The 144,179-nt window shown below is 41.0% G+C and overlaps 1 protein-coding gene across 1 annotated transcript; it reads right to left on the reverse strand.

The window, feature by feature from the left end:
* Window positions 1-31,955: 31,955 nt before the first annotated feature.
* On the reverse strand, window positions 31,956-113,028 carry LOC125452167 (adhesion G protein-coupled receptor F5-like). Its single transcript, XM_048530237.1, has 15 exons — window positions 112,908-113,028; window positions 92,649-92,765; window positions 89,069-89,135; window positions 79,976-80,131; window positions 70,427-70,777; window positions 67,865-67,971; window positions 65,913-65,971; window positions 61,525-61,652; window positions 53,459-53,631; window positions 51,256-51,423; window positions 45,772-47,151; window positions 43,960-44,001; window positions 43,815-43,871; window positions 37,927-37,993; window positions 31,956-33,009 (listed from the first exon to the last, which is right to left on the reverse strand). The coding sequence occupies exons 2-15, from the start codon at window positions 92,751-92,753 to the stop codon at window positions 32,936-32,938; spliced, it is 2,934 nt and encodes a 977-aa protein (XP_048386194.1). The 5' UTR covers window positions 92,754-92,765; window positions 112,908-113,028; the 3' UTR covers window positions 31,956-32,935.
* Window positions 113,029-144,179: the final 31,151 nt, after the last annotated feature.

A 144,179-nucleotide genomic window follows, 5' to 3' on the forward strand; every position in this document is an offset into this window, starting at 1 on the left:
GACCAATGGATGTCACACTTGCACAGTCAGAGAAACTTCAAACAGAAACTTAAAAGGAAGAGATGGCGAGGAGCTGATTTCAGTCTCCTCCTGCAGACTTGTTTGTTTTACTCTTGTGCTTTACATCGGGATGAACTGTGTGTTTAGTTGCCTGGCAAACTAGTGTGCGGTGAAGTGTGTCCTGCGATGACAGGATTGACATATGATAACTGACTGGATCACTTGGGACGACTTTCATTGGAGTTTAGAAGAATGGGGAAGGGTGGGGGGACGCTCCTCAAAATTCTCACTGGATTGGACAGGTTAAACACAGGATGTACCGAATGACTAGGGAGTCCAGAGCCAGGGTCACAGTGTAAATTAGTCATTTAGGACTGAGATGAGCAGAAATTTCTTCATTTGGAGAATTATGATTCTATGGAATTCACTGCCACTAAAGTCAGTAGAGGCCAAAATATTCAATGCTTCCAAGACTGATGTAGTTTTTAAGAGCTAAAGGGATCAATTGGTTTGCAGGGAAAGTGGGAATAGGATACAGAGTAAGATGACTGGCCATGATTGTATTGAATGGCAGAGCAGGATTAAAGTGCTGAATGGCCAGTTCCTACTCCTATTTTTATACTTTTTTAATTTACTTATCCATATTCACCATGAATTTTAATGAATTCTAGTCACTTTCAACAAAATCCTCCTCGTTTCCTAAAGTTAGGTTCAGCATTGCTTTCTACACTGCCAACTCTACAAAGGTCTCCTGGTTATATTTTAAGAAGTCTGCTCACACTATTTATCCCAGTTAACATTGGGATTTTGAAATCCCCAATTATAACACTATTATTTTTACACTGAGATTTGCCAACATATCTGTCTTTCCAACTCTCTATAGAACAGCCCAGTAAAATGATTGACTGTTTTTGTTTTATTAAGTTCACCCATTAGGGCCTCATTTGAGGAAGCTCTCAAGATACTAGTTCTCTTTAGTGCTATAACTGACTTCTTGATCAACATTGCATAACCCCTCCTTCTTTCATACCCCTCTAGCTTGCTTTACTTCAGTATATTGAGCTGCCAGCCCTGCCCTTCCCTCTATCATGAAGACATGATAGCAATATCATATCCTCATGTGTAAATCAAAACTCTCAACCCATCTGCCTTACTTACAAGACTCTTCGCATTAAAAGAAATGCCATCCAGCCTTGCCATGATGACTATGCTTTCACTCCATCTAGTCTGACCTGATTTTCTTCTTTACTTATCTATGCATCACTTCCAAATACACTGACAACCCCTTCCCCAACAATAATATTGGTCCCATCATGGTCACGTGCAATCCTTCAGACTTGTCCAAGTCCCACCTTCCCAAGAAGCAAACCAGATAGATACAGGAATCTAAAGCCTTCCCGCATGCTCCAACTCTTCAGCTGTGCATTTATCTGTTCTATCCACCTAGTCCTGTAATCATTAGCACATGGCACCAGGAGTAATTCAGAAATTACAACCTTTGAGGCCTGCTGCTTAACCAGCTTACGTAGCTCTGTAAATTTTTGTCAGATTTCAGCTCTCGTTGTATCTCTGTCATGGATAGGCAGGATCTCTGGCTGTTAATCCCTTCCCTTCACTGTCATGCAGTAACATCCTTCACCTTGGCCCTAATGCAGTGGGTCCCAAACCGTTCAGCAAGATGGCCCACTTCAATGAGATAAACAATTCTATGGTACACTAAATAAAAACTGGCAAAAAAAAACTGGGAAGGGTCACCAGACCTGAAGCATTAACTCTGATTTCTCTTCACAGATGCTGCCAGGCCTGCTGAATTTTTCCAGCAATCTGTAATTTTGTTCCATGGCACACTAACTTTTCTCAGCTGAATTGATGCAAGTCTCCGTGCATGCATGATGCCAAATCTCCCTAGTTGTATGATATCAGAATTTTTCGCAAGTGTGACTCTGGAAACTTATGCACGTGCAGTCAGAATTCCAGGTATCCACAGGTACTGTGTCCTCTAAGTACAGATACAGCCTCAATGCTCTGATAGAGCAGTATTACTTTCCACTGATTGAAAAGCCACTACCTTAGAGAGGCCACTCACCATTCTGGTGTCATGTCTGCAGCCAGAGGAATGTCTGCCTACACTCCTCACTACTGAATCTCCAACCACTATTGTTGTATCTCTCTTTCTGTTTCCTCTCATAAAACCAGGCTTTGGCAGCACTCCCCAGAAGAACCATAACATTCTTACCATGTTCCAACACAGAATATCTGCTCAAGTGAGATGCCCTCTGGGGGCTTCCTGACACGCCATTTTCCACCCTTCTTCTAACTGATGGTCACTCATTCCCTCTTTGGCTTTCTGTTAAATTGACTATTTCTAAAGCACAAACTCATTTGTTCTGAGAGTATGTTTTCCACAGGAAAGGGATCCTCTTTAAATTAACTTTTTTTTGCCCAATTGAGGCTGCAAGTGAACGAATATAGGGATCCAGTTCATCCTTCCTCACCTGGAGCTTAATGATTTAAGGTATCAGGTCTGAAACCATAAACTGGGGAATCACAACTACTAACAATTGTGCCCTGTGGAATTTATATTCAGCCTTATTACACAAGTCACAACTTACTACATGATAATATGGACTTTTATTTGATCAACTGTCACATATCCACCTGGTTAGAGTCATTATAGAGTCATAAAGCTGTACAGCACGGAAACGGACTCTTTGGTCCAACTCATCCATACTGACTAAATACCCAAAATAAATCTAGTCCCATTTGCCTGCATTTGGACCATATCCTCTAAAGCCTTCTTGTTCGTATACCCATCCAGACAGCTTTTAAATGTTGTAATTGTACCAGCCTCCACACTCCCCCGGCACCTCAATCCATACATGCACCACCCTCCGCATGCAAAAGTTCTCCTTACAGCCCCTTTTAAATCTTTCTCCATTGGTATCACCTCCTGCGTTGTCTCTTCTTTGTCTCTCTTCCTCCTTTTATAAAGTGCTTTTGTTTTGATCACATTTTTTCCCGAAGTTCCAAAACAATGATTTTTGACAAGGAATTGATACTAGATTGCAATCCAGAACTTAATGGTTTCATCCACATTATCCTGTTGTCTGGGTATGACCAACATTCTGCAAACATGTCACTTTGACTGGATGTGGAAACATATAGATAGCTGGTGGCACTATGCAATGGTAACTTCTACACCTCTATCCCTGATACAGCGAATTTGGCTGCTGGGATCTGAACCTTGCTGAAACTGTAGATTAATGAAAAGAAGTCACTAGCAATTTGTAGCAACTATTTATTATTTTCAACAGCCTCATCGCAGGCCTGATTCTGAAACAACTTACTGCTTTATTCAAAAGTTTGGGTCTGTTTTCCTTGGTCTTTAGTGCTCCTACAAAAATGCAATTAGGGTTGATTTTGAAGGTGAAGATTTGTTCATAATTCCCAGAACTAAATTCCTCAATTTTCCCCAAACTTATTTTTTGTGCTAATGTTCTTTATTCAAACAGTGACAACTCAGTAAGCTATTCATATACATGACTTGCAAACAAAAAACATCTTTGAAAGTGTTTCACAATGTTCCCTGATCCTCAATTAATCATTAAAATGCAAAGAGAAAGATCTGCCTGGCCTCAATGTCTGTATGATATATTCCATTGGAAAATGCTGACTTGGGTTATACCGATAACTGCCCTGTTGAAGTAAACCTGATTGACGTTCCAATGGAGGAACAACATCACAGTATCATCAATTCTTACAACATATCATTCAGTCAGCTCTAGGAATTTCTTCTCAAAAAGACCTTACCCTCATCACCTCTTTGCTAAGACATTTATAAAACCCAACAACTCTGGTTAACATTCTGATTTTTGTTTACTCTCTGTCATGCCTTTTAACATCTTTGGATCTTATTTTCTACATTAAAGATGCTGAATAAGAGGTTGTTGCAAAGAGTTTAGCTGAAATATGCTGAATAGTTATTGAATGTAAAGTTATATAATCAATTGTACCATTTTTAAAAAAAATCATAGAATGACTACAATGCAGAAAGAGCCATGCAAGCCCTTCGAATCTCTGCTGATCTTCCAAGGACCATCCACTCCACCCCAAACCCAGCCCTCCACCTGCTCCCTATGACCTCCCTGATGTAGCGTGGTCAATGCACCTAACCTGCACATGTTTGGACTGAGAAAGGAAATGGGAGTGCATGCAGAAAATCCACACAGACACAAGGAGAATGTTCAATCTCCATATATGGAGATGCCCGAGGGTGGAATTGAACCAGCATTCTTGATGCTATGAGACAGCAGTGCTTACCACTGAGCCACTGTGTTGCCCTATTCATCAATTAAAGTTAGCATTATTGATGATATTACTATTCCATCACTATTTTTGTTAGCATCTTCCATTTTAAGTGGGGTCACCACAACGCAGTATGATCTACTCCCTCCATCTCCTTCTGTTTATCACCTATTCTTCTTCCACTCCCACTCCCACTGTGTTTCTCATTTCTCACCAGGTCATTTCAATTCCTTCTTGAGCACTTTCCTTGAAGTTCCCACAAACTTCACAGACTCCATGGCATGCTAGTTCTTGATTTTAACTTTTCACATCCTTGTACACATCCATCTCACTATTTGCATATCATTAGTATTCAGACACTGGTCCTTTCTCATGACATTGCTCAGGTTTCTGCCTTAAACAGTAAGACTAATTCTTGTTTTCTAGATTCTCTCTTTTGGTTTCAGTAATATCACTTTCAGGTATTCTAACTGTAGCTTATCCATTACTGATCTTCCATATCCAAACTTCTACCTTTTGCCACCACTGACTCCAAAAACTCAAAACTAATCACTTTCTCAAACTCTTCACATATAATCCAAACGTCATCTTTGTGATCCTCCTCACAGGCTCAAACTGACTGGATTTGTATTCTACTGAACTTCATATCCATGCAACTTTTCTCCAGATACTTGTTCTTGTCCTTCATATTCTAATCATCCCCACTATATAGCTCAATGTCAATTATAAACATCATTGCCCAGGACAATTCTATTTCCCTTGTCCTTGATAACATGCATGACAATTGAGATGCAGCTCAAGCACTGATCCTTGGAGTTATCCAGTTGTTTTACTTTGATTACTAAACAAATCAAGAGGTGCAGTTGAACAGGACTTCCACCTTGCCTAGTCACTGACCTTATCCCAAATTATTGGCTGGATCTCGAGCAACTGTGAAAATAGAACATAGGCACCTGCCCTGGTGAGATGAAAAGAATAACCTTCGTACAGCATTTTAACTTGACGCCCAACAAAATTGATTTTTATTTTGCATATATCTTATTTCCAGCAATACTGGGATCATCTGAAGTTTAATGAGCTGTAAAAGACTAATGCTGACCTTATTATTCATTCTGTTGGTTCTCTGAGTGAATGTAATGTGCTGTATTGTAGAATAACCCAATTGTCAACATTTTTGTCCAGACTCTGAAGTGATTGCATGATCTGCTTCTGGGTGAGACTGCAATCTGACTGAGTGCATACCATTCTTTAGAAATGAAGGCATTTTAACAATAATTTCTCCAAAGTAAAATATTCAGAGCAAGATTGACAAAAGTGTGTCAGTCTTTGAAATCCAGTATTTAGAATCATAGAATCCCTACAGTGTGGAAGCAGGCCAGTCAGCCTATTGGGTCCACAATGACCCTCCAAACAGCATCTCATCCAGACCCAAACCTCCACACCCTATTCCTGCAATCCTGCTTTTGCCATGGCTAACCCACCTAGCCTGTACACCCCTGGACGCTTTGGCAATTTAGCATAGCCAATCCATCTAAACTGTACATCTTTAGACTGTGGGAGGAAACCCGAACTCAGGAAACACATGCATATAGAGAGAACAGGCAAACTCCACACAGAATCATCGGCAAGTGGAATTGCACCCTGGTGCTGTAAGGCAGCACTGCTAACCACTGAGCCACCGTGCCATTATGCCCAACCATGCCAAGTTTTCCTTCTGACTAGTAAAACTGAAATAGCGTTGCTATTTAAAGAAAGTGTGACAATTTTTAAAAAAACCTTGCATCAATAAAGAGAAAGTTTCGGAAATAATTTCTGAAAGTCAACATTGTCTTTAGGAACACTATACAGCAAATTGTAAAATAGTAACAAGTACCAATCTCAATCAATTCAAATCACTCTGAGATATTAAGAAAAGGCTGAAGATACTGGACACTTCAAAAGCTACGAGTCCTGATAACATTATAGAAATAGTGCTTAGGGCCTGAGCTCTAGAACTAGCCATGCCCCTAGCTGAGTTGTTCTGGTACAGCTAAGGCAGTGGCATCCACCTGGCAATGAACGCTAAAAGCAGGAAAAATCCAACCCAGTCAACTGCAACCTCATCAGCAACTCGTAATCATAATCAAAATGAAGGAAAGGGTTGCCAACATTGCTTTAATATGGCATTTACTCTGCTCAGTTTTGGGTTCTGCAAGGGCTTCTCAGTTCCTGACCTCATTGCAGCTTCGGTCTGTAGAGAGTTGACGGTGACTACTCTTGACATCAAGCAGCACTTGACTGAAAAGGTGCTCTAGCTAAACCAAAGTCAACAAGAATCAGGAGGTCAATCATCTCAGTCCCTGGACACCACTGCAGGAAATTCTCAGGAAAATGTCCTAGGCCCACCCATCTTCAGCTTCTTCATCAATGAACTTCCCTCCATCATAAAGGCAGAAATGGAAATGTTTAATTATAGTTGTACACTGTCCAGCACCAATCACAACTTCATAGATACTAAGTATAGATGCATAGTTCATGTCCATTTGCAGCAAGACCTGGATAACAGTCAGGCTTGAGTTCATAAACGGCAACTAACCATTGTGTCACAAAAATTCCTGGCAATGACCAGGTCTAAGACAGGTGCCCTCAACACTCTGCTATTACCATTACTGAACCCCCCCTCCATTAACATCCTGTAAGTTAAAATTGATCAGAATGAACTAGATTAGCCACATAAATAGCTACAAGAGCAAGTCAAAGGCTGGGAAAATTGGACATGAATAATTCACAATAGTTTGCTGTGTTGGTTGGATGGTTGTTTTCCGACAGTGTTACACTACCAGTGAGGCTTTAACACCTGTACCAGCTTAGGTCACGGTGAAGATCCCACTTTCTCCACCTGCCCTCTTGCCTGCTGTGTATCGATCATTGGATTAAACTCACCATCAGTCATTTCTCGCTAATGAGAGAACTGCCCTAGGGTCTTCCAGGACCATGGCAACATTACCTTGACCACAATCTTCAACTGTTCCAAAGTCTGTGTCGAGTAATTGTGAAGGAAGCTAGGCTTTGCTTGCAATTTTTAAAAAAAGACTGAAGAGTGTGTGGCTCCTTTGAGAGGTAAAGTGCTTTCCTGAGCTTAGAGATGTACACAGAAAAAAAATGTCTGTATGTATCTGTGTACAGCCAGTTGAGATGAAAACATGTATCAGTTGGCTATGTGATTGGAGACCTTAGGCTTGTTTTGAGGTTTTGGCAATGAGCTGGAATCAACCAATTAAGTTAAACCAAGCACTTAGTGACTGAAAGCCAAATGAATTTAAATCTGATGGTTTTGACAACTTCGGTCCAATACTATTGTAAGAAAATTGGTATGTCATCCAAGGTTCAAAAAAAAAGGAGAGGTTTTTAAAAGTCAGGGTGATAACAGACTGCTATCTGAGAAATAAACAGATAGCTCTCAGAAATATCTAAGCTAAGAAAGCGCCATCTATCCATAAAAGGTACCATGGCACTTTTAGGTAAGAGTCCTCACAGAAGACTTCACACAGAAAATATCCCTGACATCCAGATCAGCAGGAAAAATGGTGTTTATGACTTGAGAACAGCAGAAGAAAGGTATGCAGACATTGAGAGACTAAGTTTTAATTTGTGTTTATGTAAGTGGGACTTGCGTTTATTGGAATAACATAATAGTAGAATTTAGTTCAGTTAGGGAATAGTTAGTAGTTAAGGGGGAATGTTTCGATTTGTTAGTAATACTGCTAATTTGTTCACCATTAGGGCTACTTAAATAAATTGTTACTTGTTACCTATTAAAGTGAGCAGTGATTTTCTTTCATTTAACTTTCCCTTCATCGTAACAGTGTGGGGGCTCAAGTCCGGGATCTGGCCATTTTGTGTATGGGGTCTGAAAGGATTTGGACAGATTTAAACAGACTTGGGGATCACTGTCCTAGATAGAACAGGGAACATAAAACATTACAGCACAGTACAGGCCCTTCGGCCCTCAATGTTGTGCCGACCTGTCATACCGATCTCAAGCCCATCTAACCTACACTATTCCATGTACGTCCATATGCTTGTCCAATGACGACTCAAATGTACCTAAAGTTGGCGAATCTACTACCTTTGCAGGCAAAGTGTTCCATTCCCTTACTACTCTGAGTAAAGAAACTACCTCTGACATCTGTCCTATATCTTTCACCCTTCAATTTAAAGCTATAGATATTTAAATACAACTTAAATGAGAAAAATCTGTTTAATTTCAGTTAATTGTGGTTGGTTAAATCAAATGTGAAGGAAATGGCTCTTAACATTGTGAAAGCGGTTCTGGGATTTGAAGATGCTTCCCAAATTTGCCAAGAACATTTAGAAAAACAGAGGAAGGATGTACTTTCAGAATTAGCAAACAGCCTAGAATTGGGTTTAACTAGGAAAACAGGAAAGTGAAATTTTAAAGGAGGTAGTCAAGCATTTAGGTGTACCAGAGAAACAGGCAAGTGCAGGGGAGCCAGAAAAATTAAATTGCAAATAAGACAACTGGAGTTAGACAATGAAAGGGAATTGAAACAGTTTGACTTACGATTACAAGCAGACAAAGAATAAAAAAGAAACAGAGATAGAAAAGAAGGAAAATGAAAGACAGAGGGAAAGGGGAAAAAGAGAGAGAAGAAAGGGAAAGAATGTTTGAGTTGGAAAAAATGAAGTTAGAACTAGAAGCAAAAAGACTTCAAATGGCAGAAGGAAAAGTACAAGATAGAAGTGAGGATGAGCAAACCCGTCATAGCCAACAGCCTAGAAGGGATATATACAAACATTACCAAAATCCGATGAAAAACATACAGAAGCTCTTTTTGTTTCCTTTAAGAAATTGGATAGGCAGATGAATTGGCCAGAGTATGGGTAATGTTAATTCAGATCAAATTGGTAAGCAGGGCTATTGAGGGGTTTGCAGCGCTGTCAAAGGAAGTGTCAACAGACTATGAAGGACTGAAACAGGCTATATTGAGCGCCTGCAAATTCGTACCAGAAGCATATAGTCAATGGTTCAGAAATATAAGGAAGGAACCAGCTCAGACTCACTAAGTTTTAAAGAATTAAACATTGCAATTTCGATAGATGGGTGAGAGCATTAAAGACAGAAAAGAAATATGAGGATCTTAGAGAGATTTTTCTGCTGGAGGAGTTCAAAAACTCACTTCCAGAAATGAGAAGAACTCATGGTGAGGAGCAGGAAGTTCAGCAGCAAGAAGAGCTGCTGAGATAGCAGATGAGTGGTGCATAAATTGAAATTTAGTTTCCAACAGCAATTTCATTCCATGAAGGATAGAAATTGGGTAAAAGGGAGATCCTTCAATGAAGGATTATAAGTGGGTCACGATGGAAACAGTTTACCACAGGTGAAAAAAGAAGTCCAAGAGGGTGTTTTCACTGTAAAGAAATGGAACACATGAAGTCACAGTGCCGGTGATTCAAGAAAGTCACTGGGTAAAAGGATGTAGTAAGAGAGGCTAAACCAAAGGGATTAGTTGAGGTAGTGATGGAAATCCCAAAAGAAGTCAAGGAGCCACAGGAGAGTGCACAGCCTAGTTATGGGCTGGATAGTGAGATGGTGCCAAATCTCGACAAAGACTTTCACCTCTGTGGGTAAGGTTTACTCAGGAAGAATGGGAGTGCAGGTAAAGAAGTTAAAATATTGAGAGATACTGTAGTAACCAGTCTCTAATAGTGAGAGATGGAAGTATTTATACTCCTTCTGAAATATTACCCAAGACTGTGGTAATCTGTAGAATAAATGGAGAGAGATTGAGCAATCGCCTGTGTAAGATCAGGTTGGAAAGTTCAATCAAGACTGGGGCAGTGACAGTGACAGTCAGGGTGATTGAAAGAGTGTCTATTCCAGGAATACTGTTTATTCTTGAAAAGACCTAGCAGGATCAAAAGTTGGGAGTGCCACCCTAATAGTAGAGAAGCCAAAGGAAATCCATGGAACTGAGAAGTTAGGAAAAATTTTTCTGGACTATGTGGTAACAAGATCCCACAGTGGTAAGTTACGGCAAGAAAGAAAAACCAGAGAGATGAAAGAGTTGAGGTCCAGTGAGCTGACGTCCTGTTTAATGAAATGGCAAAGGAAGGATGTCAGCAGGATGAGGATCAGGCAGAGGTGTTTAGTTCTGAAAAAATTAAATGGAGTTACAACAAAAAGGTAAGACAGTAAAAGGTTTGTATCATAAGACCTACTTGAAAAATGAATCAGAATGTATTCACAGATGTTATTATCTTACGGACAGAATCCTAAGCTGAAAACGGAGACCACAGCAGGTTTGTGCAGAGGAGAAACGGGCGAAAGTTCACCAGATTGTGTTGCCTGTAGTGTAGAGACAGGAAGTATTGCAGGTAGTATATGTTTTACCTGTAGGTGGTCATCTTGGAGTGAGGATGCCTTAGGCTGAGATACAAAAGCATTTCTATTGACCTGGATTACAAAAGCATGTGGTTGAATTTTGCCGTTACTGTCATTTGTGTCAAATGGCAGGAAAGCTACAGGCAGTAATAAAACCAGTGGCTTTGATGCCAATTCCCACATTTGAAGAACAAAAACAAAGTTGCTGGAAACGTTCAGCAGGTCTGGCAGCATCTGTGGAGGAGAAAACAGAGTTAAAGTTCTGGGTCCGGTGACTCTTCCTCAGAACTGTCGGTGGCTGGGAAATCATCAGTTTATATGTAGGTGGAAGGGGTAGGGAGTAAATGATAGGATGGAGCCCAAAGAGAGAGAAAGACAGTTGGACAGACAAAGGAGTTGCTAACGATCAGGCTGGGAGGGTGAATAGCTGTTAATGGAGGCTGTTAGTGACTAACACCTGGGGGGGGTGGGGGTCTAGTGGCAGGTTTGTGGTAACAAGGCCTGGTATGTGGGGTGGGGCGCTGGGACATGGGGGAGTTTAGGCCCTAAAATTATTGAACTCAATATTGAGTCCAGAGGGCTGTAGAGTCCCCAAGCGGAAAATGGGGTGTTGTTCGTCCAGCTTGTACTGGGCTTCACTGGAACACAGTAGCAAGCTGGAGACGGAGATATTGGCTAGGGAGCAAGGTGGTGCATTGAAGCGGCAGGCAATAGGTAGTTCAGGGTCTTTTCTGCGAGCAAAACATAGATGCTCTGTAAAGCGGTTGGCAAGTCTATGCTTTGTTTCCCCAATGTAGAGGAGACCACATTGTGAGCAGCGAATGCAGTAGACTAGATTCTTGAAAGTGCAGGTGAAGTGCTACTTCACCTGGAAGGTAAGTTTGGGCCCTTGGATACTGGGGAGGGAGGAGGTAAATGGGCAAGTGTTGCATCTTCGCCGGTTACAGGTGAAGGTGCTGTAGGGCTGTGGGAAGGTGTTGGGGGTGAAGGAGATATGGACCAGGGGGTCGCAGAGGGAACGGTCCCTGAAGAAGGTGGACAAGGGAGGGGAGGGGAATGTGTGTCTGGTGGTGGCATCTTGCTGGAGGATGAGAATGGGATGGAGTCTTTACAGGAAGTGGGGTGTGAGAATGTATAGTCCAGGTAGCTATGGGAGTCGGTGGGTTTGTAATGGATATTAGTGGCCAGTCTATCCCTGGAAATGGAACAGGAAGGGAAGGGAGGAGCCAGAGATAGACCAGGTGAAAATGAGGGCAGGGTGGAAATTGGAGGCAAAATTGATGAAGTTTCCCAATTCTTGATGAGAGGGGGAAGCAGCACAGATGATATCATTGATGTATCGGAGAAAGAGTTGTGGGTGGGAGCCGGAATAGGACTGGATCAAGGAATATTCCACGTACCCCACAAAGAGACAGGCATAACTAGGGCCCATGTGGGTACCCATGGCAGCCCCTCTTACCTGAAGAAAATGAGAGGAGTTGAAAGAGAAGTTGTTGAGAGTGAGGACAAGCTCAGCCAAGCGGAGGGAGGCTGGTGGTGGGTGGGGATGGTTCAGATCTTTGCTCCAGGAAAAAGCAGAGAGCCCTAAGACCCTCCTGGTGGGGAATAGATGTGTAAAGGGACAGCACATCCATGGTAAAGAGGAGGTGGCTGGAGCCGGTAAACTGGAAGCTTTGAAACCGGCATAAGGCATCAGATGAATCATGGATGTATGTGGGTAGGGATTGAACCAGAGGGGAGAAGACTGAGTCAAGATAGGAACAGATGAGTTCTGTCAGGCACGAGCAGGCTGAAACAATTGGTCTGCCCGGACAGTCCTGTTTGTGGGTTTTTGGCAGGAGGTAGAAATGAGCTGCGCAGGGTTGGGGGACTATTAGCTTGGAAACAGAGGTGGGAGAGATCACCGGATGAAATGAGATCCATAACTGTAGTGGATACAATGGCCTGATGTGCCATGGTGGGGTCATGGTCCAGGGGAAGGTAGGAGGAGGGATCCGAGAGCTGGCGCTCAGCCTCTGCAAAGTAGAGGTCAGTATGCCAGACAACAACAGCACCACCTTTAATCGGCAGGCTTGATAACAAAGTCACAATTAGATCTGAGTGCATGGAGTGCAGTCAGTTCAGAGGGAGATAGGTTGAGTTTGTTGAGAGGGGCAGAGAGATTGAGGTGACTGATATCACGTCGACAGTTCTCAATGAAAAAATTAAGTGCAGGTAAAAGGCCGGAGGGAGGGGTCCAGGTGGGGGGACATTTGAAGAACGTTGAAGAACCCTCCCGAAAACCAAAAGTGGAAACCTGTATTTGCTAACCATAACGGATGTGCCTATGAGATTTCTGGAGCCAATTTCATTATAAAATGTCAAGGCAAAAATGGTTGTGGAAGAGTTGCTTGTTTTCTTTACCGATTGTAGACCATCCAGGGAGATTCAATTAGACCAAGGGTCCGATTTTACTGCCAAACTGTTTAAGGAGGTTATGGATAGTTTAGGCATCAAACACTTTAAATAAAGTGTGTCCAATCCTGAATCCCAGGGAGCTTTGGAAATGTGGCATCAGATCCTAAAGATCATGCGGAGGTCTTATTGCCAGGATGCTTGGGATAAAAGGTATCCCATTTGTATTGTCTGTCATTAGAGATGCTCCAAATGAACCGACTCAGTTTACTCCATTTGAGTTGATATTTGGACACAAAGTATGAGGGCCTTTAAGATGAATGAAGGAAAAATTGATAGGTCTGAAGTCAGAGATCTCACAGTTGGATTAGGAATCTGAGGTTGAGAGAAAGATTAAACGGACTAGGTGAATTAGCTGACAATCATCTGAATGTGGCACAGCATCTAATGAAGGAAGAAGCAGACAAGAAAACTAAAATTCATTAAGTTTGCCCAAGGGGCTCAAGTATTAGTGCTATTACCAGTGGTAGGAGATCCGTTCAAAGCAAGATTTAGTGGTTCTTTTCAGATTGAGAAGAAGTTGAGTCAGGTGAATTATCTAAAGATGCCAGATAGGAAAATACTTTATTGGGTATGTCACATGAATATGCTGAAACCTTACTATGACAGGAAACAGGAGAAGACGGTATTAGTTACTGCCTTTCGGAGTCAGGAATTAAATTCAGATGATTTGGATTTTGATGTGCCCCAAAATAAGTTAAATAATGAGGAATTCCTTGGAGAATAGGATAGGATAGTGAGCTGTCTGTCTCTGGAACAGAGAACTGAATTGAAAGGCTTGTTGCAGTAACCGGAGGACATTTGTAGGAATAGAATGGGGAGGATTAATATAGGAGATTGAGGTAGGGAATAAACAACACCCCTAGAGGCTTAGTCCTCTCAAAGCCACACAGGGACAGAAGGAAGTGAAAGCTAAAATTATTCACAGAATTTCAGGTTTGGTCTGTACGGTTTAGCAAAACCTCCCTATTTTTAAAAACTAGTTCCTTTGAAATAAAAGCAACAGTTCATTTGCTTTTCCCTTTATCTGCTGAATTTGAATATATATGATTTATGCATAACAGTACTCAAATCCAACTGTGCTGAAGCTTTCTTCAGTCTTTCGCCATTTTTGTGATATTCAGTTCTATTCGTCCTGCCAAAGTACATAAGCTCTCATTTTTCCACATCACATTCCATTTTCCAAAGTGAACATAAGCCCTTTACAGAATGTGGCTATGTAATTAAAATGAGAAACCAGGAAATAGAGAAGTTGAATGAATACTTTACAAAAATCTTCAGATTAGAAGACACTAATAGCAGTCCAAAATTAATAGGTAATCGGGCAAAAGGAGAGGAAATAAATACAATAACTATCACAAGAAAAAAAATTGCTAGAGAAACTATTGGGGCTAATGATCAATAGGTCCCATGGACCTAAGGGGAGGCATTCTATGATTTTAAAAGGTAGTCACGACAGAGATAGTGCATGCATTAGTATTAATCTTCCAGGAATCCTTAGATTCTGAATAAGTTTCACTGTTTTCTAATTCTGTGAAAAGTTAACACCACTATTTAAAAAGGGAAAGAGGCATAAAAATCATTAACTATAGGCCAGTTAGCTTAGTGTCTGTTTTTTTTTCAAAAATTTTTATTCATTCATGGGATGTGGGCATCACTGGCCGGGCAGCACTTATTGCCCATCCCTAATTGCTTAAAGGGCAGCTAGGAGTCAAGCACATTGCTGAGGGTCGGGGATCACATGTAGGCCAGACCGGGTAAGGATGGCAGCTTCCTTCCCTAAAGAAGCTAGTGAACCAGATGGGTTTTTCCTCAATAATTGACAATGGATTCATGGTCATCATTAGATTGTTAATTCCTGATATTTATTGAATTGAAATTCCACCATCTGCCGTGGCAGGATTCAGACCCGGGTCTCCAGAACATTACCTGGGTCTCTGGATTAATAGTCCAGTGATAATGCCACTAGGCAATTACCTCCCAAAATTTACTTGGGAAAATGTCACAATCCTTTATAAAGTATGCATTTGCAGAGAACCTAGAAATACATACTATGATCAAAAAGCATCATATGGCTTCACGAAGGAGAAACCATGCCTAATGAATTTAATAGAATTCTTTGAGAAAGTAACAAGCAGGATAGATAAAAGGGAAGCAGAGGATGTAATATATTTAGTTTTTCAGCAGGCATTTGAGAAGGTACTACACATTTGGTTATCAATAAGAGCACAAGTTGGAGGTAGTAACCTAGCGTGGAAAGAGGATTGGCTAGCTAATGGAAAAGACAGAGTTGGGCTTAGGGGGCATTTCTCAGGATGGTAACCAATAATTAGTGATGTGCCAAAGGGATCAATGCTGGGGCTATAATTATTTACAATATATATTAATTACTTAGATGAGGAAAAGGCATGTACTATAGCTAAGATAACAAAGTGTGGAGCTAGATGAACACAGCAGGCCAAGCAACATTTCAGGAGCACAAAAGCTGACGTTTCGGGCCTAGACCCTTCATCAGAGGGGCTCTGATGAAGGGTCTGGGCCCGAAACGTCAGCTTTTGTGCTCCTGAGATGCTGCTTGGCCTGCTGTGTTCATCTAGCTCCACACTTTGTTATCTTGGATTCGCCAGCGTCTGCAGTTCCCATCATCACTGTATGATAACTAAGTTTGTTGACAACACTAAAATAGGTGGGAAGATAATATGTGAGGATGACACAGAGTCGAAAGAGACTTCTTTTGTGGGAGCAATATATCAAAACGTCTAGGAGAATGTTTAATGGACAGAATGCAAAAAAAAGTAAACATAAATGGAGCATTTTCAAGTTAGCAGGCTGTGAAATGTGGAGTATCAAAAGGATCGGTGCTGGGGCGTCCGCCATTTACAATCTAAATTAGATAAATGGACAGGGAGCAATATATCTAAAATTTGCTGATGATACAAAGTTAAGTTGTGGGAAGGATTAGAAAGACTGCAAAGAGACATGAATGGATAAAATGAGTGGGCAAAAGGGTGGTGGATAGGTGTACAATATGGGAATACGTGAAGTTTATTCATTTTCACCATAATAAAGGAAAAGCCTATTCTGCTTTTCTAGGTGTGAATCTTGTAATTATTGATGTCTAGAGAGAGTTGACCATTCTAATACAAGGAAATTAAAGTTACCGTGCAGGTACAGCAATCAATTAGGAAGGCAAATGGTTTTTATTTCAAGGGCTTTGGAATATAAAAGTAAAGTCATCCTATTACATTGCACAAGATATTAGTGAGAAGACTGTATGTGAATTTGGTCTTCAAATTTGAAGAAAGATATAATTACACTAGATCTAGTACAATGAAGGTTCACTAGACTAGTCTCTGGGATAAGAGGGTGGTCCCATGATCAGGGATTGCATAAACTAAGTTGATGTTCTCTGGAGTCAAAACAATGGGGTTGGTCTAATTGAAAAGTATAATGTTCTGAAGGAGTTGATTAGGTAAATGATGAAATCTTTTTGATTAGTCCAGGAATCTAGGGCATAGGAGCACAATGAAGCAAGTAAGTAAAAGTTTCTTCATGCAAAAGATTGTGAATCTTTAACATTCTCTACCCCAGAAGGTTGTATTTGTCCCAACATTGAATACATTCAGGATGGAGATGGACAGATGCTTGGTCTCTCGGGAGATCAAAGTGGGTAGGGAATGCATGGGAAATACAAATTGAAGCCCAAGATTAGACACGATCATGCTGAATAACAGAACTGACTTGATGGGCAATATTGTCTACCTCTGCTCTTGTGCCTCATACTGTATTCTCAAAGAAGCCTGTTGAAAATGTCAAATTAAGGACCCCAGAGTAACTAGGTCTAGAAGAGTGATATCAAATCCTCTTGACAAGAATGGTTTTAGCTGCAGCTATAGTGTGCTTTATCATTCTTGCCACTCGTTCATTGTGCCAATGAGAGAAGATTACATCAAAGGGGCCCTATGTTGTCATTGAAAGGCCCCTTTTATGTTGCTACCAAGATTGCTTACTAGCTGGAGCAAGCTGCGAAGAAAATAATCCTGGGCTGGGAAATACTCGCAGGTTCTGTAAAATGTGCCTGGAGCAGCTGCCCTTCCTCATGCCATGGGTTATTAACTACCACGGCAACCTATCCTGGTGAGCTTGCCTGAAGTCAGGGCAGAGCCAGGAAGGCTTCCCAATGTGCACATATCTGACTAGCCTCTATACCACCCCACCCTGTTGCCTCTATGCCAAAATTAATCCAAAAATTCTGATCTTATTTTCAAAGAATAATCAATGGTATAGGTTTTAAAAGCTGTGTGGTAGGTGCACCCATCAGGACTCCAGCAGTATAGCAACAACTTCATACAAATTGATAGAAAACCATGGGGAACAAGCAGAGATCTGGGGTCACCAATTTCCCACACATCTTCCCATCTTGTAAAGTTCTGCCCTGGGAGGACTAACTTAATTCTTAATTGATAAATCTGAAATATTTTTATATTCTCTCTCACGTGGGCTCAGAAATCTGAGGTTTGGTTGAATGATGGCAAATTAGTGGGGGCAAGTCCAGAACCAAGTCAACAGAGTTTTGTACGCAGTGTGAAGTCCAGCCTTTCTAAATGGAATGTCACAACCAACCCCAACACCAGCAAGTCTGAGGAAAGCAATGGATGTGCTCAAGTGGCCAAAAATGAGCAACAAAATGTCAGCCATTGCAGTCTAACACCTAAAGAGACTTTAGAGAAAAAGGATTGTAAACATCTGGCATAACATTGCACATGTTTACTTTCATTTATGCATGGAATGTGGGTGTTGCTGGCTGTACCAGCATTTAATGTCCATCCTTAGCTTTGTGAAGGTGGTGGTGAGATATCGTGTTGAACTGCTACAGTCCATTTGATGTCATTAGGGAGGGAATTCCAGAATTTTGATCAGTGACAGTAAAGGAATGGTAATATATTTCCAAGGTAGGATGGTGAGTGACTTGGAGGGGAATTTCGAGGTGGTGGTGTTCCCATGTATCTGCTGCCCTTGTCCTTCTACATAGCAGTGGTCATGGATTTCTGGAGGATACTATCTGAGGAATCTAATTAAGGAATGTTAAAGGAATTGCTGTTGTTACAGCAGCTTCCCTAACCATAAGATATGGGAGTAGAATTAGGCCATTTGGCCCATCAAGTCTGCTCTGCCATTTGATTATGGTAGAAATGAGTCTCAACCCCATTCTCCTGCCTTCTCCCTGTACCTTTTGATTGCCTTACCAATGAAGAACCATCCTTGATATTTTGTCAATGCACAAGACAAATTTCACCAAATAAGGAACATTCCCTTTAAGAAAAAACATATCACTTAGCACTAATTGGTTTTGGTTGGAAGAAGTTCAGTCATGTTTGTATAAAAGCAGAGTTTAAAACTATGCCACAAAGCTAGGATTTTATTAGTTTTTCTCTCTGTTATAATAAGTTTGTTGAAGCTAGCTACTCACCAGGAAAGAAGAATTTGAACTATGTGGCCTATAATCACATTCCGCCCGTTGACCGACGAACAACAGCAGCAGGCAGGGTAATATAATCTTATGTTGAGGCATCACTGCAAACGTCGATAAAAATATTGCTCAAACTGGAAAAAATAAACATGATTAAAAAACAGCACTATAGTCACCAAAGCAGAAGATGGCAGGTGCAGGAAATATTCAAAAAAATGAAAGCGGTGGTAGCAAAAATGTGGAGATGCTGGTGTTCAACTCGGGCGCACAAAGTCAGAAGTCACACAACACCAGACTATAGTCCAACAGGTTTATTTCAAATCACAAGCTTTCTAAGCGGAGCTCCTTAATTGGGTGTTGTTGTGTGACTTCTGACAATGAAAGAAAGGTTGCCAATTACCTCAACAAGCCAATTAACAGCTATGAGTGATCACTTGCGCATCATTGGCCCAAACCTTCCAATGCGAAGGTAGACACTGCTGAACTATAACCATCAAGCCATCATGGAGAAGTTTCAATCTAGCTAACTCTGCAGGAATTGCTCCTGACATTGAAACTTTAGAGAGTTCTGACTACTATAGCTGAATTGTTTTCCAGGAAAAAAAAGAGAGAGAAAATAAAGCATTCTCTAACTGATTGGTCCTATTAAACTGATCCCCTGGCCCACCAATGACCTCCCCTTCAATTGGACCCACGGACAGCCAACTCTACTCTTTCTTCCTCTGAACCTGACTCTCATACCCCAATCATCCATCAACCAGCCACACTGTAGGCCCAGCATACCCTGCTGGAATTGGCCTGAACCCCGACTTCCTCCAATCCCGATCTGGACCAGGCATGCTACTCTCACATGGCTCGATCTGTGTGTCCTGAATCGCCCCCAGTGAACACTCAGCAACAGCCATGCAATGGTTAATTGTGATTTTTTTAATGCTTTTTCGACCAAAATGAACCAAACAGAACTAGAAGAGAGTCAAAAACAGTGGACATTCATGACAAGATAGCCTGTAGTTTTGTAGACAGAGGCAGAAAAAGATTTTTGGCTGGACAGAAAACAGTTACTCTGACCTGTGAGCAGGTAAGCATCCTGGATCAGCAGCAATGCAAAGCAGTAGAGCTGCAAGCAGGCATCAATCGAGAGAATGGAATCAGCTCAGCCGTGTCCAAAACTATTCCTGCAGCAGGCACAGATGCAAGTTGACTGCAGAAGACATTTTTTCCAGGTAACATGATTGGGTTATAACTTTGCTTTGTGCAATTAATACCATCACGGATGACATGTTGACCAGAAAAGATGGAGGAAATTTCATCTTCCTTTGACAAAACTCTATTCATTAACCACACTATATGAAATAACTCTACAGCGGCCGGTATCCTGTCACCAAGTTATACTTTATTTACACATGGAGAGTCCTAGAGACTGATCCAGCTCTCCAAGTGAACAGAACCTCTGACACTCCTGTTTATATCTATCAGGCAGGGCTCCCTGATTAGACCACATTAACAGCCCCAACTAAGGAACTCACATTCTATGAAGTTCACCTGGATCACCTCATTACAAGCACTACATTGTATTTTTCGAATGGAACCACGGACCTGGGAACTCCCTTGATTCATTTTTCAATTATTTCTATGGATTAGGAGGTTTCTCAATTGACCCACCATAAAGTTTTTGCTCCCATTCTACCTTAGCTAACTCCTCCCATAGTCCTTCATCATCTCCTTTGTTTAAGCACAGGACATAGGTACTGGATTTAACCTTCTCACACTCCATCTGTATTTTAAATTCGACCATACTGTGATCATTCCTTTCGTGAGGATCCCTAACTGTGAGATTATTAATTATTCCTGTCTCATTACACAGGGCAGATCTGGGATAGCTTGCTCCCTCATAGGTTCCATTACATATTGTTCAAGGAAATTATTGCAGATGCATTCTATGAACCCCTCTTCAAGGCTGCCATGACTGACTTGGTTTGACCAATTGATATGTAGATTAAAATCCCCCAAGATAATTGCTGTACCATTTTTACATGCATTAGCTATTTCTACGTATATTGCCCGCCCCACCACAAAGTCATTATTTGGTGGCCTGCAGACCACACCTATCAGTGACTTCTTCTCCCAAATTTATTGGATGGAAGCTTACATTCCCAGGCTGCCCTTGCACTTTCTCCTGGACTTCCACCACTGAAACAACTGAAAACATTGTCAGATATTTTATGTTGAAAAGATTTAATGCTCATGAAGACAATACAGTACATGAGGCTGTCAATTTGGGTAAAACTCCTGCAAAATCAGTTATGATGGATTGAATACAGTACACAGGATTGACTTGTGTCTCCTCCACCAGTTCCTGCTTTCTCAAATTTACAATGGAAAATATTCCAGAAGAGGATATTTAAAATGCTACCAAACCACACAAAGTTTTTCTTGGAGTATTGAAACATTGTCATTCTTCCCTGGGAAGAGTTTGTTATCAGTCATTCAAAATGTTAATCATTGCTTTAAATTTTAAGTCCAGATGGCTTAATAATGAAACAGGGCAGTGGCAGAGAAGCAAAGAAGAGGAAATAAATCTTGGTCACTGGATCCTGCTGCTTGAAGCAACATATTTCCCCACGTGCTCCAAGATCCAAGGAGCAAGAATTGGTTTTCAGTCACACGTGGCTCCAAGGCAGAAACTCACAACCCTGAGTGGATATCATCTGCATTTCAAGGCATGGTTGACAACAATGGTGATTTGTTGTATTTGTGATTATTTTTCAAATGGCAGGCAGCAACTAGCTGGGCACCACAGGAATCATTGCTAAGACCATAAGACATAGGAGTGGAAGTAAGGCCATTCAGCCCATCAAGTCCACTCCGCCATTTAAATCATGGCTAATGGGCATATCAACACCACTTCCCTACACTCTCCCCGTAGCCCTTGATTCCTTTTGAGATCAAGAATTTGTCGATCTCTGCCCTGAAGGTATCCAACATCCCGGCCTCCACTGCACTCTGCGGCAACGAATTCCACAAGCCCACCACTCTCTGGCTGAAGAAATGTCGTCTTATTTCAGTTTTAAATTTACCCCCTCTAATTCTAAGGCTGTGCCCACGGGTCCTAGTCTCCCCGCCTAACGGAAACAACTTCCTAGCGTCCACCCCTTCTAAACCATACATTATCTTGTAAGTTTCTATTAGATCTCCCCCAACCTTCTAAACTCTAATGAATACAATCTCAGGATTCTTAGCTGTTCATCATACGTTAAACCCACCATTCCAGGGATCATCCGTGTGAATCTCCGCTGGACACGCTCCAGGGCTAGTATGTCCTTCCTGAGGTATGGGGCCCAAAATTGGACACAGTCTTCTAAATGGGGCCTAACTAGAGCCTTATAAAGCCTCAGAAGCACATCACTGCTAAGACCCCAGCTATTCACAATATAAATTCATGATTTACATCAGGGAATTAATACAGTATTTAATACTAATACAATTAGTTTAATATTTCAAAAAGTTTGCAGACAACACAAAACCACATGGGAAGGTGAGCTGGGAGGATGCAGAGATGTTTCACTATGATTTTGACAAGATGAGTGAGTGGGCAATGCTTGGCAGATGCAGTTTTAACGGGGATTAATGTGAGGTTATTCACATTGGGAGCAAAAACAGAAGGCCAGATTATTATCTAAGTAACTGTAAATTGAGAGAGGAAAATGGGAAATGAGACCTGACTGTCCTTGTGGACCAGCCACTGAGGGTCAGCATGCAGCTGCAGCAGTTAAGAAGGCAATTTAGGTAAATTAATGGTTTAGAGGTGACTGGGGGAGTGGTGATTGGGATTGGGAAGCTTGCTGGTTTATGTATCACTTTGAAATATCTTGGGAAAATAGAAGAAGACAAAACTTTAATACAGCACAAAATATGAGAGCACATTTTGTCATCTGTATCACGCAGAAAATCTCGCTTTTTTTCTGGAATTTGGATTTGTGAATACCAGTGTGAAGCTCAGACCCAGCATCGTATATGGAAACTAAAACTGTGGGATAATCATGACAACCTGGGGCAATGGACAAATAATTTAAACATAATAAAATGTTTTGCTAACCTTATTAACCTGAACTGGCCCAAAATTCTTTTCTGGGCAGGCTACTATGAAGGTCTCTCTTTCTCAAACCCTCCCTTTACCCGAGGTGTGGTTAAACCATTAATGATAGAGCAGCCCTATGGTCTGGTAGGATTACCGCGACTTTATGATTATTGCCCGAACTTGTAATATTCCCATCCCAGCCAATTATTTAAATCATGCAAATATTGCTATTGATAATAATAGCCATACAACAAACCAAAAAAAAACCATTGAGACCAGAAAAGTTTTGCAAGGAAATTTTTATTCAGTAACAGACTGTGGGTGTCACTGGCTAGGCCAGCATTTACTGCCCAGCCCTAAATCCCTAGAAGGCAGTTAAGTGCCAATCACATTGCTGCGGATCTGGAGTCATTGGTTTCTTTTCATTTGAAAGAGCCTAACGACTGTTTAATGTTTTAGGTCAGCATATTTCACAACTTTAATGGTGGGCTGCAGCTAAATGATTCAGCTATCCATCCCCTTTAAATGCCGGCTGACCTGCTGGACGTTTCAGCATTTACAAGAACTAATGTAAGAATTCTACCTTTTGATTTATCCTCTTAACACTTCAACCATTTCTATCAGTGCTGTGCATTTATATAGCTTTTTATTACTAGAAAATATAATTCTAAGCCTAAGATAATTCACAGAATGTCACCAGGCAAACACATTTGGTCTGACATGCTATGGTAGGTTAAGGAGAACCTTTGATCCTGACTCAAATGAGGCACTCTTATAGAACAATCCAAAGAATGCAAAGGGAAACTACCAAGACTTGGGTCACACTGCCAATTTTTTTTCTGGCTATGACTCCAACTATTCGCTAATGTCCTTTAGGGAAGGAAACTGCATCCTTACCTAGTCTGGCCTACATGAGATTCCAGACCCACAGCAAAGTACTTACTCTGAACTGCTCTCTGAAATGACCCAACAAGCCAATCAGTTCAAGGGTGAACAGGCATGGGCAACAAATGGAGGCCTTGCCGAAAATGTCCACATTCAATGAACGAATATTTAAAAATCCAACATAGACTGCAGCTCAACATCCATTCATGTTCCTTCAGATGCAAAGCTCAAATTTTCCAAAGTTTTGGCAACATCCATTTCGTTGTAACATTAAAAAGCTTAACCTAAAATACTCAACAAATTTACGTCTATTCAGCCACTTTAAATCTAAAAATGGGAGAAAAGAGTTGCGCTACAAATTCTGTGCAACTCCAGAACGTTTGTCGCAGAGCATCAGTACCAATGTAAACTTTAGATTCATACACACCTGAACTCGCTTTACAGCAACATAAAAGTCAGAATAGAACTGCAATAATAGTTAAACGACTTTAAAGTTGATATAATTCTCTAACGTTTCGTGATAGAAAGAGCTTGAATATCTCGAAGAGGGAGAATTACCGCTTGTTAAACGAATGTTAATGTTGTTTACAAACATGCAGGCAACACATTGAATATCACACAAATAGGAAATCTTCCACCTATCACAATGTCAATCTGGAAATATATTTCAGCACTAATACATGTTCTTTTTTAAGTCTTTTGTTTAACAGCACTTCTCATTTTGAAGCGGGAAGTCTTTCTTACCTTTTATTTTCCTCCGGTTTAAGTCAAAGCTGTTCTTGCCTCGTGTGAGAATCGCTGGCAAGTTTCTAGTCCAGCCCAGTCGGGTAAAATACTTCCTCGATAATAAAATGTGAGGCTGGATGAACACAGAAGGCCCAGCAGCATCTCAGGAGCACAAAAGCTGACGTTTCGGGCCTAGACCCTTCATCAGAGAGGGGGATGGGGTGAGGGTTCTAGATAAATAGGGAGAGAGGGGGAGGCGGACCAAAGATGGAGAGAAAAGAAGATAGGTGGAGAGGAGAGTATAGGTGGGGAGGTAGGGAGGGGATAGGTCAGTCCAGGGAAGACGGAGGTGGGATGAGGTTAGTAGGTAGGAGATGGAGGTGCAGCTTGGGGTGGGAGGAAGGGATGGGTGAGAGGAAGAACAGGTTAGGGAGGCGGAGACAGGTTGGACTGGTTTTGGGATGCAGTGGGTGGAGGGGAAGAGCTGGGCTGGTTGTGTGGTGCAGTGGGGGGAGGGGACGAACTGGGCTGGTTTTGGGATGCGGTGGGGGAAGGGGAGATTTTGAAGCTGGTGAAGTCCACATTGATACCATTGGGCTGCAGGGTTCCCAAGTGGAATATGAGTTGCTGTTCCTGCAACCTTCGGGTGGCATCATTGTGGCACTGCAGGAGGCCCATGATGGACATGTCATCTAAAGAATGGGAGGGGGAGTGGAAATGGTTTGTGACTGGGAGGTGCAGTTGTTTATTGTGAACCGAGCGGAGGTGTTCTGCAAAGCAGTCCCCAAGCCTCCGCTTGGTCAAGGCCCCAATGTAGAGGAAGCCACACCGGGTACTGTAGATGCAGTATACCACATTGGCAGATGTGCAGGTGAACCTCTGCTTAATGTGGAAAGTCATCTTGGGGCCTGGGATAGGGGTGAGGGAGGAGGTGTGGGGGCAAGTGTAGCATTTCCTGCGGTTGCAGGGGAAGGCGCCGGGTGTGGTGGGGTTGGAGGGCAGTGTGGAGCGAACAAGGGCTCACGGAGACAGTGATCTCTCCGGAAAGCAGGCAGGGGTGGGGATGGAAAAATGTCTTGGGTGGTGGGGTCCAACCTCATTGTTCTCCAACCCCATACGGCTCGTTTCTATCTCCTTCCCAAAATCCACAAACCTGCCTGCCCTGGTCGACCCATCGTCTCAGCCTGCTCCTGCCCCACCGAACTCATCTCCACCTATCTGGACTCCATTTTCTCCCCTTTGGTCCAGGAACTCCCCACCTACGTCTGTGACACCACCCATGCCCTCCACCTCATCCAGGGCTTCCAATTCCCTGGCCCCCAACACCTCATTTTCACCATGGACGTCCAGTCCCTATACACCTGCATTCCGCATGCAGATGGCCTCAAGGGCCTCCGCTTCTTCCTGTCCCACAGGCCCGACCAGTCGCCCTCCATCAACACCCTCATCCGCCTAGCCGAACTCGTCCTCACCCTCAACAACTTCTCTTTCGATTCCTCCCACTTCCTACAGACTAAGGGGGTGGCCATGGGCACCCGCATGGGCCCCAGCTATGCCTAACCTCTTTGTAGGTTACGTGGAACAGTCCCTCTTCCGCACCTACACAGGACCCAAACCCCCACCTCTTCCTCCGTTACATTGATGAATGTATCGGCACCGCCTCTTGCTCCCCAGAGGAGCTCGAACAGTTCATCTACTTCACCAACACCTTCCATCCCAACCTTCAGTTCACCTGGGCCATCTCCAGCACACCCCTCACCTTCCTGGACCTCTCAGTCTCCATCTCAGGCAACCAGCTTGTAACTGATGTCCATTTCAAGCCCACTGACTCCCACAGCTACCTAGAATATACCTCCTCCCATCCACCCTCCTGCAAAAATTCCATCCCCTATTCCCAATTCCTCTGCCTCCGCCGCATCTGCTCCCATGATGAGGCATTCCACTCCTGCACATCCCAGATGTCCAAGTTCTTCAAGGACCGCAACTTTCCCCCCACAGTGGTCGAGAACGCCCTTGACCGCGTCTCCCGCATTTCCCGCAACACATCCCTCACACCCCGCCCCCGCCACAACCGCCCAAAGAGGATCCCCCTCGTTCTCACACACCACCCCACCAACCTCCGGATACAACGCATCATCCTCCGACACTTCCGCCATCTACAATCCGACCCCACCACCCAAGACATTTTTCCATCCCCACCCCTGTCTGCTTTCCGGAGAGACCACTCTCTCCGTGACTCCCTTGTTCGCTCCACACTGCCCTCCAACCCCACCACACCTGGCACCTTCCCCTGCAACTGCAGGAAATGCTACACTTGCCCCCACACCTCCTCCCTCACCCCTATCCCAGGGCCCAAGATGACTTTCCACATTAAGCAGAGATTCACCTGCACATCTGCCAATGTGGTATACTGCATCCACTGTACCCGGTGTGATCTCCCAGCCACCATCAGTTCTGAGGATGGGTCACCAGACCCGAAACATTAACTCTGTTTTCTCCTTCACAGGTGCTGCTGGACCTGCTAAGCTTTTCCAGAAACTTTGTTTTTGTCCCTGCAGCATAACTTGTCTATCCTTTACTCAATCCCCCTTCTAATATAGACAAGCATGCCACAGGCCTTTTTCACCACATAGTCTCCTTCAGTGATCTGTGGACCTACACACCCAGATCCTGTTGCATGTCAATACACATAAGGGCTCTGCCATTCATTGTATAATTCCCATCTGTACTTGACCTTCCAAAATGCATCACCTCACGCTATGTTAATATCACACATGCACCATGTATCGGCTGCATACAGGCCAAACACACTGCATATTTTTCAAGCAAATACCTCGGTTTAAAGTGTAAGGGGAGGAATTATCAATCAGGAACTCCATACAAAGACAGTTGGACAGCTTTACGGATCATTGGTCAGGTTTGACCACCTCAGTTACTCAAAGGGATATGCTATTGTCAATCATTACAGTCCGTGTTTTCTGTTAGTCCAATTTAATCAGACAGGAAAACTGAAGACTTCGACTAATTTGATTATATCTTTAACATTAGTAATGACTCCAAGCATAATGGGGTTTGAGTATCAGTGCACTTTGCCAAGTGGGTCATGGCACAGAAAAGAGGGAATGTATTAGAATGTTAAACAAAAAACTAGGACTTGATTGAAAATGGTGTTGAATAATGACAGGTTTAAAGCCAAACTGAATCATAGCCAGTTGTGAACATGAATTGGTTTTGAGACATTATTTTCTGGTAATATGATGATTTTAATATGAAACAAATTGAAGACAGTAAAATTTCATTCTATAATTAAGAAAACTCAAGAAAAGCTTCTGCACTTCTTGGACTTTCAAAGTAACATTCTTTCGGCCTTCTGGATTGTAATAGTTCCTTTTAAACTTTCTTCCCCCCAAAAGGACATTACCCCTTTCTCCTCCTTAGCATCTGTTTTCTGACGCTTAAAAAAACACGTTTAAACACTCCTGATATCTCATTGTTGCCACAGCAGCATATGCTACATGATTTCATGTTGGCAGGTGGAGCGGTGTAAGTTTCCATTAAAATAGGCAGGGCTTCATTTTAAACATTAAATGACTCATGAGAGATGCCCTGAAGCTTGCAGTGTCTTTTCCTTTCAAGCCATATCTAAATTGAAACAGAAATTATGAAGAACCTAAAGCTCATTGGGTGAAGGGTGATGTCAGTAAGTATATTTAGAAGACCACAAAGTTTATTAAAAATTTATTTTTTGTTGTCAATTTTAACAGTTTGATTTCCTTAACAACAGCAGAATGTTTTTTCCTTCAGGACTAGTGTCATTTCTCAGTACCATTGCACTCTGCAATGGGTTTACAAATGAGAATGCTCCATTCTGAAGCTTTGTAAAGAGAAAACAAAGTGCTTCGATAAGGACAGGTGCTTTGCATTCGAGGAAAATCTGCTGACATCCACAATTTGTTTCTGCAACTATAACTAGCTGGACTTTTCTCTTGTACATGTTCCAGTACAGGGAAAGACGACAAGAAAAGACTGCTTGAATTCTTTGAGCCAGGAGACAGTCACATCTCTTTGGGTTCAGTGGTCTGATTTAGTCAGTGTTAGGAGACAGGACTGTGAGTGAGGCAGGTAGGGGGACCCTGAAACTAGCACCACAGGAATCTCAGTCTTTTCAATTTCAACCTAATCAATTTGAGAATCTGTTTCAAAGATAGTAGGAAGTGCAGATGCTGGAGAATCTGTGAAAGCAAGGAGTAGAGCTGGATGAACACAACAGGCCAAGCAGCATCAGAGGAGCAGGAAAGCTGACGTTTCAGGTCTAGACCCTTCTTCAGAAGGGTCTTTACTGAAGAAGGGTCTAGACCTGAAATGTCAACCTTCCTGCTCCTCCAATTCTGCTTGGCCTGCTATGTTCATCCAGCTCTACACCCTTGTTATCTCAGATTGGAAAATCTTACAGTTTGTCTGGATTAAATTGACAGCTGCAGAGTGACTGAGCTTACTGGCCATAAATCATATTACAGGAACCCATTCAGGGAGTGAGAAGTAAGAAAGAACGTAGTGGTAATAGGGAAAATATACTATGAGGGAGATTGACACTATTCTGCAGCAAAGACCATGAGTCCAGGCAACTATATTGCCTGCCCCATGAAAGGGCTCAGGATACCTGCTTAGGGTTAGGGAGGAACTTGCAATGGGAGGGATAGGATCCTGTCATCATCATCCGTATAGATACAAATAACATTGGCAGGATAAAAAATAGAGATTCCATATAGTTTGAAGTGCTGGGTGCCCATGAAGACGCAGAATCTCAAAAATCATCATTTCTGTATTATTACCAGTCATGTGTAAATTAAACAAATGAGTTTAGAGAGATTAATTGAGTGGCTCAGAGACATTTGAGTTGTTACAATCAACCTTACAAATAAACATACACATTTAGAGAAGCCATTCTGCCCCTTCAGCATGCTCTGCTATTGACAAAGATTATGGTTGATCTAATGGTAACATCAAATTCACGCCTATTCCCAAAAACCTTCCACTCACTTGCTTGACGTGAACCTATGTATTTCTGCCTTAAAAATATTCAAAAATACTTTGCTTCAATTGTCTTTCCGGGAAAATTTAATCCTGTTGTGGACTTTGCGATCTAAGGGTGCTCTCACAGTTGGGTAATTAATTCTTTCTTTCTTTCTCATTTATCATTCCAGGTCTTGTGTATATTGCTCCCTGATTGGTTTCAGAACATGCTGTTTTCTAAGGAACTATCCCAAAAGCTAACCTATAAACTACTTATCTGGGCTGACTTTGCCCATCTGACATTTCCAAGCTATATGTAATTTAAATCCCCTATGCTTATCACTGTGCCTTCCTGACAAGCTCTCATTATTTCTTCCTTAATTTTTCATCTCTAGCTTGTGATTACTATTCGAGGTCCTGTACAGTGCTCCTACAAGGGACTACTAGTTATCATTAACTAACAAAGCCACACGTTCAGTTTTCCTGCTTCCCTGTTGTACCTAAATATTTTGTACTCTTCAAGGTTCATAACCAACTCTAAGTCATCCTGCAGCTATCTCCAAAGGCTATCAGACTGTATTTACTAATTTCCTCTCACTTACTTTCCTTATTTTTACTTACACCCTCTGGTCTGTTTTGTTTAAAATTTCTGAATTTAGATACAGAATCCTCAATTTCATCATTTTATTCTCACTTTTAACATTCTAGTCTTATCTTTTCATTAATTTTTGGATTCATGCTCATTCTTTGGCAATTTTCTGTTTATAGTTTCTTGCAGTAATACTTTTCTCTTTGGTCTTAACTCTACTGTTTAATATATCTCAATCCCAAATTTGACCCTTGTCTCACTATTTCATTTAAAATCCTCTCTTGTGATTTTAAACAAAGGATAAACTGCTATTTGCCCTGGATAAATATCCAATCTCTTGTATAAGAGGATTTATATGCAAAACTGGTGGGGGGTTGTGGGGTGGGGGGGGGTGTGCTGCGGTCCTTCATGAAGCTATACATGAACCATGTGTACCTGCAATTGCAGTTAGGTGAGGAATCCCAGAAGTATGCTACAATTAATACTCATAAGGTTTTTTGTACTAACATACAAGCCTACTTTTTGGGGTATATTCTCCCTGTGCTATTTTTCAGTGGACAATAGGGAATATTAAACAAGCTCTATTCCAGATTGCCATTTATCAGAATGACATGCTAATAACAGGGAAGACCAATAAAGAGCACTTAGAGAACTTGGACATAGTCCTTCGACATTTCTCCGAGGCGAGAAAGGAAAAATGTGTGTTCCGTGCACCCCAAGTGAACTACTTGAGCTCACAGTCAACAAGACTGGGTTATATTCATTGAAAGATAAAGTGAGGGTGATCAAAGATGCCCTGGCTCCCATGTCTATACCAGAGCTTAAGTCATTCCTTGTCGCCTAAAGCTGTAATTCAACCCAGGTCCCTGCCACTACGAGACAGCTGTACTAACCACTGAGCCACCCTGGTGCCTTGTTCCAGTCAAGCTTAATAATGTGGATAAATTGAAAGTTTTGTACTTTACTGTTGTCATTTTAAAAGATCACTAGAATACAAAAGTTACTGAAATATTAAACATATAATAATACAGAAACAACTATATATCTGCATACTATATGAAAAACGAAGGTCACCATAGTTTTACCACAGCATAGGGCAAGTTTCTTATTAGAAAGTTGTGGTTTTTCCTGGGGCTGACCATGTATCAGGCAAGGAGAGAGGTTGAGAAGGACAATCCCTCACGCTAACCTCAGCCGGTGTGGGAATTGAACACCTGCTGTTGGTGTCACTCTGCATTGCAAATCAGCTGTGATGTAACTCAAATCACACATAGAAAATTCATGGATATTACACTGAAGGTCTCGTTGCTAAGTGCAGCTTTTATTTTATTCATTATATCACTTCTTCTTCAATTAACAAACTGTGTTCATAAAGTACTGTACCACATAATCACACATTTCATAAAAATGCACAGAGGAAAATTTCTATATTAGATGAATGAAATGAATATGAACAAAGTAAATTCATTTGACCTTCATGATGATTTCTAAATGACAATTTAGATTTTTATATCATGAAAGAAGTTAATTTTTACAGCAATATACAACAATCTTATGCTTATAACTGTAGTTGCAGTTTACATATAAATATATTGTTAAATTTAATTACATTTACTATGAATAAATTTCAAATTCTTTTCTAATATGCTTCAAGTATTTTATTTCACATCCCTCAATGTTTGCGAGTTCACATAGCATTTTGCATAGATGGACAAAGCATTTAGAATTTCTTTGAAGGTGAGCAAGACAGTTATTTTTCTTTTCTATTTTTACTCGTTGCTTTTGGAAGGTTTTGTGGTATAGGTCCAAGGACAACCCCCAAATGGTCATTGTTTTTGAATAAACAGTAGGCCATGCAAACACGGGGAAGCTCTGGTGTGTAGAGATGTGGGAAGAGGTGGGGTGAAGCAGGAAGAGAGTGATGGAGAGATTAACAAAGCATTACCCAGCTTCCTGGCAAACAGAATTCTTATATTGTGGCAGGAAGCCTTCGGCCCATCGGGTCTGCACCAACCCTCAGAAGAGCGTCCCACCCAGACCCAACCCATGCCCGTAATCCCACATTCATCATGACTAATCCACCCAGCCTGCACATCCATGGACACTATGACACAACTTAGCATGGCCAAGCTACCTAACCTGTAGGTCATTGGGCTGCAGGTGGAAACTGGAACATCTGGCAGAAACCTACAGGGAGAATATGTAAATTCCACACAGTCACCAAAAGCCTGTACTGAACTTGGGTCCCTCACGCTGTGAGGCAGCAGTGCTAACCACTGAACTGCAATGCAATAATCTGCAGCAGTATGCACTTTGCAGTTCATCCCTATCACCAATCCTACTAGAAGGACTCACTTCTGTGCCAACCTGAGTCATTGAAGAATAAACAAGAACTTAAGTTTCCTGAGGAAAGTTTCTCCAAAATTCTAAATACCTTCAACAGAAAATCAAGCAAAATTTCAGTGCCCTACATTAATCTTACATCCTTGTAAACATTTGAAGTCCAAGAATTTAAGAGATTTTGAGCAGACTCATAGCAGGACCTGGTGGAATAAAGTAGAGTATGTGAGGGGGGAGGAGAGAGAGAGAGAAAGAGGATGTACACTCCAATGATTAAACAAGAAAGGAAAACACTTTTCTGAAGATACTCACAAAGTGGTCTACAACATTAGACTGATTATTAGAAAAGAAGTATCTCTGGTGATGAATAATTGCATTAATATTAATAAATCTTATAATGAGCTTAATGGCACAGCACTCAATCATCAGTTTACATCACATGTTCTTATGTTTTTTTTATTGACATTAACTATTTCCCCAAGACACAAAGAAGATGTTTCTGACCCTAATTAAACTAATCATTGCTCATGTCCAATAGCATGTAGTTTTATCCAGGTTAGTTTCATACACATGTAAGAAAAGCAATATCTTGTTGAGTTATTTTCAAAAAGCGTTCTCAGGGTGCAAATGCATTTTAACTTTTTCTTCTGCATCCAAAGATGTTCAATTTTATGTGTTGAGTTCCAGCAGTTAACTCAGACTTGAATAGCTAAGAAATTGGTTGTTATTACTTGAATGAAGTTGCTGACTTAAATTGTAGCTTTCTGAAAGATTGGAGCAGAAAACAACATCAGGAAGAATTGAAATCACATAACAACACTGATTATTCTAAAAGAATTTACCTGTTTAGCTTTTATTACAGCACAGGTCTACAGCAACAACTATTTGCACTTTACAGCACATTTCAATGCAGTGGGAACATCTTACATTGATTCATCTTACAAGTGATTGTAGGACATGAGCAGTGATGGAAGAAAGGTGAAGTAAGATGATGAAGAAGTGATCCTAAAAGTGGATTATGAAGAGCTTTCCATATAGCGTGATGGGATTGTGGACAGTAGAAAGCTGAAGGCTACAAACTAAAGGAGCGAAAAAAGGGTGGGATGGAAGAAGTAAAGAGCACGTACTGAAATATGGATTTAGAGGAGCTGCCAGAGATTGTAAGAGTTAAGGCAGTGTAGGGCAAACATTTTAAGTTCATTACTTTGAAGAAATAATTGAAATTAACAACTGCAAGAAGATAAAGGAACAGGATTCCTGGCATAAAGCAGAGCTTTGAAATTTGAATGGTTGACAAAAGACCACTGAAGTAATTAAACTCAGAAATGAGGAATAAAAACAGTGTTGGAGAAACTCAGCAGGTCTGTCAGCACTTGTAGAGAGTGAAATTCACTTAGCATTTCATGACTCTGCGAGTAAGAAAAAGGTGGAAGCAACAACTATTGCTGAGGTGCAAGCTTAGTCTTAGTAATGGATCAAATATAGCATTTGAGCCACAAGTCAAGGTCAAATGCAATGCTAAAGTTGTATACAATCTACCAGGAGTGGGGGAAACAACCTTTAGCACTGGAGCACAGACTTTGTTTGGCAAAGTTGAACAAAAAGACTGAACAAAAATCTAATTGAAAAAATAAGATGGAGACCTTTATATCAGAGTGTCAACATGCCATGATGTCACCTAGCTATCTTAAAGCTACATTGCCTTTCTGAGATCTGTGTGATAACAACAAAACTTTATTTGAATGCATAAGGCATCTGCAATAAGCTAAATGAAATGGTGACAAAATTAAAGGTAAATGATTAGATCTAGCTGCCATTAAAGAGACACAGTTATGAGGCGATCAAGAGTGGCAAATAAATATTCCTATTTTTATAATATTTTGCAGAGCCAGGCAAAATGGCAGATGATGAGAAATAGCTCTGATAGAAAAGGAGGCAATAAAGTGAGAGAAGATATAGCTTCAGAAGATAATAAAGTAGAATCAATATGGATGGAAATTAGGAAATGCAATAATCAGAAAGCATCGTGCAGGCTAATTTACATCCCTTCTTTTAGGAGTTCCTATATTAGACAGAGCATTAAGCATGAAATTATTGTGTGGAATTTTAATCTTCATATAAACTGGTACAATAAAATTGGCAAGAATGCTGCAGAAGATAAGTTTCCTGTGTTAGTTTCTTGGAACAATACCCAACTAGGAATAAAGCTATCTTAACTCAGGTATTATGTAATGAAGCAGCATTACTGAATCATCAGTAATGTCACAGGGAAAGATCCTCTGGGAAAAGTGAACTTAACAAATGGAATTCAATGATATTTTTGAAGGTGACATACTCCAAAGTTAAACAATAATCTTTAACTTAAACAAAGCCAGTTATATGGATATGAGGGGAGAGCTGGCTAAGATTAAGTGGGTAAATAGACTAAAAGCATTTGGCTGGAAACGAACAGTGAGAAAATGTAAAGAAAGAATTCAAGTTTCAGCAACAAAAAAAGAACTATTGAAAATAAGCTTGGCAAGTATGACCATCTGTGGTTCACTTAGGAAAATGAAGGATAACATAAGAATGAAGAAAAATGCTCATAAAACTGCAAAACAGTAATTGGTCTCAGACTTAGGAGTGTTTTAGAAACTAGCAAAGGATAACCAAAAGTTAGTACGAAGAGAAAAAGTTAAATAGGTGCCAACCAGAAATGGAAAAACTGATTGTGAGATCTTTTACAAGTACAAAACACAGTTAAATTACAGCTAAAGTATCTAAAATTAGCATCAGTCCATCAGAAGCCGAGAAGAAAAATTATGATAGGGATTAAAGAAATGGCTGAAGCATTGAACACATATTTTGTATCTGTCTTTAGAGCAGAAAACACAACTTTCATTCCAGAAATATATGGTAACTTAGGGGCTAAAGAGAGTGAAGAATATCAGTGGGAAAGTATTAGGGAAGCCTATGGGTCTAAAACCTGGTGGTCCTTAGGACGCAATGGATTATACCCTAAGCTTCTAAGGGAGGTACCTATGAAGATACTAGTTACCATTCTCCAAAACAACTTATATTTGGGAATGGTCCCATCAGATTGGAAGTTGTCAAATGATACACCTATCTTCAAGAAACATGGGAGAAAGAAAACTAGAAATTATAGGCCAGTTAGCCTAACATCAATTGTCAGGAAAATATTGGGATCTATTGTCAAGGATGTTTTAGCAATACTCTCAGAAAAGGTTAACAATTAGGATAAACCAACACAGTTTTAATAAAGGGATATCCTGTTTGACATATCTATTGGAACTTTTTGGGACTGTACCTAAGGGTAAGTGAAGGGGGATTGAGTTGATGTAGTATATCTGGATTGCCAACAGGCATTAAAGGTTATGCTGCACAAAAGGTAAACATCAGACAAAACGGGCTCAGAAACCATAACCACTCTCCCCTACATCAAAGACATTTCCGAAATGACTGCCAGACTACTCAGACCCCTTGGCATCAGGGTAGCCCACAAACCCACCAACACACTAAAACAACGGCTAATGAACTTAAAAGACCCTATACAGACAACAAATAAAACAAACGTCATCTACAAAACACCTTGCAAGAACTGTGACAAACACTACATTGGACAAACTGGCAGAAAGCTAGCCACCAGGATACATGAACATCAACTAGCCACAAAACGACATGACCCACTATCACTCATATCCTTACATACAGAAGTGGAAGGACACCACTTTGAATGGGACAATACATCCATCCTAGGACAAGCCAAACAGAGACACGCACAAGAATTCCTAGAAGCATGGCATTCCAACCGGAACTCCATCAACAAACACATTGGCTCCAAATCAATCTACCATCCCCTGAGAAAAAGAACAGGAAATGACATCACCAACGCAAGAAATGACATCACCAACCCAAGGAAACCTACCCAGATAAATAGAAAGCAGGACATAACACCAGTGCTTCATTGGAGGCTCACTGATGATGTTACCCAGAATGGTGACGAAACGTCTGAAAACGAACCTTCCAGCTCAGCGAGCAAACTCACATCCAGAACTTCAACCTGAGCTACAAATCTTCTCAAAACTCGCTAGGTAAATATCAAATTAAGGGCTCATGGAGCTGAAGGTAATATATCAACAGGATAGTTATCAAACAGAAAACAGGAAGTATGCACAAATGTGACATTTTTAACTTGGCAGGCAGTGAATGGTGGAGTGCCGCAAGGGTGAATGTTCGGCCTCAATTATCTATATTAAGGACTTAGATGAATAAACAGAGAATAATGTATGAAGTATGTTGACAATTCAAAGCTTGGGGCAAACGTTAGCAGTGGAGGGGTTGTGGAAGAGAGTGACTGCAAAGAGATATAGACTTATGTAGGGACAAAGATACAGATGAATTGAATGGGTAACAAGATGGCAGATGGATTATAATGTAGGGATGTCTGAAGGTTGTTCATTTTGGTTGTAAGGATAGAAAAAAACTGTTAAAACCCTATAAGTGTAGCCGCTCAAAAGTGAGCTCATGCAAGATATGCAGAATTGTAACCATGCAGGTAAAGTAAGCTATTAGTAAGGCAAAATAGCATGTTGGCTCTTATTGCAAACATAGTGAAGAGAAGAATAATGAATTATTGTTGCCATTGTACACAGTTTCGGTAAAATCATGTTTGGAATATTGTGTGCAGTTTTGCTCTCCATATTTAAAAAAAGGATATATGCATTGGAGGGCATATAGTGAAGGTTCAGTATTTTATCTCCTGGGTTGAGGGGTTTGGTTTATACTGTACAGGATTTTGAAAGGGCTTGAAAATGTAGATGGTGAAAGATTGAAATATTTATGCTGGCTCAGCAACATCATCTCTGGATAGGAGCCAAGCAGTTAGTACTGAAATTAGGAGATTTCCTTATTCAAAGTTTGTGAATGTTTGAAATTCACTGTCTGAGAGAGTTGTGGATGCTCCTTCCTTGAATGCATTCAATTTTTATATACACAGAATTGTAGTCTCTCGAGAAACATAGTAAATAGGAGCCAGGCCTCGGACCCTGCGAGGTGCTCTGCTATACAATTACGATTTAGGCTGGTCATCCAACTCAGTATCCTGTTCTTGTTTTCTTCCTATCCCTTTTGATCCCGTTAGCCCTAAGAACTGCATATAACTCATTACTGAAAAATTCTATGTTTTAGCCTCAACTGCTTTCTGTAACAGTGAATTTCATAGGCTCTGGGTGAAGACATTTCTCCTCTTCTTCTCAGTCCAAATGGCTTTTGACTGTGTCCCTTGGTTCTTGTTCTAAAGCCCAGGTTCAGCCGTGATCATATTGAATTGTGAGCAGGCTCAACAGGCCATATGATCTACTATCAATCCCCAAATCTACTTACTGCCAACAGTTAGACATGGACCTGCATAATAACATATTGCTTTCCGCTTACTTTCACTCCTGCTTGACCATTAAACTCTATTAGGTTCTGGTGCAGGTGGACAGAAAAACTCAAATGCAGTTTCTTATCAGAAGTCTTCTGGCAGTTAAAATTTAGTGCTAACTTGATCCCATATTGTACAGAGCAAGATACCTTCACTTTAGTAACAACCAGTAAATTACTGCTAATACAATAAAATATTTTTTGGATTTTTTTATCATGGGTCTAGTTTTTTTGTTCAGGCTCACTGTTATACTTACTCCTTCTAGAATGAAACCGAGGATGAGATTTTGAGGAAGGCTTTGCAGTGGAAACGTTCTGAGTGGTCTGAAAACAAAAGAAAATGAGTGTTAATGAATGTCGCATACATATTTCTTCATTTCTCGCCTTTATTCCTGCTCCCCCCTGCCATTTCTCTGTTCCCTGTAGAGAGATTTGGTAAAAGTCAATGCTCACTGGGAACATGTCTCAGAAAACTATCAGCAATTGAATTTCATGAGATTTGTCTCTATGAGCACTGCTGCTGGCTGGGAAAATAAGATTGTGACAATTAGGTTTTTTTTCAAATTTATGTAACTCCCAAAGAAAGCCATCGACAGACAGTTTACCTCCATGTCATTTTGTGTCCAGCTAGCTTTAGTCTGAGAATGGCAAAAAAAAAATTCAATTAGCTTTGAATTTTTCTCAGCCTGATAGTTTTCAGGGTAGCCAAGCTGACCAAATCAGTGGCGAGAATCTGTGGGAAAGTATCTGAGGATTATTACTTTCTAATATCAACCCATCGTTGGATCTATGATAGTTGGGGAACATTGGTGATTATTTCAACATATAATATTGTCTTCCTCATCATACTTTAGTATCCAGTTACCAGGTATATCAGGAATTGGATCCGTTCATATATATTCAATGCAATTCATCCCTCCAGATATATTCCTAATATCAACAGCTGGTACATGCAAGAAACAGAATTATCTTTAAGGCCTTTCACTTTCAAACTCAGAGACAGGGACATTACCAATAAACCAAAGGTTCACTCCATTAAATAGCAGACAAGCATTTATTTCAGACAACAAGTGTGGAGCTGGATGAACACAGCAGGCCAAGCAACATCTGAGGAGCACAAAAGGTGACGTTTCGGGCCTAGATCCTTCATCAGAAAAGGGGGATGGGGAGACGATTCTGAAATAAATAGGGAGAGGGGGGAGATGGACACAAGATGGATAGAGGAGAAGATAGTTGGAGAGGAGAGTATAGGAGGGGAGGTAGGGAGGGGATAGATCAGTCCAGGGAGGACGGACAGATCAAGGGGGCGGGATGAGGTTAGTAGGTAGGAAATGGAGGTGCGGCTTGAGGTGGGAGGAGGGGATAGGTGAGAGGAAAACAGGTTAGGGAGGTGGGGACGAGCTGGGCTGGTTTTGGGACGCAGTGGGGGAGGGGGGGGGGGGGGGGGAGAAGAGATTTTGAAGCTTGTGAAATCCACATTGATGCCATTGGGCTGCAGGGTTCCCAATTCATAAGGTTTTTGCAAAGATTTGTAGTTCAGGGTGAGGGTGAGGTTGTTAACTTGCTCACCGAGCTGGCTTGTTTACATTCTGATGTTTCGTCACTATGCGAGGTGACATCATCAGTGTGGCCTCCGCTGAAACGATGTTGTTCTACTCCACTTTGAATTTATATTGTCTGGTCCGTTATGCTGAATAGTGTCATTTCCGGTTTTGTTCTGTGTGGGTTTGCATATGGCATCCAATTCTATATGTTTGTTGATTGCATTATGTGTTGAAAACCATGCCTCAAGGAATTCCCGTGCATGTTTATGTTTGGCTTGGCTACTATGGCATTGTTGTCCCAGTTAAACTGATGGCCTTCGTGGTCCAAGTGTACTGATATTAAGGAAAGTTCATCGTGCCGTTTTGCTGCTAGCTGATGTTTGTGTATTCTGATGGCTAGTTTCCTTCCTGTCTGTCTGGTGGTAATGTTTGTGGCAGTCGGTGCATGGTATTTTGTAAACTATGTTGGCTCTGCATGTTGTCGCTGTGGAGTCTTTAATCCTGGTGAGTGTTTGTCGTCGACTGGCTGAGAGCTTGTGTGCTACCGTGATTCCTAGTGGTCAGTAATGACACAACTCACTATAACAGACCCAGACAGTATAAATTCCAAGCAGGGCAGAGCAACATCACTTCATCGGTGGCCTAACTGATGATGTTACCTAGCATGGTGACAAAATGTCTGAACAAAAACAAGCCAGCTCAGCGAGCAACTCAACAAACTCATTTATTTCATAAAATTGAACAGTGTCAAGGTGATGTAAAATTTGGAAATTACAGAGAACTGCAGATACTAGAAATGAAAACAGAACCTACTAGAGAAACTCAGCAGGTCTGGCATCATCCGTGGAGAGAAATGGAGTTAATTTTTCAGGTCCAGTAACTGTTCTGAGTTCCATCACTCAAACAATATCTAGGATTTTCATGGACTACTCTAATTCTTATAAATGAGCCAACAAAACTGACTTAATAAGATTACGGGCATTACATGACTAGCATGGTTCGGCTAAAATTAATGAAACCACTGCGGTTTAAACAAGTGAAAACCTAAACTCCTTTTTTGTCTTTCCAAGGCAAGTAAGACAGTCAAAATTGGAGATAGCAATATTCATCAGAAGGGATTTAGAGAGTAATATTTGAGTCAAAACTTCAGCCAATTTTTGCCAAAGTGGCAATGATCTCTCGAGTGTTGAAAATGCCAGAAGAGGTTGGGTATCCAAAGTCCATTCTCAAACTTTGTATTTCTCATTTTTGCAAGTGTGGGCTGGGTTGGACTGTAGTTCCAACATGAACAGTTCCTGGAAGCTGGCCAGTTAAATGATCTCCATTGAAATCAGATTTTGGAGTCCCTGGTTTTTGGACCTCAGATAAGAACAGGTCTATTTCCAGTGCCTTCTTCTTGGGAAGCTGAGGTACTGCAATGGTCCCAGACCATTTGGGTATGGTGATCAGGGATCCTTTGAAGGTGGGAATCACAGATTCTTTGGGAAGACCAGTTGCCTTTGTGATTGTGAACTGTGAAGAAGATTGTATATAGACCCCTTGTTATTGACCAACTTGTCAAGAACTGTCAACGAGTATCAACAAGTGATGAAATGTAGATGAAAAGTGCACAATTGCTGACAAGTTTCAACAAGTGTCAAAATAAATCTTTATGAAGGCAAGTGCTTTTCTCAACATTTTGCAGTCTGGAATATAGAAATTTAAGGAATAGGAACGATTCTACTTTCTCTATTGTGCATGGGTACTTACGGATACTCAAAACATTGGCACGGTAAGTGAGGGGGAAAGGATGGTGAGAAAAAGACTACTAGCTGGCACAGAGGTATGAGACACCATTGGGGATGGAGAGATGGCATGAGGTTGCATGGGTTGGCATGCATGGACCATGGTCATGTCTAGGTGTAACAAAGTCAAAAAATGTTGCAATATAAAACTCAGGTCTATATAGTTTCAAAGCAAGAAGAATTATTTAGTCTCAAAATATTAGCTTGCTCTCTCTCCATGAATGTTGTCTGAGCATCTGTAATAATTTGATTCCACTCCAGGTCCATACACACGGTCTTAGTGATGAAATGAATATGTGGTGAATCTTGTCACAGGGTCAAGTCTAATGTCAAGATTGAAAGTAGTCTGTTTCAGCCTCAGGTAGTTGCCAGGGAAAGGGATGGAGTTAGTGACTGAAGAATGGACTTTGTAGCAGAGATGCATATTATCGAATATCCTGCTTGTTAATTTGCTCATCAGTACTGCTGTGAAACACTCGGCCTCATAACTAAGACACTGTTGTTGGATCAAGAGAGTAGGTCTTTACTTACAGCAAGCTATTGGTAACTTACAATATGGAGCTTGAAACTGCGTTTTTGGATGATTGTGTTAGGATGAGTAATTGTTTCATTTTGGTGCAGTTAAATATGAGCAGACAATTGATGCACATCCGAGCTTTCTTTCCCATCCCTCTGCGTCCGAGTTCCTCCACTACTCGAGAACATTTCGTAATCACCAGTACCTTTCTCTATTATTCAGTATTACAGACTGGGCATCCCTTTGCACATACCATGCTGTTTGCTCTTTAATTGGTGAAATACCCTCTTGCTGACAGAGTGCTGTAGATGAGAGCCAGAACTATCACCAACTAGGACTATTGCCATCACCATATCTGCGATGAAATGCTGGGCAAAAAGCTGCCCCCTTTAATGAGCTTAATTGACCAGTGAGAGGCCAAGTTAACAGTGGTAGAGAACAATTTGTCATCTGACACACTTGCCTCCACACTTTGCAAGAAGAATCAGAAAACTGTGCCTGAGAATTATGTTCTCAGACCCTGCACAAATCCCATTCTTCACACATAGCCTTTAAGCACTCATTTCACTTGTTAAGTTACAAGAAGATGATGAGAAGAGTATCAGATGGTTTGATTAGCACGTGCATGTGTAAATGTGCGCATGTGCATATGCATGTGAGAGTGTGAGAACGTGTGTACAATGTGTACTGTGTACGTGTGTACATGTGCGTATGAGTGATGGAATGAATGTGAGGGTTATATGGATTATGCTCATTCCCTTTCTTGTTAAATGATAGTATATCATTGGTGCTTAGAGGTAGACCTTGGACCAAGCCAGCATCTGCTCTGGTTCTGAGATTGTCTGACCAAATCCTGGGATGAAAATCCCCAGTTGGGTTCACAGAACCAGGAAGCTCATGACTGTGCACTCCGAACCCAGGAGTAAAAATTGAAGCCTGTGGTTTTGGATGATGGGTCTGTGGCCAGTAATAGTTTAATTCTGGTCTGGTTAAATATGGAGCAGATCAACAATGCACATCCCAATTTTTCTTCACTTCACTCCTCAGTCTTACTTTAACTTCTACTCCAGAACATTTCCCAATCTTACGTAATTTTTTCATCCAAACTGGTACCCCTTTGTATATCTTTTCTTCCCTTATATTCATAGTTTCACAGATTCGTACATTGCAGAAAAGGCCCTTCAGTCCATCAAATCTACACCAGCATAACTATTACAAAGGGCACACTACTCCTAATTTCTTGAATTATGCCATATCCTTGAACTTTAAGACATATTAAGTGCTCATCCAAATATTTTTTAAAGGTTGTAAGGCTTCCAGCCTGCAATACCTTCCCAGGCATGCATTCCAAAGTCCCACCACCTGATGAGTGAAAAATATCTTTTTCCCAAATCCCCTCTGACTCTTCTGGCCCTTCCTCTAAAACTATGCCCCCTTGTGACTGACTTGTCAAACAAAGGGAACAACTGCTCTCTACTCACCCTGTCCATACCTGGTATTCTTGTACACCTCAGTCATGTCTCTCATCAGTCGTTGCTCTTTTGACAGCAATCTAAACTACCTAGTCTGTCCTTATAGCTTAATTTCTCCATCTCATACAGTATTCTCTGTATCGACTCCAGTGCAATCACATTTTTCCTATGGTGAGGAGACTCTACTGCACACAGTACTTCAGCTGTGGCCTGACCAACACTCAGTACAACTCCAACATTACCTGTGTGCTTTTATACTCTATGCCATGGCTGATGAAAGCAGGTGTCTGTATGCCTTCTTAACTATCCTATTCAGGTGTTCTGCCAGCTTCACGGATCCCCAAGATCCCTCTGTTGCTCTAAGATACCCTGCCATTCATTAAACACTTCCTCATCTTGTTTCTTCTTCCTTCGCCCTGTTATTTGCAGAAAAATGTCTTGCTCAATAAGCCTTCAGTCGTTGACCTAAGTGGTTGAGAATTCCATTCTCAGACTCTCCATCTCTCTAACCCTCCACCTTCCCTTAGAAACCTACACTAAACAGATTCTTTACAAAGAGTCTTCAAGTGTCCATTCCTTTTATTTATTCTCTGTATCATGCTAATAGGATGGACATTGTGTTAAACACATATACATGTGTATATGAGTAGGTATACACACGTAACATACACCATTAATGTCCTTCCATTTCCTTTGCTTTGTTAATTGTTACAATCACAAACCAATTCTATCCAATGTCAGTTTTGAAAAAAAGTTTCTCCAAAATCATTAATATATCATTCTCTTTCATATGCTCATTTCTGTCACTTTTATTTTTCATAACCTCACCTTTGATCTTGAAGAAAATCCTCTCAACGAAAACTTTTTCAGCAAGGCTTCTCGTACCTAAGTCAATAGCAGAAGAAGGCATTTCATTAGCTAAAGCCAAAACAGAAATGTCTGAAAACTGGTGGAAGTGGCATCAGTGGCTCACCTTATTATCCATGAATGTTCCAAAGACCAAAATGAAGAATCCCTAAAAAAGGAAGATAATTCTTAAGCAGTTAATTAATTTAATTAATTGCAAACACTTGATTCCATTAACAATTAGTAAAATTGTCAATAGTTTACTGAGAGTAAAACAGAAGCTAAAAACAGAATTATCTTTCAACCAATAAGATCAACAATACGCTAATCAGAGCAAATTTCTGGTGGGTCTGGAGAACAACATTAAGCATATTGCCTGGCTATTTTTAAGTACCCTAACTGGTGAATCCAGTTCTGTTCCCTTTAAACACAGGTTTCTTCTGCAGAGGGTGATCAAGATGATTAACTTTCTCATTTGTGTTTTCAGATCTCTTCACCACCTTATCCCATTCTGCAACCTGCACTGCAATCTTCTGATAACAAAGTGTGGGGCTGGATGAACACAGCAGGCCAAGCAGCATCTTGGCCTGCTGTGTTCATCCAGCCCCACACTTTGTTATCTTGGATTCTCAAGCGTCTGCAGTTCCCATTATTTCTGACTGCAAACTTTTGAGATATCTGTATATAGCTATGATGACCTAATTCTCCATAAAGCATTCCTAACATAGCTTTCTTGTTTTGATATATACCATGAGGTGGATAGAGGACAATCAGTAGCTGTGAAATATAGAAAAATGTGGAGAATTTACTCCTTAGTTCCATGTATGGCGGCTGACCAGACTGAAAGCCTGGTGGACTGGAAGCCTGGTGGGAAAGCCTTATCAACAAGACTGTAGCCGAAAAGGATATGGAAGATCTGAAGGTTGTGGGGAGAGAAATCACAGGCAGGGGTGTGTGGTTTGATGAGTAAGGAAGTCATGGGAAGAGGCTGTGAAGGTTGAAACGTAGTCCAAGATCACAGTGGAGAGAGTGAATAGGGGGTATATGGAGATCATGTGGAGGTGAACACAGCTTTATCCATCCATTTTTATACATAGACTACTATGGAAGTGCCCAAAACTGAAAGTGAAATAAATCACTTTCTTCCAAACTATAGGTGTTTCCCATATACCCAATACGGAGAAATTTGTAACAGTAATCTTGATGCACAATTGTTTATGTTGTTGATTGTAAACTTCCTAATATAAGCAAAAACCCATTCATCCTGAAGGCAAATTTCCTTTCTGTTGTTTGAAAAGAATTCACCATGGCTACAGAAATACTTGCAGCTTTATACATAATATATATAATAAAATATCTTCCATCACTACATTGTAACAAGTAGATTTCACAAAATGTATTTGAAGAACTTAGGAAATTCCTGACAATGTGTTAGACATTACATAAACAAATCCTGTATGAAATTGCAATATTCCAGTTTGTTTCCTTACCATTGAGAATGATTGTTAAGAAAACTAATTTTTTGCTCCAAAAACAAATTGCTGGAAAAGCTCAGCAGGTCTGGCAGCATCTGTGGAGAGAAATCAGAGTTAACGTATTGGGTCCAGTAACCAACCCTTCTTCAGAACCCAATTCTTCAGTTCTGGTGAAGGGTCACTGGACCCGAAATGTTAATTCTGATTTCTCTCCAGCAATTTCTATTTTTGTTTCTGATTTCCAGCATCCGCCATTCTTTTGGTTTCATTTTTTTTTGATATGCTGTCTGTACTGGCCTGATTCGATGTTAATGTTTGGTCATTTCCAGATACGCACATTAAAGAACGACACAGGTAGTACTGAACTTATGGATCAAGTTTTGTTGATAATTGCATGATGAATTCTACTGCATTAATATGGGTTAGTAGGAAGTCAAAAGTTAGAAATCTTCAGTAATACACACCTGAAAAGCATTGAGAATTGTGAATATATAATGGAAAGCAATGTGGGAATCCTGTTGAAAGGTTGGTATTCCAAATGCCCAGGTGAGTCCGAGGATTGGGGTAAGCACTGCAATGCTTCTCACAATCTGTTTGAATGCTTCTCTGTCCTGATTATTGGCACTGGATCTGTCCCCAATTGTTGGTCGCAGCAGCTTAAAAATGACTATCATCAGAATGATGATGTTGATTGTGATTATAACCAATGCAGGAATAACAAATGCAAGCAGAGGGTATTCGGTCTCCCAGCCGAGCCAGCAGGCACCTTCTCTCGTGTAACTGTCTCTTGGAAAGGTAACCCCGATTGTGATGATTGAGATTAGCAATGGAGGCAGGTAACCAATGGCGAATGATATTCCTGTCATACCTGATTTACTGAGATGATGGAAAGGGAAAAGTAAACGATAGCCGAGCAGCAGGCCCAGGGTTAACATCCAGAAGAATAAGGCAAGATAGAAAAAATGAATGAAGAAAGTAGCAGCTGTGCAAGCCTGTGTTTCTGGTTCTACAGCTGAAGCCACAATGAACCATATATCAGCGACCAGCAGATTTACTGCAATATTCAAAATTCCAACATGGCGAGTATATGAGGTTTTATTTTTGGTCACATGCTTCCACACTATGGCCTCAATAACAATGGCAATTAGCAAACTTCCAATTGAGACTGCAACTCCGACTCTGGTGATATAACTCAAACCTGGGCTGTCATTGGTAACAGGAGACATTAAAATAGAAAAGGACGTCAAATGTTCACAGTGACAAATGATATCTTCTTCCCTTATTTCAGATTCACAGCCAGTGTCATTCCATCTGTTGCCAGTAAAATCCCAAAATGCACATGTGGCACTGTTGAAATCTAGTGTACGGTTTCTTGGTGAAAAGGTCAGGTTGATGTTAATAGGTTTCTGAACATTTAGTGTTACTGTCACGACGAGGCCATTAATCAAAAAGTCTTTACCAAAAGTTGAAGTATTAGGCAAAATGTCAATCCATGTTGGATATGCAATACTGATTACTGTGGCATTCAGTTCATCTTCAAATTCTTTAGACGAAATGAATACATTAGCACTTAAATTGGAATATTCCACAGCGGAAAAGTTTGCGAATGTTACATCAAAAGAAGAGTTATTATTCTGCTGAAGAAATCTTCTCGCATTGAGTTCAAGGTTATTTTCTTTAACATTCAATGTGTTATTCTGCAACTTGAGGCGAGTATTAAAATTTTCCACTGACTGTAATAATTGAGAACTGGGACTGACATTACTTTGGCTTGTATCAGAGAGAATTCTCCATGTATTTACTGATGCAGCAGATATAACTGAACTTACAGTTTCTAAGAAGTTCTGAAAAAACATGAAAGAAAGCTTTGTTAATCAAACACTTACTTGCAAAATTTCCAGAAAATTAATATAATTGGCATCAGACACAGCCAGAAGATGGAGGCTTGAACAAGAAATTAATCAAAATGGCATGCCGGCAACGTACAACAAGTCTACTAAACTAATTCCATGCTGAAACTTGGGAAAGATCTTAATAATCATGCCTGCTACACACTTTTACCCCCACACTGCCAAGTACCCCATCCCTTCTGGCAAAATCATATATCTTAAAATGCCGTCATGAAAAACTTATTAATGAGGTAAAATTAAATTGTTAAAATTTCACTTTAAAACACTTGGGTGCTCCAAACCAATCCAGCTTGCATTGGCCTAGCGGTATTATTGATAAACTATTAATCCAGTGACTCAGGTAATGTTCTGAGGTCCTGGATTCAAATCCTCCTATTGCAGATGGTGAAATTTTAATTCTATAAAAATCTGGAATCAAGGAGTCTAATGATGACCATGAAACCATTGCTGATTATCAGAAAAGACCCATCTGGTTAATGAATACTCTTTAGGGAAGGACAGTGCTGGCCTTACCTGGTCTGGCCCACATGTGACTCCACACCCACAACAATGCTACTGACTCCTAACTGCCCTCTGGGCCATTAGGGATGGGCAAGTCTATCTAGTGATGCCCACATCCCTTGAGTGAATATTAAAAAGAAAGAGGGTGACACTGATGCCTAATACTATCTGGTCGATGAACACTTAACATTCATCTTAATTCTACTTTAGCACACAATGTAACTATTGTGTTATATATATTTGTGAATGAAATAGAGACTTCATTAAACTATTTGACTCTTTGAGACTGCTCCACCATTCATTAAGATCATGTTTCTTTTTGTTCTACTTTAATTTGATCTTCTTACACTATCTCCTATCTATGAAGCAAAAAAACATTGAACTGTCTTGAAATTCTCAATTTCATTTTGAATTTCTTGAAATTAAGCATGCACAACTGTCTGTGCTGTAGATCTTCAAAGATTCACAACAGTTGTCCAAAAACACAGTGAGGAGGGGGGAAAACTCACCCCTGAAAGCTGCTAAAATGCTCAGGCAAAAATAAACTATCAAGGGGGTGTTCAAAAATTCACCTCCCTACCTGAAACTGACAGGACCTTTGAAGAGCTGCTTCTCCAAGCATAGGCTGACTCTCCCTTCAGTGCTCAGTGACATTATTAACAGCAAACATGGGAGGGAAACAGGCTGTGATTAACAAAACAGCGACAGGTTGAATGGCAACTGTTAAGTTGGGGCCAGGCTACTGAAGTGAAAGTTTCTCGTCCAGCTATGGAGAAGCACAAATTCCTTTGTCAGGGTGGGAAGAGAGAGGTTACAAGAGATGGGAAAGGAAGAGTTTGAAAGGGTGGTAGAGAGTTGGAGGCTGCAAGGTGGAGTGAGCAGTTTTATACTGTTTAATGGGATACTAGCTAATTGGGAGCCAGGAAACTGCAAAGCTACTGAGGTAAGGAACATCTAACAAATGCTTTTGGAATTTCTGGTTTAAGGCGATATAAGTTTTAGACCTTCGACAGTTAGAAGAATGTAATCAGTTACTATTGTAATGAGCACACTGTTGATTGTTAAATCTAAATCTGAGACTGAGTTTCCAGACGCAGTAACAAAGGAAGTAACTGCCAGCTTAATGTCTTCGAGCTTTGTGCAAATGTGAAAGAGACGCATTTCTTCTGGTCTCAATAGTCGAGGGAAATCATGTTTAGATTGATGGCTTTGCATCTAGATAGGTGTCAGTTATTTTGGGAATAACTTTTGCTGCTAATTTGTATGTGGTGTCTATGAAATTAAAAATTTCTCTTGTGTTTCATAGGTTTAACTTTAGTGGAGGGGTGATGATTGTGGAGGAGATTGATGAATTCTTCTAACTCTGATTATAGGTGCATCTAACTACTTCATATGTTAATACAAATAATGAATTTGTTTGCAAGAATGTAAACAAGGAGATGCTTGGTAAAAAGGAGACACACCAAACTAACATGTAAACTTTGAAAATGAAAAAGTAGCTAATAAGCCGGCATCTTTCTACATGTAAATAAATCCTGCCACTAAGAATCTTCTCCAATAAATTTTCTACTGCTCATTTAAGGCTCACTGGCCTGTAATTTCCCGAATTATCCCTGTTGCTTTTCTTAAACAAAGGAACAATATTGGCTATTCTCCAGTCCTCTGGGACCTCTTCTGTTATGAAACATGATACAAAAATTTCATACAAAGTCCCAACAATTTCCTAACTGCCTCCGTCAGCATTGTGGGATAGATTCCATCAAGTCCTGGACACCTGTCTACTTTAATACTTTTCAAAACATCCTTTTTTATACTGACATGTGCTAGAATATCAACATAACCCTCCTAAGACTCACCATCCAGTATGTCCATCTCCTTTGTGAATACCAATGCAAAGTATCTGTTAAGGATCTCACCAACTTCCTCCAGCTCCACATTTAAATTCCCTCCTTTGCCCATGAGCAGACCCATTTTTTTCCCTAGCTATCCTCTTGCTCCTTATATTCATGAAAACTCCTTGGGATTTTCCTTAATCTTGTTTGCCAAGGACAGTTCATGGTCACTTTTAGTCCACCTAATTCCTTGTTTTGAGTTTTTTCCTGCTATTTTTGTATACTTTTGTCTGTCTTCAATTTCCTAAATTGTTCCTGAAATGCTCCCTCACTGGAATTTTGATCAACTGGCTGGACTCATGCTCCAACACTAGGTCTGCTATGGCTGCACATTTCAAAGATCATTTGTTCGAAAGCTTCTTTAGGATGGTAAACCTGGGGAAAATGCTATTTCCAACTATAGCAGAAATGAAGCTGTTTGGAACTTACTATGCCTGGATCAACAAAACTATTGTTATGAACTCATTAGAAACTGAAGCTTGCTATAATCCACATGAGTTGTCTATAATAGCAGTTGATGCATCTTCAGATGGATTGAGGACACAACAATCTCATGTGCAGAAGGGTGGAAACCTGTCTATTATGTTACTAGATAATTCCTGAAGATGGAACAGAGGTATGGACCAATTGAAAAAGTGGCTTTAACAGTAACATGAACATGCAGAAAATGTTCAGATTATGTAATGGGTCCACAGTTTAAGAAAGAAACTTGCCACTAACCATTGGTTGCTCTTCTGAACATAAATCAAATAGCTATCACATAGAATTTAATTATTCAGATTGAGGCTAACAAAGTATGACTTAACAATTGAAAACATGCAGCATAAGTGCCAGTTGACACCTGACACAATAGCTACAATACCAACATGTATACCAGAGAAAGCAAACACAGATTTCACAGAAGAGATTAATGTCTACATGTCAGAAGCCAAAAGTAACTTACAAGCTACAGAAAAAAACCTCACGTAATCTGAGAAGCACACAAATGTGATGTAGAATTCATCCAGTCAAGAAGATATTGTTTGGAAAGCTGACCAGACTATACACCAAATATTGCTACACTGTGCCAATGTTTTGAGCAGTGTAACCTCTTACTGTCATCAATGACCTGCTAGTCTTTAATGCAATATTAGTGAGGCCAGAGCACTTAGCCTTGAAAATATTTAGAGAATTCATCAAGATCATTTGGGCATTAGAAAGTGTCATGTGAGGGTGCAACTGTCATGTGGTGGCTAACGATCTCAAACTCAACATAAGAAATGACTAGTAATTACATTTTATGCACAGTGAGCAGGCAAAAGAAAAAGAAATTATCATAATCTTTTCTCATCAAGGCAATGGGAGTCCTCGGGAATGGATTTCTTCAAGTTCAAAGGCAAGATGCTTATTATTATCATAGGTTACTGCGCTCAAGATGGAATGAGATATATCACCTTCACAATATTACAGCAGAAACCACATAAGAATTACCAAGATAATCTTCTCAAGACACTTATAACAAATCTTCAAATAGGTCTTAGTGTGATTTCATAAACAACACATACCACTATGACCTTGTTAAGTTTCTTCTTCATGTTAAACATACACAGTTTAGAAAAGCAACCTCGTAGGCTTGCAATTGTTTCTAACAGAAGATGGTTCTTACCCTCATATCTGTTTCATTAATACTGCTATTTACATTTGAAATTTGTGTCATAATTTCAACCACAGCTTGTACATTGCCAGGTGTGTTTACGGTGACCTCATCTGTGACATTGGATAATTGTTCAAGAAGATTAGAAAAATTGTCTTCCAAATTAGTTGTGTTTACTGCCTGAAAAATTAAATTAGAAATGATTATTAGCAAAATCATGCATATCCCTGCTGTCATGATGCAACTGATGAACATGTTTCTTATACGGCCTCCAATCCCACCCTGCTAGCAGTTGCAGAATTTCTTCATAAAGGCAAAAAAAAAATTTTCAAACACCCTGTGGAAATTCAGGTTGAAAAACTCGAGAGAATTCGTCTTTGGTCTGTAAATGTAATCAAAATGTGTTTCAAGGAATCACTGTGCCAATATGCAACATTCTATTTTCCTTTAGTTCTGTGAAGGTGACTTGATTTTTAAGGTCAGAAACTCATTTTTTTAAGTAGTAGGTCAAAGGAGTATTTCCAATAAATCATGTAACTTAAGCTAAGTAACTGGATAAGTCACTTGTTGTGATAATGGCTGAGTGTTTACTGAGTTCAGCTTATATGACCCAGAGAAATTGGCGGAGAAGGGCCACAAGCAGGTTCTGTTCAGAAGATCAATGCTGGCAGAATAGCAGTCTTAGTCTTGGCTATGTCCAAGCCATCAGAGGTGGAAAGGAGTATTAGATCGTTTTAGGAGCCTGAGTAGACAGTACTGTAAAAAGCCATGACCTTTTCTAAGAGTTCAGTGAAAAAAGTCAGTTAATTAGCTTGTACCTGTGTATATCTGGGGCAGATGGACACAATGATATCTAGTGAATGTTAGCAAGTGTTACGGAAAATACTTATAACCTGTCAAGTAAGTAAGAAAATGAAGAGTTAAGATGGAAGTGATCATTTGTGTGGTCTGTTAAATGTATTGCTGGGGATAAAATAAACTAACCTTCCTGTTTATTTTTATAAGGCATTTAAAAATTGTCTTTATATATATTTATACTTGGTTTTTACCTTCTCTTGTGCAACAAGCTTTGATAGTCCTTCGTTAGAATAAGTTGATATCCTCTTGTGAATATGTTTAGTGACTGACCATTGTGGTCACCAATTTGCAAAAGTAAAATTTGTATTTTATCAAGCAAGTTTTTAATCCAAAGTTTGACTATACTGGTATTACCATCAGCTGAGATCAAAACAGTATGAAATGTCCACCGAAATAATATTTCATAAAGATTGCTCCCAGTTTTTTTTAAAAATAAAAGTAAAACATGGAACATGGTTGGCCTGCATATTTTTGACAACAGTAACGTGGTGTGAATGCAGCTCATCCCTAGCCAAGTCTGGATACTACATTGTTTTCTTCTGAGGCTGTTAACATGTTTCCACTCTGACACATTGAGTTTTGAGATAGTTAAATCCAATGCTGACTTTGCCATGTGTGGGGAAGGTGGTTCTTGGAGGATTGGTTAGATGAGATGTTTGTAGGTTTTTTTTTTCTGAAGGGTCCCGATCTAAAACGTCAGCTTTCCTGCTCCTCTGATGCTGCCTGGCCTGCTGTGTTCCTCCAGCTCCACACTGTTTAGAGGTTTATGTGATTTTTCATTCTAATGCCTCAACTTTGCCTCTGCTATTTTTGACCAAGTTTCTTGATGTGCAGTGTGCCTTCCCAAATGAACCTTCTTCAGATTGGCCAGTTTCACAAGAGTTGGCAGATCTTGGATCTCTTTAGTGATGCTCAATCGCCTAAGAATTTTCACTGTCCTCCTGGGACTATCCTTCCATAATCAAATTCTGAGCACAAGAATTCCTTCTTGTTTGTGGTGTTAGGCATTTTGAACGAGATGCCAGATGAGCTGGTTTGGAATGATTCACACTTTGCTTGGTTTATTTAGGAGATATTTGATTGCTGGATCACCTTTATTACTGACAGATTTGGAAGATCTTGTGGAAACACCACTGATGGTATTTCTGTTGTGATTTGAGATGTTATGTATCTCATTGTTATGTTATGTATCAATCTCTGGGTACACCCTGTCATTCTGAATATTTGGATCCACCAAACAAGTATAGTGGTGGCAATATTGATTTAAACTAGTTAGAAGGAATATAAAATAATTAATTATTTGGTGTGAGCACATTTTATAAAGACAGCAATTACTGTACCTTCTTATAATTCGTACCTGAAGAATATTATTGATTTCTTCTGATATACAGAAATCTAATTCTTCTTCATATTCTCCATCCTTTCCACATCTTCTTTTCTTGAAACCTTGCATGTTTTCACATGGGATTTCTGCGATGGTATTATAATTTGTTGTGCCAAATAATGCGTCATGACATGGTATTTCATCAGCTGTGTAAAGAAAACATTCATTTTTTTAAAATCTACAAAATGTAGTCCTTACTGTTCCTTTAAATTGGTAATTTGTTACAAACTATCTTAGTCTCTACATGCTTGATTATTGACTTGTGAATATAGCAGTGAGAAACTGAACATGCTTCCATTCAAGCAAATATATTCAGGAGATCTTGCAGAGCATCTGTAGTTTAGTTCTTTCTGCACCAGAACATCTAAATTCAAGCCTCCCCTCCCACAGGCTAAAAAAAAAATCACCTTTTATTTAACTAGTATTTAGAAAATATAACAGGTCATTTAACAATTTGTTATATATGTGTTAATTGGTTTGGATGGAATAGAACGTGTTGACTTTCTAAAATATGAATGATTGACAGGAAAAGACACAATGAGAGCAATTTTGTAAAGTCCGGTGCATAAAGTCAGCTATCCAACTAATTGAAGCAATCCGGAACCATTTTTATGTCTAGGACTCACTTAAGAATAATTGGCAAGCAGTCTATCAATCTGTAGTGGATACATCAAACTATGGATGATTAGACAGTGATTTTGAAAAACAATGATATGCATTACTCCTGATGCCACATGTTGGCGAGCATGGGAATTGGTGAATGGAACGGATGAATGTGTGGCTGAAGGCTCAGAAAAGGAGGATGGGTTTTGGATTCGTGGATTGCTGGGGCCATTTTTGCAAAGATGTGACATATACAAGCCTGACACATTACAAATGAACAGGAACAGGGCCAACATTCTTGCCAAGGTAGTGGGAAGTTGCTTTTGTGGGAGGGAAGTCTTGCTAAAACTACGCAAGGCATTACTTAGACACAATATTAGTCGTTGAACACAGAAATATATGGTCCTGGCAAAACAGAAAGAACTGGTAGTGATTAGGAAACCAAGGGGCGCTCACAACCAGAAGTAAAGCTTTTTGCACCCAGTGAGACCAGATTGCCACAGAGTATGGGATATTATTATGAGGAGCAAGTGTGATTGGCCTGAGCAAAGGCTGCCACCAGATACTAGCTGAACTCCACCAGGGTCACCCTAGAGTTTCCAAAGTGAAGATGCTATGTCTGGTGGCTACAATTGGATGTAGATCTAGCTGCATTGGTAGGGCAGTGCCCAGAGTGTCAACAAGGACAAAATTTACTGCCAGCAGCTCACCCACAGTCCTGAGGACGGCGGGGTAAACCCTGAACTCAGTTACATGTCAACTCTGCATGTCCTTTCATGGACTCAATGTTCTTGGTCATTTTAGACTCCTACTCAAAGAAGTTGGAGGTGTAGGGAGTTCATTTGTTAAAAAGGGATTATGATAGAAAAGGTGCGGGCATTTTTTAAAAAACATGGGCTCCTGGAAGTGTTAGTCACAGATAACAGGTCATCGTTTACCAGCAATGATGCAAATATCTCAGCAAGGGACCCAGCAATCTCTTCCCTAGCTTAACACAAAGTTCTGGGAAATAACTGATCAGGTCTTGGGGATTTACCTACCTTTATGTGTTTTAAGACCTCTAGCTCCTGCTCTTCTGTAACATGAACTCTTTTCAAGACATCACTATTTATTTCCCAAAGTTCCCTTGCTTCCATGTCCTTCTCCACAGTAAGTACTGAATCAAAATATTTGTTTGGTATCTCACTCATCTCCTGTGGTTCTACACACAGGCGGCCACATTGATCTTTAAGGAGCCTGAGTCTCTTCTTTGTTACTCTTTTGTTCTTAATGTACTTATAGAATCTCTTTGGATTCTCCTTAATTCTCTTTGCCAAAGCTATCTCATGTCTCTTTTTGCCCTCCTGACTTCCCTCTTTAATATATTCCTACTGACCTTATACTTTTCCAGGGATTCACACAATCCCAGCTATTTATATCTGATATATGCCTCCTTTATCTTGACCAGAACCTCAATTTCTCTCGTCATCAAGCATTTCTTATACCCACCAGCCTTGCCCTTCACACCATCAGGAACATACCATCTCAGAATTCCTGATATCTCATTCTTAAAAGCCTCCTACTTCCCAACCTTCCCTTTACCTTCGAACGGCCTTCCCCAATTAACTTTTGAAAGTTCCTGCCTAATATTGTCAAAATTGGCCTTATTTCAATTTAGAATTTTGACTTTTCTATCAGTTCTATTCTTTTCCATAACAATTTTGAACCAATAGAATTATAATCACCTGCACCCCGCACCACGCATACCACCTCCCCCCACCACCGGCCTCCATCCCACCACTGATACCGCAGTCACTTGCCCTCTGATATTTCCCAACAGTAAGTCAAGTTTTGCTCTTGTACACTCTTAAATTCCTCCCCATCCAAGCCCTTAACACTATGGCAGTCTCAGTCCATGTCTGGAAAGTTAAAAACCCTTACTATTACCACCCTATTATTCTTACAGAAAACTGAGATCTCCTTTCATACTTATTTCTCAATTTCCTGCTGACTGTTGAGGTGGTCTGCAGCGGAGGTGGATCTATAATACCATCCCAACAAAGTGATCATCCCTTACTTCTCAGTTCCCCCATGTAACTTCATTGGATGATCTTCCAGAAATATCATTAATGCAGCTGTAACGTTATCCATGATCAAAAATGCCATACCCCCCTCCTCTCTTGCCTCCCCTTCTAAACTTCCTACAGCACCTATACCTTGGAAAATTAAGCTGCCAGCCCAGCCCATCCTTGAGCCATATATCTGCAATAGCTATAATATCCTAGTCACATTACAAGAATGCTGTTGGATCTGAAGCATTTAAATTATAGGGCGAGGCTGAATAGCTTGGAACTATTTTTTCGAGAGCTTCGGAGACTCAGAGGTTTATAAAATTATGACAGGCATGGATTGGCTTAATAGCTAAGGTGTTTTTCCTGGGGTGAAAGAGTCCAAAACTAAAGGATTTAGGTTTAGTCTGAGAGGGGAAAGATTTACAAAGGACCTGACAGGTGACTTTTTCACACAGAGGGTGGTCCGTAAATGGAACAAGTTGCCAGAGAAAGCGGTGGAGGGTGGAACAATTACAACATTTAAAAGGCATCTGGATGGGTATATGAATAGGAAGAATTTAGAGGGATATGGACCAAATGCTAACATGGGACTAGGTCAAATTAGGATGTCTGGCTAGCATGGATAACCTGGACTGAAGGGTCTGTTTATCTTCTGTATGACTCTATGAGTCATCTCTACCTTAAAAGGGAGACTGCTTATGTTTTACCTACATCATTTAGTGTTCCCAACAAGAGGAAATATCCTTCACCTATCCACTCTATCTAGTCTCTCAAGGTAAGAAAATAGGATCATGAATAGGTGTAGCCATTAGGCCTGCCAATGTGCCACACTGTTCCATACAGTTGTGGTTGCCGAATATTTCAATGTCTTTTACATACACTATCCCCATAAATCTTTCTACCATTGATAATCAATAATCTATCAACTACTACTTCAGCTAGACTTAAAGACTGAACTTCCAGAGGCCTTTGAGACAGACAATTACAAGATTCACAATTATTTGAGTAAAAGCTTTCTCCTCATTTCTCTCCAAAATGGCATAAGACCATAAGACCATAAGGCACAGGAGTGGAAGTAAGGCCATTCAGTCCATCAAGTCCACTCCACCATTTAAATCATGGCCGATCGGCATTTCAACTCCACTTCCCTGCACTCTCCCCATAGCCCATGATTCCTTCTGAGATCAAGAATTTGTCGATCTCTGCCTTGAAGGCACCCAACGTCCCAGCCTCCACTGCACTCCATGGCAATGAATTCCAAAAGCCCACCACTCTCTGGCTGAAGAAATGTCATCTCATTTCAGTTTTAAATTTTCCCCCTCTAATTTTAAGACTGTGCCCACAGGTCCTAGTCTCCCTGCCTAACGGAAACAACTTCCTAGCGTCCACCCCTTCTAAACCATACATTATCTTGTAAGTTTCTATTAGATGTCCCCTCAACCTTCTAACTTCTAATGAGTACAATCCCAGGATCCTTAGCCTTTCATCATACGTTAAACCTACCATTCCAGGGATCATCCGTGTGAATCGCCACTGGACATGCTCCAGGGCTAGTATGTCCTTCCTGAGGTGTGGGGCTCAAAATTGGACACAGTATTCTAAATGGATCCTCCTTAGCTTAAAATTGTGCCCCCGATACTAGCCTCTCCAACTTGGGTAAACATCTTACCTGCATCAACCCTGGATATTATTTTAAATTTTTAACAAGCTTCAAGGATATCATTTCTAATTACTTGAAAATCTACAGAATACAGGCCCTGTTTGCCCAATTTCTGCACAGAACAGTTCGCCAGTCTGAGAACATCTGGTGAACCATCATTTTACTTCCTCAATTACAATGATATCTTTCCTGAGATAAGAACACCAAAAATGTGTACAGTACTCCAACCATGGTCTAACCAAGCTGCTATACAACTGGAGCAAGATTTCACTATTCCTTTACTCAAATCAACATGTTATAAAGGCTACCATTCTACCATTCCCTTAGCCTTCCTATTAATTTGCTACATGTACACATTAGCTTTCAGTGACTCATTGACAAGTATACTTAGGTCCCTTTGAACATCAACACTGTCCAAGCCTGTCATCATTTAAGAAACGCACCACACGTGTTCCTCTAACCAAAACATTTTTCCAATCATTTTTTCCACATTATAATGCTTAATTCTAAGCCTGCCCAAATCATCCTCAAAGCATTTTACATCTTTCTCATGACACGTATTCCCGCTTAGCTTTGTGTCATTTGCAAATATTATATTTGGTCTCAAAGCATGATATATATTGTAAACAGCTGGGGCCCAAGTAATGATATTTGTGATACCCAGAAGTCACAGTCCGATAATACAAAATTCACTGACTCATTGAAACATATAACATCACTTATTTTTTAAACTGCAATAGAATGGCCCAGCCTGTTTAACCTTTTGTTACACTACCAGGAATACAATACTTCAGTCCAGCGGGATATATTTTTCATGCAGCCAATTTGCTTCTATCCAATCGCATTCTGATTTTGTAAGTATTCAGCTATGAGCCCCCTTGCACTTTCCTATGACAGATGTTCATTTAAATGCCTACAGGTTCCTACTTTCTGTTTTGAATTAATGGCACTACTTTTTTTATTTGCTAATCTTGGTATCAAGGAATCCTGATATCTGAGGAATTCTACTGGAAGATTTTAACCATTACTTGTTATATCTGTACCACCACTTCTTTAAACACTACAGGATGCAGGTTATCCATTCCTGGGGATTTGTCAGCCTTTAGATTCAGCAATTTTATTAGCACCTTTTCCTGTTGATAGTGATTGTTTTAAATCCATCCCTCCCTCACATTCTGAGTTTCAATTATCCTTGGGAAGGTTTCTAAGTCTTCTGTTTCATAGTCTCAACCATTTTTTTATTTTCTATGACCAAACCCATTCCCTAGAGTTTGCTGCTATGCCCTTAAGATGACAAGTACAGCTGCTACTTTACATCAGTGGCGGAGGGAGTGAATTTTTTAAGGTGGTAGTTGAGAAGTCAAGCAAGTGGGCTGTTTTGCCTTTGATACTATTCAGCTTCTGGTTATACTGGAGCTGTGGTAACTGAGGTAGGTCGGCAGTATTCCATCACACTCCTGACATGTGCTTTGTAGGTGGTGGTCAGACGTTGGAGAATAAGGAAATGAACTACCCACCACAGAATTCCTAGCCTCTGGTCTGCCCTTGTAGCTGCTGTATTCATACAGTTGCTCTAGTTCAGTTTCTCATAACAGTTCAATTTCCTGTAACCCTCAGGATGTTGATAGTGGAGGATTCGGTGATGATAATGCCACGACATGTCAAGAGATGATTCTCTCATGTTCATAATAGTCATAACCTTGGACTCGTGCGGTACAAATGTGACTTGCCACTTATGACCCAAGCAGACAGCAAGAACTGCAGATGCTGGAAGTCAGAGTCAATACAGTGTGAAGCAGGGGGAATACAGCATGTCCGGCAGTGTCACAGGAACAGGAAAGTCGACGTTTTGGGTCAGCACCCTTAACCAGGACTGGGGACGGGAAAGGGAGTTCAGAAATAAATAGAGGGAGTGGGGTGGGGTTGGGTGAAGGCAGGTGGGGTGGTGATAGTTGGATGCAGGTAAGGGGTTGTGGAGATTAGCCAATGGGAAGGGTGGGGTGGATAGGTGAGGAAGAAAATGGATGGACTGAGATAATGGGAACTGCAGATGCTGGAGAATCCGAGATAACAAAGTGTGGAGCTGGATGAACACAACAGGCCAAGCAGCATCATAGGAGCACAAAAACTGACGTTTCAGGCCTAGGCCCTTCATCAGAGGGATGAGAGGGAGGGCTAGACATGGGATGAGGCTGGGGTGGGGAGATTTTGAAGCTGGTGAACTCTATGTTGAGGCCATTGGCTGTAAGTTCCTGAGCAGGAATATAAGGCGTTGTTCCTCCAATTTTCATGTGGCCTCATTGTGACACTGGAGGAAGCCCAAGATGGACAAGCCATCAAGGGCGTGGGAAGGTGAGTTGAAATGGCTGGCAACCAGAAGGTGGTGTTAATAGGAGCGTACAGAGTGCAGATGTCCCACATATCTATCCTCAAATCTGCGCTTGGTCTCTCCGCCATAGAAGAGACCACTTTGGGAGCAGTGGGTGCAGTAGATCAGATTAGAAGACATACAGGTGAATCCCTGTTGGAAATGAAATGATACTTTGGGGCCTTAGATGTAGGTGAGATGGGAGGTATAGGGGAAGGTGTAGCACTTCTGGCGTTGCAGGGAAAGGCGCTGGGTGAGGTGGACTGGTGGGGAGTGTGGAACAGACAAGGGAGAGGCAGATAGAACAGTCTCTATAGAAATCAGATTGGGGTGGGAGGGGAATATCTGTTTGATGGTGGTTGCCTGTTTGCAGGTGGCCAAAGTGATGGAGGATGATGCATTGGATTGAGAAGTTGGTGGGGTGGCGTGTGAGGACCACATGACTCTATCTTTGTTTTTGTTGGCGGAGGGGCTTTGAGGGCAGAAGTGTGGGAAATGCAGGAGATGCGCTTGAGGTCATTATGAATCACAGGAGAGAAGAAGTTATGGTCCTTGAAGTAGGAGGACATCCGGGATGTTTGGGTGTGCAACTCTTCATCCTGGAAGGAGATGCAGCGCAAGCGGAGGAGCTGGGAGCATGGGATAACATTTTTGCAAGAGGGTGGGTGAGAGGAGGTATAGTCAAGGAATCTATGGGAATCAATGGGTTTGAAATAGCTGTCAGTGCCAGAGGTGGAGACGGAGACATCCAGGAAGGGGAGGGAGGTGTTGGAGATGATCCAGGTGAATTTGAGGTTGGGGTGAAAGTGTTGGTGAAGTTGATGAACTGTCTGACCTCATGGGAGCACAAGGCAGCACTGACAGTCATCGATGTAGTGGAGGAAGAAGTGAGGGGTGGTGCCAGTGTAACTGCGGAAGAGGGACTGTACAAAGTTTCCTATGAAATGATTGACATCCAATAACCACGACCACTATACTGGTATGACTTTAAACTGAAGGGAAATTTTCTCTTGATTTCAGTATTGTTCAGGCTCCTTAGCCATGTTTGATTAAATGCTAACTTGATGTCAATGACAGTCACTCCCACCTCAATACAGCAGTTGTCTTTCATCCATGTTTGGAGTAAGGAAGCATCAAGGTCAGGAGCTGATTGGCTCTGGCAGAACCCAAACATAGTATCATTGAGTAAGTTATTTCTAAGAAGATACCTCTTGTCAAAGACCCCTTCCATCACTTTGCTTTAACATCAAATAATGCAAACATAAACATTCTGTTTCAATAGGGAATAAGTAATCTATTTCAAAAATATTATAATTTCAAGCTCTTTTTGCAAAATATTGCACAAAAGACTACTTACAAGGTAAATACTCAATTTTATAGTTTGCAGGAAGGTTGTTTTGCAATTGTTCAGAACTGGTGGTGAGTTCATCAGAAGTTAAAGTTCTAGCAGATATTACTTCATGCAGTACAATTACACTCCCATTTCTAAATTAATAAAGGCAAGAAAAGAGAATTATCGCTCACATTTTCTTAAATAATGTAATTTAACTTAAAGATCCAATGAAGGCACAAATGAATGTGAAATTCTGTCTACACCTTGTATAGTTTAAAGAAGGCTAAAATAAAGGTTACATTCTCTTCAATAAAGGTACCAAATTTAAAATTGGAGATTCACCAGTCTGACAAACTCACTAACCTTCCACCAAAGTGTCAGCAGTTTTTTGGAGTAACTTCAGTAGTCCCCTTGTCATTTCTGGAATCCCTTGACGGAGATGCCAAGGATACACAATATTTTTGTCATATACACAAGAAGGATATGAGATTTGATGCAACTTCTAGAAATTTTTATCCCAACCATGCTGTCCCTGTTCTGTCCTGGTATCCGGGGAGGAGATGGGAAGGCAGAATTAAAGCAAGACCAAAGTTTGGCTTTTACAAGAATTGTTGCAGGATTATCTTGCAAAAAATTTTTTTTTTCTCTCCTTGGGTATGCGAAAATTGTGAGCTACCTGCACTGGGACTAATTCCCAACAATCCATTGACACCCAAGTAGCTCACCACCATGAATGGGATACTCAATACCCTGCTGCCAGTTTAAGGCAGTGGGCCACCTGCACTATGATAAATTTTCAGCCTAAGGGCAGGGTTCAGAGGAGACTATAATGTAGATCATCCAAAGGCAGAAGTCTTCAGCAATATTTGTAGGGAAGAGGACGAAGAAATAGCTGATCAGGAAATGAAACATGCTAATTTTTCTTTATTTACAACTTGGCATTTTAAATTGCCTGGGCGCAGAAATAAGGGAAGATTGTGCGGGCTGGATTATAGGCCATATTAATGTGCGTCCAATTTAAAAAGAATGAGGAGAAATCTCGCAGCTACATTACAGATATTTCTATGTATTTCCCTCAAATGTAAAGATATTCTTTACACCAGGGAAAGTAACAAAAATAATTTACTTCAACTGTTTCTCCACAGATGCTGCCAGGCCTGCTGAGTTTTTCCAGCAACTTCTGTTTTTGTTCCTGATTTACAGCATCCGCAGTTCTTTTGGTTTTTATGAACTGCATTTTATGCTGTGAAGGAACCAGTTGAGGTTCAGTCAGTTTGTTTGAGATTATTGGATCCTCACAAAATGCAGAGACAGAAAAACAAAGTAAATGGACTGAATCTTACAAAAAGTTGACTACATGACATTTTTGCAAATTCATGAAAGTTTTGTCTGTGTGAGACCCCCCTGAATTTTCTTTGCTGTCTTCCTAAATTTGCTTGATGCTGCAATTGCATTCCATTCATTCTACTCTCCCACTTGCTATGGGCAGAAGTATTAACTACTGCCGGGAAATCCTGGGATTCCTGGCATTGGCACCATATTTAAAACGTCATAGTGCACCCAAACAAGTATTGACAGTCCGGAGATGCTCTATAAAATTGATGTCATTTACTATAAATACAGCAAAAAGTTGAGAGTGTGAATCTTTCAAAAATAGTGAAAATACAGGGACAACATGTTCCCAGAAAGGTGAAGGAAGGCAACAGGTCCATGAACACTGGGTGTCCTGAATGTACAGGATTGGATAAGGAAAAAAATGGGAAGTTTATGGTAGATAGCCTGGACTTAAAAAAACTGCAGGAGTATAGAAAATGCAGAGGATTATTAAAAGAAAATAGGAGAGCAAAGAGGAGGCTTGATTTAAAAAAAAAATACTGGCGGGTAATATAAAGGAAAATCCATAGGCATTGCATAAATATGTTCAGAGCAAGATGATAACCAGAAAGAGTAGGGTCCAATAGAATCCAAAGTGGCAATCTGCATGGAGAAGCTGAAGATAAAACCTTTCAACTAGTAGTATGTAACTGTATTCGCTATAAAGAAGGAAACTGTAGCTGTAGAAATCAGAGAATAGGGCTGTGATAAAACAAAACAAGTAATCATTGAGAATGAAGAGGTATTAAAGGTTTCTGCAGGCTGGAAATTGAACAATTTCGCAAACCCAGATGAGATATTTCCCAGGCTATTGTGAGAAGCAGGGGAGGAGATGGAAGAGACTTTGATATAAATATTTAAATCTTCTCTGGATGAACACAGCGGGTCTAGGCCCGAAACGTCAGCTTTTGTGCTCCTGAGATGCTGCTTGGCCTGCTGTGTTCATCCAGCTCCACACTTTGTTATCTCGGATTCTCCAGCATCTGCAGTTCCTGTTATCTGTGACGGCAAGTACATATTTTGGTTAAGAAAACCTATGGAATACTTCATTAGTCAAGGCATAGAAAAGAAAGGAGGTTATGATGAATCTATATAGATGTCAGTTAAACCACTGCTGGAGTCCATATAGTTCTTGTTATCACAGTATGGGAAGGATGTGATTACACTGGAGGGTGTGCAGAGAATTTTAAGCTGTGAAGAGAGACTAGATAGGCTGGAGTTGTTTCCCCTGGAGCACAGAAGACTAGGAGGGGACTGGATTGATAATAGTCAGGCAAAAAAAGTAAATTCACGAAAATCCTGCTAGCCTATGCGCTGTTCTCTCATTAGAGGGAGTCAGAAGTCACACGACACCAGGAAATAGTCCAACAGGTTTATTTGAAATCACAAGCTTTCGGAATGCTGCCCCTTCATCAGTTGAAGTGAAGACAGGCATCCAGGCACAGAGTTTAAAATCAGAAAGATCAAAAGATCACACGCATGGTGCATGTGGCGTGTTGACCTGCTGATCGATAAGCCTCTGCAGTGATCAAGAGTGTCAGATGGTATGAGTAAAGTGTCAACAGCTAAATCACAAGTGAAGGGATGACCTATAATCTGATTAATTGAGGCACAGAGATAATTACAAAAAAAACTAAGGTGATGCTAGAGACAGACCAAATAACTGGAATAACATGACAGGTATGAGTCTCATGCCAAGGGTCTAACTAAAGTAACAAGTAATCCAAAACTATACAAACTAATTAAGGTTGAGAGATCATAACAAATTATCAAGGTGATGGTGGCAAAACAGGACAGTAAGGAAGATTTTACAGATACAGAGCAGTGTGGTGGGGATACATGCAGTGCAACATGAACCCAAGATCACGTTTCAGGCCATCTTCATGGCATGGAACCTGGCTATCAGTTTCTACTCGGCGATTCTGTGTTGTGTATTTCAAAGGCCACCTTGGAGGATGCTTACCCAAAGATCGGAAGCTGAATGTCCTTGAGTGCTGAAGTATTCCTGACTGGGAGGGAATGTTCCTGTCTGGCAACTGTTGCACAGTGTCCATTCATCTGTTGTCACAGCACCTGCACAGTCTCACCAATATACCATGTGTATAGGGGTTGGGATAAGGACATGTTGAACTCGATATTGAGTCCAGAAGGCTGTCGTTTTGTCAAGTGGAAGTGAGGTGCTGTTCGAGGTGGATGTTGGTGAACAGCCTAGCCCCAGAAATGTCAAAGAAGGGAAAGGAGAAATCAGAGAAAGACTAGGTGAAGCTGAGGATAAGATGGAAATTGGAAGTGAAATTGATCAACCTTTCCAATTCCGTACAAGAGAGGGAAGCAGCCTTATCTATCATTGTGAAATAAAATGAGGGCTTGGTGACCGCTTTGCCAAACACCGATGTTCAGTTGCAAAAAAGACCCTGAGCTTCCAGTCGCCTGCCACTTCAACACACCACATTGACCCCTGACCAAAATCTCTGCCTCAGGCTTGCTGCAGTGAAGCTTGGCACAAGCAGGAACAACAGGACTTCATTTTCCGCTTGGGAAGTCAACAGCCTTCTAGACTCAATGTTGAGTTCAACAATTTTCTGGATTAAGCTCTCCCATGAGCTTACCCAAAACCTCCACACACCAAAATTGTTGTCACATGGTCTGCTATTACACAAAACCCATTGTTAACCACTAACAGTCTCCATTAACATCCACTCACCGTCTTAGCCTCATTGTTATCCATTCCTTTGTCTGTCCAACTTTTCTTCTCTCCCTTTTGGGCTCTATTTCCACCTATCATTTATTCCTTAACCCCTCCCTTCACCTTATCTTCTGTCAAAAAGCTAACATTTTCCTCGCTGCCATCGGTTCTGAGGAAGGGTCACTGGATGCAAAGCGTTAACTCTGATTTCTCTCCACAAATGCTGCCAGGCATGTTGAACTTTTCCAGAAATTTCTGCTTGTTTACATATTAAGTTCTCTACATTTAGACAGTAAACTTTAAGGATAAAATGTGACTGTGAAAAAGTTTTGCTTTAAAATATTTCACTTACGTGAAACCTACAACATTCACCGTAGCGTCTGGACGTACACTTTGGAAACTGTTCTCCAGCTAGAGAAATGGAAAGAAATGTTAGAAAAATGATATTCTAAAGATAAATGTATAAATAACAGAAGAGTGGCAAACTATATTCCTTATACAGGAAAATAAATGTAAATACTTCTAAATCAATAGTCAACAATATTGTGACACAAATCTCGATGTATCAGGGTATGTAACAATGTCAACAGTTCATTAGATTTGTACCTATTTAAGTTTTTAAGGTTTTTACTTGCTTGCAGACAAGTTGATTTGTTTACAGCTCAGTGAGGGAAACCATCAATTGGTAAGATGAATAAAAACAAAACTTCATAGTTTTACAAGCTTTATCAACAAACAAGATTAAAAGAAATAATGTTTCATACTTGCAATGGTTAATTTTCAGAGCTAGAGAGGTTGATTGGCAGAAATTAATATTTACCACACTGTTAAAAGACCAGTTCAACCTATACTGAACTCTTTGTGGTCAGATCAGTTTACATCTTGATTGGAACATTACCTTATTCAATGAGTGCCAATGACTTGGTGGACAATGCACTTTTTGCGAAGCTAATGAAACAGCAGAGGTTTGCACGCAGCAACATTTCAATGAAGTTTTGTTTTTATATTTTCTAATTAGCTGATTCAGAGATGTTATAAAACACCTCTAGAACAAGTAGGACTTGAACTTATGTCTCCAGTTTTACAGAGAAAAAGAAAGAGAAAGACAGAGAGAGAGACAACCACAAGATGCCACAAGGACCCTGAACTTTGCTTTCATTCATTCACAGGGTATTTACATCATTGTCAAGATCAGATTTTATGACTTGTCTTCAATTGTCCCCAGAAAGTATTCATTCAATATAACTTAAGTTTTTTGTTTTGCTAAACCACTTTAAGAAGCATTTGAATCAGCTTTTTTTTCACTATCTTGACTCATGTCAGCCAGATGAGGCAAGGTCAGTAATTTCCTTCACTAAGTGATCTTAATAAACCAGATGGAATTCTCCAAAAATCCAGTAGCTTTGTGGTCACCATGATTGAAATCATTTTTTTTCTAGATTTTTACTTAATTATCCAAACTTAAAAGTGCCAAATGCCATGATGAGGTTTGAATTGTGTTGCATGATCATTCATCCATCTTATGGAGACCAGTTGCATATTAACTCTGCCACTGTGCTTTATTATAATAGCCAATTAAAACATGTATTAAATAATCAAGATCACAGGTGCAGAAGGAACCAATGCAAGAAGAATTTAGTACCATTAGTGAAGAAAATTAGATTTGGATTGCAACTGAGTTTATCCAAAATAATATTTATTATTGGGCTTTGCTGTCCAGGCCATTTCGAATTGTCCTGGGGAAAAAATAGACTCAATTATTCACCATATTCAGGGCAAAACCAAATCAGGAAACAAATAATTGGTAAATAAATCAATTAATATCTGGGTAGTTTCTATGCTTAAACCTAAGTTTGCAAAACTTTTAATAAAAATAATTCAGACAGTCAGGTTAATATACTGCTAAAGCCAATTAGGTATATTTACATATTATTTAAAAACTCTGTAAATCTATGTTATGCATTGCTTGAAACATCAACTTTCTGCATGCTTTTTCATGTAACATTTAAAATGGGAAGTTACATCAACATTTTTCTACTGGAAATTAATGTGAAAAGATTTATCGTCACAGTTAGTGAATTAGCAATTAAATTAATGTTTGCTTTAATCACAGGTATTACACACTGCATTTTCCTTTTTGAAATTTTAAAGTCTCAACGAATATTTTCACTTTAATACAACAGTAGGGACTTAGAGCAAAACTTCTGTTGTACACTCCTGAAAGACAGGAGGTAATTCCAGCAAAAGACTGTATGAAAAAAGATTTTATTTTCAGTTTGTAATATTATTCACTCAGTTACATACCGCTGTCTTAAATTGTTTTGAGAGGTTTTTAAACATGGGTGAAGAAGGGTCACTTAGTTCCTCTGTAAAGTTTAGTCCGAGGACTCTGAACGCAAATTTCTGTCGTACTGCAAGAAGAAAAATTATTGTTTTACTATTTCAGCTACTAACAATGTATAATTGCTTTCTGGTACTTTGTTTACTTCATGACACAATATTCAACAAAGAATAATGGGTAGAATTTTTCAGAAAGAACAATATGTAAAACTGCAACTCAGATTATTTAGGAAAATAGAATAAGCAATCTGTGAAATTAAAAGAATTAAGATAGTATCTTACACTTGGCGTCAAGTTAGGATTGTGCGCACACAGCTTCTGTGTGTGATCAAAGGCCTTAGAACTTCAAAGTGGTGTCTGTAACATGGGAAGTCCAACTTTTGAATGGGTTACACAGATACTGTATTTGTGATGGTCTTAGATGCTATCACAATTGAGTTGCTGTAAGTGTGTACAGCAGGTACACCATGAGTATCTTTTGTGGACACAGGATATCTTTCCTCTCATTCACTTCTAGCAAGCCCTCTAATGCTGTGTCTGAAACGCTGGATCCTGCTCTCCCTTATTATATGCTAGTCTGCAGTGTTTCACAGGTAAGTTTCACTTCTTGCATGAATACCAGCATCAGCTTAGTCACAATGAATACCTCCTGTAAGCAGGGCAGCTAAAATGCGAGTCTTTCAGTCTTGACATCTTCCTGAAAAGTCTTATTATTAAAGTAAGATATCAGGCTTGCTTCCCAACACCTGAATGAAAATGGTTCCTGAGGCTATATAAGTAAAGAGAGAAGTCATAGCTGCAAACTTGGAATTGTGACACCATGTATTCTGGTTCAGACTTAAGCAGCTCTCCAAACCATCCATATCTTGTCCTACATGATGTGCAAAAATGCCTTTAATATGCTCGATCTGCTCATCACACAGATTCATTCTTTTCCAATGAACACCTGTCTTATTTCATGCAATGTATACCTGGAGTATACCTCCGTCAGGTTGATGCTGTACAAAATCTATCAAGAATGCACTCACACAAACCCTTCCTATCAATAAAACATAGATTGTTGGTGTGCAGGTGTCAAAAGGGCTAAGAAAGACAAATGGACTGTTACCATTTATGGTGGAGGGAATTGAATGTAAAAGTAGGGATCTGTTGGTACAGTCACATGTGGTACTGATGAGAAAATCTGGAGTAATGCGTTTTGTTTTGGATACAAATCCACTAGAAACAGTTCAGCGAAGGTTCAGTCATCTGATACCTGGAGTGGTACTGCTGGGGAAGGCAGGGACATTATCTTGTGAGGGACAGCTGACCATTAAAGTTTGGAAAAATAAGAGGTGATCTTATTCAGAATCTTATTAAGATCCTGCGAGGATGGATAGGGTGGATGTTGAAAAGAAGCTTTCCTGTGGGAGAAACCAGAACTTGGGGCCACAGTTTAAGACAAGGGGTCACTTGTTTAAGATGGGAATCAGAAGAGTTTATCTCTTTCTGAGCACCTTTGTAACTCTCTTCTCCTCAAGTGCTGGAAGCAGTGTCATTGAATATTCTTCAAATGGAGGTAGGTAAGTTCTTGACTCTTACAGAAGGAGTCAAAGTATGTTGCGAGTAGGTAGAAAAGTGGAGCTGAAACCACAACAGGCTCGAAGGAACTGAATGGCCTACTCCTGCTCCATTATTTTTAAATCGACCTGTGCAAAAATATTATTGTACAACTCTGAAACAGGTGGGACTTGAACCCAGGCCTCCTGGTTCAGAGGTAGGCATGTTAACATTACACCACAACAGCCCCATTCATGTGTCTGTATATTGTAATAAAAAGTGCACCTGTAATAGCATTATGCAATTTCTGGCTGAGATTGTGCAAATGGTTTCTGTCATATCTCTTAGATTTGGCTGGGTTGTGGATCATATACATCCAGAATTGGGTGTGTCTTTGCGCATTGGCTTTTCCTGCATACCTACATGTTTAGGGATAGCTGAATGGGATAGCTGAGGACATACCTAATGCACCAGCTATGGCTTTCAGAATTCCCTAGATTCTGAAAAAGTCCCAGCAAATTGGAAGTTAACAAGTGTAATACATTTCAAGAAAGAAGGTAGAGAGAAAACAGGAAACTACAGGTAGTTCACCTAATAACAGTCATCAACTAAGTGCTGCAGTACATTTTCAAGAAAGCCTGAATTTAAAAGGTCATACCATGATAAAAGTCTGCATGGTTTCACAAAAGATAAATCATGTTAGAAAAATTTATTTGCTTTTTATAGATGGAACTGATCGGGTTGACAAAGGGAAAACGTCAAATGTAATATATACAAATTTTCAATACGAAACCATACAAAAGGTCTCATGGATTTGAGGGCAGGGACAGAAGCAGATATCACCGGCCCCAGTACAATTCCTGGCCCATTCCCTTACAACTGGAAAAGACTTCATGAGACCACACATGGAATGCTCTGTGTAGTTTTGGCCTCCATAGTTAAGCAGGATATATTTACATTGACTACACAAGGAATAAACATTGTTACCTAAATTAGGTTGCAAAGTCATTGTTGTTGTTGTTGTGGTAGTGGTTGTGGGTGCTGTTGTTGTGGGTGTCGTTGACATTGTTGTGGGTGTCGTTGTTCTGGTTGTTGTTGACGTTGTCATGGGAGTTGTACTTCTTCGTGTAGTTCTGGACATGATACTTTGTGTGGGGGTTGTCATTACAGACATAGGCATACAGAAAATCCCTTCTGTTGGTTCACTCCTGATGCATTTACAGGTCTGGCCATCTGTGATATTCCCACTGCAAGACTGGTATTTACTACAAAATGTCGAGTTCCAAATAAATCCACCTTCGCACATGCACTGAGTTTCATTGTTCACATTCTGACAAACTAAGTGAAAATAAATGTCATTAGAACATTTCTATTTGTTGATGGGTGAGAAATAACTTTATGTAATACCAATCAAATGTATTAAAACAGTGCCAAATAATGATCCACAGTGGCTTTATGAACGATTTTAATCAGGAAACCCATATGGGTCATATAGCATTGTGAGGTGTTGCTTTCCCCCAGAGCAGCCACACTTTATAAACAACTTTCTCCTCCATGGTTTCCATGCACATTGAAAATAATTATTTTCCCTATCACTCAGTAACAGAGTGAATATGTATGTAATAAATCTAACAAATCAATGATATTTAAATTTCTTGAGACATTAAGCGTAAGATCTGTAAGTTCATTCCAGCTGTTAGTAAGTACTCGGATGTGGAAAAATGTTTGTTAACAGAATATTTTTACTAAACTTTTAAGTAAATTTTCATTTAATTAAAGGAGTCAGAAACAGTAATTGTTTGATAAATGACATTGTTTATAAAAACTAAATCCCAAATTATCCTTGAAATGCATCATTTCCTTAGTCTCATTGTTGTGAAATGAAACAGCAATAATACTCAATTAATTCTTAACATTTATTTAGTGTTTCTTTATGTAATAGGAATTGAGATACATGATGCAAGTAATATTCATAGTAATGGTCCAGATTTTGTGGTTATACTGTTCACAAGACTACTTCAAATTTGTGATTTTTACAATGATAGGAACATAGTAACAGGAATGGACAAATTATCTTCTCAAGCCTGCTGTACCATTCAATGACATCATGGTTGATGCAAATCATGTAACACGTTTTGGAGACCCAAATCAATCATTCTCAAGTTTAAAACTAATAATTGATCGGTTGTCATTTGTAAGGATGGTTGCAACTTTGTAGGCATGGAAATGTTTTCTGGTTTCATTCTTGAAATGTCAGGATCAAACTTTTTAATCATGTCCCCAAATCTAACAGTTCCTATTACCAGGAATAGTTTCGATCTACTTACCCACTCAAATTTTCACAATATTTTGAAAACTCCTATCAAATCACCCCATAACCTTATAAATTTAATGGACTACATCCATCTGTGTAACCTCTCCTTTTTTTCTGATCCTTAGAATCAAGATTCTGGCTCTCATTGCCTCAGTGTAAAATGTTGATGTGGCACTGTTAGTGCACAGTAACTCTGTCTAACAACACTCAAGAAACTTGAAGCCATCCTGGACAAAGCAGTCCACTTGATTGGCACCACACCTAAAAACAAATACTCAATCTCTGCACTACTAATGCTGAGTGGCAGTGCACAACATCCACTAGAAATTCACCAAGGATTTTTAGACAGCACCTTCCAAACTCACTGCCATCTGGAAGGACAAGGTCTACAGCAAGTGGACTACAGTGATTCAATAAGGCAGCTCACCACCACCTTCTCCAGGGCAACTAGGGTTGGGCAACAAATGCTCTCCAGCTAGCAATTTCTCATCCTATGAATGAATAAAGAAAATGCTGCCAGTAAATCAGTGTTTCACCTGGTAGAGTTGGGGCATTGAACAGTGAGATGAGAAGATGTAGAGGAGCAGTTGTTTCTCCTTAACTTGCATGAAAACATACTGGAAAAAATGGAGGGATAGTTTGCTGGGACTGAGGAGTAGAACAGAATTATATGGACAGAACAGTCCCTTCACAGCACTGAAATGGGGAGAGGTGGGTAGCTGTGGTCAGAAGCGGAAACGGCAGAGAATGATTGATTGTTGAGGCTCAAGGGATAGCAAATCCCATTGCCATTCAGAAGGGAGGGCAAAGAGAGAAAGCAAAAGTGTGTGAAATACAATAGACATGTTTGAATGCTCTGTGAACTACATTGTGACAAAGGTGAGGATAAAGGACATATTGGAAAAGCTTTTATGCAAGATTGCATCTTCTGAACAAATAAAGCAGAAATTGAGAAGCTGGAAGAATGGGATAAAATATTTACACCTGTAAGAACTGTGCCTTTTTATTTTTGAAGATCTGACGGCTGCAATGAGAAAGAGTTGGTTTGAAATCAGGGATTTGCCAGGAAGTTTGGATAATTTTACAGAAATGAATTCAATACCTGTTGTGAACTCTGCAGGAACCCACTGCCACAAAACAATGCACAGATGATAAGGAGCTGAGGGGTCGTTTACAAGCGAAGCTGATCAGTCGCCAGTTAACTGAACAGGTTGGAACTAGAAGCAAGTTACGGAGATGTAGGCACAGAGAAAGAAAGACACAGAAAGGTGTGTTGTTTTTCTCCCAGCAGAAGTTGTCTGTTCTCTGCAGTAATAATGCAGCTTAACTTTGAAGAACAGTTTCCGCTACAGTCGCTATGAGCTATCACTTTTGAAGTGATAAATCAAAGATTTTTTGCAAGTGAACCAATCACTTTGTACTTCTTACAAACTAGAGGAAACTTCTAGGGAAAGACAACTCAAAACTAAAAATCTGGCTGGCTGAAGATGGATAATCTCAACATTGGAATTGGAAAGCAAAGATCATTGAACTGAGTTTCCAGTTTTTCTCTACCTCTGCCTCTCATCTATTTGCCTACATTATATATGTGTGTACGTGTAAGGAGAAGGTTTCACAGAGATTAGAGTTTTTGGTTATTATGTTAAATAATGTTTAATACAGAAACCTGGTCCATGCTTTCTCATAAACATAACCTGAAAGTCAGATAAATTGGGACACTGCACGTATCTATACTACCTTAAAAAAAACTTTAATATTTGGTACAACTCCAGGAATAGTGGAGCTTGATTTACATCATGTTACCCCAATGGGTCATGAAATGGAAATGCTGTGGGATAAAGTATAGATATAATAGCTATGGTGTTAGTGAATGTCAGCGATAAACTAGGAAAGCAAAGAACAGAATTTAAAGAAGGGAAAAGGACCAAAGACAGACTAAATGAAGAAAAGCAAATGGTGGAAGTTGGCAACAAAGTTGATGAAATTTTCTGATTCACAGCAAGAACAGAAAGGGACACCAATATGGATGTAATGTCTTGGGGGAAAAAATGTTCAAGTGTGTTCAGAGTAGAATTGGAACAGGAATTATTTCACATATACCAATAAAAGGCAGGCATAGCTCAGACTAATGCAGACACTTAAGGCAACAACATTAATTTACAGGAAATAAGTGGACTTGAAGGGCAAGTTGTTCAATGTGATACCAAATTGGGAAAGGAGGATGATGATAGCCAGGCACTGATCGTTCATCTCTTTTAAGAAAGAAGAAGAGTTATCAAAATGTCCTGGTGGAGGATGTAGGTGCAGAAAATCACACCCCTCTGGAGAAAAAGATTAGTGGTTAGGTGTAATAAAGTAGGATGTTTTAAAATGATGGAAAGCTCAAAAGAATCCAGCTATGGAAATAAAGATTCTCATTAGTTGGAGAAGAAATGAGTATGGTTGGAAGAAAATTATTGTTCAGCAGCGGGAGTCAGGGCAGAGCGCGAGGGCAGCCGGGAAGGTAAGTTGGGAGAGCACGGGGGGACTGCTGGGTAACTAAAACCATCTCTTCTGGCAGTGGCTAAACCCAAAACTGTACATGTGTGGTGTGACTCCTACCCATCCTCCTCCTCTAAACAAAAAAAAGACTCTGTGTGAAGAATCAATAAGGCAAGTTGTTTTTTTCATTTTTTTTTGCTTTCGTTCGGCAGGAAGCTGTCGGAGGGAGGAGCAGCAGAGCAGAGGTGAGTATAAAGGTACCAGAGCCCAGCCCACTAGCTGCAAAAAACTGGAGTGATTTCACAGGGAGGCAGTGACCTGATTGGTTAGTGGGTAATCTGAACTAAATTTGAAAAAGAACCCAGAAAAGAAATATCAGCAAATTTAATTAACTAATTATAATAAATTATATAAATTAATAAAGTAATTAACTAAGTGGAAATGGCTGGACAGGTGGTGTGTTGTAGCTGCATGATGTGGGAGCTGGTTGGTCCCGTTGCGAACTGCAGTGACCACATCTGCAGCAAGTGTTGGTTGCTCAAGGAACTTCAGCAGGTTGATGAGCTGGAATCTGAGCTTCAAACATGCGGCATGTCCGGGCGGGGGAGAAGTACCTGGACAATTTGTTTCAGGAGGCAGTCATACCTGGTAGATTAAGTACTTCAAATTTGGTCAGTGGCCAGGGACAGCAGGGTGTGACTGTAGGCGAGGCAGGTAAAGGGACCCTGCAGTCAAGAACAGAGGAGCCTCAGCTCTTGACCCTGTCGAACAAGTACGAGACACTTGCTCCCTGTGTGAATGACGAAAAGGGCTCTAAGGAGGACAAGCCAATTGACCACTGCACTGTGGTACAGGAGGCCATTCAAGAGGGGAGAGCAAAAAGATAGGTGGTAATTGTAGGGGTTTCTATAATTAGTGGGGTAGATAGTATCCTTTATAAACAGGATCAAGAGTCTCGCACGGTGTGTTGCCAGCCCAGTGCCAGGGTGAGGGATATCTCTGACTGGCTTGAGAGGACATTGGAGCGGGAGGGGGAGGATCCAGAACTAACAACATAGGCAAGACTAGGAAAGAGGACCTGTTCAGACATTATCAGGAGCTGGCAACCAAATTGAAGAACAAATCCTCCAGGGCTATAATCTCCGGATTACTGCCCGAGCCACATGCTAATTGGCACAGGGACATGAGAATAAGGGAAGTAAACACGTAACTAAAAGAGTGGTGCAGGAAAGTGGGGTTCTCTTTCATGGGGCACTGGCATCAGTATTGGAACAGGAGGAATCTGTACCATGGGGACTGTTTCCACTGAATCGAGCTGGGACCAATATTTTAGTGAAAAAGGTAAATAGGCTGGTTGACAGGACTTTAAACTAGAAAGTGGGGGGAGAGGGAATGGTGAAACTTGCCCCAGTGGGAAACAAAGCAGCAGGTTAACATCAGTAGTGGTGGATTCAACTACGTGGAAAAATATGAAAGAAATGACAAGGAAAGAGAACTCAGGAGAAGTTATTAAAGTCTCTAATGCAGACACAAATAGGACAGAGTGTTTGGAAAGGGCTAGCAATCAAACTTCAAGCACACTGGATAAGTAAATGACAATGAGAAGAGAGACGGTTAATACAGGACTGAAAGTGTTACATCTGAATGCACTCAGTATAAGGAATAAGGTAAATGAACTTGTGGCGCAGATCGAAATTGGCAGGTGTGACATGGTAGGGATCACAGAGACATGGCTGCAAGGGGATCGGGATTGGGAACTAAATATCCAAGGATATACATCCAATTGAAAAGGTACGCAAGTGGTCTGAGGGGGTGGATTTGCCTTACTAGTAAGAAATGAAATTAAATCAGTAGGAAGAAACAAAGTAAGGTCAGATGGTGTAGGGTCTGTGGGTAGAATTGAGGAACCGCAAAGACAAAAAAACCATAGTTGGAGTTGTGGACAGGCCTCCAAACAGTACTCAGGAGCTGGGGCGCAAGTTACACCAGGAGATAGAAAAGATGTGTAAGAAAGGCAAAGTCACAGTGATCATGGAGGATTTCAATATGCAGGTGGACTGGGAAAATCAGGTTGGTAGTGGATTGCAAGCAAAGGAGTTTGTGGAATGACTACGAGAAGGCTTTTGGAGCAGTTCTTGGTAGAGCCCACAAGAGAACGCAATACTGGATTTAGTGTTGTGCAATGAGGAAGACTTGATAAGGGAACTTAAGCTAAAGGAATCCTTAGGAGGCAGTGATCATAATATGATAGAATTTACTCTGCAATTTGAGAGGGAGAAGTTAGAATCAGAGGTAATGGTATTACAGCTGAATAAAGGTGACTACAGAGGTATGAAAGAGGAGCTGGGCAGAATTGACTGGAAGAGGAGCCTAGCAGGAAAGACAGTGCAACAGCAATGGCAGGAGTTTCTGGGCGTAATTCAGGAGACCCAGCAAAAATTCATCCCTAGGAAAAAGAACCATGGTACAGGGAGGATGAGACAACCACGGTTGGCTAAGGAAGTCAGGATTAGCATAAAAGCAAAAGAGAAAGCATATAATGTGGTGAAGGGCAGTGGGAAACCAGAGGTTGGGCAGCTTACAAAGACCAACAGAGGGCAACTAAAAGAAACAAGGAGAAAAAAGATTAAATATGAGGGTAAACTAGCCAGTAATATAAATGAAGGCTGTAAGAGTTTCTTTAGATCTATAAAGGGCAAAAGGAGGCAAAAGTGGACATTGGACCACTGGAAAATGACACTGGAGAGATAGTAGTGGGGAACAAGGAAATGACTGAGGAACTGAATAATTACTTCATGTTGGAAAACACAATATCCCAAAAATTCAAGAAAGTCGGGGCAAAGCTGAGTATGGTGGCCATCACCAAGGAAAAAGTGCTCGTAAAACTGATTGGCCTGAAGGTGGACAAATCACCAGGACCAGATAGACCACACCCCAGAGTCCTTAAGGAAATGGCTGAAGAGATAGTTGGAGGCATTAGTGGTGATCTTTCAGGAATCACTAGAGTTAGGGATGGTCCCAGAGGACTGGAAAATCATTAACATGACACCCCTGTTTAAAAAGGGAGTAAGGTAAAGGTCAGAAAATTGTGGGCCAACTAGCCTAACCTCGGTCATGGGTAAGATTTTGGAGTCCATTGTGAAGTATGAGATTTCTGATTATTGGAGGTGTATGGTAAAATAGGGCAAAGTCAGAGATAATGGGAACTGCAGATGCTGGAGAATTCCAAGATAATAAAATGTGAGGCTGGATGAACACAGCAGGCCAAGCAGCATCTCAGGAGCACAGAAGCTGACGTTTCGGGCCTAGACCCTTCATCAGAGAGGGGGATGGGGAGAGGGAACTGGAATAAATAGGGACAGAGGGGGAGGCGGACTGAAGATGGAGAGTAAAGAAGATAGGTGGAGAGAGTATAGGTGGGGAGGTAGGGAGGGGATAGGTCAGTCCAGGGAAGATGGACAGGTCAAGAAGGTGGGATGAGGTTAGTAGGTAGATGGGGGTGCGACTTGGGGTGGGAGGAAGGGATGGGTGAGAGGAAGAACAGGTTAGGGAGGCAGAGACAGGTTGGACTGGTTTTGGGATGCAGTGGGTGGGGGGGAAGAGCTGGGCTGGTTGTGTGGTGCAGTGGGGGGAGGGGACGAACTGGTCTGGTTTAGGGATGCAGTTGGGGAAGGGGAGATTTTGAAACTGGTGAAGTCCACATTGAAACCATTAGGCTGCAGGGTTCCCAGGCGGAATATGAGTTGCTGTTCCTGCAACCTTCGGGTGGCATCATTGTGGCACTGCAGGAGGCCCATGATGGACATGTCATCTAAAGAATGGGAGGGGGAGTGGAAATGGTTTGCGACTGGGAGGTGCAGTTGTTTGTTGCGAAGGGCAAAGTCAGCATGGTTTCATCAAGGGGCGGCCATGCTGATAAATCTGCTAGAATTCTTTGAGGAGGTATCGAGCAGGGTAGACCACGGAAAGCCAATGGGTATTAACTACCTGGACTTTAAGAAGGCCTTTGATAAGGTGCCACACAGGAGGCTGCTGAGTAAGATAAGGGCTCATGGTGTTAGAGGCAAGGTGCTAGCATGGATAGAAGATTGGCCGTCTGGCAGAAAGCAGAGAGTGGGGATAAAAGGGTCTTTCTCAGGATGGCAGCTGGTGAGAAGTGGTGTTCCACAAGGGTTTTCACTTTATACATTAATGATCTAGATGAAGAAACTGTGGACATTCTGGCCACGTTTGCAGATGATACCAAGATATGTGGAGGCACAGGTAGTACTGAGGAGGTGGGGATGCTGCAGAAGGATTTGGACAGGTTAGGAGAGTGGGCAGAGAAGTGGTAGATGGAGTATAATGTGGTTAAGTGTGAGATCATGCACTTTGGTAAGAAGAATAAAAGAATGGACTATTTTGTAAATGGGGAGAAAATTCAGAAGCCTGAAGTGCAAAGAGACTTGGGAGTTCTAGTCCATGATTCTCTCAAGGTAAATTTGCATGTTGTCAGTAGTCAGGAAGGCAAATGCAATGTTGGCAGTTATTTTTGAGAGGACTTGAATATAAAAGCAGAGATGTACTACTGAGGCTTTATAAGGCTCTGGTCAGGCCACATCTGGAGTATTGTGTGCAGTTTTGGGCCCCATTTCTCAGGAAGGATGTACTGGCCCTGGAGCAGGTTCATAGGAGGTTCATGAGAATGGTCCCAGGAATGAGAAATTTAACATATGAGGAACGTTTGAGGACTTTGGAGCTATACTCATTGGTGATTAGAAGGGTGAGCGGAGATCTAATTGAAACTTACAGAATACCGAATGGCCTGGACAGAGTGCATGTTGGGAAGATGCTTCCACTGTTAGGAGAGCCTATGACCCGAGGGCACAACCTTAGAGTAAAGGGAAGACCTTTTAGAACAGAGATAAAGAGAAACTTCTTCAACCAGAGAGTAGTGAATCTATGAAATTTACTGCCACAGAAGGCTGTGGAGTTCAGGTCATTGAGTACATTTAAGACTGAGATAGACAGGTTCTTGTTTATCAAGGGGATCAAGGGTTACAGGGAGAAAGCAGGAGAATGGGGTTGAGGAACTTACTAGGCATGATTAAATGGTGCAGCAGACTCGATGGTCAAAAGACCTAATTTCTGCTCCTATGTCTTATGGTCTTAAGAGGCTGAAATGTTGAGTTTAACTGGACAGACCTGTTTGTTGATTTTGGAACAATGCTGTTCAAGGCTGGGCCATAAAGAAATTAGAGGAAATGGAGGGAAGATCTCCAGAGAAGATCAATTCTGCAACAATCCTGGAAACAGGGGTTTGATGATTAGTGGTGGAACACAAGTCCACTGGAAGGTAGGAGCGAGTGATGAGTTGGCATTCAGCCTTTTTGAGGTAAACGTCTGTGGACCAGACAACAACATCACATTTGTCAGTAGGTTCGTTGATAACGACATGGTAGCTCTACAGTGACACAGCAGAAGAACAGAGTAAACCAAAATGTATCAACTGCATTTGAGAAGCCACAAAGCACTTCCTTTGTGTCATATTTTTTATAAACCAAGCTTAAGAGGCTTTTCAGCTAAACTGACATATAGATTAAAATCAAATTGTCTTAGGAAAAGAACAGAATTGAAAGTATTGGTTATATTTTACCACATCACAATTAACCAAAGGCCAACTTTAAATCAGAATGAAATGTTCCATCCTTGCAAGATTTATATTACATTTTAAGTTTTTGATATATTTCATTTACACTCACCTGTTGTGATTGTGATGTTAGTAATATTTAATGTTCCATTTTCAAAAGGGACTGATGTGGGATACAAATTATTTTTCAGGTAGAATTTCAGTTCATCACTTAAAGTTTCTGTTATGTTTAGTTCAATCTCCAGTTGGTATTCCTGTTGTTGAAGAGCTGCAGTGTTCAACAAATAAAAGGAAGAGTTAGATCAATGACAAAATAATTAACAGTACCACTTAAGATCAAAGCATTCAAACCTGTTCAATACTTTACCATCACCAAAAATAAAACATCAATCAAAATGAAATTAAAAAAGAAAATGCTGAAGAAACTCAGCTGGGCTGGCAGCTTCTGTACAGAGAGTTAGTAATGAGTCTAATACAGATCTTCTTTATTTTTCATTAGTACTGAGGTCTCAGGCAATTCCAGTTAGACTTTATACCAAAACTCCTGGCTCCATCACAGTGAGAAAGATATTTGTTTTATCCTCATTGGCTATTTTATTTGCCATCAGCCAAATGGGGAACCATCATTTATTATTACTTAAGCCCTCTATGTTAAAGGTGATTTATTATTAAGGTTTTGGAGTAGATTTGTAAATTGATTTGTGGGTATTGTGGTTGGTTGACTCACCAAGCTGGTTCATTGTTGTTCCGCAGACATCTCATTACCCTGCCGGGTATTATCATCAGTGCAATCTCCGATAAAGCGCCGTTGTGTTTTCCTGCCTGGTTTTTAAACTTTGGAGTCCATTGAGCTGGATTATCTCACTTCCGGTTTTCCTTCATAGTGGAGTGTATATAGGGTCAAGTTCTGTGTTTGTTGATGGCTTTCTTCGTGGAGTACCAGGCTTCTAGGAATTCCCATGCCTGTCTCTGCTTTGTTTGTCCCAAGATTTATTATTACTCAAGCCCTCTTTGTTGAAGGTGAATGATCAGAGGATTAGATAGGGTGGACAGTGAGAGCCTTTTTCCTCAGAGGGTGATGGCTAGCATGAGGGAACATAGCTTTAAATTGAGGGATGATAGATATAGGACAGATGTCAGAGGTAGATTCTTTACTCAGAGAGGAGTAAGGCCGTGGAATGCCCTGTTTGCAACAGTAGTAGACTCGCCAACTGTAAGGGTATTTAAATGGTCATTGGATAAACGTATGGATGATAATGGAATAGTGTAGGTTAGATGGGCTTCAGATTGGTTTTACAGGTCGGTGCAACATCAAGGACCGAAGGGCCTGTGCTGCACTGTAATTTTCTATGTTCTAATTCCCCAATTTTTCACAAGTATTGTTCCATTTTATCATTCAACTACAAACTGTGCTGAATTAACTGAGCAGTTTGTAAGTATGGTATGTGCACATGAAATAATCTTTAAAAGTGTGTCACAATTACTTGAATCATTGTTTTAAAATATTTATCATAGCCTTACTGTCATCTTTCTGTGATGTACACAACTGAAAAAGGTTCACGTGGATTCAACTGAAAGCTGCTGTATGAAGCACACTTTATTTTCAGCTCTGCAACATAGAGGCCAGCATATTATAATAACATCAACTTTTATAATAAATTGCATTCAGGGCATCCCTTCCAGTCCACTATTAATGTCCAGCACAGTGAAATATTTTGCCCTTGAGGCCTGCCTCATCGTGGCTTCAAGACTGAACAGCATATAGACACTGTTGCTGAATTAAAACAGGTCCTAACACAAGCCCCAGCAGCACCAAAAATTTTCTTTCACTTTGCAGGTTGCAGCTATGTATGTAACACTGGCAGTTATACATCTCCAAGAATGACACAACAAGCTTGGACTGGTAGCTTCTGGCTCCCATATACTCTCACCAGTACAGCAGAGATTCTCTACGTGCCAGAAGTTCTTGGTAACCATGCTCTGGACAGTACAACATTTTGCCTGAATTATTGGCCTGAAGCCCCTAACCATGCTGATGGTGCACACCCCCATTCACCTTTTCACCCAATCACCTTTTGCTGGACAGCAGGATTAAACACAGTACTGTCAGCCAAAACCGCATTGCGCACTGGATCCTAATGTTATAGGTTTGTGTCATTGTGGTCAAATGTACCAAAGTGCCAACTGCCTAGCCGACAATTTGAGTCACAGAGGAGGACCCCATGAGTGTCAGGTAGTGGTAACAAATGTTCCCAAATGATTATTTGTGTCAAAACAAAATGGGGGAAGATCCAAGGGAACCTGGGGAGGAGAAGAAAGACACCTGTAAGGGTATTTGTAGACGGATTCGCTGTGGTGGAAGATGGACACTGAAAGACAGTATGTCATAAGAAATGGAGAACCACAGAGGTGAAGTCCCAATAGAATTAGTGCTGAAGCTCCGAAGCAAGATGAGCACTCAGGCAGCTGAGCTAGCAGCTATAGCCTACGTGGTCAGTCACCTGAAACATTCGCTCCTCCCCCAGCCCCCACCAGCAGATGTAAACTCAGACAGCATAGCTGTCTACAACAGTGTAACTGATAACCTGCCACTGTGGGAAGCTAGAGGTTCCATCTCGACTGACAGGAAACCATTACCGACTGCACCCTTCTCAAATTTATTCTCCACGTCGGCCAATATGGCATCATTAAGGTGACAGTTCACCACTGAATTTTCCCAGCTGGGAGCGTAACGACAGGTGAATTTGTGAAGCAGAGTGCCCAAGAAGGAGAACCAATGGCAACTCACCCCCAGTCCAGAACAAACAGATACCATCTCTGTGAGCCAAAACAAGGTTGTAATCTGACACAGGCTCAGAGCAGAGACACCGAGTTAAAGCAAGTACTGGAGTAAATGATCCCCACCTCATGCAACAAGTGGGCAGGCAAGTTAAATATTAAGGATGGACTTGTTCTCAACGTTGGATAGTGCGTGGCACTAGTCCAGGACTGAAATTAAGTGATTTATCAATATCACAATGTTCAGGATCTTCAAGGGACAGAAGCCAAAACTGACAGAATTAAGGGATTGTGTTGGTGGCCAGCAAGGGGAAAATACATAAAACATATATTGAGAATTGTATTACCTGTGCCTAGAGCAATCCAGACAAGAAAACCAATAAAGGTAACGTATATGCAACCAATTGCAGGCCTATCGACTGAACGCTAAGTAAACAAGGTCAGCCCCTACCACCTTGCAAAGGGGGATATAAGTGTATCCTCTTCACTGTGGACATTTTACCAAGTGTGTAGAGACATATATAAACCATTGAAATTGCAGTGTACATCTTATTTCACCACATTTTCACTCAATGAGGTCTTCTCACAGTATTGATTCAGACGAGGGAGCCTATCTCACAGCTCAGGTAATGCAGGCTGTGATGAATATATTTGGCATCAACCAAAGGTTCTACATTGTCTACCATTTTCAATCCAGCAGGATGGTAGAGAGGATGAATAGCATTCTTCAAAGGGATGCTGCGAAAGGTCAATATCTTGGAAAACAACTTGACCTGGAATGAAGTTTTACCCTTTGTCCTCCTGGTCAGAGGAAATCACCCTCCTGTTCAACTGGATTTACCCTCATCCCTTCTGCATTCTGATGACTGGATGCCCCTTGAGAGGGTCAAACCTTTGGTTGGGCTGGGCCTGACAGAGCTCCAGGCTGAAGTCCTCTGCCATGAGAAAACTAAAAATTCGATTAGAAGATGTACAGGTTGTGCACAGAGCAGTGGGGATCAGAATGGTAAAAAGGAAAAAGGTGAGCAAGGAGTACTGTGATCGGAAGGTGAACCCTGTAGTATCGGGAGTACAGCAGCAGATGATGTTACAAATTTTCCATTCAGGAACATTACTTTCCCTGAGATACTCCTATATCCACTCGGTGGTGGATAAGGCCAGCTGTCTGTGTACAGAATTTTTCTAGATACAGCAAAAGCTGGGTAGGATTATGTTAATCAATTAAAGGCCTATAGAGCCCAAAGTAACAGTCAGAAACACCACATGCTCCAAGGGGAAGTAAGGAACGCAAACACTAATGCAAATCCTGATATAAATCCAGACCAGTCATTGATCCAAACCCAATCCAAGTTCCTGATCCCGATTCAGGATCAGCCCCAGTTACTGGTCTAGGTCAGGATCCTGCACAATGTCCCCCTTGAGGCTCCAACCAACCAACTGGACCACAGCTGGCCCCACCAATTCCGAAAGAGGAAAGGCTTCAGGGCACAGCAGCCCTGAAGTAAAAGGGATGGTCATAGATAGTCTGCCCAAAAAGTATCCTATGTTGCACCCTAGCCTAGAGACAGAGACAACCCTTTACGAAGGCCGTCATTCAGATATGGCCTGGCAGCCAAGTACTCCCATCTAGTTGGGGGGCCTGATTCTCTCTCTCTCGCCATAACCTGGTACTTCACTAACTCATCCTGGTCATACAGGAACATTGTCATAATCCTCTGTTATCACTGCAGTCTGAATCTGCCAGTCCACGCTGGTTATATAGGGATACAGCACTGTACAATATGATAAATATCATCATCATTTTCCTCATTTTGGCCATCTTCATCCTGCTGCCATTTCTCATCATCTCATTTTTATATTCAAATCAAAGGCCTTTTTGTCTTCTGGCCATTTTTCATCTCGTCGTCTAAATTTTAATCATCTGAACCTCTGATGGTCCCTATGCACTGACCCACTTCCAATCCTCATTTTGTATTCACAGAGGTCAAGCCTGAGGTGAGGCTTGATACAGACAATTGATCGACAAAAGGGGAATTGGGAGAATTTAATAAAAACAAATGTCGGGAGGAATTCTGCCAAGCATCAGACAAGACCAGACACAGTTAGAAAAAAGTGGTAATGGGAACTGCAGATGCTGGAGAATCCAAGATAACAAAGTGTGAAGCTGGATGAACTAAGCAGGCCAAGCAGCATCTCAGGAGCACAAAAGCTGACGTTTCGGGCCTAGACCTTTCAGCCCGAAACGTCAGCTTTTGTGCTCCTGAGATGCTGCTTGGCCTGCTGTGTTCATCCAGCTTCACACTTTGTTACAGTTAGAAAAAAGCTTCTACAGACAGTGAAGGGTAGAGAGGGATCGAAACTTGGTCAAATGTCTAAGGATAATAACAGATGCTACCTTGATCCCCTCTCCAGGATAATGACATACAGCCTGTTGGTCTACATCATCCACTGGATTTTCAGTATACAATCGTTGGAAGCATTTATAGGGCAAGACTACACATGTCCCGGCTGGAGGTGGTTTGACCCACCTGAGGCAGGCAAATGTGAGGATGATGTTTTGTGGGTCCATTCCAACAAATGGGAGATGTTCGAGTATAGCAACCAACTGGTTGTGTATAGGAGGTCACATGGTACCTCAGGTGGGAGCTCAATGGGAACAAATACCATTGGTGACTGGTGACCCTTTTCCATCGACAGATGTAATGAAATGGGATGTTTGGCTACCAGAGAAAGGGCTAGAAACACCAAATCAAAATCGGTATGGGGTCATTAAGGGGGAAAATGTCAGCACAATCCAAGAGGGATTGTGGTTAGAAAACAATGGCATTCTTCTATACACTGTTATGAAAGAGGGACATCTCAAAGGTTCCACTCTGGATAGATGTCAGTAGACAAAACTAGTAATTGTGCATCCCTCCTGCATATCTTCAGATGAACATGCCTTATGTGTTTTTCGGGCAAATGCTATTCTAAATTGCACCATAGAGATCTGGAGTCTGAATGCAGACATCACCATGATAATGTATAAGGAGAGCAGGGATTACTGAAAAAAAAATGGAAGAACTGCAGAATCAGGAACAAAAACAAAGTTGCTGGAAAAACTCAGCACGTCTGGCAGCATCTGTGAAAGAAAGAAACATAGTTAACATTTCGGGTCCGGTGTCCCTTCCTCAGGACTGATGGTGGCTGGGAAAATATCATTTTATATGTAGAACAAAGTGAGCGGGATTGGGTAGTGAGTAAACGATAGGATAGAACCTAAAGAGAGAGGAGAGCAGTTGGACAGACAAAGAGTTGATAACAATCAAGCTGGGAGGGTGATTAGTTGTTAATGGGGACTATTAGTGATTAATAACAGGTAGTGTGTAATGGCATGCTATGTTGTAACAAGGCCTGGTGTGTGGGGTAGGGGTCTAAGATATAGGAGAGCTTAGGCCCTAAAATTACTGAACTCAATATTGAGTCTGGAGGGTTGTAGATCCCCAAGTGGAGAATGAGGTGTTGTTCTTCTAGTCTGCATTGAGCTTCACTAGAACACTGCAGCAAGCCAGAGATCATAGCTTCCCTAAAGTACTAACAGTACACGACCCTCACAGGTAACATCCAAAACACTAACTTTGTAGTTGACCACGTATACCAGCCAGGGTAGGCCTAATTGAGCTCAGACATCCACAGAGGAGTGAGATCTTTTTGAATGCCAGTGACAAACTCAGACAAACTTTAGGGGATTACTGGGAGAAGTATGACACTGATATTGAACTACTATCAGAAAAGATTACAGCAGATTTGGACACAATTGGCAGATGCTCATAAAATTTTTGCTACTGTTATTCAGAAGGCAGAGCAAGTTCAAAAGAATATCAGGGAAATTGAAATGATTAATCTGGAGGGGGTAGATGATTTCTGGGGCCATCAGATACAACGGTGGGTATATGTCCTATCACATTTGACTGTGTAAATCATCCTATTTAGTTTGATCGACCTCACTGTCTTCTCAGCTAAATTTGTCCACTAGATGAAGAAATTCATCCACAAACTAACTATAGATTCTATGAGTTCTGAGGAAGGGTCACCGGACCGAAACGTTAACTGTTTTCTCCTTCACAGATGCAGCCAGAACTGCTGAGCTTTTCCAGCAACTTTGTTTCAGTATGGATTCTATGTACCGAAAATAGGAGCCAAGAAATTAATTAATCCAGGCTTTGTCACAAAAGGACTCCGTAAATTGGTACATAATATGAATTATACACTATCAAGTGCTGCTAATCTGAGCCTGTGATCCAATCTTTGCTAGATCAACAGACGGGTCTGCGGTCAAGTGCCACAGTCCCAAAGCTGGGCAATCTAAACTGGACCACAGCCAGAGAAATCAGGCTTGACTAAAATTGGCCAAACTAAATTAAACAGCAACTGGCAGTTATTAGCTACAGAGAACAGTGGAAACTAAATTCAAAGACGTTGCACAAGGTCAAAGGTAAGCCAGCCCAAGAGTTGTGTATTGGAAAACAGTCAGTCAGACCGTCTGGCATCTTGGTTACCGGAGTATGCGCACTTGGCATCTCCTTGGCATGACAACAGTGAAGGATGTTGGCATGATACCATTGGAAGATTTAAACCCAGCTCATGACCCCATTGGCCAAAGGCTACAGAAGATTCTGGAAGGTCTGGGGTGAGGAGGGTATAAACATACACCTGAAACAACCCCCTCAGCAAAGACCTATGTCAAAGAGTTGCAGCAAGACTTGCAGTGGAAGGCTGAATGTCAATCCAAGAAAACCCAGGAGAAAATCCACCCTGACCTGCGAGACCCACCTTCATGGAAGAGAGCCAGCCCGATGTTGGAGATTGCAATGGTCCACCTCAAACATGTGGATCGTGCAGGTATTGCCCTTTCTCAGATGGATAGAGCTAGATACAGAGTAAATATTGTGGGAATTTTGGAAATGCACACATGGTGTTTTTAAAAAGGTATATTTTGTTTCTTAAAATCAAATTGAACGAGAAATTGAACTTTGCATCACTTTGTCTGCCTCACTGAGAACAGGGCTTGGGTAACTTTTTTTGTACACAAATTGGTCCAAGTGTCCAAAGCACAGACATCACTGTACACCATCTTTCTGATCCTCTTCCCCAAGCTCAAATTGATAGACATTAAATTGGGTATTTTGTTGACTAATATTCATCACCCTGTCTTCCAGAGCTTTTCTCCATTTCACCAGATGCTTGCTCATAATTCCCACCATGTGCTGAAATGTGTCATCTGCAAACATCATTGACAATGGCACTTACTTTCTCACTTGAACTGTTGGAACATACATAACAATCTGGATGGGTCTCAGTGCTGACCCTTTATTATCTAACATTACTCTTGGTATTAATAAAAGAATAAATTAGTTTCCATTTGGTAGCCCTATCAATGTAATATTGTGTCATTACATATAATAATGTAAATACAAATGTTACTTTAAAATTGTGTACTAATATGGCCAACATTAAAGAGAATCATGTATTTGAGCTGAGCATTGTTACATTCAATATGTTTCTTCTTACTGGCTCTGTCGTCCCTCAGAATGAAAGTTACTGGTCTATAGTTTACATCAAAGATCCATTTCAATGTTTTCAGGAGAATTCTTTGGGGTGAATTTCACAATCTAATCTGGGTGATATCGTAATCTGGAGAATAGAGGGCTTATCCTTTAAAATAAAAAAAAGGCTTCACACCAATTATCTATGAAGAAATATCAGCGTTAACATTTCGTGTCCAGTGATCCTTCCTCAGAACACTGGGCCTGAAACATTAATTCTGATTTTTCTTCACAGATGCTGCCAGATTTGCTGAGCTTTTCCAGCAACTTCCATTTTTGTGATCAGAGATAATGCGAACTGCAGATGCTGGAGAATCCAAGATAACAAAGTGTGGGGCTGGATGAATACAGCAGGCCGAGCAGCATCTTAGGAGCACAAAAGCTGACGTTTCGGGCCTAGACCCTTCATCAGAAAAGCTTTTCTGCTGAAGGGTCTAGGCCCGAAACGTCAGCTTTTGTGCCCCTAAGATGCTGCTTGGCCTGCTGCGTTCATCCAGCCCCAAACTTTGTTAACTTCCATTTTTGTTCCTGGTTTACAGCATCTGCAGTGCTTTCGGTTTTTAGTTAACAATTATTCCAGCTTAAAGGATTTCAATGATTTCAGTTTCAATTACAACGAGGTATTGTGGCATTCTCCCTAGTACTTTGAAATTCAGACTTTAGTTACATCCATTAAACGCTTCTTTCCTTTTGGCAAAAAAAATTCAAAAGTCAATTTGACAATTTTAAACAAATCTTTGTCCATAAAGACAAGTTAAATTAGGAAATCATTTCTGAATGTCACCTTAATCTTTAAAAACCCAAAGGAAGACCCAAAGCAATAGCATGTACTTATCTCCCACCATTTCTTTTCAGTCTGTTGTGATGGGTTTGATTGTGACTGTCTTCTGCCAAAGAAGGTTCTTCTGCCTAAATTGAAGTACATTGAGGTTATTTGATTGCACAGTTCTGTCTAAAAAAAACACAAAATTCACTCAAATAAAAAGTTGAAAAAAACATTGATGTTCACACCAAAGTGCAGAAAATTAGCATGCAGGTGCAGCAAGCAATCTGCAAGCTAATTGCACGCTATGTTCCTTCTTTTCTTTCTTAGGATGTGGAAATCACTGGCAGCAGTGGTGTCGTCCACCCTCAATTGTGGAATTGAATGGCTTGCTGGGCAATTTTAGAGGGCTGTTAGGAGTCAGCCATATTGCAGTGGGTCTGGACTCAGACATAGGCCAGGTAAGCAGTTCATTCCCTAAAGGATATTATTGAACCAGAAGGGGTTTTACAACAATCAATGATTGATGAATTTGCTTGAGATTGTACCTGGAACACTGTGTGCAATTTTTCATACAATCCCTACAGTGTGGAAACAGGATCTTCGGCCCAACAAGCCCCTCAGATCATCCCACCCAGACCCATCCCTCAAAATCCACCTAATCTACACATCCCTGAATGCTATGGGCAATTTAGCACTGTCAATCTACCCAGCTTACATATCTTTGGACTGTGGGAGGAAACCGGAGCACCCGGAGAAAACCCATGCAGACACAGGGAGAATGATCTGTATGTGCTAGGAAATATATGTTTACATTAGGTGGGTATCGATGACTCACTAGATTAGTCCTTGGGATAGAGTTTTATGATGATGGACTGAGTAAATCTGTATGTATTCTCTAATGTTTAGTGAAGTAGGAGGTGTTCTCATTGAAAATATGATACACTGATGGGGTTTGATCGGGTAGATGCTCAAAGATCATTTAAGCTTTTGGGGCATTTAAATAATGGATGCATCGTCTCAAGACGTGAAGCCAATTACTTAGGGATTCATTGCAGAGAAATATTACTTTACTCAAAGGTTTATGAATCTTTGGAATTCTGTCCCCCAGAAAATTGGGGAGTCTTCACTGTTAAACACAGATAAATCTAGAATAAGTTGATATTTAGTCTCTCAAGTATTCAAGGGATCATATGAATAGTTAAAGTCTGTGATCAGCCATGATTGTACTGAATAGTACAGCTGACTCATTGGGTTGAATAGTCTCCTCCTGCTCCCATCTCATGTGTTTTTTGTTCTCTCAGATATCTGATGAAATTTAAAATGGAAAATGTCAAACAGTTGTGTATGGACGGGAAACCTCTCTACATCAATAGTTTGGCAGCGGATGCATCGTTTTCAATAACTGTGACTCATTTATTTGGCCACTGAGAGGAGCCTTAAGTTACTAAAGCTGGTCACTTGATCACACTTAGTACAATGATGGTACCACAAGATACAAGTGTGTGAAGATGGAACTTTTTCTCCTAACTTATATGAATATTATTGTGTGACTGCAGATTGGTGAAGATGAGACTAAGTGTCTTTTCCTCCTTTGTTGGTCTTGTCCCACCTGCTAAGAGTCTAGCAGTGACGTCCTTTAGGAATCCTTAAGCTCAGTATGTACTTTGGTTGCTGAGCCACTTTTATTCATGGTTTTTGAAGTCCCTCACACAGAATACATTTTGGGCTCTTGCCACCTTTACCAGTTCCTCCAAACAGTGTTAATCATGGAGGAATACTGATTCATCAGCCAAGCACAGTCAGCCAGAGATCAGCACGAGGTTTTCTTGCCCATGTTTGACCTCATACTATGAGACTTCATTGGGTCCGGAATCAATGTTGAGGACCCCCATCATAACTGCACACCATTATGCCAAAGCCTCTACTGGTGATGGTATTGTCTGCAACATTGTGGATAGGGTATGATTGCATGGGGGTATCATTGTGCATCACACCATTGCTTGCCAGTTTGTGGACTCTGTCTCCCAGTTTTAGCCTAGCCTCATATTTGGGGAAGGAGGACTTTGCACATTTGATGGGTGTGAGTTTGGCATTGTTATCTCTGATGCCAGGTAGTTCCTCCATTTCCTTTCCTTCACTAAGGTGTCTGGTGTCATATGTAAGCCAGAGAAGATAAGCATGACAGTTTGGCTGTCTGAAAGGTGTTTATGAACCAGCGATTCTTACAACCATCTGCCATGGTGGAATTCAAAGTCAGGCCCCTAGAAAGTTAGTTGCGTCTCTGGATTACAAGTCTAGTGACTGTGTGTGTGTGTGTGTGTGTGTGTGTGTGTGTGTGTGTGGTCTCACAGTGACCTAAGTCATAACATTGGGTGCGCATGGCACAATCTTTCAAGGTATATTCTCTCAAAAGCAAGGTTTACAATCAATATACCTTGTCCCAGATTCCAACATTGGGCTCAATTCTGCTCTGCCTCCTCACAGAAATACACCCAGTGAAACAACAACTGAGCCCAGGAAAGCTGTCCCTAATCTTGATATTTCAGCCATGCTTCAGACAAATCCCAACCAAACTTACACTTCCTTTATGTGATATGATTGCACTTTGTATTAATTGAATTTTCCCCAATGAAAAGCTTTCACTTCAGTAAGAGCAAAGATTAAAAAAAATGAAATGAGAATTTTAGTCATTTTTCTTTCTGACATAGATAATTTATAGAAATCATTTGGAAATGGCCTAGTGATCGTAGAAACCCTACAGTGTGGAAGCAAGCCATTTGGCCCAACAAGTTCACACTGCCCCTCTGAAAGGCATCCCGTCCTGACCCATTCCCCTACCCCTACATAATAAAATGTGAGGCTGGATGAACACAGCAGGCCAAGCAGCATCTCAGGAGCACAAAAGCTGACGTTTCGGGCCTAGACCCTTCACCAGAGCTCTGATGAAGGGTCTAGGCCCGAAACGTCAGCTTTTGTGCTCCTGAGATGCTGTTCATCCAGCCTCACATTTTATTATCTTGGATTCTCCAGCATCTGCAGTTCCCATTACCCCCTACCCCTATATTTCCCTTGTCTAACCCACCTAACCTAAACACCCCTGGGCACTATAGAATGGTCAATCCACCTAACCTGCACATCTTTGGACCATGGGAGGAAACCAGAGCACCCAAAGGAAACCCATGCAGACAGAGGGAGGATATGCAAACTCAAAACCAGACAGTCACCCAAGGCTGGAATTGAACCCCGGTCCCTGGTGCTGTGAGGCAACAGTGCTAACCACTGAGCAGCTATGCCACCCCTGTGGTATTATAGCTGGACTATTAGTCCAGAGACCAGGTAATATTTTGGGGACCCAGTTTTAAATCCTGCCATTGCAGATGGTGGAATGTGAATTCAATAAAAATCTGGATTTAACAGTTTAATGATGACCATGAATCAGGAATTACTGATTGTCAGGAAAATCTCATCTGGATTCACTAACGTCTGTTCGGGAAGGAAATCTGCCATCCTTACCTCGTCTGGCCTACATGTAACTCCAGAACAACAACAATATGGTTGACTTTTAACTGCTGTCTGGTCAGTTAGGGATGAGGAATAAATGCTGGTCCAGCCAGTAATGCCCACATCCCATGAATAAATAAAAAAATGTTACTCACCATTAGAGAAGGATTTGATCTGTGTAGCAGACCAACTTCAGCTTGTGCACAATGACAAACTAGCAACAGCAACAACCAGAATAATATTGTCTTAAATTGGGGCATTATTCCAGGTGTCTAAAACAAGAGAAATATTGACATGAATACAGAAAGCAAAGAAAATGCATAAGTAGAAAACACAGTATAGTTGCAAAAGCAGAATACTACAGAGACTGGAAATCTGAAGCAAAAGCAGAAAACATTCTTGGCACATCTGAACAAACCTCTGGATTTCTCAAACTGAGAAACATTTCAGCACAGGAGAAACTGCTCTGAAATAATATATTTTCTGTTTTAACAACTGCAGTATATAGTCATCTGAATAATTTAGTTATATGAAAGTGATGCAAACAGTGTGGAGCCAGTCTGTGGTGAGTTACAAAGTGCATTTGACAAGAGTGTCTCATGATTATGATGTTTCTGGTGGTGAAGTGTTGTCATCAGGACAAGTCACATGAAGATTTCTGACTGGTGTTGCATTGCTTGTATTTCTTCTCTTCAACATTGCCACATTGCCTAACATGTCCCTAACCCTACATGTTTCTTCTTCTGATCAACTTCACTCGTGCGCTTTTTTGAATTTTTACATCTGTTTTTTTTCAGTTGTAAGTGAAATATAATTTCTTAAACTCTGCACAAGTTAATTGATCCTTCTCACCCTACTCAAACTGGAAGCACAGCTTAAAATCTAACTAACATTCTTTTACGAAACAGGGAAAAACACAAAACTTCATTTCCCATGGTTTTGTCCCCAGAGGGCAGCGTCACTCAAAACTTTAACAATGACATTCCTACTGTACTGCCACCTAGTGACTGTCCACACTGTGAACAGAATCACACGAGTATGTCAGATAACAAGGTGTAGAGCTGGAGGAACACAGCAAGCCGAGCAGGAAGGCTAATGTTTTGGGCTTAGACACTTCTTGTTGCTTTGCCGCAGCTGATTACTGCATTCATGTATTTCAACACAAGCAGAGTGCTGCAGAATTTAGAATGAGAGACAGAAAATTTTGGCAGCATCCAGCAAGTTATTCATGTTCATTAATGGGATGTGGGTGCACTGGCTGGGCCAGCATTTTTATCTCTAATTGTCCTTGAGAAAGTTGTGGCGAGTTGTCTTGTTGAAATGCCATAATCCGTCTGGTGTAAATTTAAATTTGATTTATGGTCGGCTACACAATTGCAAATTATTCAAAGTTGTCTTGTTCAAAATTTCTTGCTTTGTTCTTCAAAGGGATTATGATTTAAACATAAGCTTGTGGAGGCTGTCAAGAGAATGGATCAGGTCTGAAAGTATTACGGTCAGGGACAAGGCTCCAGGACATTGACCCAGGGATACTAAAGGAATGGAAAATATTTCCAAGTCACGATGGGGAGGGGAAATTGCAGGTGCAGGCTGCTGCCCACGTCCTTCTCAACAGTAGTTGACTTAGGTTTCAATAATGATTTCTGCAGTACATGATGTAGATTGCACATATTGCTATTCCTGAGTGTTGGTGGTAGAGGGAATGAATGTTTTCGGATGCAGTTCTGAACCTTTCCTTACGTCTGTGAGCACAATATCCTAATTTGTTATAAACAGACCCTGGTGATATTCTCGGAGTTAGATGTTACCCCAAATTGTTAAGCCTCCATGTGAGAAGGGATGAATTGGCTCACCCTCTTTATTCCTGCATTACTTCAAGTGGTTACAGCACAGTTAGTTTATAAAGGATCGCATCCTTTTGGATGCCTTTCTCTCATAAATGAGTGAGTTTGTAAGTTACTTACAGAACCTCACAAAGGAATAAATAACTCAACACATATATGCCAGCGCACAGTCTTATTGTGCATCTTGGCAAGCTTTTCTAGTCCAACCACAACACTGACATGAAACTGATAAGGTGGAAAATCACTGAAGAATGCCCTTCCCTTAAGAAGTAAGGCAATTCCAAACCAATGCTGCCCCTTCATCAGCCGAGTGATGGAAACTGTCACCAACAGTGCCAGCAAGTGATAATTACTCAGCCCTAACCAGCTTAGTTTGGGTTCTGCCATAATTCCTTTGAGTAGGCAGCAAAGAGGGTATTTAGGGTTAATGGTGTTGGGGTTTGGCGTTTGTCAGAGTGAGTGAGGAAAGATATTGCAGGCAATAATGGGAGTGGCAGTCCAGAAGCCTTGTTAGTTGGGTACAGTGGCAGAGATAAAGTGAGTGTGAGGTTTTGGAGGGATGATGGTGGCACTTACACTGGCAGAGTGGAGAAGGTCATTAACCTTCTTTCTACAATGCTGGGTATTCCTGCAGATGGCTGAGACTGCTACTGACACTGGTGACAATTTGAACCAGGCTGTCATGGCTTGGTGTCATGGCCTCGTCTGCTTGTCCTGTGAGAATAGGAGGTCCCACCTGCACACCACCCCATCCAGTAGGACCTCCACATCCCTGCCCTGCAAAATAGGGCAAATGTCAAGAACCATGCAGGCAGCTCCAGACTGACTGTACGTGTCAGAATGCATAACAACCTGTTAAAGATGGTACTGGCACCAGAGATACTGGTTAATTCTGGGATATCCCAGCAGTGGCAATCTGTTCCGGGAATGTCATATGATAAGACAAGGTTAGAATCAGGCATGAAGGGCAACAAGGAAGTAGAGTCGGTATTTTATACAGCGCATTTGCTAAGATCTGGTGAGAAATCTGATTAGGTCTTGCAGTGAAAAGCCCTTCAAAAACATCAAGGGAACTCGTACATTGCCAAAAAGACATAAAAGTCAGCCCAGGCTCTTTCAAGGACATCATTCAAATCAAATCTCGCTATATTTGACATTAATTGAATGAATAGCTATACAGAAACATACTACTATTCCTACACATACATTGGAACATTTTTCTTTACCTAGACTTAACCTTTTGTCAACAGGCATAAGCTTATAGGGGCATAGTCATTTGCCAGAAACTTTACAATGGGGAAGTGATTGAAGAGGCGGCTATTAAGTTGGATCCATTTTAGAGCTGATGTCTTTCTTGTAATGATGTAGTACAGGTCATGGTGAGGTTATCTTTTGGTCCAATCAGGGCAAAATAATTCCCATTAGCAGAATTTGGAAGAAACACACACGAGGAAATAATTGGAGGTGATTTCCTAATGACATATTTGAAATGTGGGCTGGGATTTCTTAATGAGCTAAATCAAAGTTGGTTAAGTACATGAACTTGGCAAACCATGATGATTGATGAATATATGTGCGTGAGGGCTTAGGTTAGTTGGGGTGGGAATTGGGGGCGATTGGGAATTGGGATAGAGGAAGGGGAGTTGGGTGTTCTATCTAAGGATGAGGTCATGAGGGCATTGGGTCTCAGGTGTCCGACAGCCATCAGTGGGGTGAGGGCTGATGCTGGAGAATGTGTCTTGGAGAGGCCCGTTAGGAGTCCATGGAAGATCGGGTGGTGGTTGCGGAGATGGGACAGAGGATCAGTTATGTATCAAGGTTCAGGCTTATAGTTAGTCAGTAAGTTACAGCAGGTTTAAAAACCTCTAATATTTCCTACATAACAATTCAGGTAATCGAATTGAAATTATCCAAAGTTTCCAACTCTATTTCAGTGTTGGGGACTTTTCAGACGATTCTAGATCAGGGTAATTACTGACTTATTAATCCTGCAGAATTAGATATGTCAGGACTTGTGCATAATGCCGACACACAACTTCAGTTGACAATTTGGCAGAACTATTGTCCTACTGGAAAATTTGAATCTACTCAACTACATTTCTCTTCCTTCTTCAAAAATATCAACCGGAATATTTACCACAAAACTAGCTATACCTTATTAGGTTGATCTGGGATATGGAGGGATTTTCGTATGAGGATAGGTTGGGTAGTTTGGATTTATACTCAGTGAGGGTTAGAGGACTATTGCAACATAAATGGATCATAAAGGCTTACCATCATGGAGGTCAGAGAGGTTGATTAACCCTTGTGGCACCGCCAAGGACCACAGAGCATAATTTTAGAGTGTGGGCTTTCCCATTTAATACGGAGATGTGGAGGATATTTTTCTCTCTTAGAGGGTCATGAATCTGTAGAGTTCTTTACCACAGAGGTCCTTTGAGGTAAGTAAGTATACCTAAGGCTGAGGCAGACAGATTTCTATTCAGGGAGGGAATCAATGGTTGTGGGAAAACGGCAGGTAAGTAGAGTTGAGGATTATCAGAGCAGCCATGATTTCACCAAATCAGCAAACTCAATGGGCCAATGGCGCACTCTACGTACATTATATTTTGTTCTTATGGTCAGTTTACATAAGTTACATATAAAGCACAGGATAAAACAGATAAGAGGACAAGAGAGGCAAAAATTCATAAAAACTCATTCCAATGTCTGATAAAAGACAGACAGGTGATAATAGATTGGGAATACATTGTTTCCCAAATACATTCCAGATGTGTGAGAGCTGAGTCAAAAGAAAATCCCGCCTATTACCAAGAAGGCAAAATTAGTGGTTTTGATGGCATGTATTATTCAATTTGTTCAAATACTTTAGAAGCATTAGCTAACATAAATGAGCCGGTAATACAAGTAAGCTGCCACTTTAATGTTACTCCAAATAAGCAATCATTATAATTTTAACAATATTGAAGATCCACTTCCATGTAAAGTTATCAATGTCAGTGGCATAATATTATGGGGAAAAGGGATGAAATGAAGCCCTATTTAAATGTATATGGCCATGTTTTTATCCTTCAGAACTGTTCAGACAGTTTCAGAGATAATGGGAACTGCAGATGCTGGAGAATTCCAAGATAATAAAATGTGAGGCTGGATGAACACAGCAGGCCAAGCAGCATCTCAGGAGCACAAAAGCTGATGTTTCAGGCCTAGACCCTTCATCAGAGAGGGGGATGGGGAGAGGGAACTGGAATAAATAGGGAGAGAGGGGGAGGCAGACCGAAGATGGAGAGTAAAGAAGATAGGTGGAGAGAGTATAGGTGGGGAGGTAGGGAGGGGATAGGTCAGTCCAGGGAAGACGGACAAGTCAAGGAGGTGGGATGAGGTTAGTAGGTAGATGGGGGTGCGGCTTGGGGTGGGAGGAAGGGATGGGTGAGAGGAAGAACCGGTTAGGGAGGCAGAGACAGGTTGGACTGGTTTTGGGATGCAGTGGGTGGGGGGGGAAGAGCTGGGCTGGTTGTGTGGTGCAGTGGGGGTAGGGGACGAACTGGGCTGGTTTAGGGATGCAGTAGGGGAAGGGGAGATTTTGAAACTGGTGAAGTCCACATTGATACCATATGGCTGCAGGGTTCCCAGGCGGAATATGAGTTGCTGTTCCTGCAACCTTCGGGTGGCATCATTGTGGCACTGCAGGAGGCCCATGATGGACATGTCATCTAGAGAATGGGAGGGGGAGTGGAAATGGTTTGCGACTGGGAGGTGCAGTTGTTTGTTGCGAACTGAGCGGAGGTGATCTGCAAAGCGGTCCCCAAGCCTCCGCTTGGTTTCCCCAATGTAGAGGAAGCCGCACCGGGTACAGTGGATGCAGTATACCACATTGGCAGATGTGCAGGTGAACCTCTGCTTAATGTGGAATGTCATCTTGGCGCCTGGGATAGAGGTGAGGGAGGAGGTGTGGGGACAAGTGTAGCATTTCCTGCGGTTGCAGGGGAAGGTGCCGGGTGTGGTGGGGTTGGAGGGCGGTGTGGTGGGGTTGGAGGGCAGTGTGGAGCGAACAAGGGAGTCACGGAGAGAGTGGTCTCTCCGGAAAGCAGACAGGGGTGGGGATGGAAAAATGTCTTGGGTGGTGGGGTCAGATTGTAAATGGCGGAAGTGTCGGAGGATGATGCGTTGTATCCGGAGGTTGGTAGGGTGGTGTGTGAGAACGAGGGGGATCCTCTTAGGGCGGTTGTGGCGGGGGCGGGGTGTGAGGGATGTGTTGCGGGAAATACGGGAGACACGGTCAAGGGCGTTTGACCCTTGACCGCGTCTCCCGTATTTCCCGCAACACATCCCTCACACCCCGCCCCCGCCACAACCGCCCTAAGAGGATCCCCCTCGTTCTCACACACCACCCTACCAACCTCCGGATACAACGCATCATCCTCCGACACTTCCGCCATTTATAATCCGACCCCACCACCCAAGACATTTTTCCATCCCCAACCCTGTCTGCTTTCCGGAGAGACCACTCTCTCCGTGACTCCTTTGTTCGCTCCACACTGCCCTCCAACCCCACCACACCCGGCACCTTCCCCTGCAACAGCAGGAAATGCTACACTTGTCCCCACACCTCCTCCCTCACCCCTATCCCAGGCGCCAAGATGACATTCCACATTAAGCAGAGGTTCACCTGCACATCTGCCAATGTGGTATACTGCATCCACTGTACCCGGTGCGGCTTCCTCTACATTGGGGAAACCAAGCGGAGGCTTGGGGACCGCTTTGCAGAACACCTCTGCTCAGTTCACAACAAACAACTGCACCTCCCAGTCGCAAACCATTTCCACTCCCCCTCCCATTCTCTAGATGACATGTCCATCATGGGCCTCCTGCACTGCCACAATGGTGCCACCCGAGGGTTGCAGGAACAGCAACTCATATTCTGCTTGGGAACCCTGCAGCCACATGGTATCAATGTGGACTTCACCAGTTTCAAAATCTCCCCTTCCCCTACTGCATCCCTAAACCAGCCCAGTTTGTCCCCTCCCCCCACTGCACCACACAACCAGCCCAGCTCTTCCCCCCCACCCACTGCATCCCAAAACCAGTCCAACCTGTCTCTGCCTCCCTAACCGGTTCTTCCTCTCACCCATCCCTTCCTCCCACCCCAAGCCGCACCCCCATCTACCTACTAACCTCATCCCACCTCCTTGACCTGTCCGTCTTCCCTGGACTGACCTATCCCCTCCCTACCTCCCCACCTATACTCTCTCCACCTATCTTCTTTACTCTCCATCTTCAGTCGGCCTCCCCCTCTCTCCCTATTTATTCCAGTTCCCTCTCCCCATCCCCCTCTCTGATGAAGGGTCTAGGCCCGAAACGTCAGCTTTTGTGCTCCTGAGATGCTGCTTGGCCTGCTGTGTTCATCCAGCCTCACATTTTACAATGTTCAGACAGTTTTGTTGGAGACTATTCTGTTGGTGCAGCTCAATTCATCCTCTTGAATTCACAAATGTGCCAGCATCATCTAACAGGAACTGGCCAATCAGTGAGTAACCACAGAAATGCTCATCTGAAACTATTGCTGAGCTATGCAGTTACTATCAGTGCATCATGTGCCCTGTACGGGGGATGGGAGCACCACGCTGAAAGTGGCTACTGCCATCTTTCTTGAAAATAACCAGAAGTGACATGCCACCAGGTTCTGGCCCAACTGGCTTATTTGAAATCACAAGCTTTCAGGGTGCAGCCCCTTTGTCAGGTGCAGTGAGAGAGCAGAGCACACAGACACAGAGTTTACAGGCAGAGAGCTCAAAAGCAGAGAGATCAAAAGATCATACAACTGGTGAGTAGTGTTTCAGATGAGTGGTCTTTGTAGTTGATCCAGGAGTATTAGATGGTGATTAAAGTGTTGACAGCTGAATAACCAGTGAAGGGATGATTTATAATTTGATTAAGTGAGGCAGGGAGAGAATTACCAAAAATTAAGAATAAGATGGTGCTGGAGACAAACTAAGTGACTGGAATAACATGATAGGTTAAAGAGTTGCATGCCAAGGGTCTACCCAAAGTAACAAGTAACCCAAAACTGTACAAACTAATTAGGGTAGAGAGATCATAACAATTTATCAAGTTGATGGTGTCAAAACAGGAGAATAAGGAACATTCTCCAGATACAATGTCGTGGGGTCACATGTAGCGCGACATGAACTCAAGATCATGTTTGAGGCCAACTTCATGGGTAAGGAACTTGACTGTCAGTTTCTGCACAGAAATTTAGTGTTGTTGTATATCTCAAAGTCACTCTTGGAGAGCAATTACCTGAAGTTCGGAGCTGACTGCCTTTAACCACTGAAGTGTACCCTGACTGGGAGGAAACATTCCTGTCAGGCAATCATTGTGCGGCGACCATTCATCCGTTGTCATAGCATCTACATAGTCTTGTCAATAGACCATGCTTTGGGGCATCCATACCTGCAGCATATGAGATAGACAACATTGGCCTAGTCACATAAGTATCTGCAGGTACATGGTGGGTGTTGTTTCCATGTGTGATGGCAATATCCACGTCGAAGATCAGATATGTCTTTCAGAGGTTGCCACGACAGAGTTGTGTGGTGTTGTGATCGATGTTGTCCTGAAGGCTGGATAGTTTGCTGCAAACAATGGTCTGTTTAAGGTTTGGTGGTTGACTGAAGTGGAGGTGTAGAGAAGATCTTGGCGAGATGCTCATCATCATCGATGACATGTTGAAGGCTATGAAGAAAATGGTGTAGCTTCTCCGCTCTGGGGAAGTACTGGGCAACAAAGGGTACTCTATCAGTCGTGTCCTGTGTCTGTCTTCTGAAGAGATCATTGCAGCTTCTCACTGTGGCATTTGGAGCTGTCGATCAATGAGTTTAAAATCCTACGAGGGTGTACTTCGAAACCTTCAGATGTCCATTGCACTCCTTGTCTGAGCAGAACCTATCTATGTGCAGGGCTTATCCGTATGGGAAGGCTTCTTTAATATGTTTAGGGTGGAAGTTAGAGAAATGCAGCATCATGAGTTTATCTGTGGGTTGTGGTACTGAGGTGCCCATTTTTGATGAGATGCATGTGTCCAAGAACGAGACTGATTCTGAAGAGTAGTCCATGGTTCGTCAGATGGTGAGATGAAGCTTGTTGATTTCGCTATGTAATTGTTTAAGTGATACCTCGCCGTGAGTCTAAAGGAAGAAAATGTCATCAATGTATCTGGCATAAAGTGTTGGTTGGAGGTGCTGCGCAGCAAAGTATGCTTGTTCGAACTTGTGCACTAAAATGTTGGCATATTCGGGAGCAAATCTGGTCCCCATGGCTGTTCCATGTGTCTGGATGAAGGATTGGTTGCGGAAGGTAAAGATATTGTGGTTGAGGATGAAGTGGATGAATTGTAGGATGGCATCTGAAAGTTGGCAGTTTGGTGGTATTGAGTACTCAGCCTGTTTTAGTGATGTTGTCATTGTGGGGGAGGCTGGTGTAGAGTGCTGAAATGTCCGTTGAAACAGAGGAATTTCCTGGTTCGACTGGTCCTTGGGCGTTGAGTTTCTGTAAGAAATCTGTACAGTCATGACACAAACTGGAGGTTCCTCATACAATGGGTTTCAAGATAACCTCGACATAGCAAGAGAGGTTCTCATGCAAGGTCTCTTGCCTGATATGATGGGATGTCCAGGTGTTGGCCTTGTGCATCTTTGGAAGTCTCCTACACACGAAATACGTGGGATGAGAGAGCATGCTCTAACGTTCTGGATCAAAAGTCTTGATCAGTCAGTTGAGTTGATGGTTGTGTCCTTTGGTTGGATTGGCAGGTAGTTGTCTGTAGTGTTCCTGGTTGTTCAGTTGTCAGTATGCTTCTTTGCAGTAATCCATTCTATTCGGTATATCGATAGCTCTCCTTTGACTGCTGGTATGATGACAATGTTAGCAATTGGTCTTGAGAGCATGGATGGTGATGTGTTGTGCTTGGGTGACATTCTGTGCCACCTTTTGAGTATGAATCTGGCGTTAACACATTTCCTGATGGTTTGATCATACATATCCAGCCTATGGCAGCGGCCTTCCCAGAGGGGCCTAATTCAACTCCATCTTCTTTGGTCACTGCACCATGGATCTCCCTGCTGACTGTTCCAGTTTTGTTGGTTGTCTCATTAGGATAGCTGCTGACATCTTGGGGTTTATGGAAGAATTCCTGGATCCTCATTTGCCTGATGGAGTCCTCTGTGTCAGCCATGAGACCAATGGGGTCCATTTTTGTACTGGGGCAGAAATTGAGTTCTCAGCTGAGAACACCAATTTCGTCTGGCTGATAGGTGTGGTCAGATAAGTTGACGATGGATTTCTGCAGCATACACAGCAAAACTACCACTTGTGTCTATGACCTAGAGGCAATGTCCACAGGGAGTAGTTGTCGGTCAGGACAAGGGAAGATACTTTCAGTCAGGGAGTCCTGCCACTGTAAGTCAAGGGCATCATCTTTTATTAGACTTGGGGCTTCAGCATGATCCATCATCTACATCAGTGGGTCTGTATCTCTGCAATCCAGGGAGTGGACTATTGTTAGTCCTGCAGGTCCAGCACAACCTGCAACAGTGTTAAATCAATTGGGGGGCTACACACAGATCAGCCAGGGGGCTGTTCAGTTATCAGTTGGGCTGTCCTTCATGTTGTTTATAGGGTGGACTACATTCAGTCTTGGAGGTCAGCTCACTGGAAGTCACTGGAGATTACCAGGGGCCACTGCTGTGATATGGAAACTAGGGAAGTCAATTATGGGCACTGAAAGCAGTGCACTACAATTAGAAGGGGACAATGATTGTGAAGGGGAGGTAAGTCAAATGATCATATAAGGCTGGCGATGATAATATATTGAAAGACATGCTGTGGGAGGAGGAAAATGAGGGTTAGCAATGGTCGCAACTATCCTGGCTTTGGTGTTGCACAGTGCAGCATGTTCATAGAATCATAGAATCCCTACAGTGTGGAAGCAGGCCATTCAGCCCATCAAATCCACACCAACCCCCTACCATGTCCCTGTAACATTTTTGCATGGCTAATTCACACAGCCCACACATCCCTGTATACTCTGGGCAATTCAGCATGGCCAATCCACCTAACCCACACAAGTTTGGGCATGGGAGGAGACCAGAGCACCTGGAGGAAACCCACACGGGTGTGGCAGAATGTGAAAACTCTACTCAGACAGTTGTCCAAGGCTGGAATCGAAACCAGGTCCCTGGTGCTGTGAGGCAACAGTGCTAACCACTGAGCCATCATGCCACCCAATAACTGATAAGCTATAAGCTACATTGGGAATTAGGGAAACAGTAGTACTCTTTTATTCAGGATTGTCAGAAATGATACTAAGGATGGCTAGACCATGGAGCTTGGTTTCTAAATAGCAATATCTTTACAACTTGTATCTGCGATGTCATCTCAGCATTATCACCTATGTGCCCTGAGAAGCATTTCTCTTTGGTTCCCTTCCCAAAACATATAAGATGAACGGCAGCTCGTGTGTGGCAGCACTTGACTGAGTACGTGGCAGGCCTTTACAAAAGGCATCAGCACTGGGAAACCTGGGTGACCTTGGCAATGGCAAGTACTTCTGCCACTGGTGAGAAGGAAGATAAGACAAGTGGGACATCAGGGAGGTATGGCACATAACTAATGTGGTGAGTTTCAGAAATTGGCTTGAGGAATTTCTCTAAGGCTCAAGGAGAAAAGCTACCCCCACTACTTACCAAAATTCATACTTAGCCAATTTCTGGATAAAATTCCATCTTAGGAAACTAATACGGAAAGCAAAGCAGAAATTTGAGGAGACGACCTTAAAAGTAATAGCATAATAGAAGTAATCTGCACATAACACAATAAAAGTGAGATTTGACGTGGTGAAATGGAGCCAAAAGGCTGAATCTAGTTATAGAGATGGAAAGAGTGTAGACAGCTTAAGTGATCAGCAGATTGCATGATGAGCTAGTTAGAAGATCTGCGCTGGTGTTTTTTGAGAGTTTATCCCAGTTATTTTAGAAGCTGTTAGACCTTCACCCTCACAGCCGTTACAAACCCATCCCTGCCTCACTACCATCACCTCAGTAATATTCCTGTTTCTGCTCCTATGTCTTCTGTTCTTATCGACATGAGAGCAGGACTTCTTCATTTAAAAAAACATATTTAAAAGTTCCAACAAGTCTTCCTGACTCCTCAACAAGCATCCCTTGGGATGAGGTAGGTGGACAAAGGATAACGTTATCAACAGATCACATTGGCGCAGAGAAGAAAGTTGGTGGCACTATGAAATGCCAGGCAGATTTCAGAATGATTTTGTTACATTTGAGATAATTCTAGAACTTAAAGAAGGACATCCAGAATGAGTGATGCACATCATTCTTTGCTGCATTAAAAAATTTACAATTCTCTCATTAGCATCACTTTGTATCTCCTTCTTTGATTGGTTGGCCATTCTATTTTTTTCATTACTATTCATTTCCAAGAGTAAAATGATGGTGCATATTTGAGAACCTCATGTGGTAGAAGATCTGCACAATATTAGGATTCCAATAGTATGTTCTGTTACTTCCCCCATTGAAAGATTCTGCCTGTGAAACTGGAAAACAATGTGATCGTCTTCCTGGGTTGGGGGTTCCTCTGACTGCCCCAACTTAGAGGCAATCAGAGGTACTGATGGGTTAATGACATTATCTACAAAAGCCAGCTCTTTGTTTTTGCCTCTGACTCCCCTCTCTCTACAGCGAGAAACAGATTTTAAGCACTTAGCCTGTGATAGGTTTCGATACTCATCCTTTCTTGCCCTTCGGCTCTTGAGCCATTTAGTTGGGAGACACTATATGTTAGTTACCACCAAACACACTTGCACCTACGCTTAAGAAGAAAAATTGTCCCTGTAAGTTCTGTCTGCGATACTTTTCTTTTCAATCAAATCAGCCTTGGGAAGTTCCTTAATTTAAAACCACTAAGTGACATTTGCCTATGCTGCTGTTTACAAACCAATTGGATATTAATGAGTAAATGAACAGTCTTATGCACCACCAGACAAATGACTGCAGGTATGGGTCCTGAGACTGCTTAAGCGCAATAAATGTAAAAATCATGATTATATTGTATATCTTGCAAATACAGAGAAAGATGTCTATTATTTAGTGGATTCACTTATGTGCAATGAAGCTGAATGATATGCATCTTCCCGCAACTAGCTCAAGATGGAGACGTTGATCACCCTGATAGCTATCAGTTTCTTTTTTGGCTGTTGGATGTTGTCAACAGATGCTTTGGAACCAGTGGAAAAGGTCTGTTTGCAACTTTTGGTTTGACTCCTAAGAAATTGCCGTAGTCGCTGCATGAATGGAATGCTCAATGAGCCTCGAACACCACCGAATACAACAGACTGGTTATTTCTAATCTTCATTCTCCTCTACTGAATTAACCACTAAAATGCATTAAATTCAAGTCTGTCTCTCAGTTTTCTGAAAATTACCACTACTTTAAATTTTTGTTACTAGTGGTCACTGAGTCCTAAATCTAAGATACTCCAAACCTATTTGTTATGACCTGTCAGTGTCTCTGCTGTTTAGGATTTTCATTCGTCTTCCCAATCCACTTGGAAGCCATCAACTGTTGTCCTAAACCGTTCCCTAAAACCCTTCCAAACAATACTGTAGATTCTTTCTTCCTACCCATTGAATGCTAATCGCTTCCAGATTCTTATTTAATGCATTCTCCAGCACATTAACGATTAAAGCCTGTTGAATCTTGAAACAGGAAATAAAATTTAAGAGATGGTAGGAACTGCAGATGCTGGAGAATCTGAGACAACAAGGTGCAGAGCTGGACAAACACAGCAGGCCAAGCAGCATCAGAGGAGCAGGAAGGGTGATGTTTCAGGCCTAGGATTTCTGAAAAAGGGTCTAGGCCCGAAATGCCAGCCTTCCTGCTCCTCTGATGCTGCTTGGCCTGCTGTGTTTGTCCAGCTCAGTGCCTTGTAATAAAATTTAAGACGTATTCAGGTCTGTGGCTTTCTAAATGTTCTTCAGATTATAATATTACTTCCTTGCGTTTTCAAAGCTTCATGCTTTGTTTCAAATTGACATAGGTAACTGCACCTCACCCCTGCAGTAATTCCCCTACTTCAATTAATTTCATGCTTAACTCACTTACTTTTATAGCTCCTTTAACATAACGAAATGTCACAAAGTACTTCACAGAAGCAACACTGAATTTGGTCAGATAACCGATAGCATAGTCTTAACAGGCAGTTTTGGAAATGTCTTGGGGAAGGAAAGTGAGCTAGAGAATTTCAGAGCTCTGATGTAAGGCTACTAAAGGCACAGTCACCAACAGAGGACTGATTAAGATTTGAAATGGTCAGAAGTCAGAATTAAAGGAGTGCAGATATCTTGAAGAACTGTAGGTCTGGCAGATTTTGAAAATATACAGAGGGTTAAGGTTGTGCTGCCATTTGAAAATATTTTAAAATCAAAATGCTGTTTGACCAGGAGCAATTGTCGGTTAGAGAATACAAACGTGGTAGGTAACTGGAACTTCTTGTAAGTTAAGAAGCAGGCAACAGCATTTTGAATAATTTTAGGTTTGCTAAGAGTTATCATGGGGAGACTAGACAGTTGCATATTGGACTGGTAAATTCCAGAGGTTACAAAGGCATGAATGAATATTTCAGCAACAGCTGAGATGACCTGAACTCAGCTAATGTAACAATTGAAAATGAACTGATCTAATGATGACATGATTACATGGTTAGAAGCTTACCTTGGGTTCAATTAAGTCAGCAAGATTCCAAATAATCTAGTTTAATGCTAAGTAGTTGAAGAGGGGCAGGGTTGGCAGCTAAGGAATGAACTTGGAGCAGTTACTTAATACAGTGCCTTCAATCTCTTTATACATAATTAAAGGGATTTTCTACTCATCCATACTGGAATTTAAATAAACATGTCCCTCGTTCAACCTCACCACTACAGTTTCAATCATTGACAAAGACACCTGAATTTATCCCATCTATACATCTGATCTGTTTCCACTCTGATTATTTTATGCTTCTGGGAAATGAAGTCACCATAGTTCTGGAGGTCAGCTCTCTCAGGACAGAGAGACACAGCTGGTGGCAGTTTAACATGAGGCTCACCATGCCTCAGGTGAGGTGCAAGGCTGAGAAGTACAGTCACTCATAGTAACCTCAGCTGGTGCAGGAAATGAGCTCTCACGGCATGTATCACGCTGCCTCACGAACCATCCATCCAGCCAACTGAGCTAACCAATGCCCAGTATTGAAAAATTTGTCCTCCAATCTTCCTGGCTTAGACTTAGCCTTTACTAATATGTTTGCACAAACTCCATGACACCACTGTTCTGTAATCCTATCCAAAGGCTCCTGAGTTTGATAGATTAATCTTCAATTTTCTAAAGATTATTCTATCGTCTAACCCCTCACTTTTGAGAGCGGCCCCTCTGCCATGAGTGCTTCAACATTCACTGCTGAATCTTCCAGGAAATGTTTGAGTAAAACTGATTCACCATTCCTGATTCCAAATCCTCCGACTATTCTAGATTTTTTTAAAATGACATTTGTTGATGAAGTGAAAAATTGTGTAAATGAAAAGAATTCTACACTCTATAATCATTTCTGATTAATATATTCATAGTGTCTCCTTCTCCTGTTACTTGTTGATTTATTCATTATTCTCTATGGCTGGATGTGGCAGGAATGCAGAACCACTTAACTCCAACTACTGCATGCTGCTTCCATGTTTACAATATTTATAGCCCTATGTTTTCAGATTACAGGTTGAAATCTCATTTTTAGGTACGCCTGTTGTGGTCCTGACAGAGACAGGAAGAAAAAGTTTATGGGGGAAATTAGTGTTGTTCAGATTGATTAGAATTAGATGTGGTATACCTCAAAAGCTGTGACTACTTTTGATCTTTCTCATAATACAATATTTTGAACCTTTCAAAACTGTATGTGTAAAGGCTACATTTTAAAAGATTGAAAATTAAGATAGTTTCTGAGGACTACTGGAAGTATTTGTGCGTTAAAAAAGGAAGAAAAAATAACATTTTATTGTGGCTCTTTGAGGTTGGGACAAAGATAGAAAAAGCCCTGGAAAACTCCTTTATAAAGCTGTTAGTTTGTCTTTGGAAACTGAAGATTATGCTGATTAAAGCTACAAATGGGAAAAGAAACCAAACTGTGTATTCAGACCAAGACTTAGCACTTAATTTGAGCTCACATGATATGCCAGACATTTTTCACTTTGCTAAAAGGCACAGCAGCAGTTCGCAACAACATCCAGTCAAAATTTCATCAGAGAGAATCCTGAAAGAAATCATTCTGCTACAGATTAGTTAGAAGGCCATTTAAAATCAAACTGCATTATCACAAGAAAGAGAATCTCTCACTTATTTCAGAAAGTCATGCCTTTCAGCATCACCTTCAACAAACTAATCCTAGTGACATGATTCTCAAACCCAGTGGTTTGTACACAGAAGTCTGGAACATCTGATTTTATTTGATTCCACTAATTTGAAATTGAGCAAGATATTTGGATGTTTTCCAGATTTGTCTTAACTTAAATTTGAATCCTTCTCTTCAGTAAGGCTGCTTTAGGGCTGAGACTAGGGCTAGGTAGATGTTCATTATCAATTGAACAAGTTGATAATGGGCTCAGTGGTACCAGGTTTCCACAAGCATCAGGTAATAAAGACATTTATCCAGGAGGTGCCAGTGCTTTGATATAGGATTCTTCCATGTGTACTTTTCCTCTGGTGCAAGTGGGAATTTTTTTTATAATGAAGTTAAATGGGCATGTGAGAACTCACCAAAGATCGTCAGACAGCACCTTCCAAATCCAGGACCACTATCATTCAGAAGGACACGGCAGTAGATACTTGGGAACACCAGTACTCGCAAGTTCCCCTCAAAGCCATTCACTGTCCTGACATTCCTTCAATGCCACTGGGTCAAATTCCTGGAATTGCTTCCCTAAGAGCAGTGCGGGTGGAGAGCACATGGACTGCAGTGGTTCAAGAAGGCAGCTTACCACTACCTTCTCATGGGCCTAGCCAGCAAAACCTACATCCCACATAACAACGCTAGAACCAAGAGCAGGAGTAGGAAATTCAGCCCCTTAAGCCCACTCTGCCATTTTATAAGATCATGGCTAATCTCACCTTGCCCCAGCTCCACTGTCCTGCCAGCTCCCCATAACCCTTTGACCCATGAGTGAATAAACAAAGGAGCACTTTGTTAGCGGAAGAATCCATTTACATTGCTTTTCCCATCTCCCTTTACCTATTGGCTCTGCTCAACAACCAAGCCTGGCATCAAGTTGGGATGGCAGTGAGGACTTCATTAAGGTCACCTTCAGGATAATGGCACATTTGTAATGGATGTGCTGTAGATGAAGTGCCCTCAAGCTTTTAGTCATACAGTTGTGGAGATCTGGCAGTGCCTCCAAGATCATTTTCTTGATTGTAAACTAACTTGATGGATACAAGGTCTGATGTCCTTTCAGTAGATATATACTTCTGCTTGATCCTTCAGTTGCTCCTCCCCAGGCCAGCTGGTTTCACTTGAGTGCACTGATGTAAATTTGGAGTTTTGCTAGTTCACGTGACCTTCTTTCTTCATTCTGGATGGTCAATCATGAAATTATCAATGGGTGTTTCAGCATTTCAATTGGCAAAATTTAAAAGTTTTATTTCTTTGTCTATAAAGATGGTGATTCCCAACTGGGAGAAAATGGGCAGTCTATTTTTAGAGTACCATTCCAGCAACATCCCCACTCCCAAACAATTTGGAATAAACATATAACTTCTGAAAGGGGACTTTCCCAGCACAGATATTTGTTGACCTATATGCATCTGGTGCCTGTGTGCAGGTTCATCAGTAGGAACAATCAGCTTTGCCCTAATCTCCATTGCTGAAGCCCACAGGCAAATGGACTCTGGCAGAGACTGTGCATGTCTTTAATAGTAGGAACCTTGATGCTGCATCAATGTCCTCATGATCTGATGGGCTGACGATCTGATTTTGGTAATGATTCAAAACATATAGACTAAGGTCAACTTGTTATTGCAGACTTCTTCCAGCTTTGCAGATGGTGAGATGCCGAGTATTCTTTCACCTGTTCTGCCATTGAAACTTTTTGGACCACTCTTTACGGCACCTCTCTGTCCCCAGTCCTGAATCTTGTCACCAGAGTGACCCTATCAGGGTTAAGAAGCCAAGTTTCCGTCTGCATACTTCAAGAAATTGTTGAAGCACACAAGCCTCTCCACTGTGTCAAAGGTGGTGAGTTAGGAATATGTATCAATGCATGGGGCACTATGCCAGACAAAATGCCCGATTCAATCTTCGGCGTATATTAACATGTTTCTTGTAACAAGTGTGCATGTTTGAGGCATACAGGAAGAAGTAATAATCCTGATTGTTATATTGCACTCATACATGATCATGAGATGAAAGAACTGGGCTTGGTTATAATGTCTTTCACCTTTACATGTGGGTCAACCCAGTCAACACCCATACATTAAAGATGGCGTTTACACAAAGTTCTGGGAGTTACCAGTGCTATTTGAATGATTCAGTACCTTCAAAAACAGGAAGGGAGAAAATTGTTGCGAACACCAATCAATCAAAAAAATAACAGTTATACCTCATTTGAGGCAATGGTAAATGGCAATGTAAATGAAGTTATTTTCTTAAATTGTTAAAGGCTAAATGATTTAGATACCAAAACTCAGATTTTACTTTTTGGTAGGCAATTCAGGGAAAGTCGGTACTTTAAAGTGTGGAGAGATGGCTGGGAAGAGGAAGAGGAAGGCACATGGTGGGATTGTTAATTGGTCCATTGATCATTTCCAAATATTGAAATATGTCCAAGGCAGCCTGTGAGACTGACATTTCCTCATCTGTTTCATCTAACACATTTTATTTTCTAAGTTTAACTAGTTGCATACTCTTCCCTGGAATCAAAAACTTGAGGATAATGAAGGTCACCAGGGAGACAAAAGAAAAAAAATTTTGCTAAGCCATTATTTGAATTCAATTTTTGACCCAATTCTTTTTCATATGTGTAGAAAAGTTAGCAAACAGGAAGAATAGATTTAAAATGGTTGTGCTGAAAGAACTTGCCTCCAAATCCTTAACTCAGATCCATTACTTGTTTCAGAGATAATGGGAACTGCAGATGCTGGAGAATTCCAAGACAACAAAATGTGAGGCTGGATGAACACAGCAGGCCAAGCAGCATCTCAGGAGCACAAAAGCTGACGTTTCGGGCCTAGACCCTTCATGGATGAAGGGTCACATTTTGTTGTCCATTACTTGTTTAGCGCTTTTGGAACACTATTGCCTAATTTTATAATATTCTCATTCCTGAGATTTTCTTGTATAAATTCTACAAATTTTACCATTGATACTAATTTATCAGATTAAACAGAGAAACTGTGACTGTGATAAACGTAGGCTACTCCATACTGAAAAAGTTCAAAGACAATTAATTATTTTAGTTAAGTAGACTTTGTAATGGCTTAATTGATGAATTGCAAATAAAATATTCAGTGATTTCTCCTCTCTAGGCGCTGACAGACATGTTGGACATGTCATTATTTAATGGGACTAATTTGAGCATGTTTTTTCACCAATGCCTCAACCTAACAGATTTGACTTTTGTATTTTTTTTCCTCTTTAAAAAGCAATTTCTACCAACAACGCGTATTTACATGACATCTTGAATAGAATAAAATGCCCCGAGGTACCGTACAGAACATCATCAGGCAGGCATGTGTGATCTGAGACTGTGAATCTCTGAATGGGACTGTTCAGAACGTTTGACCCTGACTGTACTGAGGCAAGATTGTAGGAAAATCTCTGAGGAATTTGAAGGGAAACGACCCAAATTGAAGTCACACTGCAGGTTTTATCCAGCTATCATTCAGACTCTTCCACTTAGAGTGGGACTCCATCAACTCATACTCAAGATGTAAAAACTTCATTTCCAGATGAAACATTTCAAAGACTGCACACAACAAAGAAGTATGTCCACTTATTTGTAACATGAAAGAGATTCAATCATAATTTCTTTAAAGTGCCCAAGAAATTTAACAGACTACTTGCGCGGTTGTAAATTTTTCAGTGCCTTACTACATAAAATTTTACATCAGTACCAATGTAAATTTAGGCCGCTACCTTTAGATTCATACACACCTGAACTCGCTTTACAGCAACATAAAAATCAGAATCGAACTGCAATAATATTAAACGACTTTAAAGTAGATATAACTCCCGCAAAATCCTCTGATATTTCCTCACAGAAACAGCTTGAATATCTCGAAGAAGGAGAATTACCTCTTCTTAGGCGAATGCAAAACTTGTTTATAAGCGACCAAGTTACAATCTCATTGAATATTACACACAAAGGAAATCTTCAACCAATCACAATGCCAATGTGGAAATATATTTCTACTGTTTGCTTTCTTTTAAGTCATTTGCTGAAGAACACTTCCCATTTTGAAGCGGGAAGTCTTTCTTACCTTTTATTTTCCTCCGAGAGAAAGAGTGATTCGGTTTAAGTCAAAGCTGTTCTTGCCTCGTGTGAGAATCGCTGGCAAGTTTCGAGTCCAGCCCAGTCGGGTAAAATACTTCCTCCTCTGTTCCAGAGTCAGCGAAAGAGACTTCAGGCAGGTGCAGGCACCGCCCACTGGCCCCAGGTTAGAACTGCGGGATTCCTGAAACACAAACCGCTGACAGAGCGCAGGAGAAGGTAGTCAGCTACATCCCGCGGAGATATGCATAACATTCAAAAACCTCAACATCAGCACTGATGGCAGTGCGTGTGTGAACTGAAGGGAAGATATTCACAAAGATCGCCAAATTCCCATTCTTTTATAGAAATTCATGCCACTACTAAGGCATTGTCTTATGACACAAAGACGGCAGTAGAATGTTTTATAGTGAGACGGATTCTGAGATTGAACGGTGATAGTGACTGCATTTCCGCAAGCGGATAGGTCACCGTCACCTTTTCAAATTTGAGTTGGAGCCCATACCAACATCATGTCCGGACAGTGAAAGTTAATTTGATTTGCAATCTTTAAAACACTGGCCCTTTCCAAACGGGAATTTGTGAAACCGCCTGGATTTTGGGAGCTCCAGAGCATTTTATATAACGACCTATGACAAACTATAAATATTATGATTTGACTTTATTGTGCGATGAATTAAGGAAAAGACTATTTCACAACAAAGTATTGAGAAAGAAATTGCTGTACTTATAAAAAGTAAGTTACTGAAACTCGTTTACACTTATTTTGCAAGCTGTGGGAAAACGGCTGTAAATAGATAGCACGACTCTGGGATGTGTGTGGAAATGAAATTAGTCCGGTAACAAGTAGCTTATTGGTCTGGGCAGTTGTGTCCAATCATGGGTGCCAAATGCCTGATGACAAATCTCTGATTGATTCATGAGTAGTCAACAGCTTGTTGGTGTGAATGATACAGGGATCTCTGGAAGGGGAGTTGCTTTCTCTCTCTCTCTCTCTCAACTAAAAGACCTGAACCTAAAGAATATTAGTTGTTTACTCTCACCAGTTGCTGTAAGCTTTTGATTTTAATCAACAAGTCACAGCCTTCATAATTTTTGAATCAGTCACTTTGTATCTCCTGTGTAATTGAACCCAAAGCAAAATCCCAGTGAACTAAAGGACTTGGGAAACAAAAGAAATCCCTCCATTGAATCTTGGGCACTTGTGCCTCTGAAATGTTTACCCACTATTTTTCTCCTCTTAATGCATAACACCTTTTTGTCTGTGTATGTCTATGTGCATGTTCAAACGTGGATCAGAATTTTAACCAGTAGAGTTACACATTGGCAATTCATAGCTGTTTACTGATGGTTAGAATCTATTTATTTGAAATAAATAGTTCTTGTTAAGTACAGAAAACTGGTCTATGTTTTCTGTTAACCTGAGTCGACTGGGGACTTGCATAATTTTCTAAATTTTTTAACATTTGTAACGACTCCAAGAGTATCAGGGATTGATCTCCAGCACACTACCCTAGACAGGTGCAACAATAAACTGCATCCATGTAGCTTGGGAAAGGAGCCACATTTCTGTTTTAACTGGATGGGCATTCATATGTTCAATGTACTAATAGTGATATAACAGAGGGTCTAAACCTGGATTCCTGACAGTCTTAATGTATAAATAATATTCTCAATTCCTGTTCTGTTCCACCTAGACTGTTAGGTAGCAGGTTTAATTGAAAGGGACGAGAGGTAACCCCTTACCAACTACCTGAAGAACACCAGCCACTTTCATCAATGTTGTTTCCTTGTAGTATTCAGGTTGACGTCCAACTGAATCAAGTTCTGGGAAATTCATTTGGATTCTAGAATTTGAATTTGTTTTGTGATCAATTCCAAGAAGATTTTCTAGCAGCTTTGCATACAACAAGAAAACACAAGTTTAATAAAATTATAATCCTAATATTTCACATGGCATTAGAGGTAACGTACAAAAGGAAATCTTTTCCTGCAAGCAAATAACTAACTGAATTTAACCAGAAACCACATTATTCTTGGAGGTCACCAAGTCACCAGTTCCATCATTTTTGACCTTAAGTAGCAAACATGATGACTCAACATTTATTCTATAAAATTAGGACTGCCATTGATTTTAAAGAGGAACAACAATTTGATAATTAACTTAAATACTGTTTCAGCAAGGGCAACAGTTGAGCAGCACAAACAGAATGAAAATCTTGGCATGAATTAAGTCAGAATAAAATAATTTCCTGGAACATGTTTTCTAGAATAGCATTGATTATGGCATGAGTGTTTGTGGAATTCAATGGTAGTATGTGTTACGGGATTGGAAAATGTCCAAACTAAAGTTTCATTTGATAATAGGAGACAGAGATAACCCAGTGGTTTCAGGTTACCTAGTGTGAATGGAGAATTTTGTTTTATTTCTAAATGATGTAAAATTCCCCAGATGAAGACAACATAATTAAACTTGAGTATATTGTGTATGCATTCACTGTTGATTCCATGAATAATGGAATGGTAAACCCTGCGATCTGAACAATTTGCCCATAGTATGAGTACTATCACTACATATTTTACAACAGTTTATGAAGAAGTCCACCATCACCTTCTCAGGAACATGCAAGTTTGAGCAATAAGTGCAGACCTTGCCTGTGATATTCATCGCGAAACTAAGTGTATTAAAAAGTTTCATCAAACAGAGAATAAATGATTGTGCTAATGCTTTAACCAAAACACTGCCCAATTACATTTTAAAAAAACTCACCAATGCTTGCTAGAAGCTTAACAAATTCACATGAAAGGCCTTGACCTGTGCAGGCACAAGGAATATATCCTTGAGTTATTCATTTTCTGAATGAAACAAAATCATGGAGGGTTATTGGCAGCTTGTCAATGTCTTCCCGGTGCATTGTCCATGTCAATGCTTTGATCAGTCAGGAGCTGACCCATAATGCCCTTAGGGTGGGAAATCCAGGATTTGACTCAGCAATAATGAAGGAACAATTACATATTTCCAAGTCAAGATAGTGATTTGCTTGGAGTGGAATGTGCAGGTGATAGTGTTCCCATGTATCTACTGGCTTTGTTCTTCTGTATGCACGTGGTCATGGGTTTAGATGATCCTGCCTATGATAATTTCTGCAGTGCATCTTGAAGATAGTGCGCACTGCTACTGCTGAGCGTCAGAGATAGAGTTGCTTGTGGATGTGGTGCCAATCAAGTGGACTGCTATGTTTGGATGATGTTTTGGATAAGTACAAGATGGAAAGACTTGACAGCATGTCTCTTCTGTCAGCATTATGTAGAAGAACATTTATCGACTCATGGTCTTGTTATTTAGATCAACAACAATGTGATGTCATGGAAGTTGATGCCAACTTTACAGTCTCCTCAATAATTACAGTGAGGAAATGAAGAATTTTGACTGCCACAACTATTGCTGATGATGCTGAATTGTCTAGTGCATCAATGGATAATGATGCCATTGTGAATGCATTATCAAGACAGCAGATTTCAAGGGTGCAATGATAGAGATGAGGCACAGGCAGATCTGTTCTTCCTCTCACCTATCCCCTCCTCCCACTTCAAGCCGCACCTCTATTTCCTACCTACTAACCTCATCCCGCCCCCTTGACCTGTCTGTCCTCCCCAGCCTGACCTATCCCCTCCCTATCTCCCCACCTATACTCACCTCTCCACCTATCTTCTCCTCTATCCATCTTCGGTCTGCCCCTCTCCCCATTTATTTTAGAATCCTCTCCCCACCTCCCTTTTCTGATGACGAGTTTAGGCCCGAAATGTCAGCTTTTGTGCTCCTAAGATGCTGCTTGGCCTGCTGTGTTCATCCAGCTCTACACTTTGTTGCCTTGGATTCTCCAGCGTCTGCAGTTCCCATTATCTCTGATCACAGGCAGAGCTGGTTGTCTTCACATTACCTGTGCTGAAGTGTTCAAAAGATTAGATTAATTGCATAGTTATTTTCAACAAACGACCAAAATAGACAAAAAAATTGAGTTACTGGCAGTTTTCCAGTCTTGTAAAGAAACAACAATTGTCAAGAATGAAGCAACTGTCATTGTAAACTATTTTCAAAGGGAAGTTCTGCAATAAAAGCAAGTTTCTGGATTTTGTGATTCTCATTTTAGTTTTCATTTTAAAGTTGATGATTAGAGGTGCATGCAGACATCAACAAAAGTTGATAATGCAACTATTATTATTCAGCACACAACACATCCGAATACGGTATGTCTACCATGTGGTCCACCATCGTTTTGCAGTGGTAATGTCGATGGCCTGTTATATTGACAAATTTTATGGGCCTGTTAGGTTTGTTTTTTGGAAACCCTTATGGACTTGATGCAATAGTAAGACACTGACTTGGTCACAAAAACACTACCCTTTATCATTAAGCAAGTACAAGCTGTGGAGGATCGCTGTACACAACCCGGCACAGAGTGCTGAGTTGCATAAGTGATTCTCCCTGAACAGTGGACAGTCCCCGCTTTTTATACTCTATGAATTGGCTGATACATAAAACAATTATTTGGAACATAAAGACAACAGGATACAGCATAGATCATTCGTGAAGTGACTGATAATGACAGGATGTGATTTCAAGTCGCCGAAGTGACAGAATGCAATTTCAAGCCGCCGAAGTATCTGGCTTGAACAAAGGTCACTGACCTGGCCACTTCAGTAGAAACAGAAGTTTCGTACCTTTACAAAAGTTTCACCCCTTTACAGAATTACAGAGGTCTCACGCCTTTACAAATGTTTCCCACCCAATCCTATTCAGGCAGGAAGTTTGTAAACAGTTTCCACATATCCCTGATAATGGGAACTGCAGATGCTGTAGAATCCAAGATAACAAAGTGTGGAGCTGGATGAACACAGCAGGCCCAGCAGCATCTCAGGAGCACAAAAGCTGACGTTTCGGGCCTAGACCCTTCATCAGAGAGGGGGATGGGGAGAGGGAGCTGGAATAAATAGGGAGAGAGGGGAAGGCGGACCGAAGATGGAGAGAAAAGAAGATAGGTAGAGAGGAAAGTATAGGTGAGGAGGTAGGGAGGGGATAGGTCAGTACAGGGAAGGCGGACAGGTCAAGGAGGTGGGATGAGATGGTAGGTAAGAAATGGGGGTGCGGCTTGAGGTGGGAGGAAGGGATGGGTGAGAGGAAGAACAGGTTAGGGAAGCGGAGACAGGCTGGGCTGGTTTTGGTATGCAGTGGGGGGGAGGGGTCGAGCTGGGCTGGTTTTGTGATGCAGTGGGGGAAGGGGAGATTTTGAAGCTGGTGAAGTCCACATTGATACCATTGGGCTGCCGGGTTCCGAAGCGGAATATGAGTTGCTGTTCCTGCAACCTTCGGGTGGCATCATTGTGGCACTGCAGGAGGCCCATGATGGACAGGTCATCTAAAGAATGGGAGGGGGAGTTAAAATGGTTCGCGACTGGGAGGTGCAGTTGTTCGTTGCGAACCGAGCGGAGGTGTTCTGCAAAGCAGTCCTCAAGCCTTTGCTTGGTTTCTCCAATGTAGAGGAAGCCACACCGGGAACAATGGATGCAATATAGCACATTGGCAGATGTGCAGGTGAACATCTGCTTAATATGGAAAATCGTCTTGGGGCCTGGGATAGGGGTGAGGAAGGAGGTGTGGGGGCAAGCGTAGCACTTCCTGCGGTTGCATGGGAAGGTACCAGGTGTGGTGGGGTTGAGGGGAGTGTGGAATGGACAAGGGAGTTGTGGAGAGAGTGGTCTCTCCGGAAAGCTGACAGGGGAGGGGATGGAAAAATGTCTTGGGTGGTGGGGTCGGATTGTAGATGGCGTAAGTGTCGGAGGATGATGCTTCGTATCTGGAGGTTGGTGGGGTGGTATGTGAGAACGAGGGGGATCCTCTGGGGGCAGTTGTGGCGGGGGCAGGGTGTGAGGGATGTGTTGCGGGAAATGCGGGAGACGCGGTCAAGGGCGTTCTCGACCACTGCGGGGGAAAGTTGCGGTCCTGGAAGAACGTGGACATCCGGGATGTGCGGGAGTGGAATGCCTCATCCTGGGAGCAGATGCGGCGGAGGCGGAGGAATTGGGAATAGGGGATGGAATTTTTGCAGGAGGGTGGGTGGGAGGAGGTGTATTCTCGGTAGCTGTGGGAGTCAGTGGGCTTGAAATGGACATCAGTTTCTAGCTGGTTACCTGAGATGGAGACTGAGAGGTCCAGGAAGGTGAGGGATGTGTTGAACTTGAGGTTGAGGTGGAAGGTGTTGGTGAAGAGCATGAAAAGTTCGACCTCCTCTGGGGAGCAAGAGGCGGCGCCGATACATTCATCAATGTAACGGAAGAAGAGGTGGGGTTTGGGGCCTGTGTAGGTGCGGAAGAGGGATTGTTCCACGTAACCTACAAAGAGGCAGGCATAGCTTGGGCCCATGCGAGTACCCATGGCCACCCCCTTTGTCTGTAGGAAGTGGGAGGAATCGAAAGAGAAGTTGTTGACGGTGAGGACGAGTTTGGCTAGGCGGATGAGGGTGTCGGTGGAGGGGGACTGGTCGGGCCTGCGGGACAGGAAGAAGCGGAGGCCCTTGAGGCCATCTGCATGAGGTAATGGGAATCCCTTCCTCCCACCTCAAGCCGCACCTCCATTTACTACCTACCACCTCATCCCATCTCCTTGCCCTGTCCGTCTTCCCTGGACTGACCTATCTCCTCCCTACCTCCCCACCTATACTCTCCTCTCTACCTATCTTCTTTTCTCTCCATCTTCGGTCCGCCTCCCCCTCTCTCCCTATTTATTCCACTTCCCTCTCCCCATCCCCCTCTCTGATGAAGGGTCTAGGCCCGAAATGTCAGCTTTTGTGCTCCTAAGATGCTGCTTGGCCTGCTGTGTTCATGCAGCTGCACACTTTGTTATCTTCCACATATCCCTGTTTAGGAAGGTAAGGAGCATAAAAATTCATGGAATGTTATCCCATTAACATCTCAGGCCCAGAAGTATTGCCATAATATGTAATGCTGTCAATGCAATGGTGTTGATTTTCTAAAATTCATGCATTTAAGAAAGGTTTCATCAGACTGGAAAGCAATAAATACAATCTCACTTCAAGAAAGGCGGGAGGCAGAAAACAGTAAATGATAGGTCAGTTAACTTGATATTTGTCATGGAAGAAGGTATTCTTACAACCATACAGCATGGAAGTTGACCCTTCAGTCCAACTAGCCCAGGCCGACCATGTTTCCAAACTAAACTAGTCCCATGTGTCTGCGTTGGTCCGTACCCCTTCAAACCTTTCCAATTCATGTACTTCTCCAAATGTCTTTTAACCATTATAACTATCTGCATACACCACCTCCTCTGTCAGTTTATTCTATACACTAACCATTCTCTTTTCAAAAAATTGCCTCTCATATCCATTTTAAATCTTTCTCATCTTACCTTAAAAACATGCTCCCTAGTTTTGAAACCCCCACCTTAGAAAAAAAGTCCTTTACTATTCACCTTATCTATGTCCCTTATGATTTTATAAACCTTTATCAGGTCACCCTTAAACCTCCTATTCTACAGTGAAAAAGGTTCCAGCCTATCCAGCCTAATTTTTTTAATAAATCAAACCCTTCATTCCTGGCAACATCCTGAAAAATCTTTACTGCACTGTCTTGAGTTTAGTAATATCTTTCCTATAATTGGGCAACCAGAACTGTGCACAATACTCACCAATGTCCCATACAACCTCAACATGATGTCCCAACTCCTGTACTCGAAGCTCTAAGCAATGAAGGCAAGCAATGTAAACACCTTCTTAACTATCTGTCTACTTGTGACTCAAATTTCAAAAATTATGTACCTGAACCCCCAAGTTCACTCTGTTCTACAACACTACCATTAATTATAAAAGTCCTGCCCTTGTTTGTTTTACCAAAATGCATGTATCCAAATTAATCTCAATCTGCTACTCCTCAACCCATTGATCCAATTGGTCAAGATCTTTCTGTAAACTTAGATAACCTTCCTCAACGTCCACCACACCATTAATTTTGGTTTCATCCGAAAACTTACTAACCATGCCTCCTATATTCTCAGCTAAATCATTTATGTAAATGACAAACAAAAGTGGACTCAATACCGATCCTGTGGAACACTGCTGGTATCAGACCTCCAATCTGCAAAACAATTCTCCACCATCACCTCTGATCCTCCGTAAAGCCAATTTTGTATCCAGTTGGCAAGCTCACCCTGAATTCCATGTGATCTAACTTTGCTCATTGGTCTACTGAGCTAAAGTCCAAGCAAACAATGTCTGCAGTTCTGCTCTCATCAATGTTTTTGGTTACTTCCTCAAAAAAGTCAATCAAGCTTGTGAGACACAATTTCCCTGGGGCAAAACATTGCTGATTATCCCGAATCATTACTTGCCTCTCCAAATGCATATAAATCCCATCTTTCAGAACCACCTGCAACAACCTACCCCCACTGATGTCAGACTCACAAGCCCATAGTTTTGCAGTGTGTTGTAATTTATCATTGGAAAAATTCAAGGTAATAAGGAAGAGTCAGCATAGATATGTGGAAGGGAAATTGTGTTTAACCAATTTATTGAATGGCTTAAGTAACATTTGGGTAACACACTCTATTAATGAAGGGGCGACTGTTGATGTACTGTACTCAGATTTCTAGAAGCTGTTAGAAAGGATTCCATATAAAAGTTTATTGTGCAAAGTAGGAGTTCATGGTGTAGGGGCTAATGTACTAACATTCATAAATAAATTGGTTGGCTGACAGGAAACAGAGAGTATGCACAAATGGGTCTTTTTCAAATTGGCGGGATCTGATGGGCAGGGTCTAGTAAGATTCTGTGCTGGGTCTTCAACTTTTTACAATTTTTAGCAATGACTTATGTGAGGGAATGGAAGGTACAGTGGATGGATTTGCAGATAGCACAAAGATTGAGTAGAAATAAATACTGTGACGATGACTAACAAGGATGTAGACTGATTAAATAGGTTGACTGGAATAGCAAAAATCTGACAGATAATGCAGAAAAATGTGAAGTTGTTTACTTCGGCTGGAAGATTGAAAAAAAAACAGTATTATTTAAACAGAACAAGTGCAGAATTCCAAGCTAGGTGTTTTGATGCATGAGCCCAAAGCATACTACGAGGTATAAAGTCATAAGAAGGCTAATTGGGTGCTATCCTCTATTAAAAGAGGAATTGAATAGAAAAATAGGATATTGTGCTTCAGACAAGCTAGTAATTCCATATAATAAAATGTGAGGCTGGATGAACACAGCAGGCCAAGCAGCATCTCAGGAGCTTTTGTGCTCCTGAGATGCTGCTTGGCCTGCTGTGTTCAACCAGCCCCACATTTTATTATCTTGGAATTCTCCAGCATCTGCAGTTCCCATTATCTCTAGTAATTCCATATATTTATTTGCCATACACCATGAACCCACGTACCAACAATAATAGTTGCTAGGCTAGTACACCACACCACCTCCCCATAGGCTGTCACTCCCAAATACAATAATTGCCTTCTCCTTCACTTTGTTGTCCCATTAGCAACTCAAGACTTCTGCAAAGAGTGTGAGTAAAAAGGTTTGAGTGGGAACAAGTGGAACAGACATTAGGCAATACTAAAGTGCAGCAAATTCTGGGCAAATGAAGCCCTTTCATGCAAGGCAGTCATTACCTTCTGTTGTAGAATGCATTGCTTACCAAAGCAAAATGCTGCTTATTCTGATAAAACCAAAATGTAAACAGAGGATGGTAGAAATACTTAGCAAGTCATCTAGGCTCTATAAAGGGAGAAGCAGAGTTAGTGTTTTAGGTTTGCGACCTTTTAATTACGATAGTAATATTATGATCCATGTGCAGTAAATACATTTTCCTATTATGTTATGGACGTGTCATTATTATGTAAATATCCATTGCCTATTTGTACTTGTCCTCAACAAAACAGCTAACCACCTGCTTTACATGTAAAAGCACTTTTCTGATCGTGATCAGTACAAAGCTTGAATTATTCACAAGAAGTAACAATGAGCAGGCCCTTTTTTTTCTAACCTAGGATGCAATGCAGGACATCATTTTACTGAAAGATTTGAAGAAGGACAGACTAAATATGGTTTGAGAACTTGAATCCATCATGACAGATGTTAAACCTAAATTTTAAATTTGAATTTTGTACATTGAATGAGGTGACTTTACTATTGTTCTCATATCTACTTCATTTCAGTAAATTTAAAAGTAATGGACCTCTTCTGAAATGTCTGAACCTTTCACTGGTTTTCATTAATAAAGTCTATCAATTTAAACCATGAAATCAAATACATTGAATACCTACATATGGCTCAACAGATAATTATTTACCAAAATCTTGTAACAATTATTTCATTCAAAACCAAAAAAAATGTAATTAATGTAAGCCTTCTGGCAGGAGAGTTGATCTTCAAACTTAGTAAACCATAAAATCCAAAGTAACATCATTGTAAAAACAAATAATCACAGTAACACACGTCTGAATATTATATTTTGCTGCATAGATGTTACTTGTATTGAGTTTTATAGAGACCGTTCCACTGTGAGGCCTAGTGAGATTTGGCACTATATTTTACAAAACTTGTCTGATTAGCTACCCATCCTTATCCAATGGTGTCCCCTCATCTAATTCTAGCTCCTTCCGATCACTTGCTGTTCTGTTGGCACAATTATCCCTTGTAGTCAAACATTCCTATTAACTCCCTAACCTCTGTGTCCAAAGGTGACATTGTGAATGAAGTGGGCAGCAATGCGTGGAACAGGGAAGTACCCAACATACAGGGAGCCAAAACATTAGAATCACCAGGGATTCTGGACCCAGCAGGTTTGTTTCCTGTACATGGGTCTGTGTGTAAAGTTCCTGTCCTCTACAGTGCTTCACATCAATTAGTCTTGAGGCCTCCTCCTTCACAGATTGAGTCTTTTAACCCAATCACTCCAAGTGGGATTTCTTCCATATTGCATAATTTTGATTTCCAGCACAATGGAAAGGCAATGTCAACAAAGCTCCAAACATCTAAGTTCCTTCCTGAAAGCCCCTGTGAACCCCATAGGCTTCGCACCTCCCAAGATCCTAGCTCAACCCATCTACATGAACTTGCCCCTGGCTTATGATGTAACCATGCGAGATATGGGTTATACACAGAACCCCCTTAAGGCCAGGGTGTTTCTGGCTGTGGATGAACCCTGTTCCCACATTGCCCTGTTTCCATCCATGTTATACCGTATTGTTCATTTACAAATACATTAGATCACTTTCACAATTGTAATCTCCATCTTGCCTGAGCGCCAGTCCCACAAACTGGTTCCTATGCCGGCTTTCTGCAACAAAACCACACCCCTTTGTTCCCCCACTCCATTTCCCTTCGCCCCTAGTTTCTCTGAATGGACCCAACTGACTGACTATGACACACCACCTTCAGCAACCTAGAGAGACTTCCCCAGATGAAGAGTGCCCAGAGGCCTGAATAATGGCTAGACATCTCCCAATTCTGGTCACTATGGAAGCACAGCACTTACTGTGGCCTATTCCCCAGATACAGAGATACAGAACCCTGAGCAAGGGCACCTCGATTGGACACTGAACATGGCCAATCGGCTGGACTGGTATTGGGGCTGCCTTGGCTTACTAATAGCTGTCTTCATGAATATCAGTAAGAATTATCCCCCTGAGATTTTCAGACACGGTTACTTACTTGCCATGTGTTTGGCAAATTAGCTGCAGGCATGAGATTGGCATGGCACACTACTATACAGAAAGATGTCCATCCTCCTGACTGAAGACTGCTGATCAGCAAAGCAAGCTGCCTGGCTGTTTGACTGCATTAATTGGCACATAAGGCAGGGATGCTCTATATTTGTAGTAGGTACCAAGTGAGCAAGTGCAAAAAGAGTGACCAAGCTGCCCTGGGATAATACCTGGCCCAGCCTGTGAGCTGGATGCCTGTTCATTGCACAAAGTGACCCTGCAGCAGCCTAACGCTAGTTGCTGGTGTGCTGTGAAATACAGGTTTCAACATCCTAAGCGTATGTGGATCACAGATGTACCACGAGGATCCTGTGTCGTTGGAAATTATCAAATGCCAACGTTTGTGGTTGGCAGGGGTGGAGCGAAGGTTGTGAGTTTGGTGCCCATGGATTATGCCCTGAATTCTTTTGTGTTGTGCCACATGGAGGCTTCTCACAGCTGGGGTGAGCTGAAGTCGCCAGATACTTGCTATGATGTCAAAATCAAGAATTCTCAGCATCTAGTTTTCTTGGTGCAGGAGGAAGGATAAGAAACTACTTATTAATCAGGTGAGGTGCACAGTTAATAAGGTTGTTCACAATAATTTCCCGTTAACAGGCCACACCACTGCCTAGTGAGAATCGTCCCTTGGTGCCCTGAGCACAGTTAAAGGATGCAGTGAGTTGCTTCCAACAATGAGACAGGCGTCACTGTACTTCTTGAACGATTTTGTGATATTTCTCACTGTAGCTTATGTCATTTAGGCCCTTATGATATTCCACCCAAAAAGATTACAACACAGAAGCAAATAATTGGTCCAATAAGTTTGAACTAGTGCTTTATTTATTTATGGGTATCAACGACTGGCCCAGCAGTTATTGCCCATAAAAAGATTGTGGTGAGATGCTGCAGTCAATGAGGGCTAACATGCTGTTAGGGAGGGATATCCTGCACATTGATCCAGCTGAAATGAAGGAACAGTGATACACTTCAATGTCAGGATTGTGTGCAGCTTGGAGTGGTGTCTGCGGTGATGCATCTTGTTTCGGGTACTCACTGCTGCCCCTGTGTTATATTGTTGGACAGAGTGAATATTTAAGATGGTGGAAGAGTTGGCGATCAAGTGGTTGGCTTTGCCCTGGATAGTATTGAACATCATGTGTTGTTGGAGCTGCACTCATCCAGTCAAGCAGAGAATACTTCATAACAGTGGGGACTTCTGCTGTGTTGATGGTGGAAAGGCTGGGGGCATATGGAAGATTTACTTGTCACAGACATTCCACCTCCTGTCCTGCTCCAATAGCTTAGCCTCTGACTGGACTTATGTCAACACCATATCAATTTATATTTTCAATTACATGTACATTACAATTATATTCTGAATAATTTTATAACCTCCACTTCAGTATTCATTTTCAGTAAACAACTCCATATTTTACTAAGTTTCTTCTAACTTCTCTTTGCATTCTTCTAGTGATAATCCTAAATCTACGCTTATGGTATCAATTCTATCACCAGTGGAAACAATCTTTTCACTGTTTACCTCTCTTAAACTTGCACAATTTCAAAAACTATGATTGGATTTTGCCTTAATCTCTTTTTCAAAAAGAAATAAAAATCAAAACCCATGAAACATTATTCCTGGTATTATTCCAGTGAATTTTCATGATACCCTTTTGACAGTTCAGAACATCTCTTTACAATAGATGTTCAGAATACCCACACAGTGATTTAATTGAAATCTTGTACAAATTCAATGTCAGTGTTGTGTTTCTATATTCAAGCATGTTTTTTCTGCTCTCCTAGACAATCACGAGCATTGAATTTTCCTTTCATTTATTTTCAAACCAATCTCAGGCTCACTACTACAAACTATTCTATTCCATTCCTATTTCCATTGAGTCTATTGATGCGTAAATTAAACTTAATTACTTCAATGTTATCAATTAAAACATTGGCACCACAGCATAACAATTACAGAAGTAATACATATAGATTAGTACAGAAACATCTATCAATCTACATATTACATAACCGTGCAACTCAAATCACACTTTTTAGGAGGTGATCACGTTGTGGTAATGTCACTGGGCCAATAATCGAAATCATTAGCTTCAAAAGTGGGGACATGCATTCAGAATCTGATCATGGCAGATAATGAAGTCTGAATATAATTTTTAAAAAACAACATAGAGAGCTGGCTTAATGACAACTGTGTAACTGCTGTTGTAAAAACCCATCTGGTTCATTTATGCCCTTTAGGGAAGTAAATTGCTGTCTTACCTTGTCTGGTCTATGTGACCATACACTCACAGCACTGTGATAATGGGAACTGCAGATGCTGGAGAATCCAAGATAATAAAATGTGAGGCTGGATGAACACAGCAGGCCCAGCAGCATCTCAGGAGCACAAAAGCTGATGTTTCGGGCCTAGACCCTTCATCTGAAACGTCAGCTTTTGTGCTCCTGAGATGCTGCTGGGCCTGCTGTGTTCAACCAGCCTCACATTTTATTATCTTACACTCACAGCACTGTGTTTGACTCTTAATTGCCTATGGGCAGTAAGTACTGGTCTAGCCAGTAATGCCTGTATCTTGTGAAAGAATAACGAAAACATTGCATTGATGTGGCAATAATTATGTTTATTTCAGTAAATGCAGTTTTGTTTATTCATCCATGCCGTTCCTTCTATACTCAATACATCAACTGTGTTTCGAAAAAGGGTTGATTCTTGCAAACTTCATAGGAATGGACAAAGAACAATCACAACTGCTGTTGTACACAAAAAACTTGCATTTCACTCAATAATACATTCCAATCTTTAAGCTGAAACTACTTCTCAAAGATCCATTCCTTTTGTAAGGGTTAATGTGTTATTTATTAAAAAGAATGAAACATACAAGGAAGAAATTCATTATAACAATACTTCACAGATGATTTTTACACAGCAACAGGCAGCAATTTTACAGCAGCCTTATCACATTAATAATTTATTGCATTGCAGCAGCAGTTATAACATTTAGAATAACCATTCCAAAAGTCTTAGTTACATTAACTGTGGAAGTGTTTAAACTTTTTCGAGTATGTGGCCTTTAATGAAGTATTTTACCAAATTTTCCTGTGTTTTGAAGTTCACTCAGCATTTTGTACTGACCCACAGGCCAAGTTAAATTCATTTGATTGATAAAGCGCAAGACTTTTTTTCTCCTTTCCTATTTTGCTTTCTTGATTATGGAAGATTTTGTTGTAAAAGTTCAAGGACACAAGGGATGCCCCCAAATGATCATTGTTTTGTGGGGGAGTGGGGAAAGCAAAGGAACTGTGGGTGCTGGGAACAGCACTTCATTTACTGCTTGGGAACACACTTTCTGCCATAACCTTACCCCGACCCCAACACACTAGGTCTTATCATTGCGTGACCTGCTACACACACAACTCATTGTTAGCCACTAAGAGACCCCATTAGCAACTATTCATTCTCCCAGAGTTAACCTGCCAGACCTGCTAAACTTTTCCAGCAACTTCTCTTTCTGTTCCTGATTTACATCATCTGTAGCTCTTTCAGTTTTTATTCATTCTTCCAGATTGACCTTTATCCATCCATTTGTCTGTCCAACTGTTTTTCTCTCTCTTTGGGCTCTGTCTCCACCTATTACTTACGAAACACACACACACACACACACACACACACACACACACACACACACACACACACACACACACACACACACACACACACACACACCCCGCTGCCGACAATCCCCAAGACCCGATCTGCTGCATGAAAACCAATCTGTTCCAAGCTACAATCTGTTCTGAAGAACGGTCATTAGAACGGTTAACTCTGATTTCTCTCCACAGATACTGCCAGACCTGCTGAGATTTTCCACAAATTTCAGTTTTTATTTTTGCATTTTGGAACCTAGGGAATATGTTATATCAAGCTACACAAAAATGGGAAGGAGAACCTGTATGCAGAGTGTGTAGCCAGGGCATTTCAGCAGCAAAAGCATTATCGTGTGTCTCGACGAGCATCTTTGACTGTAGGAGCCCGTAAATGATGGTCAGACTTTGCAGTTATTGCATCTTCCCTGGATACCAAGGTTTACTCTCGTTAAAAATCCTATTGCTCCACGCTGACCTGAGTTATGGAAGGAGATCAAACCAGTCCATTAGTTTCCTGAGGAAAATTTCAAGCAAATTTTCAGTGAACAAGGTCATAGAATCATGTAACAGACTGCCTTGGTCTGACTCGTCCATGCTAACCAGCTATCCTAAATTATTCTAATCCCATTTGCCAGCATTTGGTCTGTATTCCTCTAAACGTTTTCTATTCATATACACATCCAGATGCCTTTTAGATGTTGTAATTGTACCAGCCGCCACCATTTCCTCTGGTAGCTCATTCCATACATGCACCACCCTCTGCGTGAAAAAGTTTGCCCCTTAGGTCTTTTTTAAATATTTCCCGTCTCACCTTAAACCCATGGGCTCCCCTATCCTGGGGAAAAGAAGATGGCTGTTCACCTATTTGTGCCCCTCATGATTTTATAAGCCTCTATAAGGTCATCACTCACCCTCCAATGCTCCAGGGAAAATAGCCCCAGCCTATTCAACCTATCCTGTTAGCTCAAACCCTCAAAGTTTGGCAACAGCCAAAAGTAAAGACTTCTTGCACCCGTTCAAGTTTAACATCTTGCTTATAGCATGGAGACCAGAATTGAACACAGTATTTCAAAAGTGGCCTAATCAATGTCTGCTACAGCCATAACATGACATCCCAATTCCTATACTCAGTGCACTGATCAATACAGACAAGTGTACCAAACACCTTCTTACTATCCTATCTATCTGTGACTCCACTTTCGAAAAACTATGAACCAGCACACAAAGCCTTTTGGTTGGGCAACAGGGCCTGAACATTAAGTTTATCAGGCCTGCCCTGATTTGCTTTACCAAAATACAACGCCTCACAATTGTCTAAATTAAACTCCATCTTCCCTGGCCGTCGACCCACCAGATCAATGTCCCATTTTATTCTGAGATAACCTTCTTCACTGTGCACTAAACCACCAATTTTAGTATGATTGCCAACTTATTAATCATTCTTCCCATATTGACATTTAGATAAATGACAAAAAGCAGTGGACCCAGTGCCAATCCTTACAAAACACCACAGGAAACAGACATCCAGCCCAAAAAACAACTTTCCACCAGTATCTTCTCTGTGTAAGCCAATTTTGTATCCAGATGGCTGTCTTTCCCTGGATTCCAAGTGATCTAACGTTGCTAACCAGTCTGCCATGTGGAACCTTGTCTGTATGGACTTCAGCGTGGCATTCAACTGTGTCCACCATACTGATCTCAGCAACTTTCTTTGTCACTTCTTTAATAAACTCAATTAAGTTAGTGAGACAAGATTTCCTATGTTGATTGTACCTAATCAGTTGTTGCCTTTCCAAATATATGTACATCCTGTCCCTCAGAAACCCCTTCAACAACTTACCCACCACTGATGTCAGTCTCAACAGTCATTCATTCACTGGCTTTTCCTTACCACGTTTTTCTTGAATAATGGCACCACATTAGCCACTCTCTACTGTTTTGGCATCTCACCCATGGCGATCAATGAAACAAATATCTCAGCAATCACTTCCCTAGCTTCCCACAAAGTTAATCAGTATACACCTGATTGGATCTTAGGGATTAAGCTACCTCTTTAGTTCAATCTTACATTGTTGAAAACATTTCAAGTTCACAAATATGTGAGATCCTAGCAGACATGAAGCAGGAATTACTGTATTTAGGGGAAGGAAGGAGAGAAATAAAGAATTTGATTCTAAAAGATTAGCGAAGATATCCTCTGACAACTTACAATGATACGATCTGCTAAAGCAGATGATCTGGTTTACTTGCATATCTATGTAAAGAATCGATGTGTTTAAATAATTCCAATACTATCAATGTCATAACTGAATGACTGTGCAACCAATTGCCATTTGGGTGACATCGTGGCTCATTTGTTGGCCTTTTGCTCCCAAGTCTGTGTGTGCTTCCACCAGATGCTCTGGTTTCCTCCCACTGTCCAAAGATCTACAGGTTAGGGGATTGGCCATTCGAAATTGTCCATAGTGTCCAGGGATGATCAGGTTAGATGGATTAGCCACAGTAAATTAGAGGTTATGGGCATAGGGTAGGGGGCTGGATTTGAGTGGTCTGATCTTCAGAGTGTCAATGCAGACTCAATGGGCCAAATGGCATCCTTCCACATTGTAGGGATTCTATGATTCATACCAAATGTTTGGTGCTTTTTTTAAGTTGATGTAAGTTATGGCCGCAGTGAATAGTGAATAACTTTGCTAGTCCCATTCAATAAATCAATGTGTTTACTAGGTGCATGATATCACAAGTTTTATATATTTCTAACAGAAACAATGATTTCTTCTCAAAAAGCTTCTAAAATTGTTTCTCATGCAGTAAATTGTTTTTTGTTTTATAATTTCTTCTGCAGACAAAGAGAGGCAATGTTATCTATTGAGCTGCAGCAGTTAATTCAGAGTATAACAGTAAAGATGGGTTTTTATTGCCTGAGTGTAGCTTACAAGTTAAACTGTAACTTTCTGAAAGAAAATTATCAATAAATTTGATACAACTTAGTGACATTATCTACATTAATTATAGATTTGGCCATTTACAACACTGAAAGGAGTTGCTCGGCCCTTTATATCCATGCTGGTCAACAAAGATCTGTCTGCACTAATCCAATTTTCTAGCTTTGGACAAATTGCTCTGGAGCCTATGCAACAATGACTTAGTACCTTTAGATAAAGGGGGGACAATTTCATGCTCTTTGACAATAGGTCACTATAACTAGTGGAGTGCTATAGCAAGCAGTGCTGGGACCACAGTCATTTACAATATATATTAATGACTTGGAAGGAAAACATGAATGTACAATCATCACATTAGCAGATGACACAAAAATAGTTGGGAAGGCAAGTGGTGAAGATTGCACAAAGGGATATAGACAGGTTAGGCTAGAAGGCAAAAATCTTGCAGACAGAATAAAATATGGGATGATTTGATGTTATAAACTTTGGCAGGAAGAGCAGAGGAGATGAATATTAGTTAAATAGAGTAAGAGTGCAACTTAACAGCCACACTAAAAGCTGGCTTGAGTTCTAAAATGAAAAATGGCATTAATCAGACCAAACCTGGAATATTGTGAACAGTTTCATCCCCTTATCAAAGATAAGATATATTTTCATTGGAGGCATTTCAGAGAAGGTCCAAACTGTCGCTTAGGAGGTATATAACACCGAGCATGAATAGACTAGACTGTTTGGTGCAGCTGAACACCAAGATCATGGGAAAATTCCTCCTGAAAGTTATGTCTGGCTTGATGTGGAAGAAGGTTTAGGAAAGCAAGCGGCTACCAGGGGCAACCACAAGATCAAACCTTAAGCTTTGTCAGTGAAACATGCAATACTAACAAACACCCATCAGCTCAACAAGCAGTTCCAATGTCTGATAACTTTTAAGATGAATTTTGTGCAACTTGGTGCTTTCCTATGCACCAGTTGAAATATTGGAGATAGACTGTGGTAGGATCATTACAGCAACTATGCTGTGTAGATGAAGCCTCTCGTAGGGGGCTCCATCATGCAAAGTGTTCTGTTCTTATTTTAAATGGTTTAGAACCTCTGATAAAATAGTGAAGATAAAAATTATAGACAAAAGCACTCAATTTTTGTGCATTGGGTAATGTCTTTTTTTAGAGACTCAGAAACTGGAATCAATAAAACAAGATTACACCACTGACAATACTGTTGCACATCGAATATAAATGTTTTACAGTGGCTTATAATGATAACTTTCCATGGTGTAGAACAAATGTTATTTGCACAGCATTATTAAAGGACATCCAAGTCAAGGTATTTTTGAGGTTCCTCGTGTTTTGTGTCTTAAAAACCAGGAGGAAGCTGCAGCAATGGCTGCCAAAACAGTGTAAATTAAGAGAAAACCAGTAAACAAAATCAGACGTTGCTGAAAAAGCTCAGCAGGTCCAGCAGCATCTGGGCAGAAAAATGCTCGAGAAAGAATCACCAGATCCCATACATTAACTCTGATTTTTTTCTTCATAGATGCTGCCAGACCTACTGACTTTTCCAGCAACTTCTGTTTTTGTTTCTGATTTACAGCACCCGTAGTTCTTTCAGTTTTTAGAAAACTAGTAAAAACTGGTTTCCTCTCCCAATCCAAAGATGTGTAGATTAGATGGATTGTCCATGGGAAATGCAGAGTTAAAGCGAATGGTGCATGTGGGATGCTCCCTGAAGGGTCAATGGGCTGAATAGCCTGCTTCTACACTCCAGGGATTCTATGATTTTATAAGATGCAAGGTGAGATTTTCAAAGTTCTTGGTCTTGTAAAGAATTTGGCTATGATATGCAAGAGACAGTTATGGTGACAGTTACGTGTGAAAAACCTGGATCAATCTAAACCCATCAGTTATTGCATTTTCATCAAGGTGAATTTGACTATTCAGTTAGTGTATTCCTATGTTTCTAATATTTGAAAAAAGATTCTACACCTGTGGAGCACATCATGCTGTTTGGTACACTGCAAATTATATTGTTCTAGTTTGACCCATCAGTTAGAAAAGAATGGGTTATTTTCCCTCTCAGACCTCCATCATTTCTGATTTTGCAAGTGAAAATACTTGTTCAAAGCAGACAAGAGCCTAATAAATTTGTGCAAATTGATGTCCTGTCATATCAATAGAACTGCTCGCAGTTTACACCAGATAGTGTTTGGCAGTTGAAACAGAGGAGCTAAAGCAGCTATAGGCAGAAACAGATTTGAGAGTAAAGACTCTTTGGATGTGTGAGTGTAAAACCTTTCCTTTGAGATGGTCAGGAGAAGCTGGTGTGCTTCAGGCTTGTGACTAGCAACCCTAGTCTTTCTCAATCACAGGAACACACAGAAGATGGGTTTGAGAATGAAGTATATACCTGCTAAGAATCAAGGGAAGTTTCCTGCAGACACCCATTGAGAAAACAACTGAGTACTTGAATGAAGCTTGGCCATTAAAATCTGCCAGGCTTTCGAGTAGGCTGAGAATGAACTCAAATGCACTTTCCCACTGGAAATTTACTAGCAATTAAAATTCAAGCTCAACCTGATCTCTTATTCTACAGAAAAGGAATCATTCTCTTCAGTAACAGCTGTTAAATTACACATAATGACACAAACTTTTTTTAAGGTTAAATTTGATCAAGAAACTGTGTCTATTTTTGTTCATAATACTTACTCTTTCCAGAATCAAACCAATAATTGGATTTTAAGGAAGGCTTTGCAGTGGAAGTGCTCTGTAGAGTTTGAAAATTACAAAGAAAATCATGTGTTAATGTTTAAAGCTGTTTTTGGTAATTCATTTCTTATTTTTTTCCGTACTTTGTATTTCCCTGAAGGGTGACTTGAAAAGGATCAGCGATCACTGAGACACATGACAAGTAATTACCAGCAAAGTACCTGGAGATTTTGGAGATTTGTCTCTAAAAGCACAGTTACTTGCTGGGGAAATAAGATTATGATATATTTTTAAAATACATAATATTCGCTAAGAAAGTCATCAATGCCATTTTGGCCTCATGTCCAGAATTTGAGAGTGGCAAAGGTAATTCAAATAGTGTTGAATTTTCCTTGCCCTGATGGAAAGTGTTTCATTTTCATGACTTATCATTCTCAGCAACTAAGTTTAGCAAGTCACCATAAAAAGAAATAATAATATGGCATCGTTTGTTTATCATTTTATAACATCAACCCATTATAGGATCTAAGATTGATGGAGAATACTTGGAATTATTTTGAAATATAGTAGGAAGTTTTAGTACTGTAGGTGATAATGTTTCATTTCTATATGGTAATCTCCAGTAATCAGTGATATCAGGAATTCATGCACCCATACCTGTTAAATACAATTTGCCATTCCAAACATAATTTAATATTCAAAATAGGCACAATGATTTCCATTTACAACAGACAGAATTCTTTTAATTCCTTTCACGTTCTAACTTAAAGTTAGAAATATTATCAGTAGACAAGGGTTTTGCATCAGTACACATACATTTAAACATTTACTTCATGAAATTAACAGTGATAATATAAACTGAAATAATAGAGCTCTAAACAATTATATTGGAATAAAAATTACTAAGTTAAGGCTTGTTTCAGTTTTGTGCTACATGATTAAATTAGGTGGAAATTACATTTCACAATTAAAACTCCAAACTTTGACAGATAGCGCTTGAATACAGAATAGTAAGTTAAGGTGTAGTGAGAATAAGAGAGAAATTAACACTGTATAAACTAGAACACGCATAATTAAGTAAGATTGTCAAATTACAGGCACAGATTGCCATGTGAAATTATGATGTTGTGGCTACAACAAGAAAGGAAGAAAAGGAAGAGATTGGTGGTAATGGTTACTGAGAGCAATGTGATGCTGTAGAAAGAGATCCCAGAGATTCAGGGGCAGAGTCACAAGAACTGGGATGTAAAAGAACATTTCTGTAAAGATATTAAGGAGATTTACATACATTGTAGATTAGTAATACTGGAAGGCTTTAATTATCCAAATATAGACAGGGATAATGGCAGTGACTTCAATGGAGTAAGAATAGAGCTGGGTCAAGTAGATGGGAGCCAATGGTTGGTATGAGAAGCTGTGAGTGCACAGTAGGCAACTTTCAAAGAGGAGATGATTTGGATATCATCAAGGCATATTCCCTTAAAAGGAAAGGAAAGAGCAAACACATTCAGAGCTCCTTGGATGATAAAGGAGGTCGAAACTAAGATTTTTCCAAATGTGCTAATGCTAAGTGTCGGGTAGAAAATACAACTGTCATTGAGGGTGAAGATCGAAGGTTCAGAAGCGTGCTGATAAAGCAAACAAGAGAAGCAAAGAAGGATAAGAAAAGAGACTGGCAACTAATATAAAAGAGAATTTCAAAGCCTTCTTTAATCATGTGCATAGTAAAAATGTGGCAAAAGAAAGAGTTGGGCTGATTAGAGACCATAAAAGGGATTTAATCACAGTGGCAGGGAGCATGGCTAAGGCATTATATGCACCTGTTTAAACTAAGGAAGCAGACGTTAACCAGGCCCTGCACACAGAGGACAAGGCTTAGAAATTGGAAAAATGTATAAAATTGAGTAATTAGAGGTAGTAGAAAGACTGTCGATGGTTAATGTTAACAAGTCGTTGGGACCGGATGAAATAAATCTGAGGATACTGAAGGAAGTGACAATGGAAATTGTGGATACGCTGTCCATAATTTTTTCATCATTGTTCGACTCAGTGGTGATGCCAGAGGCCCAGAAAATGGTAAGCATTACACCCTTGTTCAGAAAGGTAGTCGGGATAAGTGCACAGGTTAATCAGTTTAACCTCAGTGATGTGGAATCTCCTGGAAACAATAATGCAGGATCAAATTGATAGCCGCATGGATGAATGTATTTTAATTATGAAGAGTCAGCATGGATTTCTGAAGAGAAAACTGTGTTTAACTTACTGGAGTATTTTGATGAGGCAATAGAAAGGGATGTTAAGCAAAAACTTTTGATATGGTGTACATTGACTTCCAGAAGGCAGTGGGAAGGTGCCATACAACAGTCTAATGAGCAAAAGTAGATCGTTCATGGAATAGAAGTGGCAGTAGCAAAGCAGATACCAAATTGGCTGAGTAACAGAAAACAGAGTAATGGTTTATGGTGTAGGGAGTTCCTCAAAGGATGGTATTAAAATTTTAATTACCTAGGTGTTGGTACCAAGAGTGCCAACTTCAAAGTTTGTGGACAAGACAAACATGGAAACGCTAGAAATTGTGAGGAGGACAATGTAGGGCTTTAAGCAAATTGATGGACGGGCAGATTTGTGGCAGATGAACTTCAATGAGGAATAAGATAGGAAGCTTTGGTAGAATGAAATAGCTTGTATAAGATAAGGGGTACTAGTCCAAAGGGTATACCATGGCAAACATGATTGTAAATGTGCAAAACTTATTAATGGTGGTAAGACAGGTGGGGACGCTAATTAATAAAGCATATAGCACCATGTGCCTTTATTAAATGTGGCACTAAGTACAAGAGCAAGGAAGTTGTGCTGACTCTGTATAAGACACTTGTAGACCTCAACTGGAGCATCATGTACGGTTCTGGATGCAATATGTGAAGAAGAATGCAAATGCATAAATGACAGTGAAAAAGAGGTTGAAAAGAATGGTTCCAAGAATGAGAAATGGCTCAGAGGTACTGAGGAAGAGTCACCAGACCCAAAACGTTTACTCTGTTTAGTCCCTCACAGATGCTGCCAGACCTGCTAAGCTTTTCCATCAACTTTGTTTTTGTTCCGGATTTATAACATCTGCAGTTCTTTCGGCTTTTATTTCCTCTCATCTCCAGAATCAGCTTAGTGAACCTCCTCTGCACTCCCTCCAGTGAACAAATTTAGCCTTTTGAATATAGTCCTGGGTCAACTTTGGAAGCGGTCAACTGCCGTTTGGAAGAGTCAAAGTGTCCTTTGTGTCTGTTAAAAATAGACATGATTGTACCAAAATGTTTATAAACTCATTGGAGATGTCAAGCTCATTGAAATTGTCAAAAAAAGGTGTCTAAATGAAATCGCCAACAGAAATGTGAAGCTGCCAAACTACATAGAATGCCTATCTTTGGAATATTGTTTTAAAAACCTGCCCGCAACGGTAATAAAAGCAGTGCTTGCCATTACACTCTGTCTGCTGCCTCTAGGCAAAATAAAGTCACTGAGGTCCCAGAGAACCTTGGGTTACTCTCTCAGAGAGAGACAATTGGTGATGATTTAACCTGAGGGTCAGTACACAGCAGGCAAAGTTTGAGACTGAGAAGCTGAATCCTTTATGGTGACCTTAGTAGGTTTAGTATTTGAATATGACCTTAACATCACTTTGTACTGCAAATCAGTTATCCAGCCAACTAAGCTAATCAACCCCTACAAGCCTATTTCATATAGCTGTCATTTCACAGCTTGGTTGTAAATTCTTTGATTGGGACTGTAAATGTTAAACAAACATAGAGAATGTTGGAGAAAGTCAGCAGCATCTAGCAGCCTAATTTTGAGTCAAGTATAATTCCTCAGCCAAATTTCCATGTTTGTTTTCATAAGGTATTAAAGGGAAGTTAACTGTAAAAAAAAAATCATTTTAATCTTGTATTCTTGACTAAACACTTGTGATACTGAAACTTCAGAATTTTAATAACTGTTCAGGGATTGAAAGAATCAGCAATAACTCTTTCTGGAAAAAAAAACATTTTCCTGCAATGAAAAAGATGAGAAGTGGTTATAAAGGAATTAAAAACAACATGCTAATTAACCATCCCTGGGAAGAAAGAAGCAAAGCAACATAAATAAGTGTTTTCGAGGACAGGGTAGGTAACATTGCTTGATAACCTGCTGCCTCATGACAAATGGGCAATTAAGATTATCTGCAGAAGGAATGTTCTGAGGTAAAAGGGTTAATTGCAGAAAAGTTGTGTTTTTAACAAATAGTTAATACTGAATGTAACAAGGAACCAAGGAAACTTCTTCTGAAAAGAATGCAAGTTACAGACTTGATGACTCCAAAAATGTAATCAGTGTTATGTTCAAGCAGATGAAAGGATCATCAATAGTGCCACATCAGAAACTTCACAAGACAGAAATCCTATAAGAATTCAACTTCAGGATTCTTCAATAGCAGAGCTCCAAAGAACAATATAGCATAAGGTCACATCCAGAGACAGATGCTGCTGGTTTGGAATTGTAGCAAAATTCCATCATTACTCACATAAAAGCTGTGTTGAATTGTGAGGCTTAACTTGCTTACTTGAGGGGTCTTATTTTGGTTGCTATATGCAATAAAGTTTAGGTAATTGTTTCTGTAGTTGCCTGTGAGATTTCTTAATAAGTAGCCAAATTAATGGGAGCCTGTAGTAGTTTACACGCAATAAACTGAATGTTATCTATTCACAATAAGTGTGTGAGTTCTGTTCATGTTGAACAGTGGGTGCACTGGGTACAGAAAGTTGCTATAGCTCTACAGAACCTTGGGATACACTGCCATTAGAGAACTGGTGGTGGTTTAACTTGAGGCAAATGGCAGTGGGTAGCATGGCATGAGTAGTCACTAAGTTGAATAGGAGCGACAAAGTGGCATTGATGGAGTTGGAGAGCACAGCTTAGCATGGAGAAATTATGGCTGTGATCAAACATATGTGAATTACAAATATGATTTTTAGAGCTTGGATTTCAAATAAGTAGCCTAAAACTGTTAGTTACATTTATGAAGAGTTTTAAAAAATGGTTTTCTGGAAGTGATCTAATCCAGCATATGTCACAGAGTGGATGACTACAAACCTCCTGAAGAGTTTGTGCAAAATTGTTTTTGAATTTTTAATTCATTCATAGAATAGGAATGCTTGCTTGGGCCATCATTTACTGCCCAGCTCCAGGTGGGCTTAAGAAGATGATAGTGATTCACGTTTTTGAACCACTGCAGTCCATATGGTCTGAAATCACAATTGGGGGAGAGTTTCAGAATTTTGACCCAGCAACACTGAAGGAATGGTGGTATATTTCTGTGAGGATGGGGATTGGTTTGAAGTGATTTTGCATGAGGTTGTATTGCCATGTCACTACTGCCCTTGTCCTTCAAGATGATAGTGGTCATGGGTTTAGATGGTGCTGTCTAAGGAGCCCAAGGTGAATTTCTGCAGTGCATCTTGTAGACAGTACGCACTGCTGCTATTGTGTGTCTGTGGTGAGGGGAGTGAGTGTTTGTAGATGTGGCACCAATAAAGCTTGCTGCTTTACACTGAATGATAGAGTCATAGAGATATACAACATGGAAACAGGCCTTTTGGTCCAATTCATCATGCCAGCCAGATATCCTAAATTAATCCAATCCTATTGGGCAGCATTTGGCCCATAATCCTCTAAACCTGTCTAGATGCCTTTTACATGTTGTAAGTGTCCCAGCCTCCTCCACTTCCTCTGGCAGCTCATTTCAAACACACACTACCCTCTGTATGTAAAGGTTGCCCCTTAGGTCCTCTTTAAATCTTTCACTCTCACCTTAAAGCCTGTGCCCTCTACCTTTAGATTCCCCTACCCTGGCAAAAAGATCTTGGCTATTCACTCTATTTATGCCCCTTATGATTTTATAAACCTCTATAAGGTCAATCCTCTGCCTCCAATGCTCCATGGAAATTAGCACCAGTCTATTCAGCTTCTCCCTAAAGTTCAAACCCTCCAGCCTTGGCAAAATCCTTGTAAAACAATATTTTTCCAAAGCAGGAGGACCAGAATAGAATTCATGTCAAGTTTCTTGAGTGTTAGTTGGAGCCGGACTCATTGAGGCAAGTGGGAAGGATTCCATCACACTCTTGGCTTGTACCTTATAGATAATGGACAAGCTTTGGGGTTTCTGGAGGCCAGTTACTTGCTACAGGATTCCTTTGACCTGGTCTTGTTGCCAATGTATTTATATGCCTAGTCCAGTTCAATTTCTGGTTAATGGCAATGCCCTGGAAATTAATAGAAGGTGTTTCGGCAGTGGCAAACCACAGAATTGTTATAAGACCATAAACAGAAATGGTTCAATTCCCTTTTGTTGGAGATGGTCATTCCTTGGTACTTACATTGTGCAAGAGGGTGCAAATGTACTTGCTGTTTGGCAACCCACTCCGGATATTGTAAATGTCTTGCTGCATTTGGACACAGGCTGTTTCAGTATCTGAGCATTTGAGAATAATGCTGAATATTGTACACTCATCAGCAAACAACTGCACTCTGACCTTCTGGAGGAAGGGATGGCTTGGCTTGGAGCACAGCAAATTCTGGAAGACAAGTCTTCAGTACTATTTCCAGAATATTGTCAGGGTCCACATCTTATGCAATATTCAGCTTGCTGCTTCCTCCAGCCATTTTTTTAATATCAGATATAGGGAATCAAATTGTCTGAAGACTGGTATCTGTGCTCCTGAGGATCTCTGGAGGAAGCTGAGATGGATCACCCACTCAGTACTTTTGCTGAAGATTGTTGCAAATGCTTCAGCCTTTTCTTTTGCGCTGATGTGCTAGTTCTCCCATCATTGTGAATGGGAATATTTGTGGACCCTTCTCCCACTGCGAGTTAATAGTCCACCATCATTGACAACTTGATGCAGCAGGATTGCAGAGATTAGATCTGATCCCTTGGTTCTAAGCTCTGCCCTGCAGACACTTCATTATCTGGAATTTACAACATACATTGAAAACATTGAATCCATTACCTTGTTTTGGTCTCAAATGCTCAGGGACTTAATTTAGCTTTGAAATGCCATAGATTGAAAGCTTTTGCGCAATTTTGGAGGGGGCTTGACTGAGTTATAGAAGATAGGAGCAGGAGGAGGCCATTCAGCCCTTTGAGCGTATCATCTACTATTCTTCACAATCATGGCTAATTGTCCAATTCAGTAGCCTAATCCTGCTTTTTCTTCATAACCTTTGATCCCATTCACCCCAAGTGCTATATCTGGTCACTCCTTGAATACATTCAATGTTTTAGTGAAAAGCAACACAGTATCTGTCCTATAAAGGAGTATCTGACCTTGATATAAAAGTTGAGTTTGTGAAATTTGCAGATCAGGAGTGGATAATCAGGTGTAGAGCTGGATGAATACAGCAGACCAAGCAGCATCAGAGGAGCAGGAAAGCTGACGTTTCGGGCCTAGACCCTTCTTCAGAAATGGGGAAGGGGGTTTTGAAATAAATAGGGACAGAGTGGAGGCAAATAAAAGATGGACAATGGAAAAGATAGGTAGAGAGGAGACAGACAGGTTAAAGAGGTGGGGGTGGAGCCAGTAAGGGTGAATGTAGGTGGGGAGTTAGGGAGGGGATAGGTCAGTCTAGGGAGGATGGACAGGTCAAGGGGGCGGGATGAGACTGGTAGGTAGGAGATGGGGGTGGGGCTTGAGATGGGAAGATGGGATAGGTGAGAGGAAGGACAGGTTGGGGAGGGCACAGGTACAAGCTGGGCTGATTTTGGGATGCAATAGGGGAGGGGAGATTTTGAAGCTTATGAAGTCCACATTGATACCATTGAGCTGCAGAGTTCCCAAGCAGAATATGAGTTGCTGTTCCTGCAGCCATCGTGTAGCATCATTGTGACACTGCAGGAGGCCCAGGATGGACATGTCGTCTGAGGAATGGGAGGGGGAGTTAAAATGGTTCACGACTGGGAGGTGCAGTTGTTTAATACGAACCGAGCGTAGGTGTTCTGCAAAGCGGTCCCCAAGCCTCCGCTTGGTTTCCCCGATGTAGAGGAGGATACAACTCATCCCTTTTCATAGAAGATGGGTTACTAAATGGGGTGCCATTCAAGCAAGGCGTTTCTGCAGTGATGTCCTCTGCACGAGACATTTGACCTCAAACATTTATAAATATTTTTGTTTGTGCAAGGCATGTCAACAAATGGTGGAGAGTTTTCCTCCCAATTCCCATTGGCTTCAGATTTATTCGGGCTCCATGATGCCACATTCAGTCAAATAGTACCTTGGTATCAAGGCAGACATGCTCATTATCCCTTCTCACTTCAGATCTTTTTTCCATGTTTGGATGAAGACTGAAGTGATAGAAGGAGCAGAATGGGCTTTGGGAGACTCAACTGATTATCAACAGCAGATTATGGTTGAGAGAGTACAGTTTGATAGCATTTTGACAATACTAGCTTGCCAATGATTTAAAACAGACCAATAGGGCAGAATTTGACCAGATTGTTTTTTGTCCTGCTTTTTGTGGACAGCATATACCTGAGCAATTTTCCACATTGCCACATGGATGCCCGTGTTGTAACAGTATTCAACAACTTGACTAGGTGTACAGCTACAGCACAGTGTGGAGCTGGAGGAACACAGCAGGCCAGACGGCATCGGAGGAGCAGGATGGATGACATTTTGAGTTGGGACCCTTCTTCAGAAATGAGGAGGGGCAGGGGAGGTGGGAAATAAATAGAGAGGAGGTAATCAGTACGTAATGATAATTGATTTGTTAATATGTGCTATATGTTCTGCTAAACAGTATAGGCTTGGTTAACAAGGTGATGAGGTGACATTGGCTACTCCCCACGTGGCACATGCCTTAAAACAATTTACCTGTGTACTACAGTCTGTTGTCAGACACTTACTGTTCTGGGATGCTGAATAAATTGAAAATAGCATTCATTGCATCAGCAACAGTCATGATTGTTGTCTTGCTAAGTTTTCAACCAATGGAAAAATTGAGAAAGTAATCCATTGCATTTTTCTCTGTGCACTGTGAATAAGTCAGCTGCTACTTTGATCCAAGCAGTGGATGAAACACCGAGTGGGGGGATAGCGAGGTTCTCTCTAGTGCTGAGGTTTGGTTTACATGCTTCACTTTCATCACACTGACCGACACACAGATTAGCCTTCTTATGCATTCAATACCCAAGTGTCCCTGGTCAAGCATGTATGTGATATCTTAGCATAATGCCCTTGGTACAAGGACTTGTTGCCCTTGAAAATGACGTCATGATATACCAAGTTTGCCTCTATATAAACAAAATGAATAATTCATCTTGGGTATTTTTATACTAAGAGGCTATCCCTGGAAAATGACCTTATGCAGTCTTAAAGTTGCTCATCATTGGCATTTGCTGATTGTGGCTGCTCACATTGACTTTGGCCAAAATATAACAGATTAACCTTGAGAATGTCTTCAGCTTCAAAGTCAACAGCATCAATGTGATGACCAAGAGGAACATCTTAGTCTTTGTGTAGGTTGGGTAATGTGCTCAGCATGTCAGGTATCATCATCCCAAATTTCCGAGAAGATACAGACTGGGCTCGAAACGTTAACTCTGTTTCTCTCTCCAAAAATGCTGCCCGACCTGCTGAATTGCTTCAGCATTCTCTATGTTTGTAATTTTACCAATTCCTTATGTATATATTTCACATACATCGCATATACATCTTACATCTCATATCAAAAATCACACCCTTGGCGATTGTTGACTGACTTAATCATTTCATGCGTGATCTGTTCTGTTGCAGTGAATGTGTTCAGAATATCATGGATTGTGACAATACTGAGAATCTGTACATACTGGTGGTCCTGCCATTGCAACACCACTGGTATCAACCAGGTAAACGATTTGAGGAAGCTACAACAACTTGGACATTGGTATTGTCGTGAATTCTGTCACTGCATCGTGTCGATGAACCATTATATACAGTGAAATGGTCTCTTTAGGCTATACCATAAGGCACCACTTTGCTGAGGTACATGTTTTTCAGGATGAATCATGATAATATGTTGGCATTACCTTCCAAGTTATCTTTAGTATCCAATATATGAAAACTTGTTTTATCTTACGGATAATATTGGTGGTTGTAAAAGATTCTGATCACCTCATAAAAGTGGCATTTTGA

The sequence above is a fragment of the Stegostoma tigrinum genome, chromosome 4 (assembly GCF_030684315.1).
Source record: "Stegostoma tigrinum isolate sSteTig4 chromosome 4, sSteTig4.hap1, whole genome shotgun sequence".
NCBI classification, from domain to species: Eukaryota; Metazoa; Chordata; class Chondrichthyes; order Orectolobiformes; family Stegostomatidae; genus Stegostoma; species Stegostoma tigrinum.

Bases quoted from the DNA above. Each gene is read 5' to 3' on its own strand.
- LOC125452167 (XM_048530237.1), bottom strand. From the start codon at position 92,753: ATGCCCCAATTTAAGACAATATTATTCTGGTTGTTGCTGTTGCTAGTT. The intron at 61,653-65,912 runs GTAAGTGAAATA...TTATTAATTTAG, and splicing joins GTGAATGTTGTAGGTTTCAC to AAATGGGAGTGTAATTGTAC. The intron at 43,872-43,959 runs GTGAGCCACTGA...CTATTGACTTAG, and splicing joins GAACATTCATGGATAATAAG to GTACGAGAAGCCTTGCTGAA.